The sequence below is a fragment of the Nelusetta ayraudi genome, unplaced genomic scaffold (genome assembly GCF_046127955.1).
Source record: "Nelusetta ayraudi isolate G7.1 ecotype Tasmania unplaced genomic scaffold, CSIRO-AGI_Nayr_v1 ptg000143l, whole genome shotgun sequence".
Taxonomy (NCBI): Eukaryota; Metazoa; Chordata; class Actinopteri; order Tetraodontiformes; family Monacanthidae; genus Nelusetta; species Nelusetta ayraudi.
In genome coordinates, this window is record NW_027466193.1 from 437,038 (window position 1) to 581,216 (window position 144,179).

Here is a 144,179-nt window from a genome sequence, read left to right on the forward strand (position 1 = left end):
CAGGCATAACAACCACAAGAACAAAAAAAAAAAAAAAAAAAAAAAGAGGGGGTGAGGCGCAGAGGCAAAGGAAAAACAAACATAAAAAAAAAAAAAAACCTTTTATGTTTTGTCAGAAAATGGGGTTGTTTGGATGGTACAGTAGTTCTGTGTACAGCTGGAGTCAGTTCCAGCGGACTGCCGCAGACAACAGCCCTGAATCACAGCGTCCTGCAGCCGCAAAGTGAGAGGGTGGGGACACAAAAAAGAGAGGCCTTCTTGCAATGTTTATTGGATTTGCTATTTGAGCTACGACACTGTGCAACAACTGGCAGCAACACGCGGCCACAGAGACCAATTGGGTGGACGCGGATCGTCTGGACTGGATCTGCTGTGTGACTGTTTTATTCTCAGCATTCTCACAAACAAGCCGGGCTTCGACGTTTCGCCTCGTTGTCCACGGCGGGGGAAGAAAAAAACAAAAACAAACAAAAAAGGGTCAAAGAAAAGGATTTTGAAGGCTGAACCCCCCCCCCCCCCAAAAAAAAAAAAACAAAAACAAAAACAAACGCCTGCCGCGGCTCGTTGCCGCCATGAACGCCCTCGGAGCAATTAGCGGCGGCGGTGATAAAAGTTTGATGGTGTCATGTACCGTTTTATTGAGACGGAGGGAGAACGACGGAGGAGGGACGGCGCTGTCGATGGATCTGTCAATCACGGGCGGCAAGGCCGGGGAGCGCCAGCGTGACGGATGGTGATAACTATTGACCCGAGCCGTGCACACACACACACACACACACACACACACACACACTTCCGCCGGCTAACGGCTCAATACGGGAGCGTTTACGCAGGCCGCGGACGTCTCCGCAAGAGGTTCCGGCCCACTCAGGAGACCATGCCTTTGCGGTGCGATTTCAAGCAGTTTGGACGCAGACGCTGTGCAGACGGCGAGACGGAATAAAACACAAACTCAGACCCGTGAGCGTTTCTGTACATTTTATTTACAAAATGTATTAAAATTCTCTGTACAGCGCCCTCGCTAACGAGGGGTTGAGCAAATTATGCATGCATCTCTCGCTTTAATTGGCTTTTTTTTTCTTTTGTCGTACCCGCTACTGTGCCTGGCAATCTTCGCTTTTTTTTTATTCTCTGCTTCTTTTTTGCGGAGAGGTGAGGCATAAAATCCAGGACGGATAAATAAAAAAAGAGGGTGAAAAACTGATTCAGAACAAAATAACCAGGTCTTTTGCTTTCTAGCGTTAAAATCCCAGGGTCGGCTGTGTGAGTAGCAGAGCTTGTCAAAGCGTCACTGAATATTTTTTTTTTTTTGTAATTTTTTTTTCCACATGCAGTTTCTCTGAAAATCAAAGTCAAATAAAGGGGGAGGAGGGTGGCAGTCTTTCCTCGTGTGATATAAATAGTTCTCCTTTATCTAAATGTACACAGTCTTTTAACTGTCCTGGATTTTTCTCCACACTGTCAATGTTTTCTTTATACGTTATATATAAAACTATCAGCCCATAGTCTCAGGTGATTAGATAATTCTCTTCCTAAATCCTATGGAATCACAGTCTTTTTGGAACAAAAAAAAAACAAAAACAGAACGGCGACATGGAAATGTGCTAAGCTTCAGGCACTCGCCCTGCTTTAACCTTGTATAAATCTATTTTCTGTTTACGTGTCCTTTACTAAGTGGAGTCACCAAACACTGTAATGCTCGTTAAAAGGAAATCAAATTGGAAGCAAACCGCAGCTCATTGAAAGACGAGAAAAGTGTGCAACCGCTGATTCAAAATATACGGTAATCCAAAAATACTACCATTTAAAAGCCATTACTGTTATCCTGTAGTCGGATTGCAGTTAATCTACAGTTGAATTACCCTTTTATTGTTTGGTTTTTACTTTTCGTATACATCAAACTCTTAACTTCAGGGAAAATACTTCTTTTTTTTTTTTTGGAGAGACGAAGCTCCGTTTGATATTTTACAAACTGTAAAATCACGAACATGTATATATTTTTCCACTCAAGCGTGAGGAACTGTTTCCTTTTCTCCACACTCATTGTCATACAAAACCCAATCTTGGCAGTACTGAAAGTGCGGACCGTGACCGGGTTTGCTCGGAGCCAAACCGGGTCTCGTTCCCTCATCGGACGTTCAGACAAACAGTGGCAGCAGCACCAGAGTTCAGAGTAGAAACAACAGGCTGATTTTTTTTTTTTTTTTTCCAGGGGGCTCAGTGGCAATTCCGCTCTCACCAGTCAGTCAAGTTTAAATCTCTTTGAAAACGAGTACAAGGTCACGGCGAGTGGCCCGCAGCAGTATAAAAAACTATTGTCTAATAATAGCCAGTGTCTTACAGTGCACTGAGTAGGTTCTAGTAAAATGTTTCAAACACGTAACGACCAGCGAAAAATCTGGCAGCAGGAGGATGAAGTCGCCGTCGTCGTCGTCGCCGCCGCCGCCGCCTGACAATGTCGATCACAGAGAAAAACAAACTAACAAACAATTAGATGCAGTTCAGTCATTTCAGGTTCGTCCTCGTCCGGCTCTGGCACTTCAAAATGTGCTTAGGGTTTGCAAGTGATGGCTTTAGTTCTCTCATTTGTTCATCCGCTGTGACACGCAAAAAAAAAAAAAAGAAAAAAAAAAATTGAAACACGCACGCACGCATGCATGGCATATATACACAGATCCATGTATATATGAACCACTGCACCATTCGTCTTCCTTTTTGTATGATTCAAGCAACGACAACAACGACAAGAACAAAAAAAACAAAACAAAAAACAAAACAAAACAAAAAAGAAACAAAGCAAACATATCGTCGTGAATGAGTTGCATTGGTTGGACTCAGAGTTCCCATAAGGCACTGAGAGGAGGGAGCCGCATCGCTCTTCCCTTGACCGGTCCAGTCGTGTCGTCATTGCAGATTATCGTGCCGTGTCTGCCTGAGAGGATTTGGCTCGGAGCTCAATCCCCCCCCTCCCTTTCCCCTCCCTCCGTTATCCCGTCCTTTCACAGATGTTTAGTCACAGTTGTAAGGGACAATGGAAACGTTTCTTAAACCTGTGTCAACATACAGGGGAGAGAGAAGAAGAGATTTTTATTATTTACAGGAGTAATGTATGACTCATGTTTCATGAGTAAGATACAAAAAACGGCCTCCGAGGTCGCGTCCGAGTGCGTCGTATCGTGCGTAAGACGGGGGACAGGAAAGGAAACGGTGGCCGAAAAAAAACAAATCAACGTCGCGCCCTAGCCTGTCTGTCGGAAAATTTCATCAAGTCAAGTCAAGGGCTTCTAAATGTGAAGCCCCGATTCCAAACGGAACCGTCACATGCTTGAGACGAACATCGGAGCGCTCGTAATCGCACTGATCGCACAACAGCAAATGTTTATCCGGCTGCGACATGTTTGATTCTTGAGGTATGCCCCCCTTTTGTTTGGTTCAGCGCCGTTTCACTGTGCTGTGGAGCTGCGCGGAGTAACTACGCACGGGTATTTTGGGATTCCGTAGGAGTTTTTGCAGCGTTCTGCGGATTACCCAAGTTAAAAAGAGCAGCGATTGGATTCGCTCTCGCCGCTCTTGTCAGCGTTTCCAAACACAGCGGGAGGTTGCTGGAGATTCAGCTCGGGAAACTGCTCGCACCCGCCTTAACCCAGCGCAAAATGTCAGATAAAATTAGTCGAGAACGCACGGCACATTTTTCCACAGCGCAGCCACAGCCGTAGTTTATCTTCCTTAAGGAGTTCAAGGACGGGAACCGATTGAAAATGGTCTTCGTAAACAGACGCTAGCCATACAAAAAGACTCAAAAGGAACGCTTGCGCAACCTTTTTTTTTGACGTTAAAATGTCAAGAGACGACAATTAAAGGGAGTCTCTTTATTTGATGCAAAATGCTAAAAAACAAGTCGTCATAGGGAGGAGTCATTTGACGTTTGACGTTAGCTGTATTAACTGAAGGCTACCTACTAAAAGAACACTTACGGTTAATGAATATGTACGTTCAGCACGGTTACGTTCGATCGCCGCTAGCCAGCGTACAAACTCTGAGGGCGAAGAGAGGGCCGAGAATTGAGACGGAGATTGAGAAAAGTGCTCCACTAAACACGTTTAGAGCCGCGACAGATATTTCGTTAGCATCGCTGACGAAACCAACGCGCAGCAGTTCTGCACCGCTGCACAAAACAAGAGGGGGGATCCATCTGGCAAACGGCTGAAACTACGCCGTGTTGCAGCCTTGGCGGTATCCCGAGGCTTTATCCCGGCGAAAAACACAACACTCCACAGTTCTGCACTCAGGCTGGCGTTGTGTGTGTTCCGCCGTGCCCCGACATGACAACCATAAACAATCGCACAAGCGGCGACCGTGTTGCGGCGGCTCACAGGCAAATGCATTATTTACCGCGGCCGGTGTGGCGGCGAGCTGAATGTTTCGTCGCACGGAACTTGTGGACAGCGGCGTCGACGTACCTCTAGATCTTTACGCTCTCAGTTCCGTACACGTTGTAGCCTTCCCTGTATGTGGCAAAGTTCTGGGTGTTGGTCGGAGGAGTCGGCTTAAAATTCTGAGCATTCTTGGCCAATTTCAGCCGTTTGGTTTCTTGCCGTGACTTATAACAGAATTCTATGAGGGCCACCATCATGGCCAGCCCCAGCCCTCCGACCAGAATATAGAAGACACCAGCCACATTGCTTAGGCTGAGAGCACTTGTCTTGTCCTGGGGGAAAGTGAAGAACACGGTTAAGGGGTTTTGCGGTGGTGTTGATGGCAGCAAAAACAAAAAGCAGCCTGCGCCCTTCAAACTGAGCCTTGCATTGACTTAAAACCTCCTTCAGTGCATTAATATCCTAATTTACTATCTCAAAAACTGAAGATATACTGAGGTGCTAACACTGCACTACTGTTTCCCCCCAACTTTGGCTATCTGGATATATTGAGCAACTTCTCTAAGTAGAAAGACTATCATAAATGTCAACCTCTCCCTTCTCTTCCCTACATCTTTAACGCCACGTCGACAAATATACAGATGTTTTTCTAAAAATGTATTTCCCTAGTCATTTATGCTGTCCACTCAAGAGCATTTGACAAAAGAAAAACAACCCTTTTCTATAAGACTCGAACAAGCTATTGGTCTGTCAGACCACGCAATAAACAGTAAATTTGATACCTGAGAGAAAGATTTCTAAACATGTGCGATAAGTTTTCCTCTCGTAACATAACAGCAGAAGAAAAACAAAAGCTGGTCAGAAAAGTAGCTCTGGCTAGCCTGAAAATAACAAGTGATTTGTGTTTACATTGATTGATAAGTAATGTCCCGTTCAAATAAATAATATATATTTTTTTTCCAATTTGAGCTGTGACAGCACAGCGTGCTGCCACACATGTTTGTTTTTTTTGCTTAACGCAAAGCTGCGTACAGCTGCAAAAATATATATATATATATATATATAAAAATATATGGCTAAAATGCATAGAAAAATACACATTTTGAAAAATATCTGTATATGTGAGGACCTGGCCTTAAATTGTTTCTGCTCTTGACCATTTTAGGAAGGTGGTCAGTATCGCATAGGTCTGTAGCTCTTAAAAAAAAAAAAAGAAGAAAAAAAAAAAAGAAAAAAGAATCCCTGTCTTTTGTTGTTCTCAAATCTCTGTGCGACACGTTCTCTCTTGGCAACACTGTCATACAGTTCATTCTAGTTCATCGATGAATATAAGCTCAATTTTTTTTATTTTTTTGTTAAAAAAAAGTAATCATCAAACCATTTTGCTGCTGCTTACCTGCCAAACATATTCGTTAAAAATTTGTTCATTAGAGTTTTACTATTTGCAGTTTAACCCCGTGAGCCTAAAATAAAGTATCCTACTCTTGCGAAACCCTGACCTGTGAGCTGACGTGTGGCCTGCTGGTCTCAGAGGGTTAAAGAGCCAGTTTATTATATTCCTCGGCTTCTTGTAATGTGCGAGCGGAGCCTCCAGCCTCAGCTCCAGGCGGCCACAAGATTAAGAGGACACCCTACGGCGTCCTCGCCGCTCGCACGAGTAACTCATCACAATAAGAAGCTTTGCTTGCTCATCACACCACAGGAGGCCAAAGAATCTAATAGACGCGTCTCGGTGCAAAGTAGTAACAACACAAATAAATCAAATTTTCATTAACAGTTTGGTAAATAGAAACAGCAGCATAATGGTCAAAAGATCATGAATGTCAAGAGTGGAAAATGAGCAAAAAGCATTTATCAACAAATGTTTACTGCGGAGATTAAAACAGAGTCTATCTGAAAGGCACTTTGGCGCCCCCCCACAGCATTAACATTACGGTTTTCAAACATGGAGAAAAAGAAGAAAAAAAAAAAGGTCGCTAGAATTTAAATGGCATCAAAAAGCACTTAATTTTTGTGGCATGAAAAAGAAGAAGAATGGCTTTGGGGGGAGCAGTGCCTTTTGTTGAGAGCCACATGGAAACTGAGTTACAGTTTGTGGCAGAAAAACTAAAAATAGTTGACGGGGGGAAAAAAGGAAAAATATGTGTGAGCAAACAAAGAAAATATAGTCTACTGATGTCAGAGAAGTCTTGTCTTGCATGTGAACAGCACGTCAAAATGCAATTTGGAATCAGTACAAAAGACCTGCAGCGACTGACCTTACTTCCAGAGTCCTTGGTTCCACATTCACCCTTATCGTACCACCATTTGTTTTTCAGCTTGTCTAAGATGCCTTGTTCACTGAGTTTCAATACTGCAAGGTTTACAGGAGTTCTTCACGTGGGAAATAACATAAATAACATTATAATATGTTATTTTATGTTATTCAACTTTAAACTACTACATACTTTACAAAGCGATAAAGCAGGGATCCTGGCCGGATCAACATGACAGAGAGCAGGCATTCTACCTATTACCTCCAGAACCCCTAGTCTAGAGCCAGGACCTGCCCGTATCGCTTCGAGTAATCGGCAGACGCTGTTAGCACGGTGACGAGCAGGTACCGAAAGTACAATCTGCAAGTCTGTGATGACCAATTCACTGGGCACTTCTTATTTTTTGGGGGGAAGGGATGTGGGGAGGTGGGGGGTACCTGAAGATGACAAGTTCAGTCCAACAGAAGCTTCAGATTTACCAGCAGAAAAAAAAAAAAAAAAGCAAAACAGAACACGTTCTATTCCCGACATCACCTTCAGAAATTCCACAACGTCTGTTTAATCTCGCGATGGCTAATGCTACTGTCACCGGCATGACAACAATCAATTCTGGGAGGTATTACATCCAATTTCATATCAGCGCGGCTTTGCCCCGAAAGTGGAAGCTTAATTAATTCTTGTGTGGTTCTATCCTGACATATCGCTAAGAAAAACCTTATCTCCCAATTACGCCAGATTAGTGTCAGAGGAAGTGTGTCCGACCGAAACTGCGGAGAGCTGCAGGACTGAGCTCAAAAAGTATCAGCGCAATAATTCCTCTCGTGTTTGCCTGAAGCTGCATAATCGGATGTCTAACACAGCTCTTTCCTGCCGTCTGTGGCGGAATAAGATTAATTGTGTTTTTTGTAGAGGTACACATCTGAGGGGCTCAGGCTTTTTCCAAAGAATCTTTTCATTGTACCTATGACTAAAGCCCGCCACTTGGCAACTTAGTGTTGATATTGAATTAAACAACCTATGAATTTTTGTAGGTAGTGATTTTAGTGCAGTCAAATTCAATTTGCAATAATGAACAGAAGGAGCTCTGACCACTTGCCTGCACTGCACTGTGCTTGGAGGTACAGCGTGCCATTACGCTACACTAATGTTTTTAAATGAGCACAAGTGTATCTCATTAAAACACTCAAAAGCTAACGCGAGCATTTCATCATGCCCTGGCTTGCACTGTATTAATGTAATGGATATTCTGTAATCTTTAAAATAATATTGTGGCCTTAGCTCAGTGGCTCTGTGTAAAAGAGGAGGGGGGCGGGGGGAGGTCCATTGATAAATGGGTATCCTGACGACCACCTGATCACACTGTCCCTGCAGGGTTTCCAAGCAATGCATAATACACTGAGAGGAGATTACACCACTGTATGTCCCTCATAGCCAATCTGAAGAAACGGACTGTGAAGATCACACTATTGTCTCGGCTTGGAGAGACATTGATTAACAGTGCAATTACCCGGTAACATGCTCCGTGTCTGAAACTCGATAAAGGAGGGAGAGGGGTGGTCGGGCCTGCACTGCGCCGCTGTGCCTGAGGCAAATAAGGAGCTGTTTTTCCGAGCGCAAGCAGACGTGCGAGCGGCTGCATGGGACTCTCCGGCGTGTCTGCTGGAACACAGATCGGCCAACCGGACGGAGGGGGCGCCCGAGCGATGCACACGGTCGGCGCGGAGCGACCCGAGCGCCGGGGGTGCAGGCAGACGGTACATACCTGAGCGTAGTCAAAGAGAGAAATCAAGGCAGACGCTTGCGAGGTCCTCCGGAGAACAAGCTCTCGGCAGCCTCCTGAGCTAAACGACTGGAGACCCTCCGCGACCTTCGCAGTGCAAACACACTTCTCGCAGTGTTTGCACTGTGGCTAGTTTCGCGAAAAAGGAACTAGCCACAGGCTTTTTCATAAGACAAATCTTTGATGTATGTTGCATGGGGCGGCAGCTCTACCGCCGGTTTCCATCGTTGTCCCAGCCAATCCATGACAAATGACTTCAGGCGAGGAACGATAAAGATCTATAGTCTTTTGCGGAACTTCCTGTAATCTGACCAATTACCTGACCTGTATAATCACACATGCTTTGACAGCGTCATTTGTCATTAAATTGACGTGCATTGTGATGAGTACAATGCTTAGTGGCCTGCGAGTATTCCTGCAACAAAAAAAAAAAAATCCCACGATGCTTCATGACAAAGACTGTAGACTGGGATCGTCACGGCTTCACGCTGCGTGATTCAGAGTGGAGGACACTTTGGTCACCACAAAGGAAGAGGGAAAGATCTGACGGTCAAGATGGTCAACAGCCGGGTTTCATAATGAGTCAAGGAGGGAGCGGAAGGGAGGGGGTGCATGCAGTATGTCTGGAGCACCGGCAGGTTATCAGCTGACTCATTAAGGAAGGAATCTCATCGCTTTTGTTTTTAATTAGAATTCTCACGTTTGCCTGAAATGCTTAGTCCCCTCAAGACGCCGCTGTTTCCCTTGCTTTCCTCACAGCTCAACGGACTTTTGAGGCGAATTCATTGCGTCGACTTGGAACTCACTGATCCATCCTGGGCCCAGTGTTGCTGCGTTAAAGCAGGTATACCGGGATATTCCTGCAAAGACTGGTACTCTACTGGAACTGGCGTAATTTAATGCTCAGGGGAGCCGTATTGCGTAACTATAAGACTTGACAACTTCCTTCGAGGATTAACCAGCACACATTTAAATTAACTGGAAAAGATCCATTGACATTCTGTTGGTTCCTTACTTGTGTTGAGCTGCCTCACACTTGTGTAGGAGTGAACAGACAGATTCAATCCTTCCACAAATGTAGGGCAGAGACATTCACTTTAGAATCTCTACTCTGATTTTCCATCTCTATAGACATTACATGCTAAATTATTATGAATCGTTCTTTTTTCTGTTGGTTTGATCTGAGGCTTCTTTGTTGGATCTGAGTTGCTAAAACTTCTGGTCTGGTAATCTGCTGTGGGACAGCAGCAGGTTGTTCAGGGCCTATGGGTGGCAACTTGGTTGGTTGGTTGGTTGGTTGGTTGGTTGGTTGCAACAGCCTTGCCGATTACTCTGCACTATGGTACCCGATTGTGGTGACATCGAGGCTGACCTTGGAGTCACCTCCCCCGCTGCCGCACTCTCCCTTGTCGTACCACCATTTGTTTTTCAATTTGTCCAAGAGGCCTTGCTCATTCAGTTTTAAAACTGCCAGGTTAACAGCATTTCTTGAAACGATAAAACATAACTTGTAAGAAAATGCACAGGTCCGTGAGAAATCTAATGCATAGTGAAATTATACTTGTCATTGTACTGATAGGTCATGGTAGTGGGACTACCATCACTAAAGAAGGGTATTATGCACAGTATCTATTAATCAAAGTGCTTCTAGGGGAGGACAAATTGCTGAAGAATTGAAGGAATATAGGGGGGATAGAAACGGCTTATATGAGGTAGAGACAGTGTTAAATCTTCTAAAAATAAAGGTGGCATGAAGGGCTTTTTTTTTTTAAACGTAGTTCATAAATTGAAGTGTGCGGGAAGGGGACACTTGTCATTGAGAAGAAAAAGTAACAACAACAAAGATCATGCAATTAGCATTCGTCACAAGTGGCAGCGCAGCTTTGAAAGGCTAAATTGAAAAACCATTGAACTGTTAAATTAAAAGTGACAACACAACAGTCAGGTAGGACAGCAGACAGAAGGAGGAGATCGAAGGGTAGAGAAGAGCAACAGTAAGAGAGACACAAATATGGGCTGATCGTTAGCTTTAGCCTCGTCGACTGGATTCGACTCTTCTTAGCGGCATATATATTACGCACAAGAACACTGAGTTATCATGGTTTAGCTTGGTGTAAGGCACATTTAAAAGCATACCACCGTTACCTCTGTGTCCGGTTAAAAAAAAAACAAACAAACAAGAAGACAGTTACAACACGGGGACATCAGGGTAGGTGGAATACTATAACAACATGGACAATATTGTTATATTATTCCACCCACCTTAATGCTGAGCCTTTTGGCGTCGCCACTCCGTAGCCTTTGGAGTCGAGGTTCCCGCCCACTTTCATGGTGTCGCACGGCTTGCGCTGCTCGATGTACTCGTTCATGGTGGACTCGAGGAGAAAGGCGAACTTGCCCTTTGACTTGCGCACCCGGGCTACGCCGTCTGGCGTGGTCTTAACAAACACCGAGGGCTCGGCGGATTTCATGTACGACCACATCTTCTCATACACTGCTATTTTGGATCGCTGTGTTGGGGAAGAGAAAGAAGGAAGAGAAGAGATGGAGTTTAGGGCAGAGTCACAAACTGAATGCGTTGCATGGATTTTGTAGTATTTTTGTGCTTAATGATCCCCTTATTTAAACTTATTCCGTGAAGTATTTATAGACATCTGGAAAAGGGAGATGTGATATCTTTAAATACTTCCTGAAAAAAATACTGCTGGGGGAAGTTTTTCTTTTCTTTTTCTTTTCACGAGATCACGAAGTACAAGAATTTACAAAAAACATGTTTTCCTGCAGACATGCTCTCTCTCTCTCTCTCTCTCTCACACTTCTTCGCATACTCTCAAATATGACCTTGTAGCCCGAGGCTTAAATCCACCAAATGTAACAGATGAGTGCACTTCTGATGTGCAGCATAAAAATAACATGCAATATGTTTTCACACGCGATATGCAGACTGTATATTGACCTATATATGTGTGTGTATATATATATATATGCATGTATGGATGTATATATGTGTATATCTATCTGCAATAGATAGATGGATAGATAGATAGAACCCTTGTAATAGTGAATTGACATTGAGAGCAAACATACATAAACACTTAGACTTATCAGACACATTCATTCCTGCAACACTTTTTCGTCTCTCGCTGTGACTGAGGGGAAATGAGCGGTGGAGGCGAGCGAGGTGAACAAGAGCGCCGGCTCAAACAGACAAGGCAGCCAATCATAAAGTGACACAGGCGTGCATTTTTCCCACCGCCTAGGGTCAGGCTTAGTGAGCCTGTAAAATCTGTAGGAGTTGAGCGTTATCTATAATAAGCATCAGTTAAATTATTCAATGCCGCTGGATTTATTTTGGCACAGACATTTCACACTTTGAACAGATCCTAGTCCAGGCAGTGATGAACCAGTTCCCGAGTGGCACTCTCTGTGCTGCAAATTGGATCTCACAAAGAAATAGGCTTCCTTTTAGTAAAGGCCAGAGAAAGACGGAGGGGTTGGAGGGTTTTCAAAGCTGACTAAACCGAAAAAAATCTGCTCTACAGCAAAATGTTTTTTCAGTAGAGCGGCGTCGAATCTGTACATATGGCTGACAGAACTGTCCGAAACAGTCTTTGAGGACACTCACCTTTGTTTGCCTTTAAACCAAACTCTACTTAAATCTATAGTTGAAGAAGGTAGGTAATTTACTTGTAAACAGTTCATTGGTAATTTACAACCACAAAATCAGCCCAAAAGTTGTAATGAACTTCATGCTAATACTGCCATGCTAACATACTTAAACTCACTATAATCTACTATTTTCTGTACTATAGAGATTACAGTATTTACCTTGCAAGTTTTAGTTAGGTCACATTTAAGGGTTATTCAATTTCAGTAATTGTAACCAAAACTATGACGTTATATATAGCCAAGTGGTGCTCTTTACCCAATCTCCCTTAAAACACAAAACACATCTTATTAACATTAACATTGCGGATACACAGTTGCATAAAGTCAACTGACCATTGTTTCCACCGTTGACAAGTTGAAAGGAGTTAATTCACCTCGTCCCCTCCGGCAAGTCCTTATACATTAAGGGGCAAATACTTCTGGGACATTGACCTTCAAGCTGTATTGGCTGTCAGTAAAAATAAGCTTTTCGTCCCCGTTGACATCCATTGTGCATTAGGGACCAGGACCATCGAGGCATTGCGGGTATGGTGAGTCATAAAATGATAAGCACTGACAGTGGGCAGAGTGAGTTTGTTGGTCGAAATAATTAACTGTATTCAATGCACATGTAGGGTATGCACATTGATAAATACTTTAAAACTGGCCAAATGCCACTGAAACATCACGTGGCAGCGCTGGTAATTATTTAGGATAAACAGAACGTTTTAATCATGCCTCATGCACGACCAGCGCTGTGGTTTAGCACGTCCAAACATGCTAATCAGCACGCAGACTCATCACCCAACTGCACTGATAAAAGCCTCCTCTAATGCACTTCTATTAATAAACAAACGCATTAACCTTGACCCACTGAAAGTACTTTGCCTGGCTCTCTGTAATCGTATACAATTTGATTAGAGGCATTTGTCACAGAACATCGGGCCATCGGTGAGGATGAGATAAGACAAGCAGCAAAACATGAATTAAAAGGCCTGCGTGATGAATGTTCTCTGACTGCACGGAAGAGCCTTGAAGTTGGGCCGGCGCCATCCTGTTGTTTTCAACGTGTTGCTGAGGATGGCGGGTGACGACCTCTCAAGGCACCCGAGATACACTGTAGATTGCTTTGAAGAGGGTCCTCTTTGTTAGACCTAAGTCTAAAAGACTGTATAATGGATATTCCTTGTTTAATATTACGTCAACTCATATGCTGCATTGCGTCTTTTGAGGTGCACCTGCTTATTTACATACAGAGTGGCCAAGTGAGGAAGCCCTCTTGAGACAAATGTTAATGCCAAGCGTGAACTAAAATGAAAAGCAAAAAACAAACAAAAAACAAACCTCTGCTGTCCACGTGCGATCCAAATGACCTGCCACGCGAAAAACAGGCTGTGCGTTAGCGCTAATGTTTTCGTTGACTGTTTTGTCACGTGTGCTCGAATTGCATCTGTCAAGACAGCGTGGAAAGGGCACTAGTTTGGAGGACAATTTCCCCCGAGGCTGCAGGCTCATCTGGTGCGCACGGTGCAAAGTTCTAGATGCCTCAAATGAAGAGAAAAGAATGGATCTGGCTATTGATTACGGGCGACAGAGTGTGCTGCCTTAGTGCTTTATGAAGTCAATTCATCAATATCAGAGTGGTGACGAAGTGCAACCGAAACCTATCTGGGCTGATTCCACGGCAACTTAGACGCTGAAGGCGGATCGTGGCAAAAAAAAATAACAAGATGGAGTGAGCATGCGTTGCGGGAAGAGGAGGGAGTGGGGGCGGAGCCTTTTTGGATATTGATTGCTGGCGAAACGAAGCGTGGACATTGGTATGCATTGAGAGTCTACGCACACCTCCGTTTAAACTAAATCCTTCACTCATGGGCCACAATTCACTCATTTACGATTCAAACAGATTGTATCTATATGTATATATACATATATATATATATATATATATATATATATATATATATATATATATATATATATATACATATATATATATATATATACATATATATATATATACATATATATCCACACACACACACACACACACACACTCTTATCCTTTCCGTATCATTATTGCTATCTGAGACCATAGTGCTGTGTGTAATGACTCTCAGGCCCAACACGCAGAGCGGCTGCTCCTCCTTTCTGTTGTGCGAAATGTAAAGAAAGGAAAAAGTAGTCTCCACCTTTTTAATGGACTCCAATTAAACTGAAGCGGCCGCACCGTGTTGCCCGTTACGCAATTAACTTCCCTAAACCGACGGTCTCGGCCAACCCCGCCGACTGACGCGGTTACATCATCTATGTGGGTGTCACTCTGGCAAGTCTGTCTGTAGCCGCTTCAGAGTTTCCACCGACGGCGTGTATAGTAACAGTCGGGAGGGTAAACAGGGGTCTGCTTTCCTGTCGGCTGAGCGAACACGAGGAATAAAGAGAACAAGACGTGCCTTCTTGCGAGACAAGGACGCAGGGACCCCGGAGGCAACCGGCCGGCTTGCTTATTATTCGTCTGAGCAGGAGTCTTCGTCAAATCACCGCGTCCAAATCGCAAGCAGATATGAAGGCGCGCGCTAATGCATGCACATACCGATGAAGTGTTTGCAGGAATAGGCAATTAGGTGCAGGCATCTGCCTCTTATTCATTTATTTTATTTATTTATTCATTTAGTTAGTTTTTTTGAGGCATGGAATTTTTCTTGCAAATTTGCGGTCAAGATTGTGTAAGGTAGTACGCAGGTGCGCAATAATCACTGTTTTGTTTTTAATATTCTTTTTGTAATGCTTTAAAAAAAGTAATTTGCTTAGCTTCATCTAGATGTTTCTTTAATAAGTTGCTGGGAAGAAGACATTTGGGCACGCGTGCTTGCGGCGAAGCTGTGGGCGTGTCTTTCTTGGAGCGAGTGTTATTTTTTTTACCACTTGGGGGCAACATAAACAAACGTAAAAGAGGTGTGCAAAAAAAAATAAAATTCACCTTATCACACTTCAGGGAAAAAAATAAAAAGTTTTTGCAACGTTTTTTACTTCCCGAGCCTTTGGAGTTTGTTTTGGAATTTCCTCTCCCTCTTCCAACGCTGCGCCTACAAACAACAAAAGGCTGGGAGCACCTGTCGCCACAGGCTAATGATAGCGTAGCCTGCTAAGATAGTAAAATCATTCAAAATCATTGTTACGTCCTTGTTTGTGTTGTTTAAACAAGTGAGGCTCAGAGCCTCGGCCCTGTCCGTCCTGAAGACTCTGCGTCCTGCTGCATTTCCAGACCATCGGTCCAGCGGCCAATCACAGCCTGCCTGCTCTTTATGCTTCATCGGTGTCGCGCCTCGCTTTCATTACAGCCTCCCCCGCGTCCGCCCCGCCATCTCCGAGCGCCACTTTGTTTGTGGACATCATCACTTTTTTTTTTTTTTCCTCGACACCTCTGCATCCCGGAGCACCTTTGCTTTATGCATGCAAAAATGAAAGTTAGGGCTCTGGAGGTGCACTTTGTCACTGAAGTGCGGGACGCCTCCGCCTGCATACCAATCACAACTCTTTGATGCTCCTCGCTGGACGCCAGTAGCGGCTCCCGCGCCCAGCTGCCGCCCGTCTAAAGTTTCGGCGGGAGCCCTTTAACGCCGGCGCTTTCCCTCTGAGGTAGCTCGGCCGCGTTTGCTCGAGTTCATTACCGCTTTTGTCAGCTCGCCCCTTTCATGCGGGCAGCCTCTAATTTTTAAAGAGGCCTCGCCTTTACTCAGCCCCGCACCGAGGCACTTTGTGACAGGAGCTTTGGGAATCGTAACAAAAGTGCTGCATATGATTTCAGGGCAACCTACAGAAGAAGAAGAGAAAAAAAATGTTCCTGCCTGCTTTTCCTTGATGCCTCCCCTGCCCCCTCCCGCCTCCCCGTCCGCCCCCGCCCCCGCCTCCAGCTCCTCGGCCAAGTGCAGGTCTGCTGTGCATTAAGTGGCGCTTATTAAACACGATGTTGGACGGCGAAGAAGCCACGACAGCGTCTGGGCTTTAAGAGCTCGGACGTGAAATTGATTTTCACGCTTAGTAAAAAAAAAAAAAAAAGGAGGGGAAAAAAACGTATCGCTGACTGCACTCAAGCTGTTGTCGCCACCTCCGCCGCCGCAGAGATGCACGATGCCCGGCGCTCTGGGTGAGGCTCGATCTCATGAGGTGAGCGCAAAACAATGTAGCTCGCCTCATTTTTCCGCGCAATTAGCATTCCTCCATTGTTGCGCGGTTAAATGAGGTGGGTGATGGAACAGCGGCGCAGCCGTCTTTGATGGTCTCACCCGGGTCTTTTACACTTAATTAAACAGCCGCATCAGCACCATTTTATCATCCCGGCCATTAGCATGATCTCGGCTTCTCCGTCAGTGTGCGTCTAAAAATGTAACGGCCTTCCGTGGGATAAAAAAAATGACTCTGGGAGGATAAACAGAACTCCACTTCTGCAGCTCCTGATTATCTTATCAAGTCACCGCACCGCTAACATTTGACTGGCTCCACGTGAACATCCGTGGCAGAGATGGGGGACCCATCGACCAAACCGCAGCGGTGCGCCGGCCCGACGCATGACAGCTGCTGCGAGGAGAAAAAAAACAAAAAAAACAACCACAGCACAGCACAACACAACACAACACAAGGGCTTAAAGCTATCCCCGGCATTGTCTCCTGGTAAAGAAACACAGAGGAGGGGAGCAAGCGCCCAAAACAAGCAGCAAAAAGTCTGCAGAAGTGAAGACGCCAAGTGCGTCGAGAGCCGCCGAGCCAAGTGCCCAGAGCCAGTCGGGCTTCCGGCGGGCACGTCGGCGGGCTCCCAGGCCAGCTGTCATGCTTGCAAGGCAAACGAGAGCGGAGACGAGATTTTCTCCAGGAGGGAATCTACTCCAATACGTTGCCGAACGCAGAAGAGAAACACTGCAAAATGAATCCGCTCGCTGTTGGCTAACGAGCCGTTTGTCCAGACTGTGGGCCGAAGAACAAAATTCAGAGAAAGATTTTGGTCCAGAACTACATATTTCCACTGACCAAACGCATGGAGCTCATCGCAAGAACCATCGGACCCTGAAGGGAACAAACGAAAGGAAAAGTAGATTCCTGCATCTGGCTCTTACTTTCCTGTCTTGCAGAGAAAGTACAAACGCACCAGGATCCAGACGTTGCTCTAGTTGGCAGCGCAGCTTCGTGAACTGAACCAGGTGAGATCATCAAAAATTAAAGGGCCGGGGAGGCGAGCAGAGTCAATGACATATGTCCTGTTTGAAACGCTGGAGTTGATTTAGAATTTCCAGCTGGCTGATTTCACGTGGCTCTAATTAGACCTGAATGTGTTTCCTGAAAAAAAAAAACAGATCAGAAATAGAACTTTAACTCCTATTAATCAGGATGGATCCCCCCCCCCCCCCCTGCATGCATAGCTTTAATTAAAAGTCTCTTGGAATGGCCGTCCGCACGTGTCGCGTGTGATCTGAAGACTCGACGTAATGCAGCTCCAAGTGGGACGCTCATTAGACAGAACGTAGGGAAACCGCGATACCGCGACCACCTCGGGGGGATTGTTCTGATGGCAGAGCCCGCGTTGCTCGAGCTGGATGAATTAGACGTAATTGGCATCTGCCGTGTCCGCGACGCACAACGCTGTGTGCACTGTACACCTGAGCAAAGGAGAGAGGGAAAAGTTCTGACAGGCATGCTGGTGGGAGACTGAATTACAGAATATTTATGTCGGGAGCCTCGGGGATGTATCGTGATCCACTTGCTGCTTGTACTGTAAGGTGGATAAGACTGCGGAACCCCCGGAATATTAAGTCTAAAAAAAAGTCTCGTCTAAAAAGTCTTTCTCGTTATCAAACAACTCTATTATGTCGCTGTTTGTCAGGCGAATAAACAAAACGAAACAAAAACTCCACAAATGTGACTTTGCATTTCATTGTCTGGAGTAATTTGAGCCGCAGTGGGTGACGCAAACAGACAGACAGCCAGCCAGACAGACAGACGGCTCTTCGTGCCAGCACATGAGAACTTTCCCTCCCGCTGATGAGTAATGACGAGCGTGAGATAAAAGACTGTCGCGGGGCCTTCTTCATTTTTTTTTTTTGCCGTGGCAGGCTGTGATGTTTCATTAATTCCCTTTTAAAGTTATTGCTGTGCGAAGGCCAAGGGTCGGGCGACGCGCGTGTAGCCTCGCCATAAGCTGAAGTGTCAGAGCATCGGAGCGGAGCGGCGAAGATTCGAGTCACATTGTGTCGTGAGATGCAGCAACAGGCTGTTGCCTTTGAGCGACTAATGTACTAGATTTGGGTTGATTTATGATTTAATTGCCCGGCCAGTCCCTCACATTGCCGCTCATTACTTTTTTTCATCTGAGACGTCTTTCAGACCACTCGGCTTGACCTCGTCGGCGCCTCTTCATCAAGTCCAATTTGCCAGTCACGGCCAGCTAGCTAATTATATTTCAGGAGCTAACAGTCTAGAGTTTGGGCCCCGGCGCTCGGGCGCTTTGATTGGCCTCCTGTTTTTATCACCGCTGAGCCGTCTTGTGCTGTTACCGCGCTTTCCTGCTGATAGCCGCAAGAGCCTCTAGGATGGGCGGCTCGAGATTTAGTTTTTTTTTTCGTGCCTGACGAGTTCAAGAGCTGCCTCTTTGTCAAAATGGCCTCATTTGGAGCAATCCCGTTCGAGGTCAAAATTGCCGTACCTTTGGAAAATGGAAAAGCTGCAAGGGAAGGGAGAGAGCATCGCGTATCTTCCACAAGTTCTTTTTCGTTGTGATGCAACGAGACTCGACTGCGAAAACATTTATACAATTTGCATGGCTGGAAATTTCAAGCTGAGCGCAGACTGACCCGGGAAGGTCCTGTCTGTGTGCTGTTCCTTAAAATGCTTTTTTTCTGATACCACTCACCCGAAAAAACTCCTTTGTGGAGCCTGAGTCCAGAGTGCCGTATGCGATCTCTGTCTGCTTGGCCAAATCTTCGGCGCTTTCTATGGGAGACACCATCCTCTCCACTGTGAGGAAGGCAGCCAAGTTGGCCGTGTAGGAGGAGATGATGATGAGCGTGAAGAACCACCAAACTCCGCCCACGATTCGCCCCGACAGTGACCTGCAATGGGGGAGGGGTGGGTGCGGATGACACGGGAGCACAGAGTGTAATTACACCGGCGCGTGGAGCCCGTCAGCCTGCCAAGAGTCACCGATTGCCAGTTGTGTCGTCGTTTTGAGTTTTCCTGTCAGTCAACGTGATACATTGAGAGCATTTGAAAAAAAATTAAAAAAAAAGAGGCATTTTCCCCCAAACAAACTGCGACTGGCTCAAAATCATTCTCAGTGATGAGTTAATTGTTAGCCAAGGGAAAGTATTAAGCTGTCTGCTACTGTGTCGGTTAATCACAGACATTTGCAAACTCATTTAAATGTCTAATTTTAGCGACAAAATAAAATGGGCTTAGCTTCAAATGAAGACTGTCCAGAAGGAGAGGACATTACATGGCTGTAGTCAAGCTGTGAATTCACTCACAATGCCATCTTTTTGAACATTTCATTTTTTAACCTCTCCCGCCCGCCTGAAATCTACCGATGCTGACCCACCTTGGCGAGATGTCACAGCCCTGCTGCATGAAGGCACCCAGCGAGAACCAGAGTGAGTTGAAGATGCCAAAGTCATTGGGCGGGTCGGGTGGCGACTGGGGGTCTTTGGTCTCGTCTTGTTCCTCCAGGTTCCACTCGTATGGACTGAACCGACTGACCAGGAACAAGACCACGCTCACCCCAATGTAGGCGAACACTATGCACATCCAAATCTCATAGGCCAGCGGGTCCAGGAAGGAGAACACGCCCGGCTTGGACTTTTGGGGCTTCTTTATCATAATGGAGATGCCCAAGCTCATAAAGGGCTTGGAAAAGTCTATCACCTCTTCTCGAACTAGCGTAATGGTGAGAGGCGCGACCGCTATATCTGCTCTCTGGAAACAGGGACATGCACAGCAAGCGTTAGTCATGACCTGCCTGAGAAAGAAGGTCAGCTGAAGTTTTTTTTTTTTTTTCCTGCTGGAAAAGCTGCAAAACAGAGGATACATCATCACAGGATAAATAAGAGACTGCGGTTACAAACATTCGTATGTCTTGAAGTCAAAACGAGATTGTGTTAGCTTCTAGTCGCCACATTTGAAGTTGGGGGGGGGGGGGCAAGAGGAAGCTCACATGACTATATATCTCTTGTGAAGCAGCCTGGGTGTGTGTGTGTGTCGGGGGGGGGGCTGGGGTATCCACTCCAACAGACGGGAGCTCAAGTTTTGTTTGACTGACTGCTTCCTCAATTGGCAGCCAAAGCGTCAGCAGCGTTACATTTCACGTTGAGCTCATTCCATTAATCAAACTACCGCCATGTGCCTTTGTCAGAGAAGTTTAAGAAAAAAATAGCTTAAAATTGGAGACTGTGAAATAAATGAGGGGGCCGTGCCCAAAAAGCAAACCTCCCGTGCCAGTCACTGTTCTGAATTTCCAAAAGAGGGCTTATTCTGGCATTAAGTTTCTTTATTTATTTGCTTTGATTTTTTTTCCCCCTCCCCAAGCTGTTTCTTTTTATCTCCCGCTTCTTTGCTCTGCTGCTTCAATCACATTATGTTATCAACACGCGTCCGTGGAGGTGGTGCTTCCTTTTTTTGAAATCACAATGGGCTTCTTTGTTAAAGGCAGGGGGAAATAATTAATCACATTAGACAGTGTTACTGCAGCAAGGGTGCATGTGATTAATTCAATAAGTGCTCATCTTCAAAGCAGACGCTCCGTGAAGGACGACTCTTTGTGTTGTACTTCATTGTGTTTTTATGCCCATAGTGTGGAAATAAAAAAAAAAAAACAAACGTCGGGCGGGGGAAGCGGCAGAAGTCGTGATGTTGTTTCTTACAAGGTCAAACATGGGAGCAACACAAATAGCCGCACTATAGCGCCATTGTTTCCTCAACCCTGTCAACACAACATTGTGAAGGGTCGTAACCGTTTAATCCTCGCGCAGGTGTAAGCTGCGCTCAATCAATGTGGTGGGAAACAGACCAATAAAATAAGCCGCCTGAAGGCTAACCTTTAAAAAGACAACAGGAATCAAATTAATTTACCGGGCAAAAGGTCAAAATGTACAAAACTATTAGGCCCAATTATAGGGCTGGAAATACTTGACAGACGTCCAGTTTGGATATACATTTTTTTTTTTCCTCTCCGCCTTTTTCTTCCCCACCCCTCCGTCTGAGGGAAGTGGACTTTTCCCATTCGGGAGATAATTTGGCAGCGGTAGCGCATCACGCCAGGCAATCTCTCCGGGTGATAGTTGGGGAAATTGAACAGATGAGGAAGCCTAACCCCTCATGCATTTTGTATTTGTCCCCCTGTTCGACTGTTGTGGAGGGGTGAGAGTGTCGGAGCGCCGGGTTAGCGGGGTGATTCTTTGGAATAGGTGGGCGGGGGACACGGAGTGGGTGGGGGTGGGCCCAGTTGCGCTCTCACCCTCTCCTACCCCCCCCCCCCCCCCCCCCAGTCAGATGTTAAAACACGGCGCGGCCCTTCTCTTAATGTGTGCGCGTCGACCCTTAATGGAGCGCAAGCACACATGGATCTGGTTGTCTCCGAAACCGCAAACCACCATTTAGCTGTTGATGTGAAAGCAGATTTTCTCAGCTGTGAATTTACAACGTGGCATTTTCATCATACACATCAAACATCGGACGCAATTACGTGCGCGCTTCAAAGGCGTACGATCCTTCATTCATCAAAGTAATTACAGTGTGTTTGCCATATGGACCCATTGTTATTTTTTTTTTGGGGCGGGGGGGGCGGGGGGGGGATTTTTTTCTCTCCGTGTACCTACCTCTGTTGCGACTGTAAGAGAGAAAACAACAGTGGCGGCGAAGGGCAGTTTTGGTTGGTTTTTTTTTTGTTGGTTTTTTTTAGCTTAGATGCAGTGAACAGCCCTGAGAAATGATTTCATTTTCTCCGTCTTAAGATGACCACCAACCCACCGCAGTGCATGTGGCGGCGTTTGACAACGCCACTCACAGCTGAGCGCCCTGACGCGCGATAAGAGCCTTGAGAGATGGAGCAAGAGCTGGCGAGTTTGCGGCGGGTTGGTGGCGACCTTGAGACAGAAAAATGAGATCTCCTCTCATGTTGAAGTTCCTTGCAAACTGTCATGTAATCAGCGAAATCCAGGCTCCCAGTACTCACCCCATAGACCAGTTCACCCACCATCCCGTTCCACGTCTTGGTCTCGGGGTCTCGGGCTCCATACTTCCCATCCATTACTATAGACAGTTTGTACTTAATTCCAACATGTTTGGCAATCTCAGACGCTAAATCGACGCAGTAGCCTTCATATCTCTCATTCCCGTCCAGATTCATATGATTTTTCTTGTACATCACGTACGGCGCTTCCTGTTGGTTCAAACACACGCTGGTTTATTCTTGCCCACTCTCTCCGCACACCACAGGTTCAGTTAGACACAAGTATTTACGCATGCATTAAGAAGTGTCGTGCACACGCACACGCGCACATACACACGCACGCACAGCTTGAAGATATCAAACGTTGCTATAACCGCATTCGTGAGGTCATGCACACACAGATGATGCCCCCGCAAATGCACAAATATACACTGATAATAGCAGCGCGATCGTGTGGTCACGCTCCTTTAATCAAGCCGTGGCAGCCAGCAGACACCAAGACCAATGCACCCAACCCCAGTTTGAGCCCAAGGGTGCGACTGTGCTGCATAAATAAAGGGAGGGTTCAGCGGGGAAGGATTATTTGTTTTTGTTTGTTTTTTTTTTCATTCGCAGAGGGAAAAGACACAAGGCCAGAATTAGATTTTCTTTTTTTTTTCTTTTTTTTTTGCAGGGCATTGAGTCATTGGTAAGCAAGGTGTGGGTCAGCCCAGAGGTGGGTGAGGATGGGAAATGGGGATGGGGGTGGGAGGGGTTTCACAAGTAAATGCCAGTGACAGGAGTGGGATCAGAGAGTGCCCAGAGTATCTCAACCAGGAAGCAGTTAAAGTCATTTCATTCCCAAATTAAACCAACGTAAATAAATAAGCTTTGGTTACCTTCCAGGAAAAGCCAAATGATAATAATAATAATAATAATAATAATAATAATAATAATAATAATAATATAAAAATAAATCTACACAAAATTAAATAAAAGAAGTCAACTAGGAGAGAGGGAGCGTGCTAGTTTCCCTCTCCTTGTCCGTTCGCCAATGCAGCGCCTCTGCTCTTCTACTGAGCGGCAGCGTCACTGGCAGGTGACGGGACTGCTCAGGACAGGAGAGAAGGCATCGTCCTCGAAGCCAAACGCAGTCAGAGTGCAAGTGGGGGGAGGGGGGAGCAATGGTTTGTTTGTTCTGTGCTGAACGTATCCTCTGACCTTGCCTCACTCCACCGTCTCTCTTGGTTTTTTTCCTTTGGTTTTTACAGCCTGGGATGTTAAAGATGGTTCCCGGCTTGCGAAGGAAAGATGCCAGCTTAAGCCTCAAAATGGAAACGAAATCCCACCGCCAGAGATCCTTATCGGATTTGTTTTATTTATTTATTTTTCATTTTTTTTAAGGGCTTGTTTGCGCACCTCAAGTTTCAGTCGGTGGACACATTTTGGGACGGAAGCAAAGCGAGAAGCTTAACATTGCAAATGCGGCTGAATTTGAGTGACTGTGAGGCGTTTTTGGTTTTCTTATCGCTCCTTTTTGTCTTTCCTCAAAATGCTGGACATGACTCATAAAATCCATGACAGGAAGTTACTTCAGCACAGAACGCATACAGGCGCAATGCAAAATAGATTAGAGAGGTGATAACAGGGAGCACACACCCACTTATCCCTCTTCTAATTCTGACGTTTTCATTTTTCTTTGCCCGGCTCAAGAAACCATTGCACGGCAGTCCTTCTAGTCATTCTCAGGCCAGTCTATCCCAAGTGTCATTGAACATTTACTTGATGAGGACAGACAGGTCTACTTACGTATGCGTTTGTATGCGATTTTTTTTTTTTTTTTTTTTTTTTTTTTCATATATTGATGGAATCAACCATTACCATTTATACCATTATTGTGATGTCACTGCTACGACAGGCCACTGAAGTATGGAAAATCAAAATGCTTTGGCACCCACACGGATACAGTCGAAACACTCCCTTCCGTTTCAGTCCGGACAGACTGTTTCAACGTGTAGTGAGTGGATGGAAAGCAACACAAAAAAGATGTGGTTCTACCCGCCCAGGACAGAATGTATCACTCATTGGATTCAACACCATGACCTTGAGTGGCAGAATACGTGAAACACTTAGAACTGCATGGAAAGTGTACCATAATAGTAGTGACCACAATGGTTCGGTTTTCCACTGAGGAGTCGTTGGAGACCTGCGGGTCCATAATATTTACAAATCGCGTGTACTCGTTCCAGTAGCCAATCTGCAAAGAGAGAACAGTGGTAACATAGAACATAGAACATAGAATGCAAAAAGAACATGAAATAAAAATATTATATAGATAAAAACAAATAAATAAACTAAACTTCCAAATGATTGACATCACTAAATAAGTTTTTATGAATAAGCGTTTATAAGTATATTGCACCAGTAATAAGAGATGCATTTCCCCACAATGTGTGAGCCACCAAACAGACTAGCAGGCAAAACTCTTCAGAACCGGCCCTGAAATGGCAGTGAATAGAAACCTGGAACTGTGGGGTGGGACGCTTCCACGTTTCAACCTGCGCAGAGGTTTCCATGATCAAAGACGCGGGGGGAAAGTACTCTGGTCTTTTTCTTTTTAAATAAACGAGGTGTATCTGTTTAAATGGCTCCAGAGCCGCAGCAGAGCAGCGTGAGTTCAGCCGCCGTGCACGACTTCAATCCATCCCACCTTCGGCTTCACCAGGTCTAACGCTAAATAATTGATATTCGGGCTCCGCAAAAAAAAACAACAAAAAAAAAAAGGCGCACATTTAATAATTCACCGTCGAATTCCGACTCCTCTGCAGCTCCTCTTGCACATGCACCCTCTCAACCCCCCCCCGCCATGCCGGTGCTGGTCGGCTGCATTCTGTTGCACAGATGCTTAAGTCAAACCGGTGTCAAGTGTTTGTTTGGCCATCTGAAATAATGGCTGGCCTGGCTCGCGATGAAGCGTGTTACGACGCCACTGCCAATTGTCTAACTGTTGCTGGCAGTGACTTCACCCCCCCTACCCTCAACACACACACACACACACACACACACACACATCTGCTCCCCATTTTCTTTTTCTCCTTCCTTCTTTTTCTCCCTCCCTCCCACCGCCTCCCAACTCAGATCTTTAAGCGTTCCGAGGCGAGACAGGTGTGACGGGTTTTGATACGCGTCTGAGAGGTGGCACTAGGGGGCGTCAGCGTACGTCGGGGGTGGTGGCGTGGGGAGGGGCGGGGAGGGTTATCCTCGTCTGACGTCGGTGGCTGATATTGGCAGCTCGGTCGTGCGGCTCTGCCACAGTTTGCTGCTCCGGAGGTGAAGACCTGACCTCACCCCGCACACCTGGGACGGATATCAGCCGATGCATCACGAGTGACAGTCACAGCTAAAAGCCTTCATCCTCTTACTGTCAGCAGGGGGTGGATGGGTAGGTGGAGGGGCAGGGGAGGGGGGGGGGGGGGGTGACTGGGGCTCTGGGCCCTGACACACTGCTGCCCGGCTTGTCTCATCTTCCCTCCCTCCCTGTCCTCCTCCTTCTCTCCTCCCTCCTCTTCCCGCCTCCGTCTCCCTGCTTAGCTCGGCTCTGGTTGGCTGCGTGGGGATGGCTGTTAGGGGCCGGGGGATGCCAAGTGAAGCGGCGGCTCCAGAGGTTCCGTGCGGCTTCAAAAAGAAATCACAGCGAGCCCACACTCATCCCGGCTAACAAGTCCCTCCCAGCTGCCTCTTGGGAACACGGGGGGGTTGTGGAAATAGGAGTCGGCCCGTTGGTCGAATTTGACCGCTCAGGACAGCGGTACCCAACCCCCGGGACGCGGACCGGTATCGGTCTGTGGGTCATTTGGCACCGGGCTGCATAGAAAGAATAATTAACTTCTGTTAAATGAATTCCGTTTTATTTATTATCTGAGAATTTTATTTTGAAAAATGATCGGATTTTCTCCATTACATCCAACTATGGCTCAACTCTTGACGCATGTCAAGGCGGTTTTCTCAGTCTCGTGATGTGTTACAGCTAGATTAAACCCACGAGCCAGCAAGCTAGCGAGCAACATGAGGAAAATGCCCAGTGCGGACACAGAAGAGCCCACGACTTCCAAGAAAAAGAAAGCAACGTCTAACAGACCATACCAGGAGTCCTACCACTAACTTTATCTCGACAGAAGATCCTCGCGCAACAAGCCCACTCTGCCTAACGCGCGGCGACCGGCTCTCTAATGAGGCAATGGAGCCTTCAAAACTCAGAGACCAAGCACTCTGCAATAAAAGACCAGCAGCCTTTGGAGTATCGAGAAAGACAAAAGCGTATGTTACTGCTGTTACGTTGTCGCCATGTTAAGAGGACGCTGCTAATAAAGTTCCAAACGTGTACACAGTGGCTTCACGTTTATTATTATATTTAGAAAATACCACAGTTTCCATGCCCGCCTGTGAAAATACTGTCTCACATTAAACCGGGCCGTGGTGTTGGGAACCGCTGGATAAGGATGGGAATGTTGGGAATTACCAGTTCCTCCTCTTCTTTATAGTCTTAATTGGTTGTTTGAATGGGAGTTAGTGACAGATTGTATCTGAGCCATCAATAGGAGTCCCGTATTGACCCAAAGTGGCGTTTAATGCCGCTCACCGCTGCCACATCATAACAGTCGACGATCAATAGGTTGTTCCAAGTTGCCATTTTAGAAGAGCAGCGAGTCGGGACGCTGATGTGTGGCAGCTGTGTTTTGATAAAGAGCAGAGCAGGACTTTTGGGAGGAGGAGTCTGACTACTATGCTGTCTTGAGGTATTTATTTATTTATTTATTTATTATTTTTTTTGACAGCTGACGGATCGGGTTTGACGCGAGGCGGCCGCTGCTCCGTCTTACCTTCCTGGGACCACCTGTTTTCATCTCGTAAACATCGATGGTGTAGTTGGTCCTGCGGCCGTAGTTGTCAAACTGGATGTTCCCGGTCATCCCCTGCACTTGGACCTGCCACGGGGGACACAGGGAGGGAGAGAGAGAGAGAGAGAGAGAGAGAGAGAGAGAGAGAGAGAGAGAGAGAGAGAGACGGAGCGGGTGTGTGACAGCCGTCGCTTTGCATACGTCGCGGCCGGAGCTCAAGGTGCGTGGCGGCTGCTCCGCTCGAGCTGCCGGCTGCTGCTGCTGCTGATGCTGCGCGCAGAGCTGCTAATCAAATAATGAAGTGGATATGCTTTAATAAAAGATGTAGCTTTATGGTAATGAGGGGGCCTGGATTTGAGCGAGCGCCGCGCCGAGATATGTGAGGGCGGAGGGATGGAGGGAAGGAGGGAGGGGGAAGGGAGGGAGCGGCTCCCGTCCCTTCTCTCTGTCACTTTCCATCTTTATCACACCCTCAGCCGCTCCGCTATCGCTGCTTCTCTTCTTCTTCTAGCCTTTTCTTTGCTTATCGGCTTGCCACTCACACCCTTCCTCCCCTCTCCTCCCTCCTTGCTCTCTCACATTCCCCAACCCCCACCGCCGCTGTCGCCGCCGTCGCTACCGTTTTCAGGGCTCTCTCGATGTCGATGCCTTGGCTCCACGGCACCGCCGGATTAGCCAGGCAGTCCCCGGCGCTGCCGCGGCGGGACACGTCCACGCGCTGCCTGCGCAGGTAGCGGAAGGCCTCTGCGATCACCAGGATGGAGTCGTGGGTCAGGGCTGAGGTGTACTGTGGGGCGAATTGCAGTGAGAGGGAAGTGACATAGCTAGCAAAACACAGAAATCAGAAACATCACAGCAGACATGACAACATCGCTGCCTCTTTCTAAATTGTTTTAGCGGTCTTTGTTCAGCAACACTGGCTCACAGTCGATACCAATTTCATTTTTCATTGTACGTTAATTTCTCCAGGAAGTCAGTTTTATTTTTAAGACTAGCATGGGGTAGGACATTAGGTACAAGAGAAGCTCTGTTTTTCTCAGAAAATGCATCACTGTTTAATCGAGCCTTGTAAAGTAAATATCAGTGGTAGTTATGAGTAACTTTGTTGCTGCTAGGATCTAAACTTTACGACTCTCTTTGTTAAGAATGGGAAGTCAGAATAATTGTGTTGTATCTTTTAAAGCCACTAGATGCTGCGTGTGTTTTAATTTTCCTCTTTGGGTTCAGATCGGAGAGCAACAGTAACTGGACAGCCATTTCAGAAACGCCTCGACGGAACGGAAGCGATTGGCTCCTGTAAAGCACATTTGCGTTTCTGTCACACGCTGAAATAAGTTGGATGAGGCTGACAGGATGAGAGGGGCTAGAAAACTTCAGTGAGGGTCGAGACCTTTGTTCGAAAACTTTTTGGCAGCGAGCTGCGGGGACAACAAAAGCTCCGGCGTTTGATTTTGTCTCCTGCGCTCCTCTCCCTCAACTTCGCCTGACCTTTCCGCCGCCGCGGGGTCGAGCCACTTGTTTGTGGACCGCTGCGCCATGACAAAATCTAATTAAATGCCATTCAAAATCCATTTCTTTCTTGATCATTGTTTAATTAGATGTAAATTGAAGCTGCGATATAACCTTGCCCCGCACCGCCTATCGATATATTGATTGCGCGGGGGAGGCAGGGGGGGGGGGGCAGCGGTTGGCGGTGGGGAGGGGCGCTCGGAGCCGAGCGGGGGAGGGCGGCAAGGAGGAAGCGGGGACGACAAAGGGAAAACAGAGGATTAGAGGGAGGAGAGGGAGGAGAGGAAGGAGGGCGAGAGCGCATCAAGAGGCGACGGGCCGCATTCTGCATGTCCAATGAAAGACCTTGCGCGCCGTCGTACCTTCAGAGGAGTGTTGCGGGCTTCTGGGAATTCTCTTTCATCTAGGCGCTCCCAGCGCTGCATAAACTGCTGAACAATCTGGTTCTCAGGGTTGACGATCTGAAAGCCCGAGATGTTGGCTCCGCCGGCGAAGACTTTGTCCAGGCTCACGTTGGTGAATCCCTGCGGAGGGACAGCAAGTAAACAAGGCGGTCGGAGGAGAAAAGTCGCAGCCTTCCTTGGGAACTTGTTGGGTCTTAAAAAAATATTCAATATCAATATATATATCTTTTTATAGCACAATATTGCATTTCTACAAACTGCTGCAAATGAACTTCCTTACACGTTGTGGTACTCTGTGGGTAGAGGAGTTCAAATGAGTCGCACTTTGAGGCATTTCTAAAATACATCGGAGGTTTGTGTGCGAAGGTGTTTGAGGAGAATCTTTCTTTCACCAGCTGTCCTACTTTCATGCCGTGTCAAAACAATAAGAATTTTCTTGCGCAATTCAAAACAAATCCTCCTCCTTTTTTTTCCCCCCCTCCCCTGCAGCCACTTGTATTTTCACACTGTACCCCAGAGCTGCTGCTCTTTTTTTTAGGGTCAGATTATTATTTTTCTTTTGTCTTGTGTACGTGTGAGCGACACTGTGCCACGGCATGAGTCGCACCTTCACTGCCTCTGCGGAGGGAAGAGGCAGCGGGGGTCCGTGGCAAGAGGTGAGTGAAGCCTCTGGCCTCCTTTTTTTTTCTTTTTTTTTTTCTTTACATAAAGAGCTCATGCTAATATCAAGGTTAAGAGGAAGCGATGGCTCCTCTCCAAACATGCTTCGAGGACGTTAAGCGCTGTTTGCTCATTGGTTAATTTAAAGGTAAATATGCGGCTGCTGTCGAGGCACGAGCGGCAAATGCAACCAGGGCCAGTGTAAACAAAAATACAGACGGGCCTATCGTTTGCGTACAAAAGCCTATAATCCACTTATTGTGCATTGAGCAAAATGGCCGAGACTAAGCCCCCCCGCCCCCCCCTTTCCAACACCCAGGATAGAACTGGTCCCACCGCCTCTCGGGGGAGCAGCTCCCATTATTACTTACAAGATTGGCCAGAATGTAGTGGTAACCACGGCTGTTCTTCCCCAGGGTCACAACCTGTGGGGGCAGAGAAAAGAAAAAAAAAACACATCGATACGGTAAACCACCCATGAGATGGGCGCAAAGAACCTCGCATCAGCGGCTGCAACAGTCTCTGTAATTGCTGCCGCGGCCCCCGCCCCCCCGCCGAGAGGGGAGGGGCGGGGGGTTGGGGTGGGTGGGGGCGAGGGGGGTGTTGGGGGTGGGGAGGACGAGCTCGTTAAGGTGGGCGGCTGATAACGAGGGAGAGGAATGTCCCCATTCCCCCCCCCACCCCTCCTCCCACTTTGAAGCCGTCCACCCTGACGGAGTTCCTCCGTCGGACGGAAGGGAGGAAGATGAAGAAGATGAAGAAGAAGAGGAAGGAAAAAAAAAAACGCATCTTGAAAAGGAGTTTACAGTGCGGCGGCACGATGTAGAGCTCACTCGGCTTTGAAAAATATCACACCTTTGGAGCAGAACAGCATGTTTCAGCCCACACAAGCCCGACTGAAAATAGTCGTCGGCGCTCTGAGCCGCTCCGTCGCTCGGCTGCAAACCATATGCTGCCTCGCAGACTCAACGCTTTCCGCCTCCTTGTGCCCTGGACGCGCACACTCAAAAAAATCAGATTCCCCGGGGGCTCTAATAATTCCTCCCCCAACCCAGTCATTTTGAATACTTGTCGCTGTGAGTTGGGGGGCTGCTGACTGGTCTGTGGTGGAGGTCGCTTATTTGTGTGTTTTTGCGCTCCGCCGGCGCCGGCGCCGCCATATCTCGCCTTTTCATCTGTTCCGCAAACACTGCGAACACGGGTTTTACAGCGGAATCGGCCTGTTTGCACGTGTTGGTGGCTGGGTCGCGCAAAGCAAACTTGAATCGGTTTCATCGTACATTTTTTTTTGCACGTGCCCCCCGGGCCTGTTGCGGATCGTTGAAGCGGACTGATGCTAAGTGGCTGGAGTTCCAGAAAAAGGGGTTTTGCATTTTTCTGTCTAAAATGTTTGCATTTATTATTATGATAAAAATGTCCTTAAAATTTGAGATGGAACAAATTAAAATTCACGAAGTCAAACGGAGGCATTTCTCAGCGTGTGGCTGGGGGGAGAAAAACCTCTGAAGGACGTTTTCACTTCAACCCCCTTTGAACTGCAATTAAGAGCTTTTAATTTAGCCGCGGCTGCGGCGGCCCAAAACAATACCCTCCAACTCTTGAAACGGCCTCCCACTCTTAATAAACCACTTCTCCTTTTTTGCTGTCGTGCACATCTGATTGTTGCCTGCCCGTTTGATTTTTTTGCCTGGTTGTCTAAGATACGCAGGGGAGCACAAACACATTAGCTCTTCACGGCTCGCGGCTCGGGCCGGTCGGCGTTTCCTGACAGCATCAATCATCGCGGAGGCTTTAAAACTTCAGGCGCGGCGGGATTCTGTGGACAAGGACGACCCAAGTGCAAACAAAGAGGGAAAATGAGCAGATTATAAGGCGGCGGTTGCGATGAGAAGTCAGAACGAAGTTGGCGCTCCACTTCCTGAAGCACCTTTTATCAAAGCCAGTCAGGTCCCAATCGTCGTCTTTTTTTATTTTTTTTTTTTCCCCCACAAGTCTGATTTTTGGACTTTTGGCCCTCCCTGCGTTTTCTCCGGCCAGCCCCACCGCACGGTGAACCCTCGCTGCGCTAACCTTGAGTCTGACCGCGAGTCCTCCTCACACCTGCCCCGGCGCCGGCCGGGAGGAGGCCCCGCCTCCCTCCTGCCCTGGCCCGCAGCTCGCAGTCGCCCTGGCAGAGGCTACAAGCGGCATGGAGCGGAGACGCTCCGAAACCTCCGGCAACGCCACCACGCCGACCTCTAACCCTCGGCCGCTTTAATTAGAGAGAAAGCCGGGCTGGACTCCAGTGGAGACGGGCTGTGTGTGGTTCCGTTTTTTGCTGCTGACTGCTGCGTTTTTCATGAAGCCCCTCGGTGACGATGAGTTTGATTCAGCAACGTGACAGAATCCTCCTGTTTACGTGCCAGAAGCACGCGATGATTTGATTCTGACCTCAACGGACGGCAATTACAAGTTCTAAACTTTTGGTTGTTGGAGACATTGTTGGAAAATGTTCAGTCTGCGGCTAAAAGCACTTGTGCCTGGATGCAGCAGTAATTAGAGGAAACAGCGGGTCTTTTAAAGCTCAGCTAGTACAGGAAACGCAGAGGCTACCAAGAAAAGCTTCTTGCTGGACACAAATAGCAAATCAGCCAATTTGCATGCAGGAATGTAATGCATTTAGGCATGTAGCAAAGATGTGCGTTAAAAGAAGAAAGAGGAATCACATGGCTTTGAATGTGGAACGTGTGCGTTTGACAGCCTGGTGTGTCATTTTTTTTATGTTCGTTATTATTTCATTCATCAAATCGTGCTGTTGCGTCTTTAAGCCCTACAGAATCTAGTTTGCACTTCTACGATTATCTTGTGATCTTGTTCTTCGCTTATATTTCATTTCCCTCTCATCCCACCTGTCCTATCTGGTTTCCTGTCCTTTTCATTCCCTACCTTGATCTGCAGAAGCCCACGTCTTTCCTTCACCCACCGCCAGCTTCTTCAGGCTCTGGCAACGACCCTGATGGGACTGGCAATGAACCTTGTGTGCCCTCCTACTGGCCCGTTTTCATACCTTGAGTCAGTTCTTTTGCAGATTCCAGTTTTTACCTTCTGCCTCCCTCAAACAGTGAGAACGCGGCTTCTTTTTCAGGTGACTTAAACATGTTTGAAAGCTCGGCTACTTTCGCGGTGTTTTCTCCTTTTGTTATCCCCTTGAACTCATCACTGATGTCTTTTCGGCTCCAACGAGCAAACAAGCCGCCTAACCAATTACCGTTTCCCGGGGCGCTGCAGAGGAGACAAAATTTGCTTAGCACGCCACTCTCTCAATAATGCATTTCCTGTCTTTCACACAACACGCCGGCCTCCCGCACCCCAGCCCATACAAAATAACCCCAAAACCACTACAGGCTGCAGATATGAATTCAGCCTGGTCCAGACACAGCATGACTCCCCTCTCCTGCAGGGGGCACTATGTAAAACTGCAGGTACACATTTTGATCAGATCCCAGGCGGCTCTCCTCAGAGTGTGACCTTTTTCACTCCATTTTACCATGGCAAAACAAAAAAAAAACAGTGGCTTCTCCTGACTTTGTGAGTACTGTGACGTGTTGGCCGGGACAACTGGTAACGATGCTCAGTTACGTTTTTCAATGTATTCTATGTTGTTGTTTGTTGCTCATAATTATAGTTTTCCCATGTTTGTACATTTTTTTTTCTATTTATAGTCGATGATGGAAGTGGAACTCTGTACAAGCTAAATAAATAAATTCAAATACAAATAATACAAATACAAATAGAAGTTAGTTTAGGAGGCTCAGGTGGACAGACGCCACTCACTTCGCTGGGTGCGTGCGGTTTGCGTCGCATTGCTGAGTTGCTCGTGCTTCATTGCAGAAAGTTGCACGATGAATGTATATACAACTAAACAATAGAGACATTTAAGAGCCGGTGGTGATGCCTCTAAAGCCTCTTATGCCCACTAAACACTCCTACTCCCGTTATTATAATTATCTCTGAGTGCCGCTTCACTGGGCGAGAGCACCGGGATCTTAACGGGCTACCTGGCGCCTGTGCAGTGTTTTGCAAGTCTCCTTCAGTCAGGTGTTAAGAAAACTTTACTTTCAAAATACACCTTTTCTTGCATATTTAAAAAAAAAAAAAATGTACAATTTGAAATGGAGTTAAACATAATACAGAAGTGTTGTTGTCACCTCTTCCCCATCTTTGTCCCTACTGAACTTTTTTTTACCTTAAAAAAATCAATCAGAATCTCAAAGGAACCTTCTGCTTATCCGCGTTTTAATCATTGACCTTTTCCTACGAGCACTTTGGTTCTCTGTTGATGAAGGTTGTCGTATCGCAGCGCCCGCCCTCACTCCCCCCCAAATCAAGTTGCCCGTCGCATTTGCATACGCCGAGTTAATGAGCGGCCGCATGCACTCCTGCATGTAATTCAGATGGCGCAGAGAGAGCCCCACTTCACACAGGATTGGACAGGAGGGTGAATCTGAAGCTGCATTCTCCGATATAAAAGGGACTTTTCTCTTTTTTTGCCTCCTCCATTTCTGCTCCAGCGCACTTGGTGCAAGAGCTCTCGGAGCGCTCGCTAATTAACAGCCAGTGGTGGCTGCGGCTGAGATGCTTTTCTTGGCGGCTGCGGTGTATGACTCGCGAGATAGCCCCGCCCACCTAGAGCCGGCCTCGCTCCCAAAAGCAGGACAATTTCTGAACACCTGACTTGTATTTGGATGATTATGTCTCAGATTATGACGGCTCTGAGAAGTTGGGGGAAACAAAACTTCACTGGGAGGAGGTTTTGACTCTCGCGGATGAGACATTTTGACGTTTATCTGCCAAAATTGGTTTGGAAACTGAGAGGGGACGACCTTGCGAGGCGACTTGATGCTCGGGGATGTCAGTTCCGAAATCAAACCAATCCATCTTGCGAAGCCTTCGCTTTAGTAATTCATAACCAGTTTCCTCTTTGCTGACGTGTCTGATGGTGAGGAGATTAGCGTGGCGGCCGCGGTAGAGGCTCCTCTCTCGCGCAGCCGCAGGATTTCACATGAGGAGACAAGCAAACCGTGGACGACTTCCGATGAGCTTGGCGAGAAAAAAAAAAAAACGGAGTCTAGCCAGGCACAACGTTGATGTGCGGCTGATGTCACCGATAGGAAAAGTCGAGCTGCTGGTTTAATCTGTTTGAATGTGATGGGCGGAAACATCAACTAATCACCTTTTTAGTTTGACAGAATCCTACCAACAACTGTTTTCAACGCGCTCTTAACAGAGACGGCCGTGCACAATAAACCCTACACGTTTTGGGGGGAATGCTGCGGCGAACAAGGTTATGAATTCATAAAATGCTCTTTTTCTTTAAAATGAAAATGGCTCGAGGGACGAACGGCTCGGCGGTTCGGCACTCGGCGTGCGCGGCGCTCTCGCTTTCAGTCACGTCGAGCCTGCAGGTCACATTCTGTTTAATGATAATGCCTTAATCCCACTTAATTCTTTAATCAGAGTTGGTAAAGGAGCCTCGACGGCTGAGGCTGGTGCCTGGGATCTATATTGTATATATATACTTTTTTTTTTCTGGAGGAGAGGGTATCCCAGACAGCGAGGACTGGATGTCTTTCAGCTCAGGAGGCCCTCTGGGGACGACCAGGAGCACCTTTCCTGTCAGAGCCGCTGTCGGCTTTTGTGCCGTCCTCCTGTCTTTCGGTGGGAAAACACGCCACAGCCCCTGCAAAACTGATGTCCGGGTAATTGGGCGAGGATTTGAATGTGCGAGAGGTTCTGACGCGGCGGCGCTCCGCATGCCGAGTAAAGGACACGCGTGTCGTTAGCGTAACGCGTGCGACCGGGCTCCTCCCAGAGGAAAACACTCCAGTGTACATTGTTCCCCCTCTCACGCCGTGTCACCTGCGATACGGCGGATGGAGGCTCTCCTTTATATTGCTGAGGTTTTTTTTCTTCCTCTTTATCAGCTGGCGGCGATCTATATTCCATTCTCCTCCCGACTTATCCTCCCCTGGCTGCGTTTCCTTCCCTCTCCATCTCCAGAATTTGATATGACAAAGATTTCCCATTCTATATCACAGCCAGCCGCGGATTTTCTGCCAGTTCTTCACACCAGAGCAGAAACAATATACGGTCCTCCATGGGAGGAGCGATATGGCCACACTGTCGCTCTAACAAATCCCCAGATGCACCTTTTCCTTTTTTCCCCCACCCTCTTTTTCCTCTTCCTTAATGTTTTTTTTTCCCCCCCACCACCCTGCATGAAAATGCATCTTTGTGGCTGGCAGAGCGCTCGCTGCCTGCCTCTCTTTGAACAGCTTGTGTGCCCTGGGCCTGTCCCAGACGGTGTTGACTTTTTTTTTTTCTTTCTCTTTCTTGCTTGTCTGCCTCTTCTTATACTCGTGATGAGCAGGTTGCTGCCTCACATCAGACAGACTCCAGCACGGAGGCTGAGTCTGAGGGAGGACGGCCAAGATGCAACGTAAAGGCACGTCTGAAACAACCCTGACGGATGGATGGATGGATGGATGGATGGATGGATGGATGGATGGACGGACGTACGGATGGATTGGTGCCCGCACACCCGGAGATTGAAAAATCAGCATTACGGAGATGGAGATGATTATCTTGCAGTCGTCGTAGTTGTTTGCGCTGCTCATCCATTTTGGCCGCAGACATTTTTCACTCGGCGCAAAACACAATGCACTTAGATGCCCGGGTGAAACATTTGTTGGACCGCCGTGGAGTTAATTTAATCTGCGGTGCAGTGCATTGATGGAAAAGTCCTGAGGCGGATCGAGGCTGAGTGGCTGTTGCAGCAAAAAACTGATGATGGTCTGGCTGCGGCGTCCTGCTCAGCATCCTAAAACAAATGAGGCCGGACCCTCGCAAACAAAGCCGCCCTCCATGTAGCAGCATATTGACACTTATACTGTGAAGTAGGCATGACTCATGTTTTGTTAGCAAAGGCGACGGATAACAGATATGGATAGAAAGTTTCTTCGGAGGCAAAAGTTGCAGGAGGCGTAAACATATGATATATATGTAATATATAATATAATATAATAACACATTATGGCTAATAGGTGATATAATTTTTTTGTCCATCAACCCTCACAGACAACCACGGATGTGCTCTTCAGTTTTTTGTTTGACCTCGTGTGAAAGACAATTCATGCAAAAATCTTTTTTGTTGTTTTTTCCCTTATTATTCATTTATTAATGGGACTCAAAGGTCTTTGGCTGTTGTGCTTCATCGGGACTGAGTCAGTGCAACCGAGTGATGAACATCTCTTGTTCAAAATGATTGGGGCTCTGAGGAAATTACAAAAAGACATTTTATGAATATGTACAACGTCATTAAGGGCAAGATGATGATGATGATGATGATGATGATGATGATGACGGCGATGATGAAAAATGCTGTTTGGGCCATTTGAGTGGAATCAAGAATGATCAAGAAGTGAGTTTCTGTAACTTGTTGTTTAGCAGGAAATGGGCCATTAAAATGAGTTCCAAGGTCTAATTTATTCTGAGATAATTCTCTAAAATTCAAAAACTGAATAATGGTGGAGACTAGTTCCTGTCTCCTCAATAACATAGAGAACATGTCTATATGACAAATATTAGTAGTGGAGAGATAAAGCTTGGCCTGTGAAAACTTAACTGCATTTCTACATGAATCGCACTATTTAATCACACTTTTATAAAAGCTGTTATACAATGCAAATAAAAAGATATAAAGATAAGGGTTTAAGACCGTCACTTAAAAATTGGACTCGACGCTGGGAACCGGTGGAGCTACGGCGTCCCAGCAGGATCAAAATCCCCAGCAGTGCCTCCCTCAAGACGAGGCGCTGATGAGAAGCGGCATTCAGAGTTGTGGATTTAATGAGCCACAACCGCACCAAACTGCGGAAGCTTCTCACTGGCCTGTTTGAGATAACGCCACACTCTGTGAACTTTATTGCCCGGCAGAAAGACTTCCATTTTGCACTACTTTTTTTTTTTTTCTCCCCCTCCTCCTCGCCTTCCGCCCTAACTCTGAATCATAAAACTGAGCCGCTGAGCCGCCCGATTCCCATTTTCCCCGCAGCAATCAGCTGCCTGAATCCAACCTGCCTCTTGATCTCCTCTCAACTGCACTGACCTTGACGGATGGAAGTGAAATGTCAACACCGCACGGCGCCGAGCGGCGTCTCTGGCGCGCCGGGTTCCATTCAAACTCTCCGAGACGACGCTAGCTCTGTTTGTGAGCGATCATTGGTTAATGGAACGGCAGCAGCAGGTGGCAGCGGCAGGACTCCACATAACTGATAATGGGCGCCATTTCTGGCGTGATGGCCCTCACGGGAGACGGACCATCCCAATTTCAATTTATGGCACGGCGGGGGGGGAGGACGGGCGGCAGAGTGCGGTCCAGCAGACCACTCTAAATGCCTCTGGCTCATTTCTGGGCGAAATTGTTAGGATTATTTTATTTGGCTTAAAAATGAAGAGAAATAACGACAACAGTGTGAGGATGAGGATGTGCTGATCTTCAGCCCCCTTCCGCACCCAAAAGCGAATTTAGTTAGAGGTGACGGGGAGTAAAAGATCTCAGACAATAGATCTAAACCTGAGAGATATTATTACCACCCCGGTCCCCTATTATTGTTTGCAAAAGGAAGGAAAAGGGGGAGAAAAGCAATTACAGATGCGAGCGCTAAAACGCCTCACGCAATTTTGTAATAAACACTTTTTTTTGTTTCCCTGTCAAGGCTGATGCATTTTCTTAACGCGGCTGAAAAGAAATGCCGTTTCTTTTTCACACGGGCCCCTGAGTTGCGCTGCAAAGGAAATCCACTGTACGATAATTAAATTAGTCGTAGAAAATTAAAAACAAAGCCATTCGGCTTTAAACTATGACTGCGGGACGAAATTAGATTCATAAAGAAAACAAGTGAAACTAAGAGTCGTCGGGGGGGATATCTATCGTTAGGCGGCGAGAAGCCAATATCTAAATGAATGTTAACAAGCTGAATCCAATTGTGGGGCTGATTGCGTGCGGCACCAATCAGATGGGGGTTGTAGGTTTGGAGCAGTTCCTTAACAGTCGCCACACTATCGGTGGTTCCTCCATTTCTTCCTCCAGCAGGGGGCGTGTGAGAGGCGATGGAGGGTTTCTGGTTGGTTAGACGAGCATTAGCCAGAGGACGCGCCGTCATCAGTGGCTCCTTCAAAGAAAGAAAAAAAAAAAAGAACGGGGGCGGAGTCCACTCAAGCTCGGACCTCTCGACCCCTGGCTGTCAGGCAGCCTCGGTGCACAGCCGTGTTCAAACACGTCGGCCCTTCAGACGCAGCGCCGGGCTGAGTTCTCCAAACAGGCAGGATTACTGCTGCACCCGGGCATCCGACTTAACGCGCCATTTAAGCTTAATGAGCTAAGACAGAGTAAACTATGAGGGGAGAAAACAAATTAATTATTATTTTTTTTTAATATTTTGAAAATAAGGATTGACTATTTGTCAGAAAATGCTGTCATAAACTGTCATCAGTACCAAAGCGCAATTTGCTGGCTGTCAACAGTTTTCTCAAGGGCTCTGGACTCGAGGTGGAACAGTACTTTGACTGATATAGACAGTATATTTTCATCAAGCTACCACAGTTCCTAAGGATATTTTATCGGCCACTAATGACACTGCAGTATTTTTGCCATTGGTGTTTGCGCAATCAGGATTTCCTCCTTCCCCCATTGCGTTTTGGATCAAGTAAAAAACTGTTAAGAATTCATCCCCCAAATTATAATAAATAACAAAAAATGAGTCTTTAAATATGGTATAAATTAAACAGCAATTTTGAAAATCTGTTTAAAATGTGCCGTGAGGCTCCCATGAGCCTTAGGGAGGAGCTTTGTTACAATGAGAAATGAAATTAAATAAAGCAGCTTCAAAATGGATTTCAGGTCTCATATTCCCCCTCACGCAACATGTTACTTTGCGCTCAGTGTCTCTGTTAAGAGCATCCGCACCGGCAACTATAACTATGAGTGTATACATTTTCAAACAGTTGTCACTAGAGTCCACGGTGTTGTCCGTGCCACGACTACTGTGTGTTGACAATGGGGGATAACAATAAAAACCGGGTCATGTTCCAAGGGATTCGGCAGACGACGGACATGCTGGCCGCCAAACAAAAGCTGACCTGACAAAAACAACATCTTCATATTAATCTTCACTAACTACGCAATAAATGAATGGCAGCCCCTGCCACTGACGCAGCGCCCCGTGGTGGCCCTGTTCAGGACTGTGTAATTGTGGTTGGCTGGCCAGCACCTTCTTTGTCGGAACATGTTTCCCTTTCAGGCAACTTTCCAGCAACACCTCCTCCTTGGCTATGAGACACTGGCTAGCTTTTTAGTGTCCATATGCTCATAGTGACGACCGTGCCAAAAAAGACCAAAGATGTTGTCACAGGCAAGATGAAGAAAAAAAAAAAAGAAAGAAAGTACCCAAGCAGGGTACTGGACAGGCGTATTTCTTACACAATGATTCCAGACAGTTATATAATCCTATGGCCGGACAGGCAGCGGTGCCATTTTCAACTATATTTATGCTTAGTTCCAGGGCTCGTGTTCGAATCACCACACACACGTGCACGTGCAGCACAGGGAATTTCAGGCTTCCTACCTGTTCCAGTATGGTGTTGATCCTGTCCACTTCACAGTCGATCACGAAACGCTTCTCCTGCCTCCGGTCCATCTCCTCGATGATGCGCTTGAACTCGGCCGCGTCTGTCGTGCTGCTCACAGAGCGGGCGGTCACCTGCCAGTTGTTTGCCACCGCTGCCTCCATGATGGCCTGCAGGATGGAGAAACCTGGGAGAGGAGAGGAAGGGAGAACGGTGACCCACAGGGACGGACACAAAGGATTCTGGCACACGGCGAGAGTTATGACACAGCTAAGTGGCTCTTAATTTATTCTGGAGAGGTTTTTCGCGGCAATCCGGAGGTGAAAGGCCATCTCATTACAATCTAAAATAGCATTCCAGAGTCCCTGGGCTGGCTGAAATACTGCTCGGTCTAGACTTTGCACGGGCACGGATTCACATTTCCATATTAAGGAGGAGTCGTATCATGGCAAAGTGAAAGGACGGGGGAGTGTATCCCCGCATTATTAAAAAAGATCAGCGGGTGATGTTATTGCACTTGGCATCAATTAAATCATGGCATTTAGCTCGGCAACATGCTAGCCCCTGACAGCGCCGAGAAGCCCAACGCGGCACCGTGTCCCCTCGCAGGACGGCGCTGCCACCTTCGCCGATAAATGCAATAAAAGATTCATCTGGTCCGGCGGTAAGAAGAGATCATTATGCCACCCGAAGAAAAGGGACTGAAGCCCCACTGAAGATTAATGCGAACGTGAAATATTTTCATTTAACAGAGTGCTCAGAAATACCACTGTCAAATTGCATGGCGCAGAATGAGTAATGAAGTCCTATTTCTGGAAGGATAGCTTGCGCTCCGAAATGGCTTCGCCCGTTCACAGTGCGCAGCGGCCGATGAACGAACAGGGCGGCTAATAATGCAATCAAGTATTCTGCTGGTATTTCATTAAGCCTCTGACAGAGTAAGTCCACACTGTATGTACAGTGAAGCCCCTTCCCCTTATCTCCCCTCGTGATTCATTATATTGGAGGGTTTGGGAGGCGGTTTTAACTGATACAAAAAAGGGGGCGGAAGTAAATTTGAAAAATGTTGCGTTCGTTGATTAAAGCGGATGTCTGGCAATAACTCAGACAAGTGTTTGAATCAAGTGTTGACAATAAGTCACTCTCGGGCATCTCTCCACGCAGCCTTTTATCAAGTTGATGAGACAAAGACGGCAATCATGGAAACATGATGAGCCGAAACCTCAAACCGTGACACAGAGAGGTTTTTTTTTTTTTTTTTACTTTGAGACGTGTTGACATCCATCTTTTATTTTGAATGGCTTTTTCATTTCACATTCTGTCACCTTGATTTTACTTTATTTTATTTCATTCAGCTGAGTCATGTTGACATTAATTTAAATCTCAATACCTCTGTTTATGCAGCTCAGCACTGTACCCTCTCTGGGTCCCTCCCCTGATTTGCGCCGTCCGTTTTTGAACCTTCATTTTGCAACTCCTGTCTGTTTCTGAATTTTCACCATCATCATCACCACCACCAACAAAGTGTTTCCTTTTTGTTTTTCATGAATTTTTCAGCCTAGGCAAGCCCTGCCATCACTACCTGCATTTGGTTCCCAAAGCCCCACGGCCTTGTTGCGACGGTGTGACAGCACAACTTACCGCCGCTGACTCACAAGCCTTAACATTTCATGGCAGAACTGATCCACTCACTCGTCTGCTCTTCTTAAATAGCACAAAGACTCTCAAGAACATTATTCTTGGCTGGCATGTCAGCCAAACCTTAAAAATATTCATCACCTGCACGGCTGCGAGGATTTTGCTACTCCCTCCAATTTCGATTCGCTCAACCTTTCACAACTCAGTCTTCCATCCAGCTTGGAGTTACCAGGCTTCCAGGTTGCACGCTGGCTCATAGCAGCCACTTCCTGGAAGTCTGGTCTCCAGTCCTTCCTAGATCAGGGACACGGTCTGCCTACAAGCTACATTCCCACTCCGATCCACAAATAGGCTGACTACCATCATGCCAGTTGTTTGGACTCATTTACTTAGACTTGTCCTACAACCCTGGTTCAAGCCTCCAAACGAGCTCTTCCATTTCTGCAGGTTCCCAAAAACTTTATTCCCTAGCTGCTACTCTGATACTCCCCTGTGGATGGTAACGTACATCTCCTCAGCTGGTCCCTTCCTTCCAGGGCCAGTGTCTAATTTGGAACAAAAGAATTGGCCCATGGCGAGGAAAAGTAGTTTCAGAGAAGAGGCAGGAACTTGCTGTACTCGAAATAACAACCACTTGATAAATGTTTCATAAATCAGAAGTTGTCCTTAGATGCCAGTGACTCTTTGCTGATGTCCTTGTCTTTCTGGGGCACACGCAAAATGCAGACACGGTGATGCTGTGACAAAGGTCTGAAGGTCTTGCGGTACCTGGTGGCACAAACCTCTGAGCGGATCTGCTCGAGATCCGAGTGCGCTGCCTATGCAGCAGAGCCAGCCAGAGTTCCACTCTGTGCCTGTGTGTGTTACCCAAAGGTCTGCCTGAGGATCCCCTGGCTCTGCAGCCTTTCAGCCTTACACACAAGGCCTCATGATGGCTTGACTGCAGTCGCCCTGCTGCCTATTATATCCCCAGCCTTAAATCCTTGTGGCCTTATTGCACAGGCTTTTAAATTTTTTCCTTTCTCTCTTTTCCATGCGAGTGGTCAGACAGCCATTTCTTGACTTATAATTGCTCCTGCGGCTGCTGCACTCAGTGTGTGTGTGTGTGTGTGTGTGTGTGTGTCTGATCTTTTGGCAAGTGGCGCAGCGAGAAGCCAAGACCAACACACTTTGTGTCATTTGCCCTGGGGAGCGGTAACACACTGCCTAGAGACATCAGCCTGTCAGACCTTAAGGTTGTTGGCCAAAACAGTTTTCAGGTCAAATCTCAGAGGAAATTAGCCCACAGCTTGTGAACGCAACTTGCAGCGACGCACAAAAGTGGCCGGATCCTTTTTGTGGTTTTGTGGGTTGCTTGGATTTAAGCAACAATTGCTATCCAGACTTTAAAAAAAAAATAAAAAAAATGAAGCGCCACAAAATATAAAAGCAACATGATGTAAAAGGAATTTTATGTATGGTCAGACAGAAAAACAACACATTTCTCTGAGTGAAAAACATCAGAGGCTCCTCTGAAGTCTCAGAGTTTCATTTGAGCAGTGTTCTCGGCTCTCCCCCTACCTGGAGCAAACCTTGTTACCCAACCACGCTGCGGATTACATGGGTGTGTTATTCACTTTTCCCGAGGCGCATGCGCTCAGAACCTCACCAACCTTAGGCCAGCTGGAGAGTACAGCAGTCGTCCTGGGCCGCAGAAGCTTCCCCACATTAAGGGATGTCATGCAGATTAACAGGGTCAAAGTGGTCTCCGTAGGTTCGCACAACCGCTGAGAAAGTGGACATGAAGGCAGAAATCCGTGTGGCTGAACAAACTCGGCAAGCTGGAATCTCAGAAAAGCGTAACATGTATAAGCGTAAATGTCGTGCGTAACGATAAAACATTATGTTCAATACTTGCTGTAAAAAAGTCTAATCAATATGCTGCCAACCATTTAAAATACTTTGTTAAACATGTATGTGTGAGTCCCAGGGCAAAAGAAACACGGATACAGGAAAACACTCCATTTTTTTTTTCTAATCCCAACATGGAACAAGGAAACGGTGCTTAAAATCGTGGCTCTTATTTTGAAATTGCTGATTTATGCTGCACTCATCTGCCGCCGCCTCGGGACAAACCCTGAACTGAGCTGGAACAATTGGATTCATTTAAGATTCACAGAAGATTCCATGCTCGCCTACTTTTACATTTGTATGGAAATTAAGAGATGGAATCTGGTGGTGGTAAATAGTTTGTCCAGAAATAGATTAAGATTTTTTTTTTTTCCTTTTCAAAGTCAGCAAAAAAAGTTAGTTTTTTCGATTTAGCGTCTGAACGAAAAAAGGAATGTGAAGGGTCTGTGAGTGGAGCGGCTTAAAAATGGACTCTCTCTTTTTAATCATAAAATAACACAACACAACCTCCTTTTTGCCACTTTGCCGCCGCCACCGCAGATTTATGTCTGCCAGTTGCCTTCCTTGCACCAGAGTCCATCGCCGGCTTCGGCCAATCAATACACTCTCCCTCCTCAACAACAATGGAGACCCCCTAATAAACACTTTGGCCAGTGGTGCTTACTTCCAGGATGCAGAGATGGCTATAAATCCCTCGCTCACCTCTTCCCCCAGAAGCCCCGCAGATGCGTTGCATCTAAAAATGTCATACAGTCGACCACATAAATTATTGAAGACAACAACAAGATTCCCTTATCAGCAGCAATAAATCCCAGCGGCAGGAAAAGGATGCGGTGACAGTTGTGTGTGGCCCCATCGCATGCGACTCACGCCTCATAGTCGGAACGCGACAATATGACGCACTGTAAGCACACAGCGGTGCGAGCAACACGTCGACCAGTGTATTTAAATCACTTATATTTGCAAGGGTTATGTGAAACACACACCATGGACTGTTTGTACAGGATCTATAAAGCTTTTGCATATGTTTCCGTTGGTTGGTTGGTTGGAAATCGCGTCGATGTCAACTTCTAATTGTATATATATATATATATATATATATATATATATATATATATATATATATACATATATATATATGTACACGTGTCGCCTTGGAAGTCGGGGACTCCGCCATCATCAAATTACTTGTCACCAGGTCCACTGGCGCGAGTTAATATCCCATCTATACAGTTGCTTTTTCCATTTTTCTGTCGCCGGAGCCGGTGTTGTCTATTTGGTTCCTTTGAAAAAGGGCGTTTATCCTTGTCAGAGAAAGCAGATTAGGGCTGCCCCGCAGACCAAAAACAATTCTGGCTGGAAATTGATTATACAGTTGCTCTCAACACGCAGTTTAGCTGTGTGGAGCAACGCGTTTTGTCATCACGCCTCTCCCGCCGCCCTCCTGCGTATAAATAAGCAAAGAGTGCCTTGTAGTTTTGTCGTTGGATAGTTTAAGAGCCATATTTAAGGAGCTGATGTTAATTTTGTTCTGTTTAATTGCAGCTTAAAGAATATTAGTGCGCAGTGAAGCGGCTTTAGTGGGTCATGATTGGCCTGTATGTGTCGCTTTTTTAGGCCTATAGTGTAAACGTACAGTATGTGTGTTTATATATGGTATTTATTTTAATATACTTGATAATAACCCATTTCTTTAATCATGTTGCGATCCAAAAAAAAAACAATATACGTAAAAAATATAAAGGTAAATAAATGCTATTTTCTGAAGAGAGTTTCCTTCTGTCTGCCATTCACCTGCTGCTGCTCAGGATACCAAATGTCATGAACAAAGATAAGACCGGAGACAAGAAGAACAAACCAAAATGTCTGGTTTCCTCTATACATGGAAGGTCAAAGCCTTCAAGGGAGTGAAATTAGGAGAGGTATGGTTTAATGCACATTTTAATCCCATCACATTGGGCTACATGGAGACAATATGGACAACTGAGTCCTGACTGAGGCTGCAGTGCACCTTTTGTTGTTAATATTTACAAAAACAACATCTTTACAGAGGAGACAATTATAATGCTGGGTGCTGGCAGGGGGCGCTGTGAGGGTGGCGGTGCCGTCGGGGCCTTGATGCATGTTTTTCTTTCCTTGTTTTTCATTCAGAATCCGCATTCCAGCTAAAATTGTGTGTTGAGCGCCTCTCTAATCTCAAACCCACACTTGAAACAAGTGCGCAGTCCGCGGACGGCGGGGGTTTAAAAAACTCAATTATTTCTGAATTTCCCTTCAAGTCTTGATCAGAACATTGAACAACAGTATTGCAACCCCCCCCCCCCCCCCCCCCTCCCATCGCATCCCCCACCACCCAAAAAAAAAAAGAAATCTAGAAATCCGCAGCCTAATGATGCCTCGGCGCTTATAACTCAGAGAGCCGTGGTGATGATGCAGCCCAGGCACACTGAGCTGCAGTCCCTCTGCTCTCCGTCTGAGAGCCGCATCTTAACAGGATGAGTTTTGAAGCGTCACCCGTGGCGGCTCAGCAGTAATTGAATTGACTTGCATCTAATCTTATTGCCCGGCTACTGTGGTTGCCTGCCTCTCATTAGGGCACGGTGCAGAGTGTCACAAGCTTCCATCTCTCGCACTCTCACTCTCTCTCTCTCGAACGTGCACGCACACTCGCGCGCGCAGAGAGCTTTCTCATATCTCGCAGCTGATCCAGGCAAACCGGCCAAATCAAAGCGGCCACATCTGCGGAGGTTCTGCGAGCGCGTGCATCCCCGGCGGCGCGAGGGAGTCTCCGGGAGCTGCGGTCCTCTTCTGCGTCGTTCCTCCGCGTTGTTGCGACTGCATTACGCTAATCCACGCCGATACGAAATAAAATCTAATCTTCTAATCGAATGAAATGGTGAGAAACGCAATTAAATAAGCCGTCATTAACGTTTACCACGCCGCATCAGAAATAAAAGGAAGGGCGGTGGGAATAAAGAAAGGAAGGAGGAGGAGGAGGAGGAGGAGGAGGAGGAGGGAAAAGCCCACAGTAGAAAGAGGCAGTGGACGCTGAACCAGAAGTAACAGCGGTTTGAACTCGCCAATCCTGGTAAATAAGAGTGTGATGGAGCGAAACGCCCCTCCGAGTCCCATCCGAGGTCTCACAGGGTGTCGGAATCAACCACATTGAAATGAAAATCCCAACTTTGACTTGTAGTCGTGAGACGGACCCAGGAGATGCTTTTAGTTGTGTTTTCTTGAAAGGTTTACTCAGAGATGTGGATCAGGCAAACTCGCACTCCGCTGTTTTCAGTCTTTTTCTGGCAGTTTGAGCCGCAGAATTTTCTTTTCAATTTTGTAAAAGGAACTATAGCAAGATAGAGATAGATGAATCACTATTTATGCTTTGTGCTGTGTTAAAGCCTCACCAGAGAAACTGTACAACAGTTCAGACGTTCCACAGTCTATATAATGTGAGGATTCAGTCCTCAAATTTACTCCAAGACAGAACAATTTTGTGCTCTTTTGTTGAAATGCTCCAAGCTTGAATTTCTTTTCCATGCGAGATGCTGGAAAAACATTTTGGAAGGGTGGATGGTTTTTGGGAGGAAAGTGGAAAGAAACGTCCTGTTTGTTGACCACTCATTCTTTTTAATACCAGTTGTGTGACTCAGTTCTTGTAGGCGCAAAAGCTGTGTTGTGGCACAGAGATGTACCGAGCTGTTGCTGTGACTGTAGCATCGATGCTAATTTCATCAGCAGCACATTTTTGTTCTCCTCCTCGCAGCCGTTTTCTGTTTTCGGCATAGCTAAAAAGGCACAGATTGCAGCATTCAAGAAGTCCCAAAATATCTCGGCGTATTCAAATCTTTTATTTTTTATTATTATTATTATTATTATTTTTTTGTCTTAGCAATACTATGTAAGCAGTGTGATCAAGCATGTGCAGAAGATTTCGGGAAACACGAAACAATGGCTCTCCAGTTTTTCCCAGACTTTAGACTATAGATCAAATGATACGAACCCCCGAGCGCAATACTGTGAACCCTCGCCAACATTGTCCGATAACCCTGAAGGCATCATCCTCTAGCATGTAAACATGCCACCGCAACATATACCGATGACACTTGTGGCGTCAATATCTCACTCTTCATTAGCTGCATCTCCGCGCTCCTGTAAACGATAAACACTTCCACAGATGCTTTGCTCTCCGATGTGTTTTGAGGCAGCCAAAATAAATAACATGCAGCATTTCGGGGGCCCGCTGAGTGTTTTGCCTCTGGGCTACGTCGGCTCCCAAGGCTCCCACGATCCCTCCAGTGTTTGCGCGGTGGAGATCAAAGTCAGACTTGGGAGTCGGAGCCGAAGACTTTTTCCTCTCGTTAGTAAATCTGCCGTAAGACCGCCACTCTGATTCTGGAAAGTTTGAACGCGGTGCGAAACACAGTTTTTTGGATCCCACAGGTGTTAAGTTGTCAGGGGGGGGCGTCTCGCACGCAGACGCAGCATCATTAGAGATGCTCTTGGAAGCCGCCGTGCGCTGCATTCTGTCCACATCATCGCGCCGACTGACGGAGGATTTATATGTCCACCTCAAATATAGATGCAGAGAACCTGTGCGTGCCGAACCCTGCGGTGCAGACGATCAATGCCATCAGCAGCCGCCACAGCTTTGAGTCTTTCAGTTGTTTTTTTTGTTTTTGTTTTTTTTGTTTTAATTGCAAATCCTCTGCGACAGGAATCAATTAAATCTGTACCATTTTTAAATTATTATTATTTTTTTTTGGTTCATTTCAAAGAAGCTGAACGCGAATCAATGAGGTGCCTCGTCTTTGTCACCAGACTTGTTTGGGCCGGAATGACACAAGTAAACAGGTGATTGTCTGGAGCCTCGGCGGGCTCAGCCGGGGGCTCCTGTGGCGCCGTGTTCATGATCCGAGTCAGAATCCTCAGCTGGATTGCAATCAGGAGCCTCTCGCTGTCTGCCTCACTCTTTCTCATCTCTTTTCTTCTCTTTGCCTTCTCCTCGGGATGCTCAATTCTTCAAGACGTGGCTACGCCTCGTAAGGAAAATAAAAAGGGAGGCATGGAAAAGAAAAAATGTGGATTTCGCGAAAGGTTGAAACGATGTACAAGAAAATTTCTGTGTCTGACTGCAGGGTTTATTTTTATTTTCATGGAAGATTTCAAAAAAAAAGAACCTCACTCAATCTTTAATTGTGTGACCAACGGAAGTCACAAATATTTTTAATCTTTTATTTTATTGTTACCAGAGAATAACAGCCTCAAAGTCGTTGTGGGGCGTTGGACGGTTTGATAGCTGCAGTGAAGCCGAGTGGTTGGGAACTACAGCTACCATCATCCTTTGCGCTCCTTTTCCACTCAGACGGAGTGGCAGACATGGCAAGTGGCGTCGGAAACTGAGTGGCACAGCCTGGGGAAAATGCGGCTGCTCAACTATTTTTTTTTTTTTTTTTAGCCTGACGTATAAAAAGAAAAAATTCCAGCGTCTGTGTGTCCAGAAATGAAAAATTGAAGGAGAATGTGGCAGACGGACTCTGTGGAGTGGTCGTTAAATACATGCCAATTGCGACCATTATTTCTTTTTCATAGAGAAAATGACCAAGTTATTACGGTGCCATTGGGAAATTCCATGTGATTCTCCAATATCCCTCTATTTCGACTCTTACCTCTATTATTGCAAGGTCTTTGTGCAAGATAAATAGGCTAATCACAAGCTTCTGATTCCCACGGCAGAGAAGGTTTAGACTGTGAGAATGTGTTCTTTTATTTTATTTTTTTGGAGGGAATGTGTTTTAATTTCCCCAGTTCACTGTATACGCCGGCAGCGCAGCGGCGCAGCGTAATTACTTGTTGATGAGGAAGGTGTTAATCTCTCCTAGCAGCTGTAAAGACTTTGTAATTGAGGAGCTTTCGGGGGATTGAACCGCGGGCTGCGCCGCTCAACTTCCGCTAGCGCCTTATATCTGATGCTAAACAAGCTCCAGCCAGAGTCCGCGGGGCGAAGCGAGCGCTTTACCTTGATGGCGGCGGCGGCGGCGGCAGTGGCGGGAACGCAGCGGTTAGCGCGCGAGGCGAGAGAGGAGAAGAAAAAAAACAAGGCTTTGATGTGGTGTTTACAGTAGGACTCCAAACCAAAAACAGCCTCTCCGCCGAGTGTTGTCCTCATCAAAAAGACAGCGCATGTCAAATCAAACAGAAGCAGCGCGCCGCCGTCTGTATCTTTAGAGGAGCACACATGCAGGACGGAGGAGAGGAGAGGAGCGCTGAAAATCCACCCACAGACTTTTCAAAGCTTCTCCATCTCCCCCAGTCTGGCTTTATTCCCTCCCTCTCTCTCCATCCTCTGTCACCCCCCCCCCCCCTCTCCATCCTGTGACATTGCAGCAAACAGACGAGCAAGAAGCCCAAAGAGTTGTCACGTCGTTCAATGAAAGCAAACGATTGAAATTGCGTTGGCTCTCTCTCTCTCTCTCTCTGTCTCTCTCTTTCTCTCTCTCTCTGTCTCTCTGTCTCTCTCTCTGTGTCTCTCTCCCTCTCTCTCTCTGTCTCTCTCCTTCTCTCTCTCTCTGTCTCTCTCTCTGTCTCTCTCTTTCTCTCTCTCTGTGTCTCTCTCCCTCTCTGTGTCTCTCTCTTTCTCTCTCTCTCCCTCACCCTCTCTCTCTCTCTGTCTCTCTCTTTCTCTCTCTCTCTGTCTCTCTCTCTCTATCTCTCTGTCTCTCTCTTTCTCTCTCTCTGTGTCTCTCTCCCTCTCTGTGTCTCTCTCTTTCTCTCTCTCTCTCTCTCTCTCTCCCTCTCTGTCTCTCTGTCTCTCTCTTTCTCTCTCTCTGTCTCTCTCCCTCTCTGTCTCTCTCTCTCTCTCTCTCCCTCTCTCTCTCTTTCTCTCTCTCTCTCTCTCTCTCCCTCTCTCTCTCTCTCTCTCTCACTTTGTGTGTCAAGGAAAAAATGTCTCAGGTCAGGTGAACCTCAAAGACAGAAAGGGGGATTTGAGCATCATAGAAAGGGACCCAGATGCCATTCAACCCTTTTTTAGGCCTTCCGTTGACTATGTTTCTGATTACATGTTATTATTATATCATTGAGGATGTTGTTTCAAACAAATCCGTCTTGTGGCACGGAGAAACGCCGGAGCCTCCGCCGGTGCCGCTTGCAGCAAAGGCCAGGACACTTTGTCATAATGGAAAATGAAAAAGACAGGGAGGGATCGGCCGCGGCGACAGGGGGGCGGGGGGGAAAGAGAAAAGGCTCCCAGCGCTAACTTCATGGCTGCTGAAGCTCACAGCGGGTAAAGTGGTGGAATGGCTTTATTCCAGCCTGTGTGTCTGACGAGCGGCAAGGTTTCATTGTGGGTCCATTGTGACGGAGTGTCGCACTTGTCTCACCTGATATTTTTAAGGCCAAGGTGGACGGCTGTGCATCGCGCCGAATTACGCAGGCCTGCCGACGTCTCTGAATCGGGACGTGGCTTCCGCAGGGAGGCCAGTTTATCCGTGCAAAATGCAAAAAAAGGTGGTGGTGGTGGTGGTGGGTGGCAGGGGTACAGAGGATCCGTATTTCCCTCATATTATTTCACTCGGCCCCTCTTATGTGCCCTTTCTTGTCAGTGTGTCCAAGCTGATTTACTCTCCTGATGCATGCATAATTTAGCCGCCACGGAGGCGGCGTGAAGGAGAGGGCCACTAAAGCAAGCGCGAGCGCTCAGAAGAGGTCTCAGCTGGGCGCAGCTGACGTGACGTTATTTTGGCCGTGACGAGAGCACAAAGACGAGAGGAGGGGAAAAAAATAAATAAATAAAAATCAAAAACAAAGAAAAAAATCAGGCTCGCGTTTGACGTGGATGCAGCCGCCGGCCTCCGTTTTACACTCATTATATCACGTCGCCAGCTCGGTTTTTAATCAGCAGCTGAGGATGTCAATATTATCCCTGACAAGCAACTATTTGAGGGAAATGTGGCAGAATGCAGGAAAATACTTTGATGGTGTACAGAAGACAAACAGGACTTCGGGTTTATGATTGAAAATGTGAAAATGCGAGCGTGGGGAGAGATTCAGTGTCATATTGTGACTTTTTATGATGTCTGCTCAAATGCATTTTAATAAATGTTGCGGATATCCAACTCTACGGCTCTCTGAGCTTCATATACTGGATGTACTATATATAGACTAAAGCAAGTACCGGACCTGGGGGGGACGGAGCTTTGTCTGCAGCTGCCCCCTCCCTCTGGAAGTCACTGCGCCACACACATCTGTGACTGTTCAGACCTCAAAACACACACCATCATCATCATCATTATTATTAGCAGTATTATTAATAGTAGTAGTATTCAGACATTGGCAAAAACACACGGCATCATGCGGCACTGCTTGTTGCCCCTCCTGCAGCTGCGCATCAGGATTTTGACAGCGATCGAAGGACAAAAATCCAAACGGAATGACTTTGGAGTTTGGACGATGGCGAGCGCCATTTGGTTTGATTCCTCGTGTTGTTTACAAGGAGCGCAACGGCGGGCGGCTGGATTTTTTTTTTTTGGTCTGCAATCAAAGGCATCCAGGAGAGCAGCAGGAGGCATTAATTGTATGACCCTCTTTGAGAACAAAGCGAGCGTCTCTCGATGCCCAATTAGAGGAGCGGGAGACGCCGCCGCTCGTCGTGGCAACTGTCTGCGTCCCACATCTGTCTGTCTGTCCGCCTTTTATATGTGCGCTAGCCGGGCTCGGTCTGGGGCTATTAGGCCGAGCTCTGGCTAAACGTCACATTGACAAAGCTCTCGGCCCACTTGGCGCGGCGCACTGCCGGTTGTGCCAGGCGGCTGTTATCTCGTCCGCCTGTTTAACAGCTGATCAATAGCGTCTGTGGAGAGTTATGAGGGTTTCTGAACCAGGCCAGCTGGCCTTTGATTGATGCAGCCCAATCGTCATCACCGGTTGTGTGTTTTGTCTTTTCATGGTCCAGGCACAATGATTCCATTGAGCAGTATGATGGCTGGAGAGGCATCTGCAGAGGTGAATCTGCAGCCTGTAAGTGAACAAACACCTGGGGAACGAGTTCAGTCCGTCCTCTACTTCTAAACCTCACTCCACTCCTCGAGATGTGACCGCTATGACACAGAGTTCTGGAAATCACACATTTGTGATGTCACAAAGGGCACCGATGCTCCTCCCACTTCAGTGAAAACACTCAAAGCCAATTGTTCGCTCTTCCCTCTGGTCTTGCCTTGTGTCTGTTTTAGCAGAAAGCAACATACAGTATACTAATTACTGGATGTACAGTGCTGTTTTTTTTAATAGTTAATAATGCAATAGTTTTTTCAGCAATGTCTAGAATTACAAACAATCTGAAAATCATCTGTAATATGGAAACTTCAAGTTTAGAAAAAAATATTTTTTTCTATTTTGACATTAGCACTGTTTTTCAGAGGCATTCAGGGGCAACAGTGCAGCATATTCAGTTCAATATACATTGATTCCAACTTCACCTTTTTCCTATTTCTGGTCATTTTCAAGTCATATCAGAAAATGATTTGTAAAGTCCATTTAAACGCAACCTCAACCACACCAACAAATGACACATGATTTTATGAGCGGCTATTTCCTGTGTGATTACAAGGGTGAGGGCCGGCAATAACGACTAACCTCTGGTGATCAATACAGCGCGTTTGCAGGATCGACTCGGGCACAGGTGGGGTCGGAGCTAACGGAGGGAACCGAGGCTGGAAGGAGGAAACAACACGGGGATAGATTTGGGAGCGAGCGCCAGGGGGACATTAAAAAAAAAAAGAAGAAAAAAAAAAGTTAGTTTCCACCTGGCAGATTTTTACTCAAAGGACTGTTGACTTCCTGGTGGCATAATGAGGCTGTGACTTAGAGCGCCGCTTTAGAACTAGCGTCAGCTGCGAGCTGTTACACGGCTGAAGCGGATGGCGCTGCAGCTGTTGTGTGTCTGATCTGTTTCCCTTCGCACACACACACACACACACATATATATATTACGTACGCAGTATTGATTGGGAGAGAAAGTGATGGAAAGAGACAACAGGGCCGCCACTGTTCCTTAATCCATCACGGCCGCCCCGGTGGATGCGGTGAGACAGGCCGGAATCATGTGTCTGGACGCGCCTTCATGGATACAAAGCGGCGGCGGCCACAAGGTCTGATTGCAAAAATATCACCTGCGTCGCTCCCTATAGATTCACAAAATGCCAATGGGATAATGGCAGAGATTTCACACTGTCACCTCCAAACTCGATCGGTCATATTTATGTGCTCGTTCTCGTTGTTTTTTTGCTGTGTTTTTCTGTCTTGGTGCTCGGCTCAAGGTGAACTGCAGCTTCTGAGGGAAAAGAAAAGAAAAACAGGAACGGCGTGGCGGCGGCTGGAAAACAGTGATAATGAAAGGGAGAAAATCCATTCCGCAACCAAGTAAAAATCCAACATTTTAAAAATGGATGTATGTAATACGGACCTTTTAGCATATTTCTGCCAGCGCTTTCAGTGCATTGACTGAACAAATCTTTAGGTTCAGGATTCACTGTATGAGGAAGCTACTGATGTTGCACGCGTATGGCGTCTAATTAGCTCCGTGGAAGGAGGGGAGTTACACTGGAGGCTCCACTCGGCTCCCCGTTGGATCAGTGGGATCCAGGAAGTGCACTAACTGCACAGGCTGTGTTTATTTTACACGATTTGACTTTCAAGTACTTTACAGCGGGCAGGTTCTTCATTTCCATGTCATGTTAGCAGCAGCGGAATGTGGGAAACGCTGACTTGTGCAGCGTTTCTGACGGTGCTGGTGAAATAGTGCGTGCTGTGGGCACACACGGTGACACAAAGTGTAAATCTTTGTATCATATCCTCTCTTTACTATCATTGATTGCATGCATGTGACCTGTGACACCACTACACTATTCTTATCCATTGGAGAGCACCTCATTCAGAACATCCTTGGCCGACTAGCCAAAAAAAAAAAAGACCCGCTTATTCGTGCGACTGCATGACGTCGCCACTAGGCGGACACTACTGTGCTAATGCAACTGACCGGAACACTTGTGTCTGTTGACTCAATGGAGAGTTATTTTGGCCACAAAGCAGCAGCCCTCCCACTTCCTTCCTGATTAGAAGTGCTTCAAACATTTTCCAAGAGAATTTCGAGTGGCAATCACGCCGCCATTAACGTCGCATCGCGTACAGGCTAAGGCGGCACCTGCTAGCGGCTCCGCGTGCCGCAGCAGCCGGCCGGCCGGACGGCAAAGAGGCATCTGGTGGACGCTCAGCAATAAAGGGGGAGCGGAGGGAAGCAAAAGCAAAGCATATGAGCATAAGAGAGCATGGTATGGAGGGGGTGTGTGTGACGGGGGGGGGGGAGCGGTGACTCATAAATCAAGGCGATGCGAGATTGCTGAATCAGGGCTGATTGTGCCTGGGAGAGACAATAAAGCCCGTAATCATCCGTCTCGGCTGCACAGAGCTGGCAATTATCTGCCCGTACCTGACTCCCAGAGCAGAGAGGGCGAGATCCATCTCCTCGCAACCTATAGGCTCCCGTTTTTTTATTCATCTGTTATTTATTTTTCTTTTTAGTGCGACGGTTTGTCCGCTGATGTAAACAGAAAAGGACAAAACGACAACGACGACGACGACGACGACGACGACGACGACGACGACGACGACGACGGCGAGAGCTGCTGCTCCGTGGACGCAACTTCAGCTCGACGCGATCGCTGAAGTGGCGGCGCATCGAGATCCGCTCGTCTCTTTCATCTCTTCCTGTGTGTATTAACATACACGCACGCACGCACACACACACACACACCCTCTCAGTATATTGCACCATATAAATGAAGAGTAGCCACTCATTAGGCTGCTGTAGTGCCAGCAGCCAAAGGCCCCATTTGCCGGCGGTTCCTCCTTCCACCTCATGTCTGCTTTCAAACGTCCGTCTGATTTCTTTCTTTTTTTCCTTTTTTTTTCGTCGTCGTCGTCGTTTAGGAGACAAATTTACCGTCATTTCACCGGGCACATCTGAGCCTGACGCACGCCGACCGTCGCTTCCTGACGGAGAGCAGCGCACTAAAAGCCTAAAAGCCTTTTTCCGCCGTCCCAATAACAGAGCCGAACGAGCGGCTGTGCTTGTTATTAATCTTTTGTATTGATTGAATAAAACCTCTCGGTGGAAGCGGGTTCACTGTGTTTTTCTCCCTCGGCCCGACGCGAGAATCCGAGGAATAATTGAAAAGTTTTTTTTTTTTTTTTTTTACCCTGGATTGTTGGGGAATCGGTGCTTCTATCAAAGCAAATCAAAGGCAAAAAGCTTCTTGGGGAAAGTAATTAATTGCAAAAGGTATGATGGGTGGGTTCGTTAGTTGAGTGCTTATCTCCGGCGTGGCGGATCAAACCACAGCCTGGCAGCAGTGGCGGCTCTACAGCTGCTGTGTTTTTCATTGTATTCTTTGTTGTGCGACGGCAATCTTTGACGTTTTATTTACGGACTGTCGTCGATCTTTTCTTTCACACGACGCCGCCACTAGAAGTCCGTGAGAACACCGCCGGGGGGGCGTTTAGCGAAGAGAATCCTCCGCTATTGACTCTCGAGTTAAACGAACCAAAGACGCATCGCAGAGAGAACAAAGAAACTAAATTGATCTCTGATTGACAGCTAATGGTGACGAGGCCCGTGGGACAATGACGACTACAGCTCACTGTATTAAAAATCTATGTTCATACAGTTGCTTCTTAGGAGGCACACATAATGTAAATTAAGATAAAGAAGAGTAAAAAGCAAGCGGGCAAAACAGTCAAAATATGACAAAAAAAATAAATAAAGCTTGTTTGCACTGAAAGCACATTTGTCTTGTGTGTAATTCTGAAGGTCCGATGTCGTAGAATGTAATGGTCTGAAAACATTTTCCAAACACATGCCTACATTTATCATGTTTAGAGATATGCCCACGGCGGCGCTGTCAGGTCGGTTATGGTGCTGAAACGATAAACGGCGGCCAGATCGGTCGGCTGAATTACCTTCCCCGCAGAAAGCGGCCCGCCGCTGCCATTTCTCCGCTAACTTTTCCCCCTTCATCAGCAAGTTGGAATATGGGAAAGTCACCCTGATGTTAACCCCCCCCCCCAGTTTTGTGACGTCCCACTCGATCCCCCTGCCTTTTTCCTCCACCAGCTGTGATGTCGGGCTGAAGTCGGGCAACCTTGAGCATATTCATGTTTGGGCCAAATGTAAATACTGGGAGTATGGCCATCTCCTTGCCAGTGTGCCCACTGTATTAGGCTAGTACCAGATTATATTCTATCAGATTCGATATGTCTTGCTATTTGTACAAGTTAAAAACAGGTGCAAACAGGTACATTGGAATTCCTTGTGCGTTTCCCTGAGTCAGTGTAAGAACACAGTTAGTCTAATAAAAACACATAGCACAAGTGCCTGTACGACAAAAGGTGCAGATGGAGCATAATGCTACACTCCTAATTACATTATGCTTCTTTACATTACACAAATGACTACAATAATAAGTAATAGGTAGCTAATAAAGTGGCCGGTGAGTTTTTCCTGACGCTGCTTCAAGTTTCGAGGTGGTGTGGTCCTTGTTCAGAGATGATGTTCTGCAGGATTTTAACCAGCGGCCATTTGAGTTACTGTTGCTTTTCTCTGGTCTCCAACCAGTCTGACCACTCTGACCTCTGACCCCTGACATCGACGAGGCATTTTCCTCCTTCCTGCTTCACTGGATATTTTCTCTTTTTCGGACCAATTTCTGGAAACCCAAGAGGTGATTGCGATGATGTGAAAACCCAGCCATGTTCACTTCAGCCTCCTTTCTTTCTCCATTTTGAGGCTCACTTTGAACTTCACGTCGGCTTCACCACGTCCACGTGCCTGAACGCACTGAGTCGCTGCCACCAGCGGCTGATTAGCTCTTGCTGTTGACGAGCGCTTCAACGATGTAGCTAATAAAATGGCCGGTGAATGTAACTGCTTCTCGTTAGCAAATTGAAATACAGCAGATGTTAAAGAACATATGTGTTTTGTACTTAATTTATGGAAACAGATGCAACAAAATGGACTGTTGGGGCGTAAGTCAATACTGGATGAGTCATTACTTACGACATTACTGCAAATAGCAAACTGCATTTTAGTTCGGTCCATCGTATATGACACCATTAATTTTATGTAAATGCTGTTGCAACGGTTGATCTCACATCACAACGTGGGTAAAAAACAAAGCAAAAAACAGACATAACATTGAGCAAAGCAGAGATGGCTGCGTGACGTCAACAAAGCCGTCAGTTATCGGAGCAGGGTGTCATTTTCTAAAACCTCTGGTCTGCACATTCACTGTCAATAACACACACACACTCCCACAGACGCTCACAGGCGCAGCTCTTTTTGACAGCTCGAGAGCGCAGCAGTGCGACGGAGACAGCGGCAGCTGTGTAATACGGTCATTGTGCTTCATGGAGTCGTGATCATTGGCTTGCGGACTCACGCTTCCTGTCCCAGGGTTAACATAAACGTCTCGGCAAACAGTTAAATATCACATCTTGATAAGAACTTGCGAGTACATAAGCAGCGCGACATCTGTCGACCCCATTTACATCCAGCAAAATCAGCTGGAAGCTGCAAAAACAGGGCTGAAGGAGCTCAGAATCATCCGGCAGCAGAACCGGCTGGACGCAAGTAACACAGCTGAGGAACCGCTGGACAACATAAATCAATAACTCAGAAGACTTCAGATGATTCAGCTGTATTATTATTATTCCTCCTCCTCCGACTCCTCGGGTGACGACTTTAAAAAGAAAGGAGAGGAAGAACAATCCAATCAACTTGGAAAGCCTGTGTTGCCGTTGTTGCTTTTCTTTTCTTTTTCCTCGTTAGTCCTCCCAGCCCTGTGTCCGCGCCGCCGGGGGAGCCGCGCAAACTGATAAGCGGCGATGGAGGCCCTCTGATACATCTGTCTGCCTGATGAGCCAAGTGTCAAAGTCCCCCAAAGTGTTGGATGGAGTGCATCAATAAACGACTTTAATCCCCTCCTGGGGCCAATGTCCTCCCACTAATAAGGGATCGTCTTACACCGGCGGCGGCGGCTGTGGTGGTGGTGGGGAGGGAGGGAGGGACAAGTGGCTTGGCGTGAGCCCCAGCACGGCGGCCGCTGTATGTTGTGCATGTGTGTGTTGGGCTCGGGGGAAGTGGGGGTGTGTTACACAAAGGTAACAGGGTGTAAGCTTGCTGGCGTCTTAATTGCTGGACTGAGCGACTGTTGTCTTTCTTTCCTCCGCCCACCCAATTTACACCCCCCCCCCTTCCCCAGGCCGCCAAGATCAAAGATGGCGGCCCATTCATTTCAATGGAGTTGCTCACCCAGCGAAAAATGTTTTGGGTTCCTCGTTATGTGACTCCCATTGAGTGTTCTGCAGGCCAATCAGAACGTAGCAAGTTCAAACAGGTAGAAGAGTTTCTCAATGGAGAAGTAACTGGTCTGTGAGGGCCAGAGTTCTTGCTTGTTTGTAGGTGCTAAATACTTATTTTCTGCATTATACAACATTGCGAGTATGTGTGTGTGTGTATACACTACCAGTCAAAAGTTTATTTTAATTAAAGTATATATAATAATATAAAAATTATTTATATTAAAGTATATATATACTAACTTTTGACTGGTAGTGTATACACACACACACACACTGTATATATGTATATATATATATATACATATATATATATATATATATGTATATATATATATATACATATATATATATATATATGTATACACACTGTATATATGTATATATATATATATATACATATATATATATATATATATATATATATATATATATATGTATATTTATGTAATATTTATATATATATATAATGTATATTTATATGCATACATATTTATCAAGTCCAGGATTTCAGGTCGGAGGCATCCTGTCAGCTGTTGTACAGGCGTTTATTTTTGTATTGAAATACTTTTTGGGCCGTGTAGGATTTTTGGCTGCAGTACCTCGAGTGGCCAAAAAAAACAAACTGTTGCGCCGCCAGGTATTGCCAGTCGGGTATCCAGTACTTATAATACATCCTTGCTCCTCCCTCCTCCTCCTTCTTCGTCTTCTTCCTGTTCGGGGCCCTCGGCCAGTCTCTCCTCTCTCTTTAAAATGTGTCTATTAGTCATCGCTTGTTGTCTCACAAGCGCCTCTTGTGCGCGCTTGTGCTTCAGACTCGTCCGCCCACCTCCACTCAGTCTCCTACTGTGCCCCAGACAGCTTCCCTCTCTCGGTCTCTCTTTTGCCATGCAGGAGAGGAAGAGGAGGAGGGTGGAGAAGGAGGTGCTGGTGGAGGGGGGGGGGGGAGTCAGGGAGAGCGAAATAATAAAAAAAAAAAGAAAGCAGAGAGATGGGGAGCAGGCAACTGGGAAGTGTTGGTCGTGCTGAAGGACGTGTGGGTTGCAGGCGTCCTCGGGGGGTAGATGGGGGGTGGGGGGTGGGGGGTGGGGAGAGGCCGACGAGTGTTCCAGTCAGAGTGACCCTAATTAACCACATATTATCTGCAGGCTGTGTGGAGGATTAAGGCCTTCAGCTCTGGACCCAACAAGCTCGGGCGATGGGCAAGACAGAGAGATAGAGACGGAGGGAGGGAGGACTTTTCACGCTACAGCAGGACTTCATCCTCTGCCTCAAAGTGAGCCGCAGTGAGCGCCGGGGAGGCTTTGCGCAGGGCTGGACCACAATTAGAGCTGGCGGGAAAGAGCTGCATTCTGGCAGCTGCGTGTGGATTGTGCGGAGGTCGAGGGCTTCGCTGCGGTAAACGAGAAGGAGCGAAAATCTTTTTGTCCGTCGCGCCAAGCGTAGCAACGCTCCAACCCGTAAATGAGGTTCGCGTTTCAGCAAATTGAAGTTTTTTTTCCGTACCGAGAGGTGTCCGTTATCATAGCCAGAGCTAATGAGCTCATCTTCCCGCAGACACGGCGGCCGCGTTGGCCGCTCCACGCGGTGGTCGTATTGCAGCGGCTGTCGGTTAGCGGGAGCTGCACGCATGCACACACACACACACACGCGCGCGCACACACACGCGGTCACAAAGGTCTCGCTGGAAGCGCGAGCGTGCTAGGAAACATCTCAGCGGCGTCCGTGACACACCTCATTTCCGATGACAGACGAGCCAATAGCAACAACATGATTAAACAGGAGATTAACTGACACCCACCAGCCAACTGTTGGAGGAATCCGGGGTTATAGCTCATAAACGTCTTTTCTTTTTCTCTTTGCTTCCCCTCCAACTCCACCGCGTGCATGCGGTGATGTGTTATTACAAGTGTTATGAGCTGCGGCAGTGATTTATTCCATATTAGCGTAGCGCCAAGCGGCTGCTGTGCGAAGCGGCTGTCGGTGGGAACCTCCAGCATTCGCAAAGTATTATTGAATTATTCCGAGTCTGTTAAAGTGTTTCTAGATTAGTTTAGTCTTTTTATATAATCCCCCTCCTCCCCCCCAGTGGTTGGTGGTGGTGATGTCAGGGGATTCTCCATCGAACCCGGCCGGGCACACCCACCTCGCTCGGTGTCGTAGAGGTAGACGAACTTCTGCCACTTGTAGTGGGAGAGCAGGCTGAGGACGGCGCCGCGCAGGGCCGGCCGCATCTGGATGACGAACTGCACCTCGTTGTCGGTGGGGTAACTGGGCGTGACGAAGGAGGTGTGCAGGGCGCCGCAGAAGGAGGTCAGGGTGTTCATGGACTTCTTGTCGTAGAATCCAAAGATGGCGTAGACCCCGCGGGAGAACTGCGAGCAAACTGCGGAGACAGCAGAGGGCGAGAGGACGCAGGTTTAGCAATGAAACATTCAAAGGGGGGGGGGGGTAAAAAAAAAAAAAAAAGTGCGTGCACCTTCACAAATGTGCGCCTCATCACTTTGGGGCGGCCCGCGGATCAACCGCAGTGCCTTGACCCGCCACTAATGACGTGTCAATTAGGAATTCTTGTCTTTTATCCTGACTCTTGATTAACCCGCTGTGCAAGTCAAAGCGTTTTTCTGCACCTGCGACGCAGCTTCTGCTCAAGTATTCATAAAATGCAAAAGCACCTTGCTGTTAGTGGAAGAGAGAGTTAATTCTTTCCTTTTTTTTAAAAAAATAAGGACGTCCCAAAGTTAAAAGTTTAAAATTGTTCCTGCTGACTGACAGTAGCAGCACCACCCCCCCCCCCTCCCCCTGCCCCCCACACCACCACCACCACCACCACCCATCTTAATCTACTTAATCATCTTAATTAATTTTTAATGAAACATCTGAAAATGAATGTCCGTGACTGGGGGTGGCAGCATGACAACACATTTCAAAATTGTTATCACTTAAAGAGCCGGCGCATACCATTTTGTACCATCTAGTGGTGATAAAACTCCACTGCAAACAAATGTAAAAACCTGCTGATTTTTTACTTCATTCTCCAGCTATGAAAATATGAGCAGCAGTCAGAGTGGGAGGCCGAGCGGCCTGCACTGCAGGAATAAGGTCGCTCCTGTGTCGCTCTGCAACACATTTCTTCTCCCATCAGCAGTTTTAATCAGAGAAAGGCCACACTGGTGTGAATCCACCTTTTGTTCCCCCGCATAAGCCGTCGTGTGTGACGACAGGCTGAAATCGCCAAACCCCGAGCACATTCAGATTCTTTCTGATTGTAAATATGTGTGTTTATCACAGCCAGGCAACAGCAGAACCTTTTGATATGACATTTGACTTTCCTGGGCAAATTACGGCAGCGATGCACTGAGTTTGTTCACACTGGGGAGTTTCTAGAAGTGACTTGATGCTTTTGCTGTGGTCAGGCAGGATCAACGATGTTGCCTTCCAACCAGCAAAATGAGGACGGATACATAATGCAGGGGGAAGGACGGAGTCGCCTGCATTAAAAATTGAGAGGCTCCCACTATCCCCTCGCCTGCGACGTGTCAGCAGATTTCCGGCTGCGGCTGTTGTTGTCGTTGTTGTGAAATCAAGCAGGACAATGTGTGTTTGCCGTGTTGCAGCAGAGTGGCAGCAGGAAGAGACACACACACGGGCGTCACGCCGGACCTGCAGCTCCCGTAGCTCACCTACAGCGACCGACTCCTGCCGCTGCCGGTGCAGCGGCGCCCGCAAGCATGGCTTTGGCAGCATCTCAGAGAAGACTGCCAGGACAGTGAGCAACCGATTGTGAAGGATCCCTTGATTCAATGTTCAAGCACCGGGGAGCTGGCTTCAGGTACATGGAAATTCAACCCACATTGGAATCATCTGTAGGTTTGGTGTAATGCATGCTGAACACTCAGTGGAACAATTAGATAGTTTTTCAAATGTAACTTGTACAGGAAGTCAACAGGGGAGTTGAGAAGTTCATTTTTCAAGAGTGAGTTTCTTTAAATGTGAATGTGCAAAAACAATAGAAGAGAATGATGTTAAAATTCTGAAATGAAATTAAATGTAGGACCTTTGCTTCCTTTTTAGACATTAAGACATTAACAATGAGGAACTTCTCAGTCAAACCATTTGACACAATGTCACGACAACTTCAGCAAGTCACTGCATAGAACCAAGATACAGAGACACTTCAACCTCCTCCTGTAAGGGGCAACAACAAACCAGTCCATGTTATATTTATTATGATGTTATTATATTTGATAATATGCCTCTGGAAATGACTAAATAATTCCTTGCACTACAAAAGGTCAACAACTCATGCTTGTATATTGTATATTATTCTTTCTCATTCCATACTTTTCCAATAATCTTTGGTTATTTTAGGGTATTTGAAGACGTTTACGTGATGGGTTGTTTACAAGAATTGGGCGGACAAACACTAACGTACCGCTTCCTAGAGACCGATCAAAAACAACATGTCTCTGTCTGTAGCTACTGCAGTGTCCTCCCAACACGGGAACATTCGAAAGCGACTTCCCTCTCTATCATTAGTTGCGCAATTCACTTTCATCTTATTTATTCACGATCATCATCTGTTGTATCATCTGCTGTTAAACAGATCCTTTATTGCCGCGCTCTGGTGGGAACGCGCGCACGCGCGCGACAACCGACCGCCGCGAGTTGGGAAGCTATTAATATGTAAGCGGAGACGGCGAGCCTACAGATGTGTTGTGCCTTCCTGGCCCATCGTGAACGACTGTTCACTTATTTTGATTGACTCTAAAGTGTTCCCGCTGGGTAATCAAGCATTCTTAACATCCGTAAGTACGTCTCGGCATTCCGCTACAATGGCTGGATGACGGGGAGCGGCGGAAGGCGGCGTGTAATCTCACGTAATGGCTCCGTTAAATATTTGCCCTTGATTGGCTGACAGATCTTTATTGAATTTGTGCAGTGGGAGACACCCTCCCTTGAAATATCGGATTTTTTTTTTTTTTTTTTTTTGGCAATTCTCCCGGGTGACTGACGCTGAGAAGGAAACAATTCATCAACAACAGCAAAAAAAAAAAAAAAAGCAGGCAGGTTGTCTCCCCTCGTCTCCGTCCTAATCAAGCTCAACATGAAGTCACACACGCTTAACGCACGCGAGGCGTGATGGGCGCGCTTGTCAGCAGCCCGCGCAAGCCTCTCGGACTGACGGCAACACACAAGCGAGCCGCGTTCGCCCCGATCGCCGTGGCGAGCGAGCGAGCGAGCGAGCGAGCGGGCTCACTGCGGCGAATTACCTCATTCCTCTAATTCACTCCCGCCCGTATCTGTCCCGCTACAGGGACGCGGCGCGGGGGTATAAACATCCATTCTCGGTTTCACACGGGCCGAGCCAAGTCACTCACACGCACATGCCACGCTTTCCTGATAAGTGAGTCAGCAGATGGACGGAGGTATTGTGGGTAAGTGCTGCAGGGGGGGTGAGCTGCCTCTGTTCCCCGACACCCAACTGGAGAGCCGCGTCCCAAATCGCACACACGCACTCTGGGCTCCAGTACATTACGCTCATTGCGTGCTCATTTCGACAAGAGTAGTTTTGCTCCCAAAAGGCTACTCTGATGTTTTTTGGCACCTCCGATGAGTGACCAGGCCACTCCTGTCACTTTTTCTGAGCACAGACGACATTTTGTCACACTCGAACATACACCAAATTAGTGCATGTATGTAAGTATGTTAGCTATCCTGCCTTTTTACCTCTGTATTTCTGCAGAAAACCCTGGCAGGGGACGACTAGTAGCATGATGCCACTTCTACTATGTCCCATACAGGTTGTTCATCAAGCATCTTTTTTTTGTTTTATGTTTCCGGTCATCTTTTGTGTGCAAATAGCACACTGCATTTTTGCACAATTGCACTCAAAATATGTAGTTACAATGTAGTTATGTAGTTATTAATATTTTATAACCGACATGCATATAGTTATATGATGTAAATGTATTCTATTGTATTTCACAGAGGGGTATGCATCCAGTTCTTGGTTGAGCACCACTTTTCTCTGCTTTCAATTGAACGATTCTTCCTTTGGGCCCAGATCTGGCAACCTCTTCTTCTCTGCGGTGCTGTTCTCTGCTTGTTAGGTCAGGTTTTGTAGGGATTCGCTGACTGTGACCTCGTATCTCTTCTCTTCTGTTTATCCCTTAAAGTAACAGAGTCTCTCTTCTCATAGAGTGATCTGTTATATTTTTGGGGGCATGTGACCTCCGGTCTCACTGCGCCAGATCTGCCAGAAAACTGCTGCTGCTGCTGCTGCTTGCACTCAGGTCACCCTGCCACAGGAGCCGCGCTGCTTCTCTTCACAGTCCAGTCCTCCTCTCTATACAGTCACAAAGTGCAACCCAGCCGTTCCTTAAACACCTGCGAGTCTTACAGTGCAAACACTGCGTTTCATCTTTTATTCAGGATTCCTGTGCTTCAAAACCCGGAACATGAACTGTTTCCATAATCGTATTACTTGGTGAAACCTCGCACGCCGGCTGAGTGCAACCCTTCCATCACTGCCACAACCAATCACCTCCATTTATGGATAAACTGGCAAACTCTGCCGCTAGGACAGGGAGTCTCACCCCCCGTTCTGCTCCCAGTCACGGCCATCTCCTCAGTTTGACCCCCCAGGGGAACATGTGGCAGCACTGCGTGACCTCTGATGGCGGTTACAGTCAAATCGCATTCATCGCCACATTAGAGTCACACCTATTTGACGCTGCGGAAAATGAACCGACGCTTTGGTATTGATTGTTCTGCGCAGGAGCTTGTGTTTTCTCACTCTTAACCACTCGCAGGCCGTTTCCATGGGCAGTCGAGTCAAGATGGCGCCGCCTGCGAGGACATTGAGGGTGCTCTGCAAACAGGAAGTGTAGTCTCATTAAGTGATGAAAACCTTTAAAAAAAAAATAGAGACAAATATTTTTTTGCAAGGTACAAACAAGGCAGATTTTCCCAGAATTTCTTTCGTCTGAGCATCTAAAATTGAACACGCAGCACCAATTTGCCGCCTTGCTAATTTGAGGGTGCATGTAATTTTCTTAACTCTTTAAATTTTTAATAAAGCCTAATTCTCTCTGAGTCAGGGGATGAATAACAACACAGAGAGGGTAATGAGTAGACCGTAAACACTGTGAGTCTGATAACAGTTAATAATAAGGTAGAAATTAGCAGACATTCATTGGCCAAGTCCAGCAGTCTAACGCTTGCTGTCTATTAGGAAACAGTTGTTGCATCTCCCAGAAACTGCGCTCGGATGTTGTGCTCTATCTATTATTGAAGGTCCTTAAGCTTCAAACCAAAAACAAACCATGAACTGTTTCCTTGATGTCGTACCCTTGTACAGCAGCGGCACTGCTCAGTTTGCAACGCTGAACTCTCCGTGGAGCCATCTTGCCAAGTATGACACATTTTCAACCGTGTCTTATTTTCTATCGATTCCTCAACTGATCAGCTTTGTTTGCAGGGAGAAAAGTCAAGTTGTGACGAAGGTCAAGACCAGTTCTGGAAAACCACACAAGAAGATCGGGTAAAAGAAGCTACAATTAGCCATGAATGATGTCCGCCGCTATAAAAGATTAGCGAGGTGCTGCAGAGAGGCAGTTTTATCACAACTGGATGGCATTTTCATACTAAAAGACCGACCAAATAAAACAGCAACAAGGACTTTATTTCTTGGTCCACAACCTTGTTTGGCCGTAACTCCGGAGCGGTTTTGGCAGGAGTTTAGTTAAACAAAGCGGTGCCCGGCGAGCGAGGACGCCTCCAGCTTCGGTGGCCAGGTTAAGCTAGCAGTAACAAATCCGATTAGCACCAATAAATGTAACGTCATGACAGAACGCAGGTTGGTCCGTCCATCTTCCCAAATGTTCCCTGTTCACGATGGATACCCGAGACGAGCCCAGAGGTTTTGGCGGCATCTGGCCAATAATGTCGTGTTTTTCAAAACGATGGGACCCAAATTCTGCAAAGGCACGAATTCCATGCCGCCACCCACCCTCTCCTCCTCCTCGACCCCGCGTTCAACCTCGGCTGGCGTTCGCCGTCTGAGCCTCCCCGGCCGCGCACATCCTTCTCAGGCGTGGCGGTGCCTCTCTCTCTCTCTCTCTCTCTCTCTCTCTCCCCCTCTCTCCCTCTCCACCTGAGTGCCTCTCGCTTCGTCTCCTCTCATATTGTTTCCCCCATAATATCGCCGCGCTCCGCCGGCTGGGCCGGAGATTGGCGTCGGCCGAGATGGTGTAAACAGCGGCGGCGAAGTCAGGAGAGAGACCAGTTCCCCCGATAAGTGGCCCAGCCTCTGGCTCATCCTGCTGTGTAATTAAATAAAAATGCAATAAATGCTGTGCAGCAGGTGGAAATAAGGCGGACGGAGCCCCTTGCAGTCTCTGAGAGGAATAACGAGTGGGTTAATGCGACCCGGTGATTTTCCCCGAGTGTCACCTTGGATTTCCCCGACGACTTGTTTAGTCGGCGGCGCTCGTACGAGCACACCGTCATTAGCACGACGACTGTAAACAACGTAAGGATAAATCCTCCTGCCCTCCATCTTTTCTCTCCCCGTTTCGCTCCTTTCTTCTCCCTCTGCAGCGAAACTGCCTCCTCCTCCTCCTCCTCCTCCTCCCCCTCCCCCTCCCTCCCACCCTGCTGCAGGGAACCGTGCATCCCGTCTCCAGTTCACTGGTCAAACACACACATAGTTGCGCCGCCCTCGTTCCCTCTCCGTAATCAGGACACTTGGCTGTGCTACGGGGATGTTAGAATTTCTGATGCATCGCTTGAGATGGCTGGCCTGGAACGCTCGTTCGCAGGGAGACGCGGCTGTCCTGCAGGCACGCTTGGCTAATTCTTCTTTCTTTCGTTCTTTCTTAAGGCGAGGGAAAGAAAATAAAGAACCTTTTCATGCACCGGGGGTATTAAGGACTGGAGCGTTCATCTGCGCCCACGAGCCAGAGAGCCGTGCACAAACCCGGCGCTAACCCTGCCAGGACAGCCAGGAACTGCAAATGTCAACGATGAGCGGCCCTGTTTATCTGTTTTGCTACATTAGCTTCCTCACCAAATCCATACTTCCCCCTTTTTTCTTTTTCTAGCTCTTAAGTCACACACGGTCCACTTCCTTTTTCAGCTTCTTGCTCTCCTGGCCCTCACAGCTCCTCTGCATGTTAAATCCAAACTGCCTCTCTCTCTCTCTCTCTCTCTCTCTCTCTCTCTCTCACACAAACGCACACTGGCCTATAGATCAGAACGAGCCTTTTCTTCAGAGAGGGGACGTTCTCAGCGGGACATATCTGGTAAAGTGCCCTGGGGGAACTGCATCAGCTTTTTGTAATATAGAGATGTGAAGTGCATCTCACGGTTGAGGCCAAACGGCAGCAGCCAGAGTGGAGGGCGACTCCGCCGCGCCTCGCTCCATGAAACATTAAAAAAGGGAAGCTGTTAGCCGTCCGCCTCCATCAACATCTAGCACCTACCTCAAGTTCGGAACATGCGGCGGGTTAAGTGGCATCGGTATCCAGGCTGCGGCAAAGAGGGCGAGTCAAAGACGCACGCGGACGCTAAATGTGTGTTTTTGCGGCTGATGCAGCGTGATGGAACACTCCGGCTTCATTATTTTCTGCATGAATTATAGTTACGGGAGCTAAACTGCAGTTCGGCGTGACCGCTCTCTGCTGTGCACCCTCCTCTTCGGGGAAGGAGGGAGGAGGGAGAGAGGGAGGGAGGGAGGGAGCGGGGCTTATTGTGTCTCTCTTTATACGTACTCGTGTGTTTGACTACCAGAGTGCATGATGGATGATGGGAGATAAGAAGGCTCCTCCTGGGAATCCTCCGTCAGCGGGGCCTGTTAGCCTGGAGCTCACCCACCGTGACATCAGCATCCCCTCGGTGTCTGGAGGACGCCTTTCTAACTTCCACCCTTCCTCCGCAGTCAAACAATACACGCCCCGCTCTTCCCCCGGTTTGGGAGATTTGATTTCATTTGCGAGCACATAAACTCTGTTGTCAACTCCCCGGCCGTAATGTACCCACTATTTCACAAAAGCTCATATGAAGACGTCGATTTCTGCAGCCACCAAATGGTGTGTTAGAGCATGCATAAATTAATCTTCTTTTTTTTTTTCCCCCAGTAGAAAGAAATTGTTTGGCTTTATTGTGCACACAGATCAGCTGCCGCTTTAAGTCCAATGGCGGCTGTAATGAATAGCATTGATCACCGGCGTGCAATACGCGGCCAGGGAACCCTGGATCCTGATATTTTCTGTACGTAACCATCGACTCTCAGCTGCAAAAAGATTGCAGTATAGCCTGAAGGCAGTAGGTCTACACAGGATGTCTGGGAACATCCACTAGAGGTTTATTTCTCATCTGAAACATCATAGTCTCATCGTACCGTACCAGTTTCCACACACGGCCATTGTTTTAATGTAAATACACCAAACAAAGGTTTAAGTTTAGCAGTTCGCCCACTGCTGTAGGTTTAATATCACATCTGCTGTTATGAACCGCTCCTGCTAATTCTAATACAACATAGAGAACATGGGGGAGCGTCCTCCTTCTTGCCCCTGCATTGACTTATTGACAGGAAACTTCACGGTGTCGTAGGGGAAAGCTGACCTTTGTCCTTCTGATATTAAATGTGTGTGACCTTCCACATTCAACCCTAAACCGTTTACGTGCAATTTGACCAAATTTCAGTGATTTGTGGTGGGAAAATGTGTCATGCGAGGTCACGGCTCCCTGCGGGGCTTTGCTGAGATATTCCGGTGTTCACGAGATGGGACTAATGCACGGGTAACCTGAAAACAGAATCCCTCTGGCTACGGCCGTCACTGAAAGGCCAGTGCTTCAGTGGCTGAAATTAGAGGGTCTCCGACGACGATGAGGTCGTTGGCTGCTTGTGCTAATAATGTAAAGCAACACGAAGGGAGGCTTACAGGCATCGCTTCCTAGATCTTCTTCGCCATCACGCCATTATTTATCTGCTTCCTGTTTGAATTCTGTTCTCCTTTTCTCCCATAATAGCTGGAAGATTCTGGTAAAAATGAAATAAAAATAAGTCGGCTATTTTGATACTTCTGCTATTCATAACACACTTCCAGATGTACCTGGAGTTTTTTGTGATACGGGGTAGACCTAAAACGTCTCTATTTTTTATGCACAGTAGGGCGACGTGACTTGAATATCATATCATTTCCCTAGTTTGAGTAGTGACCCAGTAGAAAACCTGCTCACTGTAATAAACCAAATTAACGTGCCAAATGTCGCAATAAAGATAACAATATATCCATCAGCTTTTGGCTCCGGTCTGAGCGTTCATCATTTAGAATTAATCCTCTACAGTGTTTCATTCTGGGAAACCTGTGCGACGATACGACGTCTGACTTTAAATCCTTTTTTTTTTTTTAAGCGATAGGAAATGTAGAGTTCTGAACAAAGGCCTTCACAAGTAGCAGTCCATGTGACGAGGTCTGTGCTGCAGTAGAGGGGAAATTATGGAAATAAAGAAAGAAAAAAGAGCTTTCAAAATGTATACATAATAGATACAATCTGCCAGGAGTTTTTAATGGAGAAATACAGGATGTACAATAATTAATAAAATAAAACTCTGGGAAATGAAAGCCATATTTTGCAGTATTAAAAATAGCTGTCAACATTTTCAAAAGACTCTTAATCATTTATTTTGAACTATTCATTTCCAACAATGTTTTGCTGCTTTGTGTATGCGGCTGACTGACCGATGAGTGGCTGAGCACTGCAGATGCAGATGATGGTGTCCTGATGTGTGTCTGTGATTCGGTGGTGATATTTTTTAACGACTAATCGGATTACGAAACTCTCTCTGTCTGCAAATAAATTACATGTCTGTGAATATATACTATATGTATGTATGTATATATATATATATATATGTATATATATATATATATAATGTTAATTCATTAGTATTGCAAGACATATCAAGCATCAAGCGTTTGCTCTGCTGCCGGCTAATAAGATTACTGAGGTTGGAGGTTCCCCGCTAGCATTCACTTCCTGTTCACTGAAGTTCATTACCCATTCTCTTTTCTCTCCGCCTTCCCCTCAGCAGCCCTTTAAGCAGGGGCTCTTTTCTCCTCTCTCCACCTGCTATCTTGATGATAAAGTCCTGTACTTGTGTGAGTGGCCAGTGAGCAATCCCCGAAGGACTGGATGACTCTCAACTCAATCTCCTCCTGACAGATATTTTCACCTTCAAGGTCTGACCACGGTGCTTTTGTTTGACCACCGAGCGGCGGCGGACTGAGCAGTTCAAACAGACTGGCGCGCGCCGAGGAGAATCGCTACGTGTGCTGATGCAGTCATTATCGCCGCCTTCCGTTTGACTAAGCAAAAATAATTATGCGGGGGCAAAGGCAACAGAAGGCCTGGACAGGTTTGAATGCTCAGCCATTCCAATAGTCGAGATAACAATGTTACGATGACAGCTATGAGATTGGACTTTTTGCTGAATGGCCCCGGGGAAAATCAGTTCGCTAGGACTTTGCCGATAAATGCAAAGATCCCATTTTGCTTTGACACATGCAATCAAGGACCATCCATACGTTCCGATTGCAAATGAAAAGCCCTCAGCCTCCTCCTCCACGATGAGAGTGCGCGCTCAGATCCCATCTTATCATGCTGAACAAACAGCCGTCCCCTTCTCCAATGGGCTGATGCAGCCCACCGTTTGCTGCAATGCAGAGGCGAAGGCAGAGTGCTCCTGGACTTCTCCCGTCCTTGCAAAGATGAGCTCTCCCCTCGACTCTGGCAACACGTCCACCTTTGACTGCGCAACGGTGCGCATCTTAACGGAGGATTCGGCCGAGTGCGAAACATGTAAGACTTCTGATATTCTTTAATTGGATTTCCGAGGAAGCTGGTGACAAAGTCCCTCACACACCACTAATCCTCCCAATCAGCATTGCAGGGGCTGAGGCAGACTCGTATATGGAGGAAGGAATATGAATGGAGCATGTGGCAGGGAAGCGTGCCAGGATGACTGATGAAGAGTGTTGGGGGTACAAAAGATGGACAGCAGCTGAAAGCATGGGGACGTCACCTCACATACACAGGCTAATCATTATCTGAGGGCTGAGACTGGAGACAAGTTAGAGGAGAGAGGAAGCCCGGAACAGCTGCGACTGGGAAAAAAATGTGGAAAGGAAGGAGAAGGTCCAGCGTGTCGGACAACAGCATCCGAGCCGGTGCTGTCAGAAATGGTCTGAGGTTGTGCCTTCGCAACAAATTGGAGGGATTAGCTGTGCTGGATGAGAGGAGGCACTTCATGGACTTGATGATGGATGCCTTTAAGACACAAGGACAAACGAGTCTCCAGTCTCACATCGGGGAGATTAAAATGATGGAAGCTGCTCCGTATTCAACCTTAGTCAAGGAGCTATGGGAGCACCCAGAACAACACACACACAAAAAAGAAGAACAAAGACATATTGGTGCTGATAGTTCAGGTGAGACCCCTGACTGACTTGTTTTGAGTCCAATTCTTCAAAGAAAGGGAAATACCTGGCAGCGATGATGCTGCTTTATTCCCGCCGTTATTTGGGTTGATCCAAAGTAAACTTTGTGGATGTCTGGCAGGCACATATATTTTCCCATCAATGTCAAAACGCTGGTTGTTTGTCCTGCCCCTCTGCACGCATCAATTTTATCTGATCCCCAGCCTCGCTGGCTAAACTCGTTTCTGTTTGTCATTTTCTCTTTCCCTCAGCTCCAAGACAGGACAGAAATGAGTCTTGAAATTCCCATATTCTAGCTGGAGTGCTAGCCCGCTGAGTTTAATGCTTCCTGACTTGTTGTTTTTGTCCTTTGGGGAGATTTGTGAGCTCGGTGTCTTGTGCCGTGGCTCGCATGTACACGCATAACGAGGAGTGTGTTGCACGGGGGCCACCAGGAGCCGATGAATATCAGCCAATCTTGCGAGGTTCACTTCCTGCGCGCGTAAACTAAGCCTTTGCCCCCTGGCGTCCCTAATCAAATTACATGTCACAATTCATTTCTCGTGGCGTTGAAATAAACCGAGCCGGGGCTATTGAGGGATTAGCATGGGGTTGAATTTTAAAACGGCACCACTCCAGACCAGGCCCTCCCAGCTGCTCGCCTCTGTCTGAAGAATAATGGAATAAGTGAGCGGGGACAGGAGATGGAAGCCGTTGTTTAACCTTGAAGACATCACGTAAAGGATCCTGTCTCCTTCTTAGCCTCAATCCGGGCCTGGTTAAGTATGTGGAGTCCAGTGCCACTTTTCATCTTATTAGCGCCCTCGCTGAGGCGATGCCCCATCCCTGAATGATAATTCAGGAAGAAGTGACAACAGAGAGCGGAGGAATGGGTGGAGATGGAAAATCTGAGGGCTACTGCAGCGGGATGAGCCGAGATCCTTTATATGAGGGCCGTTCCTGACATGCAGACCCTGGGATATGCCTTTCCTCACCTTTCTCGCCGTTCTCTGCAAAACCTAATAAAGGCCTTCAGCGAGGGACTTCTCCAAAGAGCCATTTCATATAGACGGAAGAGAGTAAAGAGTTTTTTTTTTTTTTTTCTTTTGGCCGCGTCAGATGAAAAGATGTGCTCCATTTTATTCCCAGCGGACCTCTCATTGTCTGGAAGTGCGCCGGGCACCGACGCCGATAAGAGTAATTTCAGTCTAATTTGGTGGAAGTCTGATACCCCGTCTGATACGGCAATGCACCGTAATGTAGTCAAGCTGGAATAAGCTGGAGAGATCAGCCTCATGACACCGTGATACTGACTCTCTCCCCAACGGGTGAAGGAAGCGTGGCAGGGAGGAACACTGAACTGACTGTCAAGCTCATTCTCCATTGACACCACTGCATCTTTTGCAGCGTCATATACAAATAGGTTCACTCTGGGGTTAGAATAGGAATAATCGCTACAGTAAAACCAGTACCTACGTACCTACCTCATATTTACCTTAATGTTAAATATGATCGTATAAGGTACGATACCTGCATTTATAAGAGAATACACTGAAATTTGAAGAATTTAAGGCAGAAAGACCAAACTTTTTCGGTGCTCTTTCGAATGAAAGGAACACACTATCATCTTCTTAGATTTAAATGTTTTATAAAACTACAATTTGGCAATTTTAGCAAAAAAAATGATTCCCAGCACTGCTACTGCTCACCTCAAAGAACGGAGTAAAAAGATTTGCATCCCCTGGGATGTGACAATGAGTGGGACTTTAGTTTTATCTTGAACCTCATCTATATTTCATTTCTTCACTAACTAAAGAGAGACCGCTAAATATGGCCGTCAACATTCACTGCCTTTTTTTTTTTTTGTTGAAAAAAGACTCTGGCCACTTGGGAGCAAATTTCCGACTTAAGCTTATTTTTGCATAAAGGAGCCAAAGTCTATATCCCCCTGCAGCTTAGGGATTGGCCAACAGAGGCAGCAGTAGCAGCTATATACAATAGGCAGGAGAAAAATGTGCTACTGTTGGCTACAGGAAGCATTTCTCATCATGGAATGCTTCAGAAAGGTTGGTTATTCAGGCTCGGTGTCCGTTTGCAATCAAAAAGGCAGGATGCTAATCCAGGGATGGCATCCAGCGAAATGCATCGTGGGGTGATTTAAAAATGCCTTAAAAAATAAAATAGTCTTGTGTTTTTGACAGCTTTCCTTGTCATTTATTATGATATAAAGGGAGAAGCCTTAGCTCACGGAAAAACAAAAAACAGTTTCATTTTGAAAAATAACAACAATAATAATAGCAACAAAATAAATATATCTGCATCTGAATTGATGATAATCACCGTGTTTGGCTGCCGTCTGCCACCGAACAAGTGGCACAGAGTCGTCCTGGAGATCCAGCCGTCGTCCTCTCAGCTCAGCAGGACAGGTTATGTGCAAAAAGATGTAGGGCGGCTCATATCTCTCCTGCTATTTGTTTTGCGATCCAGCTCGCAGTCGCACACAGGCGCTGGGGTCTGTCACCTTATCACTCCATCTTTAGCACTCTGCCCCCCTCCCGCCCCCGCCTCCGCTTTTCTATCCCCGTTATTCCTTTTCTCATAAACATAGCTGAGCCACTGGACTCTCCCAAGTCCTTTTTCATCATATCTCGGCACTGTCGGGGCTGCAAAGGGCAGCGGCATCTGAGAGAAGCTTCCCTATTGAGGCCCGTTGGAATGGATTCACTCCAAACGGCCTTTTCATTCTGCAGCTGCGATGGATTAGCTCTGTCATGGCTCCAGATGAGGTTTTTGCCATCCTGATCTCGCATGCCATGCGGGGCTCAAATGAAGCCGCGCCGCCGGAAAAAAAGTAAGGGAAGGAAAACGGGCCGGGTTTTGGGGGCCGTGGTCGGTGGGGGTGGGGGGTGGGGGGTTGAAATTAAAGGACGGTAATGGCGCTAGCGGGCGGCCGAGCCGATCGCTCGATGATAGAACGCTTCAATATTTCATCGCAGACTCATGCATGGACACACAAACGTGGACAGCGGTCCCCCGGAGCAACCGCCCACAGGTTTTTATGTAGCCATGTGTGAAATGGCGAGAGCCACACAACAGCACTCTCCAAATTAACCATTGGAGGGAGAAACGGAGGAGGGTCACGGCTGAGCGAGCACATCATGTTCACTTAATTCTCACTCATGGGGCTAGCGAGCGCTAAGGACAGGCGGAGCAGCGAGGGGCGCGCCGGAGACAAACAGTGCCGCGCCGTGACGTGACATTTCTCTTTCGCCTTTTGTGCCCAAAAGGGAGGCGGCGGTGGTGGTGGTGGTGGTGGTGGGGGGGGGTGGGGGAGTTGGGCAGCTACGCAATTTGCCTTCAAACCGAGTCCGTCCGAGCGCATTACCGCCGACCGTTAGCGCGGCGTCGTTCCCGCCGATTCGATTGCGCTCGCCACGTCCAATCGGGGGAAACGGTCGGAGGCGCGCGCTGACAACACAGATCAAGTGGTTTTAATGGTCGGGGGTTGGATCCCCAGACACCCCCCCCCCACACACACAAACACACACACACACACACACACACACATTCCCTACCCTACGCAGCACGCCAGCAGATATTTCTGTTTCACTGTCATCAGCACTTTATTCCGGCACGTCAACAGATCCTCGCGCCTCAACTCCCGACATCTGCTGCACTCCTCAATCTACAACTGCAATCACAGTGGCGGTAATTGTCTATAAAACCGCGCCGCTCCCCAGAGGTGTTGGTCCGCATTACGCCTTTTCATTACATAAGACGTGTTTAATATTAACCGCGGAGGCTATCTGTGGCACGGCATGTCTTATTTGCATCTCTGTATTACTGCAAGGAAAATGCTAATATCCTGTCTTTTTATTCCCCCTCTTGCCCCCCCCCCCCTTCCACCCCACCCCCTACTCTTCCATGCTCTCCTTCAGCCTGCATGCTAGAGTGCCCCTACACTAGTTTCACAAGGTTATGATGCTTCAGTGGCCCCGGCGACTGTGAACTGTCACAAGCAATCAGTTATGATGGAGCCCTTGTTTCTGCACAGACATGCAGCTTTGGCAGTGGCTCTTGCCAGTGACTGCTGCGTTTTTTTTTTTTTCTCCCCTCCCTAAAAGCGGCCAGAAACGTGCAGATCAGTCTGCTAGCTCGCTCGCTTGCTCGCCCGCCCGCTCGTTCAGACGCCAGAGCTTCAAAGCTGGAAGCCTCTTTCACACTGCGATCCAATATTTACTGGTCTGGGTAGAACGCCATCACATTCCTTACTCGTCCTCTGTTCTGGTTGCAGCGCCGCTGCGCCGTCCCCCGTCCCCCAACTGTCTCGTTCATATATACACTTGAGCATACAGCCGTGCACCGCAGCAAAACAACAAGCAGCTATTAAAGCATTCAGGCAGGCTAGACGCCGCATGCTGTAGGTGCCCCAGTATCTCTTGGCCCCACAGCAGAAGCAGAAGAAGAAAAAAATATATACTCTAAAGTCCTAAAAGTCTTTTCTTTCATAATCCTTTTGACCTTGTTTGGGACAATGCAGTCAGCAGCAGCTCCCATTGAGGAGGACATACAGAGTCCCCGCTTTTCTTTTGGGGCCGCTGAAGCCGGGCCAATGCAGCAACTTAGCAACGAGGGCCCGATGCGAATGTGCTATTCCGGCTCAAGGAGAGGATTACTGATTCAGTGATTATGGGTATTGTAGGGGAGTCTAGTGAATGGCCAATCGAAAGCTGAGTGTGACTGCAGCGGCTGCAGGAACACAGCAGTAATGGGCTTTGTGGGAGAGATTAAATATATATAAAGAGAGATAGAAATGAGAGAGACGGGCAGTGGTGGTGGTGGAGGAGGAGGGGTAACTAACAAAAAAAAAAAAAAAAAAATGCTGACTGCAACGCTGGAGATCTTTTCAAGTGACAAGTTTGCAGAAATGTCCTTCCTTTTCTCCCAACCCCAACCCATCCAGCTCCCCCCCCACACACACACACACACACCCTTATCGACTCCGTCCTTGTCTTCCCCTCGACGTGAGGGTAAATGACATTTTGAAATGAAAACTAATCTCCGCCGCGAACGGCGTATTCCACTCTCCTTGAGAGGTTTTGCTCATTGAGAAAACAAAATGGAAAAGCAGGCGTCACGCCGAGCCGAGCCGCTGGCAGACACATCCCCGATGCACCTGAGATGAATGGCTCACAATAGCAGCCCGCAGCGCTGCTCCTTTTTATTCGCCAAAACGCAGCGCAAGCGCCGGCTTTCTTTCTTTCTTTCTTTCTTCCTTTTTTCCCCCCCTCTTCTTCTTATCATAAACAGTTTCCCCTTTTGGTTTGGACGTTTGCGGCCCCTTTTTCCCTGCCACGCGGTCTCTGTTTTTTGAACGCCTCTGCCTTTGACGCGGACAGGCGGCCGCTCTTGTTCATCACGGCGACGCGCCGATATAATCTTCAATAACGCGACGCAGACTCGGCCTGTCTGCGCCGACTTACAGTTTGGAAAAGCGGCTCGCATGAGTATGGACGCGTGAGTATAGATGGGCTGTCGGCGTGCATCGCGTCTGCCGGGGCCTCGCCCTCGTTGGTCAGCCGCCCGAGAGTCCGAGCCGGTCAGCTAATAGCGCGGCGCTCGGCCGACGCTACAATCTCGCCCTCATCTGCTCGGCTCTTCCGTAAACTAATTATAACGCCGGCGGACACTTAATCCGGAGGTCCAGTCTGGGGTTAAAACATAATGTTTCTTCAAAGTGCAGAAGAAGAACAGCTTCAGGACAGCGTGGCAGTCCATCTATAATCATTTCACCTCGGTAATCCCTCTCGCAATTCATCGCTTCCCGCGGAAAATTAAGCAGATAAATGAGGGGAATCAGTCACTCGAGAGATCCAAGCTCGTCACACCGGACCCAGAGGTGTCAGTTGCAATAAAGTCTCTCAGACTTGGCTGTGAAAATCGTAAATGTGATTTAGTGACCCTACAAATCAAAAAAAAAAGATGTGTCTCTTCCCTTGATTCCCTAATTCCTCAAGTGGCCAAATGCCCGGTGTTTGTCAGGGATGTGTGGAGATTTGACGGTAGCACAGCGGCTCGCGAGGCAAAGCTGTTGTTTCATCAAACAACATCTGTCAGCGTCATTGATTCCAAGACAAACAACACTCCGCCTGAAACACTCCTAGCTTGAGTTTAAGAGGCTCTTTTGATATTCTGATTAAAAATTCATTCTGTTGAATCTGCCTTCGAGTGTGTTCTTTGTTTTCTATTTTGAATCTCATTAGAGCCTCGGCTGTGCGCTTGACTTTAGAATAAATAAATAAAAATACCACAGAGGACATTCCATGGCCACAAAATTAGGTCAGAATGTGATCCCCCCTCCCCCCTCCCCCCTCTTGGAGCTTTGACTTTTGGACTTCCTCTGTGTGTTTGGTGTGTCAGCTGTATGGAAAGCTTCGACCCTGTGTGCCCGTTACAAACTGCCACAGCCTTTAACAGCAACAACAACAACAACAACAGCAGCCACTTAAATAAATACGTTTTGATTCAGCAAGCTGGAGCAGTTTTTCAGACACGTGGCCAAATCTGACTGAAACCGTGTCGGCTGTGTCAGCCGTGCTGTCAGTCAAGCCCTTGTGGCGGCTTTCTCTCTCTCTCTCTCTCTCTCTCTCTCTCTCTCTCTCTCTCTCTCTCTCTCTCTCTCTCTCTCTCTCTCTGTCTCTGTCTCTCTGGGGCCTCGCCGTCCCCAAAGCGCGCGACCTCATCCGCAGCCATTACTTCACCGCTCATGTGGCCGAGGTGCCCGCATCCACGGGCCTCCGAGACCTGCGCCCCGGCCTACTGGCCTCCAAATAGCACCATTAGGCTGCAGCTCCGTGGCTCTTGTTGCCTCTCGGAGGGGCTTTTGCAGAGTCATGTGGTTTGCGTGGCGGTCTGAAGCCCAACTGCCACTTTCCCTCCCTGAATGAACATCACCTTGCTCGTGTAAAGACCGTCAGTCACGCAGCAGTGGCGGTGAGTGATGGACAGTACAGGGAGATGGGTTGGGAAATCAGTGGTCTTGTACCGAGGGTTGGACCATATTCCGCCAATCAAAACTCTCCCGTGACATCAGTGGAATTGGAAGCGAAGGGTGCAGGTCATAGAGTGACGCAGCCAAGTATCAAAGTAATTGAGAATTTCTCGCCAGATGGGTCCTTCGCCTTCATTACGAACATGTATCCATCTGGTGAAGAGCTCGCAGAAAGTGTTTTCTGAAGCTCTGAAGGAGACCAATTGTTTTTGGTACAGGACGCTACAGCTCCTTCTTTCTACCGGATCGGCACGCAGCAGTGACACGTGGCCACTACATTGTTTAGGTAGACTATGACTAAAGAAGGTTGTGAGGTCGTCCACCGTGTTAAAATTCCACTTATTTCTTTTAAATCAGCTGCTACTGCAGCGTTCAACCTCACCTTTTTAGTAGCAGCTGAGCTCATAATTGTTTCTTCACCATCATTTTCTGTGGGTTTTTTTGGTGACGTTTGCAGAAGACACATCCAGGATTCTTCACAGCTCAAAGGAACCGAATCGATTATGGAAGAAGGTGGATTTGAAAAGCTTTCTATCGGGTGCCAAAGATGGATGAGCAAGATTTCAGCTTTCAAATCTCAGCTTATCGTCCAAGGTAGCGCAAAAAAAACGGCCGCCGAGGACAAAGAAAATGTGCAATGGCATCAACTTTTAAAGGATCGCCGAGTGCCTGGTCGCACTCCAGCTGAAAAAAAAAATAATAAAAAAAACGAAAACTGCACCATCAGGCAGTTTTAATCGCAACGTTCATTACACATGCACAAAGAGAAGGATCTCCCGCTCCAGCCGGAGCCGCTTCAATCAAAGGGTTAAGCTGCTGATGGGAGCTTTAGTGCAAATTAGGGAGGCTGATTCAGTGACAAATGTGACGAGGGGGACGATACGTCTGTGCACACATATGTGGCTGCGCTAACTTAGCCGCGTGTGTTTGTGTGCGACTCTCATGCATATGTGCTCACGCACGCACGCACGCGTGCATGCATATGCACATGCCATAAACAAGTCTCCATCTGTTCCTGCAACACAGCTGGACTGTGATGGAATGTCTCGGCACAGCCCCCATCGCCTGCAGAGGTCTCCTCCTGGTTTGACTCGCACACGGCACTGCATTCAAGCAAAAACACACACGCACACACAGTTGCACTCCAACACACGAGCACAACATCTCCTCAAAAAATACTCCTCAATCAAATTATTTCCCCCCCTCTTTCCTTTTTTTTTTTTTCTTTTTATCTGACTGCGGGCTCTGTCTGTGCCCTCGCAGTGCTCCGCCACCGCCGGCCTCCTCTGTCTGCCCCCGCCACGTTTAGCTGGTCACACTTTTCAAGCTGAGTTACGCCCTGCGAGGACAAGAAAGTGTGGCACCGCGACAATCACCTGAGGTGTTTCTCTCTCCACGCCACAGTCCGTCTGCGGAGGCAAAGAAAGGAAAGAGAGAAACAAACACAGAGAAAAAAAAAAAAAAATTGTCTAGCTGTCACTTTGTTTACGTCCCTGTGTGATGCAGCAGCAGCAACAGCCCCTGAGAGGCAAAAAAGCTCAACAATACATGCAAAGATTGGGTAAGGGGCCCTTTGCTCCGCGCCGCCACGACATATGCCTTTTGCCACATGCGCTCAGTCATCGTGTGGGTGCGAGAGAGAGAGAAGGAGAGACTCTGGAGGTGTTTCTGCGCGCTGCCGGCGCTCTGCTTTTTTTGAGGGTGTTAAGGTCAGTGCAAACGATGCTTCTAAGGATGTTGTCTGGACGCGAACGCAGCCGCGTGTCTGATAATCCTGCACGGGAAAGAAACTCTTTTACTGCAGCTATGCCAAAAGAGCAGCAAACAAATGTCTCAGGACATGGAAGCAGTAAACATGAGGGCGGGAGAAAAAAAAAGAAGATTGAAGCGACGGTTAAATTGTCACAAAAACAAAAATACGAAAGCAACGGCTGTCGTGAAATAAAAACCCAAACTTCACCAATTTTGGCGTTTCTCAAGGATAACATTGCATCCTTAAGCATCTCCATCAAGATGCAAAAGTTGCTGCTAGTCACAAAATGCACTGATGTAATTGCCGGGACCGCCCGTCTGAAGGAAGGTTGCACCATGAATTCATCGATTTTTTTTTAAAGTGTGGCTTTGGAGGAGGAGCGTTTGCTTCCGTTTGCACAAAATAGGGGGGAAATGAGTCAAAAGGGCTCAGAGCCACCGTCGGAAGGTTGAAATGACGTCTGCGAGCAATTTTGACTCCGTAATTAGCAAGAAAAATTACTAATATCAACCAGCCTCACTCAGAACCGGAACATTGTGCCTTTTACTGGATAAACAGCACCGAGAATCCAGGTAAAATTGCTTTTGTACAAAAGCTACTTATTCTGTTTTAGTTACTCTTGCCTTTTCATTTTTTTTTTATTGCCTTTGGAAATAAAATTGAAGCCACTGTTTGTCGTAACAACCTCCCCACACACCATGTAAAAACAGCTGCTTGCTCCTCAGCGACGGGGGGCCGTGCAGGAGATGGCAACTGGAAGGTGCAGCCAGAGAGGCATCTGCTGCCGTGTGTGCCAGGGCTTAAAGACCTGGAGGATTCAATAAAGAAGGAGGAGGTGGCAGTGGTGGTGGAGGAGGCTGGTGGAGGAGGAGGGGGAGGAGGAGGAGGAGGAGGAGATTGGTGGAAGAGGCACGTGCAGAGAGAGGCTGGCGGAGGGGACACACGCCATTAGCTTAATGGCAGAATGAGGAATGAGGAATAGGGAAATGAGATTCAAAAGGCAAACATTGCAAAATGTGCCTTTAACAAGAATCAAGGCGAGTAATCCAATAAATAGCGCTGCTGGAGGAGGCACTGGCGGTGGCGTCGGGAGGGGGCTCGATGTGTGTTGTCCCCCCCCCCCCCCACTCGCCTCAGGTGAAGCAAGGAAAAGGGTAAACAGCAGAGAAAAGGATGGTGGTGTCATTAAACGGACGAGCCGCGACCATCAGGGACATTAACGCTGTCGGCTCTGCCTTCTTTAAACAGGTATCCTCCGCTTTGAACCGCTCCGCCAGCCGTTGCCCGGCTCCCAGCCGCTCCGACCGCTTTTATGCGAGCCGCTCTGGTAATTACGCATTTCGCAATTTCTTGAAGTCTCTTCAAAGCCGCGACAGTTCCTGCCGTCGAAGCGCTCGCTCGCACGCCGCGGCGCCTCGGCGGTACAAAAGCCGCGCCGCGAGGATTTTAGAGATGCCGCGCATTGTTTTGCTGTCGGTCACTAATTCAATTAATGGCAAAAGGCCTCAAGCTGACTAGAAAGGAGCGGCTCTGACGCGCGGCTGCACCTTCATGCAGCCGGAGGGTTGTCTCCCGTCTCTCTTTTTTTTCTCTTGTTAAAGGGTAAAGGTTGAACCTGAGTGATTGCGTGCAGGTTCTCTTGTTTCTCTGTTGCTTGAAAGGATGTGCAACAAATGAGGGGCAGTGCTCAGTCAGAGGGGAGGGGGAGGGCTTTGACGGTGCAGATCCCAGAGACGTGCTGCAAACCGAACCGTCTGCGGGAAAAGAACAGGAGGGGAAATTCAAACAAAGTGCCGTCATTCCATTGACTGTGCAGGGAGCCACCGATCACCTCCATCGAATAACATCGCACTAAAACAGATCTATTCCCCCAATCTAGTGGGTTTTTCCTTTGTTTGTTTGTTCGTTTGTTTGTTTTTGTGTGCATATATAATAGCAACAAAAGAAAACAGGCATTATCGCTGACAAAGGCGCTGACTCATTCGCACGGAGCAATTGATGACAGAGGGGATTCGAGGGGGCCGCTAAATAATCGTGACAGCTTGGGGAACAAATGGCGGCGGCGTTGACAGATGTGAAAGTCGGCGGAAGGTCCTCACTCGGCAGACCGGCATAAAAAAAAGCCTCAAAGGCCTGCAAGTCAGCGGATAAGTGATATTTAATAACCGTCATCTCTGTTTCGCCAGGCCGCGCTCGCTTCACCGCATGGCAGGCGATCGCAGGTGCCCGTGGCCTGTTGTGAGCTCAGCAGGAGCTGTCGGCGGGGAGAGGGGGGGTTGCAAGCTCAGCTCATGCGTATAGGCTCCGCCTCCAAATAAGGTGCCATCACACCTGACATAGAACCCAGGCGGAATAACAAAGAGGGAGTCTGGGCTCTGAAGCGCTCTGTTTGTCACGTTGCTAATAAATGAATGACTTTGTCTTAAAAGTTCTTCTTCCTGCGTGTGTGTGTGTGTGTGTGTGTGTGTGTGTGTGCGTTCGCGCTCCAGTGTTGGCGGGTAGTCTATTACTAAGTAATCCACTCCTGTAATTAAACTACTTTTTTAGTAACAGAGAAATGTAATGGGATTACTCTGGCAAAACTGGTAATGATATCATAATTACTTTATCAAGTGACCATTCCGTTACTTTTACGGAATATTTTGCCAGCTAAAAATGTCTTATTATCCACAAAATGTCTGAAATTTAGAAAAACAACCAAAGAGAACGATGTCGCAGATTGGTGACGCAGCCGTGCATGCAACGTCATTGATATGCGACGACGCACCAAAACAAGAGTGGCGGCGGCAAAAGAAAAAACAGCCAATGCGTTTGATGGCTGGAAATACAAACAATATTTTTTGAGTTCATCTCGTCTAAATCAAAGAATATTGTGGTTTGTTGTACGTTAATGTGTAGGCAAGACGTTAACAAAAGTGATTCGTAATTGATTGCTTATGAAACTAAGTAAGAAGTAATTTGATTACTTTTTAAAGGAGTAATCAGGAGTTGGATTACTTTTATGGAGTAATCCCAGCAACACTGGTGTGCACGTATCAATGCAGGGCCACTGCAGATACAATCAGGATGGATTCTGATGCACTTTAGCTCTACCGGACCATCGGGACCTTTCGGGACGTTGTTGTTTTTTTGTTTTGTTTTTTGGAGATGTTTCTCTCCAAAGTTTCGTCGTCTGCGTGACGTCGGGGTTCTGTCCAGTGACGGTGCACTCGACTTGACGGAGGCTCGGCGCCGTGGCTGCAGGAGACAGGAAAACGGGGCCACCGCCACTCCCACAGGAGCACCCCCACCACCACCCACCACCACCAACCACTTTCCCTTTCGCAGAGGCTCCGTCTGCCCCCTGAAATTAATTAGATTCTGATATCAAGCCATTTTCCTCCCATGCTTCCCTTCCTCTTCAACATGCGTGAAATTGCACGGCGCTATCTATTATTTATTCACCCTCATTTGCTTATTGTTTCTCGCCGATGCCTCCGTTACGGCACTTGCAGCTCTGCCGCCCGCGATATGACACGCTCTCTCCCTCCTCCACCCCCCCACCCCCCACCACCACCCCAACCTCAAAACCCTCCCCACCAACACACCCTGCGCTCAGACACACCTCCTCTGCAGGTCTGAGCCTTACTCATTTGCCGGTGCTGGTTGGGGAGCTATGGATTTTTTTCTTCTCTCTCCCTCTCTCTCTCTCTCTCTCTCTCTCTCTTCCCCCTTTCACCCAATGACAGCACAGTGAGGCGCTATGAGGGCTGGGTGCTAATGAGCTGACTCTGCAATGCTGGGGGAGATGCTCTGTAGCACAGGGGGGAGTCAGAGGACTGAGCAGTGCAGCGACGCTCCGGCACAAGGAGAGTCAGAGGGGCCATTATGGCTGTACCAGACAGGGGGTGTGGTGGGATGGGGGGTGGCGGGGGTGGAGGTGTAGGGCAGGGGGGTGGGGGGGGCGACCCCACCAGGCAGACAGAGTCTCCAAAGCACAGGACGCGCGGTCAAAGCAGCACACCGTCCAAATGTCAGATCACAAAAAGGCCATTTTTGACTTTTAACTTGATTCTCTTTTTTTCCTCTCTCTCCATCCACACAGTTTCAGCTGAGCTCCTGACACTGCCGCCAAAAAACCAACCACCAGCATCACCACAACAAACAACAACAGGTTATCTGTGAAATGCCACTGCACCAGTTGCACCACCGTGTGTGTGTGTGTGTGTGTGTGTGTGTGGGGGGGGTGATCCATGACCACAGAGAGGTATGAAATCCAAGTTCTGTTCTGTGGGTTTCAGATAACAGGTTGAAAGGAAAACGTGTACATTATAGGATGTGCGAAGGAGAAACGTGCTCTAAATTGTGCTGCTTTCATTCCTTTTTTTCTTTTTCTTTTAAAGAAATGAACTCACGCAGCACGAAGTCCTTGACACAGGGTTTGTGTAGCTGGATGTATTTTAGTCTCAAGGCCAGTGTGTGTGTGTGTGTGTGCAGCGTGTTGCCAAAGGGACTCCGTTCACCAGTGGAGCCCATGCAAACTTCAGACAGCAGCCGCCGCTGTTGTCTATGTGCAATTGTTGTTTGCATAAAAAAATAAACAATGTGTCTTTAAAAAGAAAAAAAAAAAAAAGATGTAGGCATCATGTGGCGAAGCCCAGGAGAATTAAACATGCAGAGCTCTGTGTGCACTGGAAGAGAGAGGAAGGGGGGTGGGGGGGTGCACATTCCCACAATTCCCTCTGAGACTTTGCCAAGCAGAAGAAAGTGGGATGAACTTGGCCGCCTCCCCTGGATTGAGATGTAGCCTCTATTAGGTCCACGCCGTCCGAGTGGGGGACATAAATAATTCTCGCGCTGTGTCCGCTGCGGTGCGGGCGCGGGCGCGGAAATGTGGACGAACCCCGAGAATAGAAAAACAAAAAAAAAAAAAAGAAAGAAAGAAAGAAAGAAAAAAAAGGCGCCACTTACACGCATGAGTGACCGAGAAGCTGTTGGACGACTCGAGGTTGTCGACGTTGTAGTTGAGGTGGAAGGGCTTCTCCGTGGTGTTCTGGTTGGTGTTGTAGAGTTGCACGGCGAACCTGAAGGCGCTGTGCTCCTGCACCGTGGAGCGCATGAAGAGCCCCCCTGCAAGAGATGCACAGCCGGAGATTAGACGCCGCAGACCCTCTCATCCCACCGTCACCAAACACCGCTTTCAAGCCCGCTTTCTTTTTTCACGCACTCGGGACGGGAGTCGGTTCTCATCCCGAGCCGACATGAGACACTACGGGACAATTTATTATTCATTTTGTGGAACCGCGATTCCCAGCGGGTCCGGTCCAGCGGTCCAACTCTCCGGATCCAGCCGGGAGGACGTGACCGTCTTCCGCTTAGTCTTAGGAACTCCACTTCCAATCGGTGGACATCGCTCCTCACTTCACCGTGCTTTCACACACACACACACACACACACACACACACACACACACACACACACGCGCGCGCGCGCGCGCGCGCGCGCACGGATCGTATCGGAGCTTTTGCGCGTGCAGCCTCTTTAAAAATCAAGTTATCATTGCGCATAGCCGCTGCGCTCCGGAGCAACCTCGCCGGGACAGACGAATAAAATGAAAATATAAAAATATAACACGCACGCCGACGCGTCTGCTCCCTTCCGTTTAACAAAGCCCGGAATCTGCGCTGCCACTTACCGATATTAATCTGATTGGGAAAGCCTCCGAACGATCGGTTGACCAGCCACAGCACGAGCAGAACCACGCGTTGTGCCATGTCTTGTTTTTTTTTTTTTCTTTTCTTTTCTTCCCTTTTCTTCCTCCGACCGACCCGTCTGTTCAACTCCTGCACAGGGCCTGTCCGAGCAGATTCATATGTTCTGGATGGAAGCCGCGGCGCGATGGAAATCCGGTGGAGAGATGATGGTGGCTCACAGTGCACCAATTAGGTTCACTGAGGTGCAGCCCAGCTGCAGAACAACTAAGAGAGGAGGAGAGAGAGAGGGAGGGAAGGAGGGAGGGGGGGAGGGAGAGAGGAGAGGGAGGGATGGAAGGAGGAGGAGGAGGAGGAGGAGGCTGATCTGAACTCCGATTGGAGGCGTCGCCGCGCGCGGGCCAGCGCGGTGGACAAACTTGATCTAACGTTAAATAAAAAAAAATAAATAAAAAGCGCCGTCAGATTGAGGCTCGGAATAAACGGCGCGCTTGTCAATACGAGACTCGATCGATGTGCGACGCACACGCCGTCGGTCTCAAATGGTCCGACGCTCCGTGAAATAGCACGGCCACCTCCTCCTTCCTCCGGCAGCTGCAGCTTTGGCGCGAGCCGGCGGGGAAGGCACCGCACCGCGGGGGTGCAGCGGCGTTTCTTTCTTCCCTCCTTTGTCGTTGTTGTCCCCCCCCCGGGATAACACGCGTGAAAAGTTGATTCGATGCGCGCGTTGACTGTCGGGCTCGCGCGTTTATTCTCCCCTCTTGTCTCTATTTGCCACTTTTATCCTGACGGCTCCTGGCCGTGACGCGAAGGAGCTGTCCGTGGTGCTGAAAGTGGCCAGCGACACCCTACTATACTTCATTTGATGCCCGTTGCTTCCTGCCACCAAAAGCGGGAGTAAGAAAAGAAAGAAAGAAAGAAAGAGAGTCTTTGCCTTTGGGGAATCGGCCGTAATCAACTGACTGATACAAGTCAAATCCGAGCCTCTCTTTATTTACTTTTACTTATACTTCGTCTCTAATGGCACATCTATCATCCCTGTGATTCTGCCTGAGAGGGAACAATTAAGGGATTATTGGCTCATTTATCACCCTCAGCAAAGCACTTTGAAAACTGAGTTTTTAATTGCATTGCAAATGGCTGGGGCTTCCTCTATTGATACTGCAGTGCAGCCGGGTCCTCTCTTCGGAAACCTGCGCGCGCAGTGAGGCAGGAATTACGAGGAAATTAATGAGCGGGGACTGCCTCTCTCCTGTTTATTAACATTACCAGGTGCATTGAGTGTTTGTATGTATATATATACAGATGCATTGATTATGGATTTTCTTCCTTTTATCATCCTTCACGCAAAGGAGCGCGTCCCTTGCACTGGAGTGGCCTGTGTAAACAAGGTTTGAATAAATGAAAGGACCAGGCCGTGCTATAGTGAGGCGGCTAGCTGATTACGTTTTAATACGAAAGAGGCAAAAGCAGAGGATGAACAGAGGGATGTGCTTGTGCTCGGACGACGGAAAACGCTCGTGTCTTTCCCGGCGTCATGTGATCAGAGGCTCCCAGTCAATCATCCGGGCCGATCAGCTAACGGTGCGGTGCGACCCCGTCACCAGAGGGGGAGATCTCCTTTCCAAACGGGGTCAAAGTTGACCTCCATCGCCGCAATTCAGTGGCTCTCCAGAGACGCATACGAGATGACATCGCATTGATTCTTAGATGGCAGAGTCGCGGCATAGCGGCTGCGTGACCTCAGTGGCTGAAGTCATCATGACCGCTGTCAGACTGCGACCTGACCAGACGAGTGTCGTCACGTTACGCCCAGCTGTGAACTGCGGACCTGGGGTGTGGGGGTGGGTGTGGGGGTGGAGCACCCGATGAAGCTGCTCAATGGAATAATGAAGCGTTCTTTCGGACATTGAAGTGCACGCCGTGCCCCGCTGTGATCTACGGTGGCCGACAAGGGCCAAACACTATACAACTGCCTAATGCGCCTAGGTTGGCGAAAACAGCTGCAGGTGTGGAAACGATGCAAAAACACAAAAAAAAAACATGCTGCAAGACATAAAAACATGGACTTAATCATCAAATGCGCTGCAAACAGAGAGGCGATGCCATCCCAGAAAACACATGCAAACGAAAAAACATTGCATAAACCAGTCACTACAACGGAAGTGCTCCAAACATGCAGGGGGTGCTCTTAGCGGAACAGCTAACCCGGAATGGCTGGCTGACGGTGTTTCAAAGAACAGCGGGAAAGTACGGCTTAGCACGGCAATGTGACTTTTATTTGACGATATATTATATTTGACACCTATGTGCCTCTCCATTGAGCTGTTCCGATAAGAGCGCCCCCTACAGGTTTGGAGTACTTCCGTTGTAGTGACTGGTTTATCCAACATTTTGTTTTTTGTTTTTTTCATTTGCATGCGTTTTTTTTGGTTTGCATCGCTTCTCTGTTTGCAGTGCGTTTGATGATTACGTATATGCGTTTATGTTTTGCACCACGATCCTGTTTTCGTACGTTATGTTTTTTAGACTCGTGTTTGTGTCCGTGCATTTACTTTGCATACCTGAAACTGTTTTTGCCAGCTAAGGCGCGTGAGGCAGTTGTATTGAGTTTGGCCCTTGTCGGCCACCGTCGTGATCCGAGCCAATCACGCTCGTCATTCAAACAAGAAGCCCGCAAAGAAAAAGCGCATTATTCGCTAGGAGGGGCGCCGCAGCCTTTTAGATTTGGCTTTGATGTAATTGCTAATGAACGGCGACGATTCTGCGGCGTTATTTGTAATTAGGACGTCGTGTCCACGCTGCGTTATCCCCCCCGGCTAACCCTCCGCTGGAATTCAATTTCATCAGTGCGGAAGAAAGAAACAGGGGAGGAAGAGAAAAAGAAAGGAAGAAAGCAAGAAAGAAATTGCTCTGTTTGAAAGCAAATTACGGTTAGCAAGACGGGGTCTCCTCGGCGTTGAGCGCGCCGTCACTTCAGCGGGCCAAAGAAAACGTGTGAGGAATAGACGGCCGGCGATGATGTTGCCTTTTATCTCCTGATGAGGATGATTCAGGGGCTGCAGCTCCGAGCAGTAGAACCTCACCAGCAAGAATTATTCATTTGCTCCCTGCCTGCTCTCTGGAACATGACAGGAGCACATCCACATCAATCTGCTCTCTTTGAGGACACGAGCGCAAATATGATGGAACATGGAGCGTTTTTTCCCCCCTCTTTTCCTTCCTATGAGGAAGGCTGTCTTATTTCTTTTCCGTGTTGGTGGAAATCCAAGGGACATTTCTGAGCAGATGATTTTTTTTTTTCTTTTCGGCTGAAAAATACAAAAAAACAAATTGAGCTAATTAAATATTTCCATGAAAACGCAAATCATGTCTCATGAATGTGAATGTGACTCTTCCCATCGTGACCGCGCCGTCCTCACGTCTGCCGTCCAGACTGTGGATGGCGACTAAATAATGTAAAACGCTCAAACAGTAATTTCTCCTTTCCTGTTTGTTTACTTTGATTGTCTTTTGCCGCTCAATTAGACAACTTTGCAACAATTAAAAAACACACAGATTTGTTCTGCATTATTAAGATGTTTTAAATGCAGTTGTCTTCCTTTCTCAGAAGACAAAAATCTTTATTCTTACTTCCAATTGCATAAATTGCCACATGACATTCAAAAACACATCAAAAAAAGTGTCACTTAATCAATCAAGGGGTTAATATCTAAAAATAGTGTATTTTTTTCACCCACCCGCTCACCCACCACTGCGCCGTTCGTCATTAATCTGAGGCTCCAGTGTTCCCAGCGTTCTAAAGCCCCTCTTGGCAACGGTTCCTCGTACAGCCGCTCTGGTGACTCCTACTGGCCGCTGCCTCTGCGTGTGGCGTAGGGGTGCTAAAATCTGCCGAGAATTTGTTTGAACATCCGCATGAAAGACGCCCTCCCGATGAATCCCGTCCGCCCTCCTGGGAAAAGAAAGCAGATGGCGAAGAACCAGGCAGCGCTGCGGAACGCCGCCTTTCTGCAGGGTTTCGGTCTTCTCAGGTGAAAACTTTTCCCTGCTCGGCCCATTAGATATTATTTAAAAGAGCTCATCAAGCGTAAAGGGGCGCGCCAGATGGAAGTGTTCTCAAATCTCTTGGCTCTATTTTACCAAATCCATCTGGTGAGGAGCTCAGAGAGAAGAACACTGAAGGTGGAAGGAGGTTCTGTCAAGGCAGGAAGGTGATTGGACCGACTCAAATCATACCAATCGTAGACAAGTTGAGCTGGTTAGCAACAGGCCGCAGCGGTGACATCAGAGGAGTGTTGGTATCCAGTTGTGACCCATGATGCTTTGCAACATCTCTTCTACCAGGAGAAGTCCGCAGGGCCTCTGCTTCTTCTTCTTCTTCTTCTTCTTCTTCTTCTTCTTCTTCTTCTTCTTCTTCTTCTCTCCTCCTCCTCCTTTGCATCTACCACAGTGCCATAAGGACGTGGCACCAGTGTGTATTTAATTTGAACTGATTGGTTGTGACACACCGCGGTGGCACAGGGGTAAACCTGCGTCGGTGCGACACATCTGCTCGCCATCGCAGGCGTTGGCATCCTGCGACTCCAGAACCAGGTGTTTGGGTTAATTCCTAAATCTGCTGCAGATTACCTAATGGGGTTGCAGAGCCGTCGGGGCCGTGCATTTTAAATACACAATGATGTCTTTCATTTCGCAAAAAGGTGTTTCGCCAATTTGCACGCAGAGCGTGCAAATACATTTCCACATACTAAACAGAAAGAAAGAAAAAAAAAAAAAACACAACCTGAAGTTATCGGCTCCAGTGACGTTATTTTTCATTTCCTTTGCTCACTTCTGGCTTTTTCCTCTTTCCCGCAACCTTCCGCCTCCAAGGAACACATTTTAGCAATCATAGAAAAGGGTGCCTATGATGAAAAGCATAATGAGTGCGGCTGAATGGCTATTGTTGGGAGGATGCAGTTAAACAAGCATAATGCAGCTCAACCCAAATGTTTGCTATTCCGAGAGCCCATCAGTCTTGGCCAGATGTTGCCGGCTGATAAGCAACTGCACTCCGGAGGAGATCCTCTTTATTCTGTCAGTGCTTCTTCCCCATGAAAGAGACTCTGGAAAGGCAATGGCCTGAGGAGATAGAGGAGCACTTGCTTGCCGTGGCGGGGCACAACACAGATGTAAAGAAACAACACAACCAGATGGAGGGAGAGAGAGAGGAAAAAAAAAAAAAGATTCTGCGCAAACTACTGCACGCCGCAGAAATTGCATTTGGCTAACAGCGTCCTAGACCGTGAGACGGTGGCACCGCCGGGGGGCGCGAGGGATCAAAAGATGCAGGAGACGAACGGCCGATGCTCAAATTTAAACACGTCAGGTGGCCGTGAATCAAAGCGACCAGACGCAGGTCCAGAGAGTTGCGCCTCTTTCTTTCCTCACTGTTTAACGTGGCCGCGCGCCACCAAACCCATCGCGCGCTTTGAGTCCCCCTGCAAACATCCTTTGTGCGACAGAGGCGGCGTTATCAGCTGTGCAGGCTGACACACTTTACTCCCCCTGCCCCGGGCTTTTGCAGAGTCGGAACCATGCGAGCGCGGCAGTCAGCCCAGCGTGGCAGCGAAGACATCTTCACCACGCGAGGTAGTACAAGCTTCGTGAGGTGGGGGGGGGGGGGGGGGGGGGGGGGGGAAGCGGCTCACGCTCGCCGCACACGCAAAGTCCACTGGGCATGTGCCGCGGTGCGCAAAAGATGCGTGGGCGGCCGAGCTAAAGAGGGTCTCGTGCTCAAATTGGTTGATGTCGCGGGAGTATGGAAACCATGCGTGACGAGCCGCGGCGAGATCTGAGAAAGATCCAGATAATAAAACAAGGCAGGGTTTCAGAATAATGTACAAAATACAAAACACACGTCTCAAAGTAATTTCAGCAGAATTCATTTTTATTATTGTTATCATTCATTTGATTCTGATTGCATCCAGTGCATTCGGATCCAGCGCTACTGGGAGGAATACACATTCCTGCGTGCGGCTATTAAAAATCTGCCTAATGCTGTCTGACAGTTTTTCCATTTTCCCAGCTACATATTAGCCGCGGCTAAAGCAACGTTTAAATCCCACTGCAGGCTGAATTGTGATGCCTTTCGTGGCAACCAGGCCTATTTTTTTCCCCCCTCCCCTTCCGACTCTGTTTCGCTTCATATCCTCTGAGGTAGAAATATAAAACAAACAGCCATCAGCCGCGGGAGCGCTCCGGCGACGGTTGGGGTCTTTCGGCGGCGCTGACTGTCCATGCCTCCAAGACAGGGAGGTTCAATCTACAGCAACAGAGATAAGTTATGGCAGTGGGGAAATGAAACGCACCCTGGAAAATACTAAAAGCGAGGCGGCGGCGACAACAGCAGCCTGTTATTTCTGCCCCCCCACCGCCCCGATGGCCTCTGTTGCCGTACTGCGGTAACGAGTAGACGGGTGCTGCTCACAGCACTGCGTGCCTAATTGAGAGGAAAACAAACCGCCCGCTGCGGATAATGGGAAAGGTGAGGCCGAACACCGTTAATAGTCAGTGATCCTTTTAAATAATTACCAGCGTCCACCGTGTCGGGTTACTGACAGCCGTCCCCGCGATTGATTTTTTTTCCCCGTCCGCGGCCGGCTTTTTTTTTGCAGATAAAGTTGCTAATGCGGCGCGGAACTCACTCTTAGGTGTTATAATTCCGCGGTAGACGTTGCCGGGGTGAGCAGTGGCACGATGCGGCTGGAGGTGATTTAACAACGCCGCTTATGTAAGGTTGTGTGTAGGCCGGGCGGCAAACATGACAATTAGCACATGCTTTGAAACCACGGCCAACAATGATAAACACTGGCGCATTAGAGGAAATATTTATATTTATGTAAGCGGCGCTCCAAAGTGCACGGTATTAACCTAATGCAGGCTCTCTGGCGCTTTGATTTCCGACATACAGCAATGCATTAAAAGCAGCGGGTTTTTTTTTTTTTTTCTCTTTTTTTTTTTTAAGTCCAGCCGTTTCCGCCATCGGAAACGCACTCGGCCGACGGCCTCCCGAGATGAACGATAAACATTCAGTGGCCAGTCGCCGCCATGCTTCTTCATAATGCCCTGCACATCTCAGCCACTATAATGAAACATTCAGGAGCAGTGGCTATGAATATTGCATGTCATTAATGGATCAAAGAATCAGGAGGTCAGGAAGGGATGTACTTTCTTTTCTTTTTTCTTTTTTCTTTTTTATCCCCGACGCGCCAGCAGTGTGTCCTCGCTGGTGTGTGTCTGCCGCTGCTGTGTGTGTGTGTGTGTGTGTGTGTGTTCCGCTGCCGCCGCTGCTGTTTGTCAGCAGTGAGGCTCCTGCTGTTTGTTAGTCCCTCGCAGACTGCAACGCTTCACTCGTCCCATTGTTGCTCCGTTTCTTACTGTACCTGCAATTAAATTTCCAAAGTCAGGGAAGCTTAACTAATTACTCCAGGCAAAATGCCCCCCCACACTCCTCTCAAACTCCCTCCCCCCCTCCCTCTTTTCCAATGCAAATCGCAGCACAACACGCTCTAATAGTGCAGGAGGCCATTACACGGGGCTTGGTGAATCTCGCGCTGTCAATCAATACGAAATTGGATTTGCAACATTATGTTATGTCAGCTATTTCTGCGCATTCATTTGACAGATAAAACTATAATCAAGCTAATGCAACGCTCTCGACAGGGCGGCTCAGCTGCGCGAGTTGAAATGAAGCCACTTTTTTTTTCCCTTCTTCTTCTTTTTTTTTCTCGATCTTTTCTGCGCCCTCCCCCCAAAACTCAACTCAACTCCAACTTCTGTCCCGTTTCGAGGCCACAATCGAGCAGATCCTCTGCATGCAAATCAGGGTGACGCAAGCTTTTTCGTGCCCGCCCCCTCCTCCCCCCGTCGTGCTTCGCATTGCTGAGGAACCTGAGGTTTAATGGGAGACTCAACGTTCGGCGGGTATTTACAAACACCTGTGTTGCGTTCCGTCGGCAGCGGCAGCGGGTGCAGCGCCGGGAGCTGTTGTTCAGGTCGGCAGACGACTATGGCTCTAATTATATTAGGACATCTGCAAGGCCATTGAGGGTGTGTAAACACCACCTGCAGAACACGCGGCCCTCTCTGCGTGCGTCTCTAAAAGACAGTAGCTTTGTGCAGTTGCGGCTCCGGAGGAAGATAAAAGATCGAGGGTAAAAGCGTCTTTTAGTCTCGGGCCAAAACATAGAAAACGTGTAAAGGAGAAGTTCATATAATAGAAGACAAACTGGGAACACGGTTGGACAAACCTTCTGTTCGTTACAGTCAATTTGCACCAATCAGTTCTGTTTATTTCATTTCTTTGTCAGTTTTTTGGCAGTTGAGGATATTTTGCCAAGGTTTTGGACGCTTTATTTTGTCTTGAGGAGCGACACAAGAACCGTACGAAACACCTTGCGAAACTCTCGCCTTAGCCAGGCAGCACGAAGGTGAAAATATCTTTCCATCTTTTTCAAGCTTTATTCTTTTTAACCGTTTTCACTGTAGTGCAGGACACTCTCACTCTGCTGCAGCCAGATTCTTGTCTTCCGCTTCTTATTCCACGGTCTCGAAAGGCAGTTTGCAACAGCTGCTTCCTGCTCCCTCACGCACTGTTAGCGCCGGCTTAAAAAAAAATGCCTCGGTGTTAGCTTTTCACCACGGCCGCTGTGAAATATACAGCTTGCGGTGCGAGGCAACCACCAGGCAGCTGAGCTCAGGAGCGGCATCCACAGTGCGCGGCAACAGAGCGACGCCCCTGTGTTTGATAGTGCAGGCTATTAAATCATGTATAACTATATGAAGATGCTGTGTAAAGATAGATAGAGGATCAGCGGGAGGCACTGACGGTAATGGTTCTATTGACAGAACACACTTGCCTCGCAGCCCCTTCTGCAGGAGCCAATGAGAGCCTGCCGCAACATATTGCAGCAGGTTTAGTCAGTGCTCCCGTCCCTATACGGGCGCCGCACTGGGCTTTCCAAGCCCTGCATACGTTGTGTGAATTATAAATTAAGCAGAGGCTGCAGATGCACAGGAGTGCATTATTTACGGATGACAGTGGGGGGGGGGTTGCCGACGCGCTGCTGCTGCTGCTGCTGCTGCTGCTGCTGCTGCTGCTGCTTGTTTGCTGCTGTACACGGCGAGAACACGGCGGACGGCCGACAGCTGAGGTTTCCGTTCCCTAAACGCCGACTTCCGGTGCTCGGCGAGGATGTCGGCGAGCATCGATGTAAACTGCACGCGATGCAAGTGAGAACATCAGAGGCGTCGGGGCTTACATGAAGACTGCACGCGGGCACTTTTGTAAAAAAAACGCTCCGCCGGCAACATGGAGCTAAAAGGGGGAAGGGGGGGGGGGGGTCGGGGGGGTGGAATAACAGGTGAGCGGGATTAAAAGCTCAGGCTAGTCTCTGCTAAAACAAGGTTACATGGCGCATTTTGAGTTTTATTTTTAACATCTTCTGCTCGGGACATTTTCTCATCACTTTTCCCGAACACAGTATTCCTCTTAGGGTCATTAAATTTTCACATATTTTCTCTTTTTCTTCCTGAGGTGAAGTGCACTGGATGTGTCATCCGAGTGATCCGACTCACTCTGGCAGGAGCCTTTATTGGACAGCCATGTTTTTGTTTTTTTCCTTGACAATTTTCTGTTTTTTTTTCAAAGCAGCCCTCCCCTTTATTCATCACCGTTTGTTTTAGCCAGCGGTTGAGCGGCGGCGGCATGGACCAGTGGAACGGCTCATTTATTTGACATGAAAGCTGATGATTACTGAAGACAGCTAAAGTGGTGGCGACAAAGGCAGAGGAAATCCAGAGAAGATAGAGTCGGATTGATCCGGCCTGCAGGAAACAAATGGGCCTGTCACCTGAGACAATAGTTACACCTCGTCCTGAGCGTCCCAAAGAAAAAAAAAAAAAAGGCACAAATATTTGCTATGCGGTGACATATCGCATGCAAAGCTAACGCGGTAAATTCACAGCGCCGCTCCACTCGTGTGGACAGATAGTCTTTAAATACAGTCACAGCGAGGCCACTTCAGGTCAAAGGGAGTTTCCAAAACGCACACACGAGCCGGCCTGTAACAAATGGCCCTGAGCTGTAGATTCATCACTGTCAGACCTTCCCACTCTTCCCGCCACACCTCCGTGGGTCAACGCCCGCCTCATAAAACACGGATCTCCCCGCCAATATGGCACACATGTTTTCAAACCCTCTCACCTGACATTTTGAAAGGTTAGGCTGCCTGGAAAAGGGAAGATTAATTAAACAATTTCTCCAGAAAAAGAGAGAAGCAATCACTTTCGGGAGACGGGTTTCATAAATACCAAATCATCACGGGAGGCATTGGGGGAATATGAATTGTCTGGGTTTTTTGTTTTTTTTCTTCTTGCGTAAAATAACGTTTGATGTATCATAATCAGGACTTCCGCGCCGTAAAACAAGTTGCGGTGTGGCGGCAGGGCGACGCAGCTGGAGGCGGAGATAACGGCTGACTCCTCCCAGCCAGGTCGCGCACACACACGCTCCTCGCTCGGCCCCCCCCCCTCCAACAGTTTGCTGCTTCAGGGGGCTCTCCAGTTTATAACACATTCTGGCCACTTCGAATCAAGTCAGTGCCTCTGATGTTTCCCCTGAAAACTCAGCGGGTCAATTCATGTGACATTCGCTTTTTAAATGCCATTTTAGGGCGGGGCCACACTTTTATTACCACTTCTTCTACTGCATCCTGTGTGATTTTGTTCCTTTGTTGAATTCTAAGAGTCACGCCTGATCGGGAGTCTTTGTCCTCTGAGGGGTTTTCTTTTTTCTTTTCTTTTTTTTTCGGATTCAAGTTGATATTGAACAAAAGTCTTTGGCACATCTTATTCTAAACAAGAGCAAAAGAGATTAATCAGCCACTGCAAAGTTGGAGAAAGCTTCATCCAGCATCACAGAGCAAAGTGAGAACGACCCCTGTGACCTCTGTTGCCCCCAGATGGCCACTATTAAAGAAAGACCCACTGTGTAAAATTCACAGGGGTGGACTGGTGTGAAATAATATCAAAAATACATGTGGATGTTCCAAGCTATACATGGCCAGTAAAAATAAAGTAGCTGCTGTACATTCATGAATTAATAATAAGCATTTATATTTGTAAAACAAACAGATCCAATTGTGAGGATGTGGCTGTGTTGCACCAAAACGCACATATCCCACTAACTTAAAGACATGACTCATCACGCAAAGAAAAAATTGTCTCTCTTGCAATTGTTCTCCTCCATCTGACCCTCTCTGTTAAAGAAACTCAACACAATATTGATTTATGCCATGAATACACTTAAATCCTGCATATCTGTGTATAAACACATCCATCTTCCACACCTGCCTCCCAAATTATTTCATCCCCCCTTTAGCCGTACCACACAATGTTGTTTGTTTCATCTGCCTACACAGATTCCTGACTTCTCATCTTCATGTTCCAAAAACATCCACGTCTCTAATTAATTTCAAGTCCAGGCTGAAGGTCCGCCTGGTAAGTCAAGACTCCCAGCAGTTCCCTCTTCTTGAATACTTTTTATTGAATCATGCTTCAGGCCAATCAATACATGCTCACCCATTCACATACACAGTACATTTACTCATAATATATTTTTGGGGGGAATTTTGTTGCTTTTAAAAGGTAGATGTAAGTTTTTATTTGTTTGTCTAGTTTAGTATTTGTTCATCTTATGGAAAAGTTATTTGCGTACATGCAAATGTTCTCGTTTTGTTTTTGTGTTTTAAGTATCTACAGTAGCCCAGAACATGCATTGGAAGACATAGGATTTCCATATTTCTGACATAATAAAAAATGTTTTTCTTTTCTCTTATTTTTCTTTTTTAAAAAAAGGACATGAGAACTGACTGAGAAAATGTGAAGTTAGCTACGTGACACAGAAGTGACCTGCTGTCTGCAGGGTGGGTCATTCAGCCCACCAGTCTGCTTTGATGGCTATGACTAACATGACAGCATGGCCGTGAGCGTGCACTGATATAGACGATGAATGTAGGTGCAGATGAGTTGGGAACAAGTACAAACCTAAAACAAACAACAACAAAAAAATGAGAAAAATGACAAGACAAATAGTTTTTCTGAGAGTGCCTGCACAATTATACACTCCATGTCACCCTCCTGGTGCAGAAGGTCTAATTGGAGTTGGTGAGACCTCACATAATAATGGCTTCACCGATAAAAAAAAATAAAAAACAAAACAAAAAACAAGTGAAGTTCAAGAGGTTTGTTCAGCCGACCCTTTGCATACGAGACGTCACTCCTGCCAGGATGAGTCACCGGAGGTGCTGAGGGGACCCATCCGTCATGTGCGTCCGTCCCACTCGCAGCTGTTTCCAGCTCGCTAAACCGATTTTCCAGAACCGCCGCTCGCGCCCGCCGCCGCCCGCGCTCGACAGACGCAGATATGCAAATTCAACAGGACGTCCTGCACGTGCGGACATCGTGGCCGATGCGCTCACCAAGACATCATGTCCGGGTGCTCTCTGCGTGAATGACAGCATTAGTGCGATTAGGGGGCTGGGCGCAGTTGCGGACGGGGGACCCCGGCGCAGCCTTTGTGATTTTCCCGCTTGACACGGTGCGCTACAGTATGAGCCTGCGCGCTATCGGACAGGATGGAGTGGACGGAAACGAGCAGTGGACTAATGCAGAGTGACACTCGCTCTCTCAGTGACTCCCCTAATGGCCCTCAGAAGAGCGTGCAAAAGCAAGCAGCGTGAAGGGCGCGGGGTTGCAAGCCGCGCTCTATTTTGCCAAATGTGCGCTCGTAACGGCAGTGCTCGTGTCCGTGACGCAAGGCTCTGCTGTTTCTTTTTTTAAAATAAATCTGTTTTCGCATAGCTAACGGTAACCCACATATTCTCCGCGAGGAAGAGAAAAAAAAATACGCTAAAATGGGAGTTTGGCTGAATAACAACCAGAATGTGGTAGTATTTTCAACACGCGCACACACGGACGCGAAAAACAAAAAGGTAGAACTTCAATACATAACTGTAATAAAAGTGCAAGTAGGTGTTTAGCTGGGTGACAGTGTTCATTTGTCACCTCGCAGTCTGCCGGCGGTTGACTATGTGAGGCGCAGGAGCGGCGGCGCGGTGTGTGGCTTGCTTGTGTGTGTTTTGTGTGAGGTTCCTGGGGGGGGGGGACAAAAAACAGGCGGCTGCTGGCAGAGACGCTTCAAAGAAAAACACTATATATTCTGCGGGAACACTCTGGGATTGTATAATCAAGAACTGGAGGCTTCCCCCCACCGGCCCCAGACGCTGTAGCCGTCTCTCTGGTGTATGTCAGAACACGCTCGGTGGTATTTGGCCTGCACGCTGCTTCAGGGATTATCATTAATTGGCGACATACAGGTTTTCACTGTTTTCTTCATAGAATTTAGACAAAACTTTTCCCCTCTCTCTGAGTTTGTCCTGCTGCAAAAATGCTTAAACGTTAACAAAACTCACGCTGTATACAAATATACAACGGACCACATTATGTCAGAATTAGGTCAAGAAAATATGTGCATAATATGTGTAAATATCTTGGTTTGGACAATGTATTCCTGTTCACTTGCAAGCTTTAGTTTACAAAAATGAGGCTGAATGGACAAAAATAACCAAATTTGTAAATGATAGACTTTGAATTATTTAATATTTATCCATTTTGAGGTCATATAGTCATAATTAATTTATGTGGATTATGAATGTGTTTTCTAATATGCACAAAATCAGCCTGCTTCATTGATAATTCTGCCAAGTTGACGGCAAAGCCACCGGCCAGGTGTTCCATCCGCTGCGACCACCTTTGTGTTTGAAACAAAGTGGACGGAGCAACAGAGTACAGCAGAAAGCTAAACCTCCTATTTCTACAGGAGGCTATTAACAGAGGGCTAAATATGCTATTTTCTGGAGAATAATAGAGCTTTTTGACTGATAAATCATGCAGAGCTAATCCACTGGCCAAATTATCTGACAATGGGAATATACAGGACCCTCAATTAATTAATCATTCATTGTTAATGAAAAGAGACTTGGCACGGACTCCGCGCCAATCATGAAAGGGGGCAGTTTTTATTATTTGAAATGTATATCCATGATAAATAAGTAAATTTCTCAAGCTTTGCTAGCCAACATTTGCACATTATCAAGTCAGCATATAAAAGAAAGAAAGACAGATTTGGTAACGTGCTTACTTTTGCTGTGTTTTTCTACAGTTCTGCAATCGTTGACAGCAAAGCAAAACTGATTCCTTTTATTTGCGTGCTAAATTAAATACTATGCTAAAAAAACAAAAAACAAAAGATATTGACCATGAATTAACCCCCAGATCACTACTACACCGTTTTCGGGCCTTAATTCTCAGTTTTCCATCTTAAAGCCAGGTTACATTCTGTGCCCTCTATTCACTTTGAAAAATATAACATAATCTTCCCATGCAGTTGCCCTGAGCATCATTGAGTTGGGCACCTGCCTGCCTGACATCCGACACACTTTCGCCTTGTGATGTTGTGCCCGAGATTCTAGGCTGCGGGCAGAGCGAACGGCAGCTGTGCTCAATAAAGACATTTGTGTTTCCGTGCCTTACTGAGATTTACGCTTCATCAGTTGATCAGTGCTGCGTGTGTTCTCACTCAGCCGCCGCACACCCCGGCATGTCACCGCTGTGGCGAAAGACTATTCTTTCTGGAGACATGACAGCACATTATCACGTCATACAATTACGTAATGGGCTCGGCGATCACATTGCAGCTTTTAAAGCAAATGATGTAAAATAAATCATTGTGGTGTTTGAACTGATGGGCAGCGTTATTAACTGAATGGACTGATGTAATTCTCTTATTGTTCTTTATAGCCAATTCTAGTTGATTTAATTCCACTTGCCCAGGGGTAGCGATGACCTGAATGAAGGGAACCAGATAGACCTAAAGAGTCTGTTTTTAGAACCTAATTGGCACTTTACAGCAGTATTGTAGTCAACAGTATCAAAGTGCTTTTGAAGTGTTTAGATCAATTGTTCATCTGTGTTTATACAGTTTATACAGAGTTTCTGAAGGCCACATTAGTGCGACACAATTATTCAGGATATGATTATAAATGGCTAGACCTGATGACGTTACATTGGGTGATGCTGATTTAATTCCACTGGTAAAACAGAGCGAGCAATGTGACTCTACAGTTGGGCACAATAACCTCTCAGTGAGGAGTTTTGTGTTCTCTTTTGAGATGTGACAGATATTGTCTTCCTAAGCTCGGAAATGTAACTCAATCTCGAGTGAAAACAATGATGCGCCCTGTGGGTGGCTTTGCAAGGCAAACGTGCAATGTGCACAAATAAGAGCAGAACTTCAGAGTGCCAGAATGTGAGCAAAAATGAGTTTTAGAGTTGAGTGTCTTTCCTTTTGTGATAGAAAAGGAAAGAAAAGTTTAATTATGAGGACATATATATATATATATATATATATATATATATATATATATATATATATATATATATATATATGTATACTCATGATTAAACTTTTATCTTCCTCTTGTTTTAGTGCATATGAGCCCTTGAGTCATGTATCCACTTTCTTCTACCCCAGTAATAATCAGCGGTGGCGACAAGAGATTCATTCATTCCAATCTTGCATTAAAATGTATTGCAAATTTTAACACAGTCTTCAAAAATCTTGCAGGAGCGCATGCAAAAAGTTGTACGTTTAAACTATATGCTTTAAACGTCTTTGTCCATTGACTTTATTTGGTGACAATCATTGGACAGTGGGCCATTAATGCTCATGATGTGACAAAGAGGTTCTAGCTTAATTGTAGCTTAAAGAATCGAAACCAGGGGCAAACTCTCACTCTTCCAAATTACCAGCAAGCTGCCTGGTTCACTGATTATCACCGTATCTCTTTTTAATTGGAACTGTTCATTAAACCTGGCAACTGCAATAGAAATGTGTCCATTCTGACAAACAATGCCAAGGTAACTTAACTCATTGCAGCCCTTACTAAACACACAAGCCTTGTAAATTGAGGTTGGTACTGTTTAAAATATAGAGCATGAAAATTGAGCTTAACACACCCCCTCACAATAAAGCTCAGAGTTTTATTTTTGCTTTTCCTCTTCAGTATTCTGTGCCTTTTGTTTTGCGATCCAAAACTGAGGGCCGATCTGCTGTATTATCGCATTGTTGTTATCATCGTAGACATCATTATTGCCCTGCCTTTGTGTTCCAGAAGCTGTTCTTCAATAGTCTGTCTGGACTTTTGCCACGTCGACTTTTTTCCTCCTTTGACTTCTTCCTGATGAGGCTTTAGCGCTCGTTTAGCACATTCAGACTAGCGCTGCCTGTTGTTGTTGAACTCGCCCATTGTTCCTGTCTATCTTGCAGAAACATTTGTTTCTGCGAAGGTTCCTACAGAAGTTTCCAGTCACGCCTTGGAAAGCATACCCAGTAGAATAAAGACATTGTGAAAAGAGTGCTGCTGCACCATTGTACTGCATAAGACCTTGCCGACATACGCCTGCATGAGGAGGGAGAATTTCAATGATCAGCTTACAGTTAGGAAACAAACAAACCAGGAAACATTTACATTTAATATTTGGTATTGCTTTTATTTTATCGTTTGTTTGTTTTGTTGCATGGCAGGTGATGCAAAGGAAAAGGGCTGTTTACCTCAAATATAAAAGAAACCTATTTTGTACCACCAGGTCAATGGAGGCTCTTCTATCGAAACATTCTGGAGTTTTGATTGAGAAATAATTCCCCCAGGTTAAAATATGGTGTAAATGCAATGTTAAGGTATCATGCAAACTACCCCTGTCCTGCAATTCCAAATATCACAACACAAGCAATATGGGGAATTTCTATCTTTCATTTGTTGTTATGGTTTCTTTGAGCCTATGTGACCACTATATAATTGACTATGTTTGGTCAGGAAGGAATTATTTTGCTCAATCAAACTCCAGAAAGATTATGTGGATTAAAAATGAGTCTTTTCCATCAACAAATCGAGTAGAAAATTGGGCAAACAAAAAGAAAAATGGATGGACCATCCCTTTAAAAATTGAACTCTTGAAGCAGTTTCTGTTTAATATGCACACTGCTTGCGTTAAAGTGCCAGCTGGTGCTTACATCCGTACATTGTTCTCAGCATTAAGTATATATATAAAAAAAAAGAAAGGTTGTGTTGAGTTTATTGACCCCCGGAGAACAGCAGCACCGCAACGGCAAATTTTGATTAAAGTCAGAAGAAAAATGGTGTCACAGCAGCTCAGCGCAATGCTTACAATTAAGCTGGACATATGGGAGGTAATGGATGTGTCGGCAACATTGTTTTACACTGACTGAATTAATAGTCTTATGTAGGACTTAATTAAATATGCTGTCATGGGAAAACAATGCGTTGCAACGGCACTGTCTCAGTTGAGCAGAAACAATGTAAAATGTCACTACAAGAAAAAAAAAAAAGTTGCCCGACAATTTTGAAATTACAGATGGGAATAACCCTCCAAACGGTCTGAGCTCCATCATTTACGTTTGGTAGATAGAAATATTGAAAAACTATGTCCCTGTTTTTTGTTTTTTTTTTTCTGTTTTTTTTGTCACCACCTACTGCAGATTGGATTTTTGACTTATAGGTCAGGGAATATCAAAAGTGCAGAGTGTGAGATAATTGATTGTTGAGTCCCAGTCCCGGGTCGTGAAATTCTGACAGTCGGAGTTGGTGGTGCATCGAACCCACCGACAAGAGAATTAGTGCTTCACGATGCTACAATGGCTCAACAATCTCACTCCGAGCATTTTAATTAAATTTCACAGTGCATGTAGTGTCGTGAAATGTGACTGGCTACACTTTGCAAAGAGACTATTTGTATGCAGGATGCCGTCACAATGCCACTCCATGCTGCTCCTGCTCGACTTTATTGTAATAGAATAACACGCACTTTTACTCCTGCAGATCCCGCTGCAGTTTTCTTGTGATTTCAGAATAATCGAACCTCATCTTGTGTAATTTCAAGGTTAAGTTAATAAATGGGATTAATAAAAGCAAAAGCCTTTCACAAAAAATTCCAATCCTCCGAGTTCATTTCGTGATAATGTTTATTGCAGAACTCTCTCATTTTGCCACCCAGTATTTTCTCTGGATTTTCACACCTCATTGGACCGTGGCACAAAACGACTTCTTCAGAACAGGAACATCATTTCAAATGTGTTTCTGCTACATGTGAAAGGGTGGGGGAGAGACATTATAAAAATGTATTCGCTAAAAAAATAATATAAGATGGTGTGTTCAACGTAATGCAAAAGTCAGAGCCTTGAAATTTGTGCTTTCAAACTTGCAACCTTTGCAGATCCACAACGTGCTCAGCGAAATAGCAGACTGTGATGCTTTGTTTTGTTTTTGGCATATTCAGGTGCAGCAGCAGAAAATTGGTGCAGTTTCTTTAACCTAAGATGTCTCGAACAATTCAGCTCAGAACAAATGTCACAGCCGATTAGGCTGTTTCCATGTCAAAATCCACGGCTGGCTTCAGTTTATCCACGTTCATCTGTTCTAAACCTTCTCTGGCTTTAAACAATTGTTTTAAAAGTTCTACTAAAAGGGACTTCTCTTCAAAATAAAATAAGAACTCTATGATCAATGAATAGAGACTGTGCAGAGCAAAATTTCCTTAACGTGAAACATGGACTCAGAAGGTTGCTGCTAAGTCCAGCTGTCATACAAATTTCTTTTTCTCACCTTTTACAACAAGTTGCGGCCACAATTTGGCTATTTGTTCCTGTGTAGCATTAAAAACCTGGGTCCCGGCGCCACTGAAAGGCTCATAGCAGAGATTAGATGTGGTGAACGGTGATTAAGACGAAGAGGGGCCATCTCTCATTCTGCCAATACTTGTTGTAGCGCCAGCGTGACTAACAGCAGGCCAGAATGTCTTTTGTCAGTGAATGGGAGTTTAATACGTTGCACCATGGAGATGGGACGGAGAGTGTGTGGCCCCTGCTGCTCCCCTCATCAGTGGCACGGCTTTATAGACCGCGCCGCGTGAACCCCCTCTCATCTCCTGCGACAGGAGTCTGGGAGAGAGCATAAACCTTGCGCGCCTCCTGAATGGCTTTCTGGTGTGCATCCATCACGCCATGGACCCCACGGTTGCCGAAAGGTACAGACCTGCTGGAATATTCCCGCAGACCAGAAAGCCCATTTGTCTTTTTTTCCATTAACAAAACAAACTGACTCCTAAAATTTAACGAACCAGATGTATATATTTTTTGCGTCCAGGTGTTTTGGCACACACACCACACTGTCTTGAATGTGTAAATAGACGTTTGGCTCTGGTTGATGTTAATGCTGGGTCACAATCCTTTTAATTGTTGCCAGCATCTTAAATTGGTAGTCCTTCTTAAAGGTCTGACCTTTTTTATGTACGTTTTCAGATCTTTTTTTTTTTTTTGTATTATTGTGGACTCCAGGCAAGCAGCACAGAAAATCCCATATTGAGCCCTCTGTTTATAGCCTCCTGTTTGACCCCAAAGTTTTCTATCATCAGCTGCCTCTACCTCAGTTCTATATTTGCCTCCATTACCCCTCAAACATTTGCTCAAGCCTCCTAATACGCACGCCGGCTTGCCCTCACCCTTTCCATTTCCCTGTCCTTGCCTCCGATTGGGTGAATGAATCTTCTGATCCGACCTTGCACTAGAGTCTGTCCTGACTGTTAAAGCTGACAGTTCTTGTGAACAGATCACTCACGCTGGACTTGAATAGGCTTATAAATTCCCCCGAAAAACCACAGTTGGCTGATTCCATTTTCAGAAGAGGAGCAGCGTCATGATCGAGGGCTTGGCTTGTTGTTGGTGATGTACCCGATCAGTCAAAGACTCAAGCGCCATCCATACCAACTTGGCGCAGACCAAAGCTTTGCAGAAGCACAACCAAAGTTTCACCTTCATTTGGATGTCTCTGTGAGCTTCCGTTTGTTCAGTTAGTCAGTGGCTTCTTTTTGCTCATGGCTAATAGTTTTATCTCCTGTTCCAATGACAACCTGCCGCAACTCTATGGTTCTCACCTGGACCTCTTTCCATTGTCATTTAAACACTCCACTCTGGCACAAGGTCAAAGCTATCAATATTCACCGTAAACTTAAAGCCACTTAGATCACTCAAAGATGAAAAAGGAAGTGTTCCGCTTTATGCTAATATTTTTTTTTCATATTTTTTGAAGGACTGTACTTTGAATTCCAAAAACTTGAACATCGTGAATTGTTTCAGTTTAAAACCACACCTACATGACAAATAACCAATTTTGAATTAATAATCAGCTGTCCTTGTTTGGTAACGTTCTCCAACTTAGCACACGTGGCCGGCTAACTTTAGCTGCTTTGCATCTTACCTTGGAATAAACAAATCAAAGATTCAAGAAAATCTTTATAATCTACCAAGGACCTTTATTTTCACAGCCGGCGGCGCAAGGACAGCAAGTTCAGGAAACTTATATGAAAATGCGAACACATGCACCTCCTGACAAATGTAGGCGCAAGATGCATGCACAACAGCTCCCTCGGCTGTCTTTCTGGCTTTGCTGTTTTTATAGCAGATGTCTCTCTTCTTCAATTTTTGGCTTTGGGATGGTGGAGCAATTAGACACCTTGCCCTAAACTTTATGGGTAGTGGCTGCTGGATTTGAATGTCCCAGAGCCGTCACTTATACGCATATTAGCTTCACCGGAAAGCTTGGCTGGCTGCCCAGTGCCTAGTTACCGTTGCTAACGTAGGATTGATAACGGCAGTTTGAGGGAGAAGCTTGCAGAAAGAATCAATTTCAATTGTTTTTCTCTTGCGTATGTGAAGGCAGGAACAAAAGTGCATATATGTAGAGAGAGAACTGGGCCTCCTTCATGGAGAAGTAGAAGATCGGACGTGAATTGATTATCAGCTGTCGTCAGGCTGGATATTGCTTTCTATTGTGAGTCTTGTGTCATTGTAAAAAAAATAAAAAATAAATTATGTCCGGCCTTCACTGCAGGCCTCTTTCTTCTGCTCTTCTCATTTCCAGAGTGTATGATGAACACACTCATGCTGTTTCAAACAACCTGACTTTATCAAAGCTATTGATAGAGCCAAAATATATCTTTTATTTTCTCATTTCTGATTTACTACTATTGTTATTTACTGTCTTAATGATGGATCAAATAATAATTGATTGATTGTTTATTTGTATTTTGGTTATCAACGGTTTGCACTTAGGGACACGCCTCCTCATCATCATAGTCAGGTGACTGCAGTACCTGCACTATATTGGTGTGGTTAACGAGCCAGACAGTTGTAGACTGCTGTCAAATCTTTTGTTGGATTATTATGGAATTTTGGTTTCTGGATTATTTTTGCCGATGTCATGGAAGCAACCGGTGCCACGTTGTTCACTGTCACGGTAAGACTGTTTTGATTTTTATGCTGGGAATAAACAAAGTATTGGATCTCCGCATCCTCCAAAGTTTTTTGTACTGCCACGCTTGGGTTCGTCAAAGCCCAGTATCTTATTGTAAAAATATTGTGCTTTTACCTATCTAGAACCTCTATATGCTGGTCTGGCTGATGCTCTTATTGGTGGGATGATTTCTAAAAATGCTTTGAAGAGCTCCTAATGCTGTCTATTACTGCAGCCATCCCGCCAGAGTTGCTCTTCCAGCCCTGCAGCTGGATGCTCCTCACATTCATTGCCAAGTATTTTTCAGTTTGCTAACCTCTCCATCTCCATGTTGGAAGCCATATCGCCTCCGCGCGTGTGGGTTGTTATCAATGGAAGCAAAGTTCAGGCAGATGTAATGCAGATATCGGAATAACTTCATGAAAGCAGACACATATAAAGCAAACAAAAGAAAAGAAAAGAAAACAGACAAGTCAACATATTGGGATTAGATCAAACACACTCACTTCAACCTCCTTCTAATTTCCTCCAGCGGATGTGCATCACTATTTACTTCACTGCTTTACGAAACTTGTTGGAAAGACCCGAGTGAGGAAAAAGCGGCGCAAAGGGCTTTGGTGCAGGAGTGCGATCAGAACGGCACTTTAAAGTGAGGAGCGGTGTCATTATCAGTCAAGTGAGTTTCACATTGCTTTAAAGCCTCTTACAAATGGAGTCATCAGATAAAGAGGAAGACATATCAAATGGGCCTGACTCGGTTTCTTTGAAGTAAATGATGAAAGGTCCTGGAGGAGTTTTCTTTGCTGGATTATATAATGATAATCATTCATGTCAGAGTTGATCATTGACATGCATGCTTTATAATCACAACCTAAACTCTCGCTGCATTACAGTGTCCGCAGATACCATAGGGGGATACTGCAGTATCTTCTGTCGTGAGAAGGCTTTGATGTTCAGTGGAAGCTAATATGCTGCAAGTGCAAGCATGGAGTGGGAGTAAAGTCTGGGGAGAAAGCCACCGTTTGGCAGATATGTTCAAATATTTGGTTGATCAGTCTTATTTATTCATCGTTATCTAATGAAATGTTGCCGTAATTCCTCTTGCAATGTTTCTGCTCTTGGTAATTGGCATTGTGCTTGAAGGTCAATTAAAGTGAGGTTAAAACAAACGTCTTGCAAAGACAACATATGGTTAGACGGAGAGCATTGCTGGCTATAAATACGAATCTAATTAGGTAGTTTATCGTCATATTTGATTTTACCACCTGTTCCTTACAGTAGATTTGTTTAAAAAGGAAAGGACGGAAAAAAAGGAATAAAGGACTCTGAACGTTCTTCTAATAGACTGGAAATGCACTCACGTAGAATAAGGACATTTCTTCTTGTGCCCAGAGAGTGACATCACTTTTGAATTGGAACCAAGTCTGAGATGGTCCATATTTAGAAATGTATGCGTGCCAATCCCTCAGGGATATGGGACACAAAGGGCTGCCGTGAGAACAAAAATTAACATTTTTCTCACTTCATTGAGCTCATTTCAATGAATCAAAAGATGCAACTGACTCGTTTTCATGTGGCAAGACGATCCTTGTGCCCAGCACTCCTCCGTGCGTTTGAAATTTTAGGTTGAGCTGCTGTTTTATCCAAACATAATATGAATTCAACATCTTGTGCTCGGTCTGCTAAAGTTAATTAAGTGTGACTTAATGGCTAAGTTGCAAATGCCAAATTGAGTCCTTGATATTATCCGTCATAGCGCATTTGACACAGAAATTCCAATAAGTAAATAAAAAGTTCAGTTTCTGCAGCCGAGCACAACACAGTGTCCCCCACCATCGTCTTATTTTGATATAATTTTTCTGCCTTTTTCCATATCCATCAGCGTCGGGCACTTAAGAATCATTCCAAACGGTGCACCTCGTTAAATTATCCCCGAGCTTTATGTCAACATTTGATTCACAGCACACGCGAGGTCTTCGCCGTCGTCTCCCTATATTGCCACCAAACCAATCCCATGAAAAGTTATTTCCCATGGAGGGCCATTTATTTAGTCAAGGCCAGAGTAGTTTAGCGGGATGGCTTTCATTTCACGGTTCATACTCTCAATGTGATTAATAAGTAAAACGCTGTTGAGGAGCGAGAAACGCCGCCGTTCAATCCTATCTCCCTGGAATGGTGGGACACCGAAATATCCTTGCGGGCATTAGCAACTGTTGTCAATCACTGCACAGAGAATCAACGTGTTTGGATCAGGTCCGAGCAGTTCCACTCATCTGGCGTGACTGTTTTCACAGCTCGTTAGCATCGTGCAGAAGATGGAGCGCTCAAGATGTGACGGCGGCCTGGCAGTGCCTCCCGCCGCTGCGAGTCGGCAAGTTGGAGGCGCCGTGTCAGGGGCGGATTTCACCTCTTGATAAAATGAGTTTTGTCCGACATTTGATGTGCAATTTTACTGTTGCAGCTAGTTCTCTGCAAGGCCATTTTCGACTCAGAAATGCTTGAATTTGCAGGATCAACATGCTACATTTAGGAAGGAGGTAGATACATTTTGATGGAATGTAAAAATATGTATTTACCATAAGTTATGAGTGGCAGAGAGTGTTGATATATTTTAGGTCATAGTGTATTTAGGTAATTCTCATGCTGAATGCTCGCTACTGCCTAAAAACAAAACAAGCGTCCTCTTTTCATTGCATCCCCCCGCAGTGTTTTTGTCTTTTCAGCCACTGTGGGCCAACGTCTCTGTAAACAATGTGCTGTGAATAGGGAACATTTTTGTATGGGTCTCAGAGAACAACAATATTCATATTGTCTTTTTGTCTTACTTTCATTTATTTTGAATGTTTATAGAAACTCTTAACAAGATGGAAACAAAACAAGAAAACCACTACATTTCACCGCTTTATTTTTTTGGTTTCCAAAACAAAACAGTTATCTTTTTTCACCACCCCTTTGCAAAGAGAATTGCGATCAACCATGTGCATCAAATTACAATCAAGTTACCTTCATCGCCCAAAGAAAATTCTGCTACATTTTCAAAGAATGCATGTCCTTGCAAGTATTGAACTTGGTTGATTAGCTGGTTGTATCTGCAGTTGCGGCAATGCGCAAAACAGCCAAAACAGCCTCTTCAGGGCAAGGTTTTGACCAAACAAACAGTGTCGAGTGTTGGAAGTAGACCACAAAAGATTATCAAATCTGGAAATGGCCACAATTGGTCTCTTTTACAAACACACTGTTGCAGTTTTTTTTTTTCGTCTTCTCTTTCATTTCATGCAGGTGTCACTGTCAGAAACCATCCTGTGTCATCACTCCCTGTGCAACCAGGGGCTTTCACTATGTTGACGTCGCATTTCCAGCTCAACATGGCCCGCTTGTAACCCGAGGAGGTGCTAAAATAGTTCCTGGTACCAGACACCACCACCTAATGGCGAAGCTTAGAAAATCGAGTGGAGCTGAGTAGATGCTTGTGGAAAAGACTCATAATTGACTGGAGCTTTTCTTAACAAAAAATAGTCAAATCAAGGAGTTTCACCTCCATCAGTGTGACCGAGAGCCCTCACAAACCTAATCTCTTCAGAGTTTTTGCCGTTCAGCAGCAGCGTGAGTAGCACATACAATACAATACATTCGACATGCAGCGGCGTGGCAACAACTGTGCAGCCCATGTGATTATTCAGACTTTGCTACATGTTGCACCCCTGGCAAAGCAAAGTGTTTATCGGTGGGTGCATGCAAAGTACGGCTGAAAACTCCTTACACTCCCACTGGGAGCGTATGCATGATTAATACAGCTGGTGTGTACACAGCGGCACCCACCCTGGAACCAGTGTCTGCCGTGACTCACGCAGCCCCCGTGGCGCATGGAACAACATCCATGTGATTTCACATGAGTGTTCCGGTGCCGTCGCTGTCTTTGACGTTCCTTATGTTGTGTGGTTAAAAAAAGAAGAAAAGAAATGAACAGCATTTTACATTCTGGTCTCTCATAACTTTAGCACACTCAGCGGTATGATTTAAATTTCAACATCAGCATTGCAAACACTCATGGCACAGTGATGAATGGGCGCGGGGTGCAAAAATGGGCCGCGTTAAACGCAGTGACCAATCTAATTCTGCGCGAGACAGAGAAGCTATAGCCCAACACGACTGTTGGATTGAGGGACTTTGTGCAAATGTCAGCAGGCCTCGCAGCAACTCCCCGGCAGTCAAACTGGAAATGGCACAGAAACACCGCCGAGCATATGGCCCTCATAATTAATCGGGACGATTAATTTTTGGCTCGCCCTCAATGTCTGCACAGTAACTTATGTAAGACCAGCAAAGCCTATGAGCAAGCGGCCACCCTAAGCCCCTCGTCGGGAATGTTGGAATGCGAACAGAAGGTCGTGCGGCGGTAAGGTCACCGCCGCTGCAGAGAGCTGAGATCTGAACGAGCCGCATTATTACATTGTCGTACCAAAAGATTCATGGTGTCTATGCTTTTCATAGCTTGCAGAGTTTTATAACAACTTACGTGTTGTGTTGCTGCCGGAACATGTAAGGTAGGAACAAATGGTACAATATGGGACCGTTATAGTGTGTGTGTGTGTGTGTGTGTGTGTGTGTGTGTGTGTGTGTACACATGCAAGGACAATTAAGACAGACTGGGACAATGTAGTCATTCACGTGCTGTCTAGTGGGACCTCATGTGTATTTGTTCACACTTTTTTTTTTGTGTGTGTGTGTGTGTGTGTGTGTGTGTGTGTGTGTTGGCCGACTGTCCACACTGTTTTTAGCAAGTGTCCAAATGGGATCTGGCTCTGTTCAGACTGGGACACATCTTGACCCATCTTGACCCATCTTGACCCATTGACCCGTCTTGTCCCGCAGAGTGACGTCACAGACAGTCAAAAACCAATCTGTGTGTTTGGAGCTGCTCAGACTGAGACGCATCTGTCCAAATGCGATTTGAAACGACCTCTTGAAGGTGGTTTCAATCCATCTTGCAAAAAATCGGTTTCAATCTGAATGAGCTGAAAATCTGATTTTTGGCTGGCATTCTGAAAAAGGCCTTTGTGTCTGACATAGAGAAGAAACTGCGATGTATTTAGTGATCATTGGTTCAAAAGGTGTTTTATGCTAACAATAAATTTGATTATGAAATTAACAACAATAATAACAATGATTTCAGAATGTTTTAAATGTTAATTAAATTGCTGGTAAATACAGTTACACACACACAACCACACACTGCCACACACATATGCAATATGAACTGGCAGAATGCCTCGACTCCTCCCATGTGGGCAAACAGCATGAAGGCTAGCACACCTCTACCTGCATGGAGGGAGGTGGACTCACTCCAAAGTGTGTCGGCCAATAGACAGACAGCTGAGCAACAAATGCAACCCCTGTCAGATCAGCTCCTCTATCTGAGATAGTGAACCCGGACTCGACTTCTCCAGTCTACCAGAACCAACCCGGAGCTGGATTTGCTGATGCTCTCGCCGAACCCTCAGTGGCGGTGGCGAGCGTCTCCAGATCAGAGACACAATCTGGGCTCTTTATTCCCTCCGTAATCTCCGGCTCTGCCCACCTCTCGTGCTCCGCGCGCTGTTTTCTCTCCCGCAGACCCCCGCGAATGTCGGCAGTGCTGCAGCTTTGTGCCGCCATTCCGCTTGATTGTCCCCACGCAGCAGCCTCCAGCCCATCCCGGCGCTACATGTGCAGCTATTAAATCATTTAGAATCCTACAAATAGTCTTTCGCTGAATTCTGCCCCGTAAATTTTTACGGCAGGACGAGAATTTCATAAAGAATTTTAAACCTGATTGGAAGGACACAAATTGCATCCGACTGTTGTGCGCTTTCAATTTGAAAGAGGAAGAGAAAAAAAACACACACACTGCTGAGGTCTCAGTCACGGCTCCCACATTAACATGCAGTCGGCATAAACGTTGGATGGATTTTCCTCAAACCCCCAAGACTTTTATCTGTGTAGATCCCTGTCAGATTTAGAAGATACCGTCTGAAATTAACTTGAACAAAATATTCACATACGGAAATAGATGACTGCACTGAGCAACACAGTCAGAACACTGACCAACTGAACAACACAATGAGAAAAAATAAGCTAATAACGGTGACAATTATTGTGCTTCCGTTTGCTAATATTTAGCATTAGCATGGATCGGCTTGTGAGGCAGTGGCCATATTGTTTCTGCAGCAAAATCTGGTTCTAATACGGTTTCATTATTCATGTCTTCACATCACAGCTCATGCAGGAACGATGTGAGTGAATGTGTGAACCACAAAACAGGGCTGAACATGAGTACATACTGCACAACACATTCAACTACATTTTACACACTAGTCCTTCAACAGCTAATTCTTCTGCTTCTCTCTTTTATCATGTACCTCCCGTTTGACATTAACAAAAAAAAAATTGTGTTTGGTATTTTTTGCCGTGCCTACATGCGCTGCTCTGCATTCCCCACCTGGGAATAAAAAAAAAAACAAAACAAAGAACTTCCAGTCGCAGGTATAAACAGAAGTGCACGGTTGACTCGGCTCACTGTCATTTCGCATCGCTTTTGACACGCACAAATTGCCAGCACATACGGCCTTGATATAGGCCACAACACTTCAGAATACAAGAGTTATCTATTATGTATTGTTTGCCGCTTGGCTTAAGTAATGTATCCACAGGAAAGGTGAGGAATAGCCTGCGGGCATTTACCCGATGTTTATTTATAAAGTGAAATATGTTCACTTAAAATGCCCGGCCCGTTCCTGCGTTTCGCCTCCGCTGAATTTTTCAGCGCTTTGCCCGGCGACTGCGAAAGTCGTGCATCAATGTCTTGTACCTCTGGCGCAGAGACAACGGGGGCGATATTATCTATATCATAAAGTGGGAACACTGATGCTTGTCTGCGCGGCTGCCTGTAAACCTCTCCGCTCTCCTTCATTATGTTCTGCTCCGCCAGTGCCGGGCATTATTTTCTGTTTTTTAATTACTCCATTCATTTTCGGCTCGGAGAGTCGCGGTGACCTATAATTGAGGTGTGTAGTTTGTCTCTCCCGACCGGCAACAGCCCTAATTAGTATGCACCGAGCCGTCAAAGAGTCCGCATCACCTTCCGTGTCGCAGGGCACTGCACTAATCGTCCTTGGATGACTAAGGAGCTTGGATTATAAAAGTCTGTTTTTTTTTTTTTCCCACCACTTCCATTTTTTTTTTGCGTGCGCTACCGTATGTAAATGCAAAGGTTGACCCTTTGAAATATTAGTCACACTATCTGTACGGGGGTCAGCCACACAGGTCACGGGGGCAGCCTGAAGGGCTCGCGCTTGTTGGTTTTTTCCGAGTCTCATTGTGGCCGATTGCTCCGGCACCTTAACTCTGGGATTGATAAGAGCTCTCCTCCTGCAGGTGTGCGGCTTTTCGAGCGCCGCGCGGCGATAAGAGACCGGCGGAGACGTCAAGCTGTTATCTCCTTGATGCTGACATTCACCTCGTGCCATTCTCCAAAAAAAAAAAAAAAGGAGCAGTCCTCTCGACGAGGCGGCTGCAGGCTAGCTAGCGGCAGGGCCGAATGCGACTGCTCGCGTCATGACAGCGGTGTACACAAAGCGCATTCCTGAAAAAAAGACTAACTCGGCGTAGATTTATGTGTTTGACTTTTCCATCTTTCCAGGGGATCAATCAGTCAGTCAGTCAGTCAGTAAGTCAGTCAAGCAACCATCACTCCTCCCTGGTAGCGCTGTGCCTTTGCTTGTTCTATATTTCGTCCTTAACTTAACATAAATTTGGACCTGGGATATGTAGTTTCCTAAACACGTTAATCTACTCTAAAACATTAGAAAGGATGTTGAATTGCGTACTTGTGTCTAAGAAGTAGCAGGTATTGTGTAGTTAAAAACAAGGCCACAATACAGGGGATGAATGATACGTAAAAAAACAGCTTTTCATACTTTAAATATATCATTTCCAGGTGATTCTGGGGTAGCATTTTTATTTTTTTGTAAGGATCCCACCGGAAACAAACATATCCTTCCTTAATGACTGTTTAAATGGTAACTCCAAATTAAAATATTGTATAAGCAGTTGTTTTTAATTCAAATAATATTTTTTTTAAATATAATTTACGTTAATTGCAAAGGCTGTGGCACAGTCCCTCCACACAAATCCATAATAACTTCTCCATGCGGAAACCACAAAGACACAAGGCGACACAACACAGGGGTTTAAAGCTGTCACTCCCTTTTTGTTTTAAATATGAGGGAAACGTGGGTACAGGCTGCTTTGAGACACTGTGTTTGGAGACACTCTGTTCCTTAGAATTAAATTAAGTTTTACATAAGAAAGCGGGTTTGTTCTTCACAAGCACCCGCAACACAAAGAGAAGGATGTACCTTATCTCTGCCCGCGCTCTCGCTCTCTTTTATTACGGAGGTAATTTGCATTTTAATTTGAAGCTCGAACCTGCGCTTAATAGAATTAAACTGAGTGACACATTGACATGCTTCTCTGACCTCCGCTAAAGGCCTGCCAGTGAGGCAGGGGCAGAATCTCGCCAGTCGGTGCCAAGCGCGGCGTTGACCCCACCTGAGATAAGGCGGGAAGGTAAACACTGGCTCCCTAAATTCCAATTATTACCGGCATTTTCGCCAAAGTCCCCGGAGAGCCGGCGCATTAGCCTGTAAATGATGTGCCGGTGAGAGAACACAAAGCAACCAGAAATGTGGAATTAACTCGACCTGTGAAGTGTTGCATCTCTACGTGGAATAGATTGCGAGACCTTGAAGTAAAGTCAAAACGCTATTGTCTTATTTATTTATTTATTTATTTATTTATTTATTTTGGTATTTAACGTAACTGCACTTGCTTGCCTTCTCTTTTCCTTTCTCTGTTAACTCCAAGGCCTTTTTTTTTTTATGTGGAATTGGAAGTAGGCACGTCAAATATTTGAAAGTTTACAGCAGCTTTGAATTTGTTATTCCACTCAACGTGAGGTTCAGTTACGGGGGGGAAATAGCTCGAGAGAGTAAAGTGCCACGGAGCATGAACGCGCTCGCAGCCAGCGTGGGAGAAAAAGCGCGAGGCGCAATGAAATCTGCCACTTTGTAATGACAGACGAGGGGCTGTGGCTGCAAACAATGCATTCCAACCTGCACACGGTCGGTGTCTAACGCTGTACGTACAATAGCAGGAGTGAGATCAAGCACGAGATGCCTGCCGCTAATAAGTCTGTGACTGTTTACTTCATGACATGATCAATTTCAATGCATTCATAACGTGCCTGAGAGGCTTTTATATAGTCAGCCGCTGGTATCTTCTGGCTTTCCGTAAAGTTTCCCCTCATTCTTCCGTCTGCATTAGTTTAATTCATCTCAAGAACGGACAAGTTGGAGCGCTTGCGTCTCTCCACAGTGGCCCGATCAGATCCGCCCGCTCGTGGTTTTTGAGGCACTGAAGAGTGACAAAAAAAGAAAAAAAAGGGAAGATTTCAATTAAACGCAACTGTCTAAAGCGCTCAAGCGCGCAATTGTTGAGATCAGAACCGATAATTGCCATTGTGAGCACAATCAGTTTCTATTCTACAGCATGCGCGGTGCTATTCAGTGCCACAGTTATTTTTTTTTTTCTGCCTACACACATTTAACGCCTACAAATTACATTGTTGAGTCACGAACAATCTCAAGTTCTCAAACAGCAACAGAGGAAACATTTCCCTGTTTTTAGGCTTTGTGTGCGTGCAAGCTGGAAAACAAGCCTTTGATGATGATGATGATGATGATGATGATGATGATGATGATGGTGGTTCACCCTTTTGCTTGTCTTGTTGCAACCTCAGCTCCGTCGCCTGGAAAACGTTGTGCAATGAGGTAACCAACTAACAATCCGTGATTAAATTCTTTGGCAACTAATTTATCATCTTTTTTATTGCCGCTGCTCATTTATTGTAGCAGCCCTCAGGCAGCAGTAATGAGAGAAATAACGCAATTAAAAAAAAAGTTTGCAAGAATTCAGAAGATAACTTTCTTTCGCCATCAGTACTGGTGAGATCGTTGTCCTTCCACTTGTCATTCAACTGCAGGGCTGCAGTTCCAAAGTCTGAGGTTGACTGAGTAATACAGTGTTGCTCCAAGCTGAAAATGCAGCTGTTTTTTTGTTGGTTTTTTTCTTCGCAGACAGCCATCTTTGCATCAGGCGCATCGACAACGTGTTCCATGTGGTCCTCTTATCTCGCGGCTTTGCTTAGCGGTGCCATGAATTGTTAATGCATCTTCTGGAAAAACCTCAAGGCTGTTGCCACAAGAAAAGAGTGATTAGTCATAGCAGAGGTGTGTTGCCGAGGCTCTAAGCTGCTGGCATCACTGGGGAGATCAGCAATGTAAAGCCTATTAATTCCGCGAGACAAACTGCGCACTTCATTTGATCTCTTTCTTACTTTGCGAAACAAAGCCTTGTATTAAAAAGATATTACCCTCTTCAAACGTCACGGAGCATTTTGCAGCGGAAAGTGTCCTTATTGCTTCCAGGCGTGTTCGTGATCATGGGCGTCCTCCCTCCTTTCCCTCCCCCACTCACAAGTCTGCTTACCAATTTCATTATTTTATTGTTCATTTAAACGTTCATGTATGCATTGGCTTTGAGCATGCTAAACGAGCGGTATGAATATGTTTTGATGTACAGTATGTGGATCTACATCTTCCTTCATATGCCTGCCTTTTCTCTTTATCTCTTTAAGTCCTGCTCATGGCGAAATTTGTATTGCGAAGAACTGCTCTTAAGTTGGTTGGGTTTTATTTGACGTTTTACAGGCCACAGCTGGTTATAGGTTTTCTTTCTATCTGAATATGCACTATTGGATATGATTTAGCTGGCGACAGGATAACACAATAAAACAGCTTTGGAATGAATGATGAGGTAACAAGACTAGTGAGGAGATGTATGAACAAGGAGTTCATTCCATTGCACTTTCAGTTAATTGGTTAAAATGACACCTGTTGCTAGCATGTTTAAGTAAGTGACTTATGTTAAAAAAAAATGTAGAATATTGATACTTTTCTGTATATTTCTGGCCGATCATATGACTTCACCTCCTACTGTATCAAATCTATGCATTGATCTCAGCCTCAGTAATATAACCTGCTCTGTTTCTTCACTGTAGCCTCTTAATGGCCTTGGTCAAATAGTATCGATCTTCCTATTATCAGGCCATTATTTTGTCAAACAAATATATATCGCATACTCCTGAATCTCACCACTACAATAATGACGACTGGTTTAACTGGTTGACTCACAAATTCATTGGCAGTGTTGTTGCGATTACTCCATAAAAGTATCCAATTTCTGATTTCTGATTACTCCTCAAAAAAGTAATTAGATCAGTTTGTTACATTAGTAATCAATTAGTAATTACTTTAGTTTAAAAAAAAAATCAAAGTAACAGTTGCTCAGTGCTTTGGAATGAACCCTTTTAAAGTGCAAATTTTGCAATTCCAAATATTGCCTCTTAACATGAATGAATGTTTGCTCTCTGAACACAAACTGCACATTTCACAGAACAAACTCGTGTACAGCACTGGTGCCTTTTGCACAGCCCATGTTGTTAAAATAATTAGAAGCACAGTAGTTAAAAGAAGTACTGTGACTTACTTGTAAACATGGCTTTCAACAATTCATGAGGTTCGACGTGGATATTTTCAAAGTTGAGAACATCTTGTTTCCTGCACATAACGTACAACAAGCCACAATATTCTTTGATTTCGACGAGATGAACTCAAAATAATGTTTGTATTTCCAGCTATCAAAAGCAATCGCTGTTTTTTTCTTTTGCCTTGTTTTGGTGCGTCATCACATATCAATGACGTTGCATGCTCGGCTGCATCATCAATCTGCAACTTTGTTGTTTTCGGTAGTTTGGATAGTGTGGTAGTATGGATAATAAGGCATTTTTAGCTTGCAGAATATTTCGTAAAAGTAATGGAATCATTACTTGATAAAGTAATTATGATATAATTCTCAGTTTTGCCATAGTAATCCCGTTACATTACTCTGTTAGTAAAAAAGTAGTTTAATTACAGTCGTGAATTACTTGGTAATAGATTACTCGCCAACATTGTTCACTGGTAACATCACAGGCCGAGGAAATGGATGTCGCAATGAGAGCAAACCCAACCCCTCACACGTGTGTGGATGTGTCTGTGTGCGCTTATAATGGGCAGCCAGATGGAAATTTGGAAGTTCTTGACAGATAAAATACTCCATACAGTTGGAAAATGTTTTTTCTCCAACGTGGCCGGCAAGGTGCTGTGGACCTGAGCCACAACTTGAACCAGAACATAACGGAAATTATTGCCAGCAGTTCATCTGTCCTGCTCTCTCTTGCTTCTCGCTTTTTTTTTTTTTTTTTTTTCGTTTAGAATGTGAATGCATTTTTTTTTTTTTTACTGTTGTTGTTGTTGTTGTTGTTGTTTGTTTGTTTTGCTGCGAGAGGAAATGCACGCACTCCAGAGTATCGTCTGAAAGAAAGTAGACCCAGACGGGGCACAGCCCACATCTATAATTGGGATCTCTTCTTGGATGTGCACAGGTTTGAATGCCTATACGCCAAAAAAAAATAAAAAAATAAAAAAATTCTGTCCTTAATAGGAAAAGAGTGCACGAGCACATCCTTTCAATTTCTTTGCTCCCGCTTGGCACTTTTAGCAGAGGACAGTGTTGCTCTTAAAAAATATTAATGCCGCACTGCAGAATTTCCTCCGCTAACGCCATAAAAACCTGTTAGCTTTATCTGTGCGGCGGGCCGTCTTCCGATAAGATCCCAGCCTTTTTCTTTGTGTACTTTAAGATTTATCACCCGCCGCCTATGAGCTTGGATGGACATGATCAACGCCTCCAATTCCCTGTTTTTGTGCACCGGAGTCCTGACTCCTCTTTCGCCATCGATACACTCATTATTGTGGGCGCCATCACGGAGGAGCCTGCGGTGCTAATGGCATGATCTCTCATTCATGCGGACGCTAAGCAATGGTGAGCCATTACGGAATGCAGCTCCCCAGCACAGCCTGTCAGAGTGGCCGCCGTGCCGGCATCCATCCTCGACGGTGGGCCGGTAATTGTGGTTGGGGAGGGACGGCTTGTTAACATTTTTTTTTTTTTTTTGGGGACTCTTGGTCTACTCTAATCTGCTTTGGAAATGGGGAAAAAGAAGCGATAGTCAGTGTGATAAATGCCTGAAGTGCAGTCACCAACACGAATGGACGGCGGATCTGATGGAATGCCTCTCCGTAATGTATGCCACTGTCACGGCTAAAACCAAGGCTGACATTTATCACCTCTGGGGAAGTTGGGATCGCCAAGGTCCCGCCTGCCCTCCGATCCGTTTGGAATTTCTCGGGATTCCAAAGGCTTTGAATGAGCCAGGGAAGCTGCCATCATTTTGGGGGAGAGACAGTGGAAGAATAAAATGAAATGAATGAAAAGTAGCCCAGACAAATTGATGAATAGATCAAATTTTTTTTTTTTTTTTTTTTTTTTTTTAGCCGTCCCCTCAGGGTGCAGTGAGCAGCAGTGGTGTCGCCCTCTGGAATCGTTTCACTGATCAACCCTCCAAGTTCAGCCCTTGTTGCTGAGTTTCAAGCAAGGAGGAGGTGGATCCAGTTTTATAGTCTATGATGCAACCCCCCCCAGCCTGGTTATTACACACATTTAATGCCAAAACATTGGATCAGTTCTTGTGTGATTATTTCATGAAGGATCATAAAGGTGCAACCTGTAAAACACGGCCTTAATATAACTTCATCTAAACTGAGGAGGAAGGTAATAACAGAAAACCGCTTCACTTATTTTCCCAAGATTTTTTATTCTTGTCGGTACAAAATGAACACATCTTATAGTTTAGTTTAGCTTTTTGGTGTTTTTCCCATGATGTGGGCGTTAAGGCATGTGAGTCATCCATGCAGAGCCCAGACTGACCCGCCTGGGCGATGAATAAGCGAAGCACCTCTTTGTCTGAAAGGCCACTTACTATTGTTGGGGATAAACTCTGAGTGGGCCGTTAGAGCATCGGAAAAGCTGTCAAAGGATCCAGCCATGAGCCCCTCTCCTGCGACGCTATTTATAGCCCGGCCTGCGCAAATGTCAATAATTTATGCTGACACGTGTAAAGACTGCTGTCACATTAATAATTGTGTCGCTAAAACAGAAAAAAAAAACAACAACAACACACCAAGCTGAACGGTGGCAGCGATAAAAGTGGGCGGCTTGCTCACATAGCGCTAGGTGTGACAGTACCTCAACCACGGGCCCGATAAAAATGGCCGTCGCTGTTATTTTCATCAGTTGAGTCACAGCCTCAAGAAAAGGTGTTTGGAAACGCAAATGTATCCATTCCTCCGCAAGTTCATTGCATCTGCCGTCCTGTAGTGAACGCGCAAAGGAAAGCATAACAATCGATTCTTCGTGGTCTGGTTTAAGTGCCTTTTATCTTGTTGGACCTGCCGTGTGTGTGTGTGTGTGTGTGTGTGTGTGTGTGTGTGTGTGTGTGTGTGTGTGTGTTGTACAATTTCATCGTGTATTCATCATCCGTACGGCTGTCCACCTCTCTTTGTTTGCCCTGTCCTGCCTTTTTCAAGCCTCCCAGCCGGTGGAAGCGCTCGCCTCTTTGATCAATATTTATGCCTCGCTGCAATTGAGAGCCCGATCTTGCGTTGCCTTATTGAAGTCGGCCCCACTGTGAATGCGCGCGGCGTCGCGTCGCCGATGCCCAGCGTGGTCTTTCGTCCGGTTCCGTTGCCGCGTCCCGGGTCAACGCAAACAAAACTGTTCAATCGTTTTGAATCAGAATCGGGGGGTCGGGGGGGGGTATATCGGAGAAGTTGGTAAATGGATCTGGGGCGACTCGGTCACAGCTCGGTGTTCTCAGTCTGACGCGCAATCTGTTGCGCCGTCTCAAAATTCCAGAAAATCAATACGGGGGAGGCGCTGCGAATGGATATTGCTGTTTGACAGTCTAATTCCCTTTATCATGTGGAAAAGCAGGGCTGAGTCAAAACAATTAATTTAACAAGTGAAGCCACCAGACATCAGACCTCTCTGAGGCCTCAGACGAAAAACCCTCGAATATAAATCGAGGCGCTCTGATTTTCATTTTAATATCGTCGCGTGTGTCTTCACGCACCTTAATATTCCTTTGCTATTCTGAATATGACAGTAATTTGACACGGGTCATGTAAACAGCATGTTAACAGCACATTCTGGCTGAATTTTGCTTTTCAAAACAGGCGTTTCCAGACTAATCCATTGGAATTGAATGACACAAATGCACCATATTCCAGTTAATTCTTGCAGTCTCTTGATTTATTTATTTTTTTCTAATTCAGACAGTTCCAGGTGGTATTCTACAATAAAACTTGAAACATTTCCCACTGTATCATAGTATCTGTTATGTTATTGGACATGTGCAGCGGGAGGACAGTGGATTTATGGGGAAGAAGGATGCTGAGGTTGAAAACAGGCAAGGAGGAAGCCCGCAGGAAGAGCAGAGGGGAGATTTATTGGTGTAGTGAAAGAGGACATGAAGTTAGTTGGTGTGAGGGAACAGGACGCTGAGGACAGGCTTTGATGGGGGCAGGTGATTGGCTGTGGCCACCCCTGAAGGGAACCATCCAGGGGAAAAGAACACGTTTTTACTGGATAAAAAAAAATATTGTTAGAACAATGAAAGTTCCTTGCTTTCACATTTAATTGTATGTTGAAATAACAACAAAAATGTATATTATATTTCATAACTTCTACTATTACAATTGTCAAGCTGAATTTGAGACTATGTATCAATACATTTGCTTGATCTGCTTGTATCTTTATGGTGTGATGGCCTCGCACTTCCATAGTTGTGCAGAAGCGCTGGTGCAATGTTTCAACAAACTCACAAGTGCAGTTCCGCAGAGGCAGAAGCAGCGTACTGTCTTTTCTTTTTCACATCAAGTTAACAACTGCAATATTAGTGAGCATGTACTGTGAACAACAGCATCCCCTGCTGAAGGAGACACGCCGGCCGCGGGTCTCTTCGTCCACAGCACTTGAGTGGATTTCAACGTCTCTGCGGGTGATGCTCCGTCCTGCGAGCGCAACTCTCTCAGTTAAATCTTCAAAAAAAACCTTCAAGGCAATTGCATAGCAAATATCAAGTTTGCCAAGCGGGAAATTTTGTCTGAGGCTATGCTTGTGTGCGGTAATCTTCCAGACTTTCAAGTGCAGCCACACTCCACTGGAAAGTCCTGCTCTTCATTTTACACGGGGTGCTACGCTGGACCAGCGGCTAATTATTTTGGTCCAGTGATTAACATTTAAAGGAGGCACTATCTTCTGCAGTCAGGGCAAGAGTTGCATCACAGCAGAATGTCGGGGGTTGCGCCGCTCGCTTCCTTGGTGTTTGGCCGTTTATGTTGCGTAACACGGTGTGTGTGTGTGTGTGTGTGTGTGTGTGCATGTGTTTTTGTATGCAAATACTGTTAAGATGCAGCTAACAAGCCTCGGAAAAGAATTTAACCGTTAGCTTAACAAGAGGCTTTGGTAGAGAACTGTTTCATGTTTATTTCTTTTCAGGATAGAAAAATGACATTTCTTCTCAGGCACGTACATTTTTTCATTCACATATTTGCACATCAATAAAGTTATGGGATTCACGTTGAGCTGTGGGTATGACGGTAAAGATAAAGCGATAGCTTGCATTAGCGATGCGCTATCGGCACGCACAAAACGGCCATCAGCACTCATTTATTATTATTCTAATGCAATGGTAATGTTAGATTTATGTGCATTTGCATACGCACTGTGGTCAAATCGAATTTTTCATTCTTTTTTTTCAGTAAGCGTTCATAAAGTCTCCTGAATTTCTCTTATCTAAGGAGCTTGTCAGCAGCAGCTGACTTTTGTGTTTGCTCAACGTCTAGTTTAGCTTTTTAATGATTAAGATATAGTTCTGCTGAGGCAAATATGTCAAACTGTAATAAAGAGATTGTTTGTTGCCTTCCATTTACAGTCTGCCTTCAGGCTATAATTAATGTGTTGATTCCCAGCACGTTGTAGTTTAGAATGTGATATGCAGCGGGGCAAAAAAGCATTAAAATATATTATTTGAAAATCACACAAATACAAATGTGATTTACTCTCTCACAGTTGAAGTGTACCTATGATGAACATTACAGCAGACCTCTCATCTTTTTAAGTAGGGCAACTTTCACAGTCGGTGGATGCCACACATATGTATATTTTTTCTTTGAAAAAAAAGGGGAAACATTTTGTGTGTGTGTGTGTGTCATTATCCCAGGCAGGCATTTGTGTATGCCACAGTCTTTATTTCAACTCCCCCACCCTTTACTGTAGCACTCAGGCCAAAAACAGAGAACCTCCCTTTCTTCACGAGGACGGCGCTAATGAATGTCGTCCAGATAAAGAACATTTTGACAATAATATAATTACACAGTTCAGAGAGTAAATAATTGCATATCCACAATTCGTAACACCAGTAATTGCCCTGTTCCCTGAATGGACCCCCAGTTTAGTGCAGCGTTTTAGACCTGATCATATAGTGAAATAGCCACAAGACAGCGTACAATTACAAGGGCAAATTACAGGGCTGAGCTTTTATGTATATGTAGCTACTGTGTTAAAACACTGTTTCTGGAACTGTGTTGTTTTCTGAAAGTATAGTGGGCATAAAAATCATGCAGTCGCGCGTCACTGACGCAGCCCTGTGTTGCACTGACTGGCAGTGTTCTTCTAGTACATATCCGTGATCTACAGCCACCCTCCTTTTTATTCTATTCAGACAGAAACTTCTTCTTCAAGAGTGTCCTGGCCAAGAGGACCGCATAAATTATAAACAGGACAATACAGTATGCCCTTTTCCATTGTGCAGACAATATACTTTCAGATTATGCTCTCAAGAGCAGATTAGATTCTGCAGGTGAGCCGTTCACCTGCTAATGAGCTAATCTGAACATTTCCAACGTGAACGCCCAGTTTGATCTTTGTCCATATGCACTAAATCAATCATTTTTAATGTATGTATAATGATAGGTATTATTATAATATGGTATTTTACGCAGGGGTTTATATGTTACAACTGCCGCTGTCAGTGTTTCCGTTCCAGGCCCTCGTGGACCATTGGTCAAAGTGTCCTTGAGCAAGATTCCGAAGCCCACATGGCTCCAGATGGCATTTCGTTGGCGCAAGTGTCTGTGTGAATTGCTCTCTGTGAGCAGGTGGCACCTTTGACCTCTGCCACCGGTGTATATAAATGTGCACGTGAAGAACTGGCTTGCGTTGCGAACGGCTCTGAGTGGCGAGCAAACGGAGAAAAATGGTTTCCTAAGCGTTGTTCCTGCTTCCATTCTTCTCCATTAGCCGGCGCTGCCTCTTTTATCCGACATGCTGGAGAAAAGCTGGCTCTTCAGTGTGTTGAGACATTACGGTGAGTGACAGAGACCGAGCTGAGCTTCCGTCATCAGGTGATGTCATTCATTAAACGCGGGCGGAGAATTACAAGTTGTCGACGTCCGGTCGTGACATTCCGCCTTCGAACGCACAGTGACGGTATATGCTAATGCAAATGGCTTGCTGTGTGCGTGCGTGCACGTGTGTGCGCTCACTCCAGTTGAATATCAAACGTGTCAAAAGGCTCCAGCAGTCGCAGCGCAGACAAAGACGAAGAGCACCAGATACATAAACGCGCCGACTTTCACCCCTTTATTCAGTGGCACATTTCTCGGGCTCCGCTTTGTCTGTCACCGTAATTGAAAGAAACTTGTTCAGCCAGTGACAAGGAAGCCTAACCGCAGCATGAGCGCACATGCGCCGTCTTCTTACAGCCGTTTAAGGCAGCCGCAAATGTCAAGCAGGCCTAACTGCGCTTTCCGAAAAGCTTTAATGACCGGGGTTTAATTGACTCGCGTTCCCAACATCTCACGGTATTGGAATTTAAACGAGGGCGATCTACTGTATTATTGGTAATAAAGCACAGTTTTTATACATGCGTCGTTGCGAGCCAGTGTTGTTAATTATTGCACAGAAAGGGTTTGACAGCAGAAAACTGCAAAGTTTCTCGTTCTTCTTCTCCAAAAAAAGAGAGATAGCCGCTCCTACATTACCTTTTGGTTTCCATGGAAACCGGTGGTGGTGGTGGTGGTGGTGGGGGTCGGGGGGAGTTGGTTTGGGGAGCGTGAATCTATTGAGATCCCTTTTGATATCGCTTCGCTTGACAAAATGAGCCCGAGGCAGCAATTAAGTCGTAAGCTTAGCTTTGCCCGGGAGGAACAAGGCTGAGTACACAGTTTGAACTCTGCTCTAAGAATTGACATGTGCAGGATGAGCGTCTTTTAAACGACTCTAAACCCTTCTGACAGCGTTTCAACACTGACTGTCTGCGTCTCCCGCTCGCCACCGCGGGCGCGAGCGCGGTTGCGGCCGGATGGTGGTCGGCAGCGCTTGGTTTTTCCTTTTTTGTGTTGTTTCTTGGGGCTGGTGAAACAGTCAGGTACACCAATGAGGGAGCCCAGCGTCTGCTCGTAGAGAAAAGAGAAAAGGGCTGCTATACATATTAAACACGGCCCCAAAGAGCACCGTGTTAATGTCACGTGTTCCCTACGGTGCGGCAATGTCAGAAACATCTGGCCCATTTAGGGGAAGAGCAACATTTTTCTAAATGTGGGAGCGTGGAATGATTGCATTGAGTTGATCTGCATATTTACCTCAGAGGAAGAGAAAGTAACGAAAAATGAATGGATCTTTTTTTTTTGTGGGGCAGATAGCAGAATGCAACCGCATTTGATATCTTCCGTCTTTTTTATTTATTATTTTAAAGTGATTTTTTTTTTTCCAGCTTCCCCCCCTCCCCCCAACTGAAGTCAGTCCCTGAGAGAGCAGACGGCACTTTAACACGGAATACTGAAAAGGGCGAAACAGCATGGGGGGAAATATTCTTAAGCGCACTAAATTTCAAAAATGGACGTTAATGCTGCTGCTAATGATTTATTTTCATTATTGATCAGTCCACTGGAAAAAAAAAAAATGTTCCAACTCTGGATTAAAGATCAGAGCAACTGAAACACTCCTAGTGTGGAGGAAGATGCCTTCTTGGTATCAGGGGTCAGAGGTCAGAATGGGCAGACTGGTTGAAGGCAATAAACAAGAGCAGAAATAGTTCTAGTTATGGATTGTTCACAGAGAGTTTGGACAGGATTCTCCAAAGAAGGGCCAAAATTGGAAACGTCCTCTGGAGTTGAAGTTCTGGTCGTCATCAGAAGAAATTCTGGGTTTCCACCTGCAGAGCCGAGACGGAGGAGAAGAGCCGAACCTGTCATGTGTGTCCAGTTCTGAGGGTGATCCATCCGTGAGGATTGATGCCCTTTGAATGTTGGACATATGTTGGTTTTGAGATTGCCGCGGCTGTAACGTGCGCCTCGATGACAAGCTCGTCAGCCATTGTCGCTCCTTTTGGTTGCGACGTCTGCGGCTAGCGCTGCAAATCCAGGGCCGTTGCATGCAAAGAGAAATGGCATTTGTGTCATAAGCTCACACGTTTTAGGGTGTTGTTTTTGCTGTGTAGTTTAGGACTTCGGGCCTTTGTCAGCCGCCGTTGACGGGCTAACTAGGCGCAGTGTGTCACGACGACGTCCCCTGTGAAGGATGGAGACTCCAGTCGCAACAAATTGTCTTTTGAAACCTGAAATGATTGTCTTCTGGAGAAAAGTCTCCTCCGATTAATCAACTGATAAAAACATGGCAAAATGACAGTGACATGATTAAATTGCTCGACGTTCTATCAAAAAGGTTTTTGAATCTTTTTTTTTTCTTTTTCTTTTTTTTTTTTGCTTCCCTCCACCCCACTCGCGCGATAACAGCCACAGTCAGCAATCCCCAGCTTGGAGACAAAACAAAGCAATTCTTAATTTCCAGCAGTAACAAATGCCAGAACCCAAGGCGCATGGAGGAGGCAGATAAAGTTGTTATTGGCAAATGTCCTTGGTGCAAGCAGAGTGAGCGCTCAGTAATCCTACTGTGTTATTAGTCTCCCAGGACCCAGGGACTCTGCGTTACTATCACAGGCTGGTCCCATGCAGATAACACCAGCTCTATTCACCCTCGCATCTACTCATAGCTAAATTGACTGCAATTATCAGGACCAGGGAGCTTATTATTGCCCTCTTTTATTTACACACAGACTCCCAACACAAGCCCCTAAAGTTTTTTTTTTCCTTTCTTTTTTTTTAATGGTGGGAGATGTCAGACATTTCCTAACGTGTCTTAACTCTCCAATAAATCCTCTGCAGGAACGCCATTGATCTTGTCTTCCTTCCCCTTAAGCCTTAATTGACCATGAAGCAATCAGGTATTGTACAGTTTGCATTTTTAAATCCTTCCTGACCGAGACCGAGAAGTTCCGTTTGCCTCATGTACGCACATGAGGCAAACGGAACTTCTCGGCCAATGACGTCATTGGCCGCAAACACAGTGGGGATTTTTTTTGCGTGTGTGTAAATTAAATGTTTCAATGAGTTTCTGATTCTGCTTCTTGCTGCGTGTAATATTTGCTCCTCGAATGGACTCCATCAGAATCAACCTGTGTGTTTACTCTCTGCTTGGGAGTTCACTTACCTCAGCCAACTGCTTCAGAAACAAACAAGTAAGAGGGCAGTGGCCCCGGTGTCAGCGGTCATGTGCTGGGACAGGAGTGTGAAAAACACCAGCATCCGCTCTTGAAAAGAGGGCAAAGCACCAAACGGCAAGGGGCACAAAGACGGCGACCCTCTCCATCAAAGAGATGTCACCTCCGGTCGCAAGCTCTGGGTGAGGTGTTTAGCCAAAAAAAAGCTCTCAATTAAAATGTGGAAGTGTGAGGCGGGCTGCCGGTAATGTGAAGTCCAAGAAGGTGTCAGTAAACTGGAAGTATCACAAAAACCTGGCATGTCTGTCAGAGCCGTTGACGTGTGGATTTCCATCTTCACTCAAACGAGGCCTAAAGGCTGAGAGGTCGAATAATGGCAGGCCTGCCCATCATCAAATCAGCTCTAGATTTTGATTGAAGGGGTCACGTGACACCCATCTTTACTTTTCATCTAAGTCTCTCCGGTGGATCAGCTATGTGTAATATAATGATCCAATAATCAATCAAACCCTAAACACTGATGCTTTGACAGACTTCCCATGTGTCTTTAAGGGTTGTTCTCGCTCTCAGATGGTGAAACAACTGACGCATTTTGTCACTAAGCCAGGCGATTATTTGGTGTTTTTTGTGACATCGCCAAAGGTTCATTTGCCAGAATTGCATTTTTTTTTTTTTTTAATCACTTGTTGGTAAAATAAAACCAAGCAAAGGCTTTTCTTATTTTTTAGTGAGTTCACAGACAGGCGAGAGAGACATATTGTTGCATAAAGGCATGCCGAGTGCAGCATTGTTATTTGGCACAGATATGGAGTCCCTAAAAAAAATATGTGATAAAGCGCCACTGGCTTCGCAGAATGCAGGTCTGATTTTTTTTCTTAACTGTTGCACATAAATTTAATTGCATTCTTACACATTTGTAGTGGTCAGTATAAGTCATGCAGTCCGCCTCTATTGCAGCATTATTGAATGTGTTTCACGTGTTAACTTTACCACAAATTAGTGAGTGTTACATTGGAGTGCAACACAAAGCTCAGAGTAATTATTGGTAAAAGTGAGGCAGCCGCGAGATGCCACACTGTTTTACCAGCAGCAGGCCGATGTCGCAAACAACGTTGTTTGCAGGGTGCAAACAGTTTCAATGCACCCGGCGGAAAATGGCCATGAAAATCTATCACTATGTTCTTTTGCCAAAAATGTGTCAAACTCATTGTTGCGTAAGGGCTGCAGCCGCGCTGGGGTATTCATCAGAGATCACAGTGAATTTGGATATGTTTTAATGAAACAGCAGGCCTTCATACATTATTTAACATGGACTTACCTGACACTGTGTGCCTCAAGTTTGCCGTGGGCTGTTATTCCAGTTGACCTTTTCGAAAATTGTGTCTATGATTACTTTGAATAGTGGGTAAAAAAAAAAAAAAAGCCATTGAAAATAGTCTAAAGGGCTAATCTGCAACTGGCGTTTGAACCCGCAGCTTTACATGAGACTCGAGGAATTGTGAATAGTCTCTGTTTTGTTTGATGTGGTCGTTGTGGCTGAATGCTGAATTTAAAGAGGCACATCTCCCGCTGACCTTTTGAAAGTCTACGTCTGCTCGTCGCCTGCACTTTATCGGAAAGGACGTAGATGGATCGGTGCAGTAAGACTTTATGCTATCCCAATTTTAAACTCAAAGTGCATCTACTCTCTTCCAATTTTTTTTGTTACGTTTTAAGGTCAAAATAAAAATATCCCAGAACATTTTTGTCATTAAAATCTGGCCAATATGACATGGAAGACTATAGTTCCATTTTATGCAATCAATATGAATATATGCAGGGTTGAACCACCACTGCATTCGAAGCAGCCCTCCGGAAAAAGTCCTCGGGAGCCGCTGCTCATCACAAAAAGCACGACACCTGAACATATTTCTATTAAGTCTCAATGCTTAGTCATCCCTGCGGTCATACAGGGGCTGTTAATTGCCCAGTATGAGCATAAATTGGACCATTTGGACATACAAGGGACTCTCCCCATAGGTGTAATTAGATGTGCAGCTGCCAAAGCATCCCCTATAGAGAACCTGCCATGGGTAACATATCTTCCCTGTGGATGCCTGAAGAAAGCTAATTGGTATAATGTTCATGCCCAGTGTTGTGAGCTAATTAAGGCTCGGGGCATCAGATCTCACAGACTTCATAACAGATGTCCACTGGTCTGTAAAATGTCCTCAAGTGAAATTCTTTCTTCAGTTTACCAATAAACCTCAGAGTCGCTTTCCAAGACCTGCATGGCGCCGTCTAATGTCTTACGGCACGTTTTGGGATTAGAAACACACTGGCTTTAAATCTGTTACTGATTGTATTAGTGTATGCAAAAAAAGCACATTGTAAAGACGATATTGCATAAAGGCACACATTCTGATTGGATTCTTGGTGCTACCCTGCGTAAAGAGCAATAGGTAAGTAAAGTCTAGATGCTGTCCACATTGGGAAGCTTTTGAGTCACCATACGTCCTTGCATTTAACCTCCAAGCTGTACACAACTTCAGAAATTCATGTGGCTCTGAAATAAAAAAAAAAAGGCTGCCACACACGAACCAGTAATAAACATGTAACGTCAACATGTCAGCCAATGAATAAAAAACGGCCTTTACCTGCGTTAATCCACTTGAAAGCCATTAATGTGCAGCACTGGCAATAGTTGCTGTAATTGAAGATATTTAATTGATGATAAATCCTTAGATTCACTCATATTTCAATGGCTGTTCCCATAGATAGAAAGGCCTTCTGAAAAAAATCCTATCTTGCTCGACGGGCTGTTTTGCCATAACTTGTCATCCTGACTCTTTATGTATAAAAAATACAGTGTGTGATTGACCCCAAGAACAAAACCATTTTGAGCGAGAATATATACACTTCCAAACAAAGTCACAATTCAAGCGTATATGTCTTGCTATATTGCTATTAAAAGGAATATGGAACTGATGTAGTGTAAATTGGCACAGAAGACCTCAACCTTCCCAAAACATTATGTCAAAACCAAACCTGCATTATATTTTCTTTACTTTGACTTTGACTGGAAGTTATTTCCTGCTTCCTCTGAGTCTTTTCACATTAGTGAATCGATGGTAAAGGGTGAGCAGGTCAGAGTTGGAGGTTCCTGGCTGTTATCACACCAGGGTCAGCTTCAGCCTCCCAGCCCGATACCAGGAGTGATGAGGGCAAGAGACTGACTATTCCAGCAATCTGGCTCCTTTTAGACGGGCGCCACGGACATCAGCAGTGAGATCTCCATTACTCTGTTAAACTGTGTCTGAGAACGCAACCTCAACATTATGGCAATGTCAGGATCTTAATGCTGATTCATACGGCCTCACAAATCCCAGATTAACCTCCAAGCTGGGAGGGCATAGAAGCAGACTGCTTGGGAAACTTTGTGTCTTGAAGGAGAAGCTATATGATTTATTTATTTTTTTCTCCTTGAAAGCAAACAAATGCCTGAAGCCAAATCTCTGTTCAGATGAACCGGTTAACACAATGGTATGACGTCATCCCTACTAAATTGAAAAAACAAACAATCAAACAGACAATGGGAGTCCTCTGCCAAGGTTTTTTTTTTACAAAAATTGCAGGGATCATTTTGATTTTAAATTCGGACGTTTGAAAATCATTAAATGCGAAATGGACTGGGTTTTGATCATCTTCAGGTAAAAAAAATATGACTGACTCTCATGCCTTTATGTTTTTCAGTTTTGCCACAGAGATGTTTTGCCTTTTGAGAAAATTGTCTTGTTTTTGGGTTTAGCCCTCAAGCCTTTTTTATCAATCTTGAATAAAAAAAGTTTTTCAGGTTTATTTTTCAGGTTTTATTCAAACTGTTGTCTTTTCCTTTTTCTACCATGTGTGCAATGTTTTTAGATTATTTTCTACCATATGTATGGACGTCCCTTTTTTTTGTTGTAATATATTCATTGTGCATGTGCGATTCACGTGTCCCGTGCACGCCGGGGTGCCGTGCAATTAGTTTGACCGTGCCGAGTGTTTCCCTGTTATGACAGGATGAAATAACTGGACGGTGTCTAATGGGAGTGTGTTGCCGTCTCTCTGAAGACGGTGTAACAGAAAACTTAAAGCTTACTTAATTGATCTTATATTTATAATGGTGCGTCACACAGCTCCTCGGCTAATGAGCGCAGCGTGTGTCTCTAGCGTCTGAGCGCCCCCCTCCCCCCGACAACAAAAAAAAAAAGAAAAGTCTATTCACACTTAATATTAATGGCCGTAGATCCCGAATGAATTAAAGTCAGCTTTGATTCTCAACACCAACACTGCATGGCACGAGGTAATTTCTCAGCCGGTGATACGGAGGGGATGTAATTCCTTTGAAATGCACGTTATGAATGAGGTGCGAGACCGGTCCGAAGTGATCAAAGCTCACATTGCGGAATCTCAGACGGTGAGGGATGGCCCCGCTTGATAGCAGAGGGCGCGGGTGGCAAATCTGCTCTGACAAAAAAGGTCGGTAATATTTTCTGACGTGCGCGCCGGTTCGCTCTCTTTAACTTTGCAATTTGAAGAGAGATTAAAAATGGCCACGGCACGGGCAGCTTGATTTATTGGGCCGACTCCCGGTTTCTGTGAGAGGACAATCGTCGGCGGGGGGGGGGCTTTTTATGAACACATACTGTGGGCTCTGCATAGGGTCACCAAGAATAGCAACTCCACTCTTATGGCTCTCTGAATTAATCAGATGTGCCTCAGTGAGCTGGAGTGGCACTAAGACATGGTATATCATGACGTGCGCTCCGAGGCCGTGGCTGCTTTGGTCATGGCATCAGCGCGACTGAGGGAGCACAAAGACGTGTCTGCATGAAAAGGGAGTCGGCGTTAATTCTAATACAGGGATCGTGTGCCAGATCAGCTTCTTAAGAGGGCGATTCAAACAAAACTGGAATTCTACCCATTTCTCACCTGCTAGTGTCTCTCAATGTGGAGGTTGTAGTGACATTCTGTGGTGTGTGTAAACGTGAGGGAGATTGAAAAGAGTCGCGCATTCCCACATAAAAACAAAACGAAACAAGGGGAAATAGCAAGTGTGCACAAGTCACAGCAGTCTAATCTGACTCAAAATGGCCTCAATAAAAAGGCCTTCTTGTGCAGCTTCCTGAAAGGTGCTGATCTCACAAGCACTAACAGGTCTGCAATTAATATTGTGTGTGTGAAAGCAACCAGGTCAGCATTTCAAAACAGCACCTTCCAAGCGCTACGGAGATGTTGTACGAAACACATTAGTGTTTCTGTTTTGCAGTTGTCTTTTGGTCTCAGTCCGTGGCCACTGCAGTCTTTGCCTTCGAAAAGCGCTGGAATGGTTTCACAGATTAAAAACAGATACCTGATGAAGGTCTTTTGACCGAAACGTTGCAGTAAAAACCAAAGGAAGAGAGTTGAGCAGTGTGCGGGAGCTTTTTTCAATTTAGGAATGTACAGGTGAAAGTAAAATGGATATAAATGTAGTTTTATATGATGATCTTCAGACTAAGCTGGAAATGATGGGGTGGATCATGTGCAGAAAATAGAGAAAAATCACTTGACATTACAACAACTAAGTCCGTAATGGAATGGTTGTTCAGGTAGTGCATTTCTGTAAAAAGACAGACGTCCTTCATATTTGCTCGACGATCCGTCCGTCAAATCCATCTTTTCTCTATTGCCGCTTATCCCCGTGGAGCATGTGGGCACTTGGGGCCTGTCCCACTCAGTGTGGGCAAAGAGGAGGAGTCCTGTCAGTCTGGCTAAAGGTCCCTCTCACACGGGGCAGACCGTGGCGGGAAAGTCACAGGTTAACCCGACCTGGCTGCGACGGAGAACTGGATTAAACCCCAGCACAGGTAGAGAGCAAACCACTGAAGCTCCTCCCGACTCACTGCCCACAACACTCCTAGTTTCTATCAAAGCAACATGAGCTGATAAAACACCGTACAACCTTGTCGTACAGTTGTAATTTCCGGTGACTTTCTGCAGTGATGAACAGGTCACTCTTTGCTAATTATTCCCCCGACTCTCAGTTAATTTTGTTTTTGAACCCCTGAATGGCTGTTTTATGTCGGCACAACCCATCTGTTCCTGAAACGAGTGACAGGCAGTAAATATGCTGCATTTTAAAGTTTTGAGCTCAAACCAGCGACACTCGCTGCTCGACAGGGATGCCGTAGTTTGCTTCACAACAAAGGAAACATCAACAACTGCAGAATCCAATTTCATCTTTGTTTTTGTTTTTTTTGCAAAAGTGGCCATTGCATTTATGCTAGAATGTCTGGGGTTTTGGCGGAGTTGGAGTGGAGTTGCCCACTCGCGAAAAAAAAAAAAAATCCAAAGAACTCAGTCCGTACACGTCATGGCGAAGCTAAAGTAAGCTACACACGCAATATCTCCCGAGCGTAAGCTCATTGGGCTGACAGCGGCAAATAATAATGCCAATTTCCCCCGTTAAACATTATTCCTGGGCATATTCCGTCGAGGCAGAGCATCTTGCAGCTATGCTGGAAATTAAATGTTTGATATGTTGAAATACAGTACGGATTACAGCGCTGCGGATTAGGCTTAACCAGCTAAGCTCGCCTAATCACTACATGTTAAACAGGATTGGTGTGCGCACTCAGGTGAGATGTTTATTAACATTCACGTCGACTCCTGCAAAAAAATAAAAAATAAAATATGGGGAAAAACCTTGCAGCAGCTCCAGCTCAGTCTGCGGCCAGCTTTTGAATGCAGCACTGAGGAGATGGTATAAACATTAGGCCCATCCATTTATCACTTGCTTTTTCACTATTGTGCTGTGTCACCGGCGAGATTGCGAGGGGTCTTCGGAATGGATGTGCCGACTTTGGTCGCTTGTTATTAAAAGGCAAGAGGTTACAATAAGCGGCAAATGGCCCTTCATGTTCTCCCTTGTCTGGCCGCCTTGTGCTGGACAGAATGATAATACGAAGGAATGGCACCCTGGGCTTTTCCGGGGATGTTTGTTAAAGCTTATCAGATGATTGGTGCAGAGCAAAAAAAAAAAAGTAAGGTTAAAACTCAGGACATGCACATTTAGCCGCATTGTTTTACGTTACCGATAAAGGCGCGATAGCACAAAGAGGATTAATACTCTAATTTGCACCTGTTTGCGTTATCTAAAGGAGGAGCAAATTGTTTACATTGATGCAGTTCTACAGTTTTTCAGGGATGTTTTACAGATGCTGTGATGGGAGCAGAATCTACGCTCGTCTCTTGGGTTTGGCATCGTGATACGTATAGAATTATTCCTTACATAGCTAAATTGCTAAACTGGTTAGCGAAGCGCTTTGGAGGGTGTCGTGCCCCCAACGCTGATGCACTGGCTTTATCTGCTGCGCTGATGGAAGGGTGTATAATGCTTTTTGACAGCTATGAAATAAAGTAAAGCCAACCCCGCTGTGAGCAAGTATTTATCTATGAAGCCGTACATTCTGACGGCACAAACATTCAAAAATGCTGAAAAGCGCTCTCTGTTTTTCAGCTTGAACAAAACATAATTTCACGCCGGATTAGCTACGTATTGACCAGGAGTAAGAAAGAATAATCTGTGGACACAACTGGAGCCTCTGGGCTTGAAGATCTTCATCAGTCCGCCATAAAGAGGAGGAGCTGGAGGGGGGGAAGTGAGTCAGATTGTGACTTGTGACCTGAGGGCGGCTGTGTGGTTAATCTAGAGACATTACTTCCCACATTGGAGGATACATTGCCGCACACGTCCATGATTAAATTCCACTATTTTACATCTTAATTGCTTTATTACCATGATAATTCACAGCGTATGAAAGATTTATAGGTCTGGGGCAGTAAGAAATCCCTGCCTAAGAGCATTATGAGTCACAACCAGGACTTGACTTGCTTTTTGACACCCCCCGCTCTCCCATCACTAACCACCCCAGCTTTCCAATGAAGTTATCTCGTCCAAATCATCCTCTGTGTGTGTGGGTGTGTGGGTGTGTGTGTGTTTCTCCCATAAAGCTTGCCTGGAATTATTAGATTTCACAGTATTAAACGTGAGGCTAATAAGATGTAGCCACAGTTGTAAATCCTCAACATCATAAACATCTCACTTGGGATGAGATGCACTTTTCTTTTACAGTTCTTGCATGGGCAGCGCATAACGAGCTGCCACTGACAAGAACGTCGGCGGCCTCGATTAAATGTTTGCATGTTGACCAAATGGAATCAAGTTCACATTCTGATTAGATTAGCGCTGTATTTGCCTTGTTGCCGTGCAGCCGGATCAGACGCGGAGAGCCTCGCTTGGTCGGCCTCTTCATTACAACTGTCATTTCTATCCTTTATTTACAATGATCATACTAATTATTGCGTTGTGACGCTTGTATGGGTCGAGTCGACACAAAGCATCGAAATCAGTAGTATTTTTTGGTTATCTGAGCTCTACCAGTGTGTTGTTTAGAGAAAGAAATGGACCATGACGGCAACACATGCACGCACGCCTTGGGCCTGTGCGCCTTTCATTGCCTTTTATTTTAGGAGCGTGTCGAGAGAAACCAAGTCGTATATGTTTGGTTGTAAACCAAGGAGCGCCGTTAAAAACCTGCTGCCGCTGAGCTCCAAACTGCCTGAAACCCACCAGGGGGCCTTTTTGGACCATTAATCTTATTGAAATATTTGTTTTGTGCTCTGGGTAAATTACTGTAAAGTTAGGCACTGATGAATCCCTCTGGGATGTGACAATCAGAGGGACCTCACATAGCGCCTGACTCGGATCTCTACGTGTGTGTGTGTGTGTTGAACGCGTCGTGCGCAGTGTATTCCAGGCGAGTGCTTCCTTTCTGTGCGCTTCCGAAACATCAGCAGACAACGCAATTAGAGGCAGACGTTTGCTGTGAGGAAGGAAGAAAAATGCACCAGGGAATAAGTGGTGAAGCGCTGCCCATATTGTTGTTTTTATTAAAGAGACCTGATAGCAGACCACACTCCCCATTATTCCAAGTTTGTTCCTGAGGCTAAACTGTGTTTCGCCAGTGTTGAATGAAACACGAGACGCACATTAAAGCGTTTGATTCTTTTTGTTTTTTGCTGCGTTTTTTTTTTTTTTTTTTTTTTATGAATGTCAGAACTATGCATAATATCAAGCAGTTAACAAATCTGTTTCATTCTGAATGATTATACCATCTGCCATGGTGCCATCAGCAAATTTCAGTGAAAAAAAAGTAAATGGAACTGCAGAGATTAAAAACTTCCAGGGGGTCCCCATCATCCCGTTATCATAGAAAAGAATCACGTAGCATTTAATACGACACGTGGCTAGCTGTCACTCAAGAATTGCTTTATGTGTGACAACCTCCAATAAAACAAGCAGACTGATGTATGAGTTAAATAAATTCAAAAAAAGACTGCGCTGGCATTTCCCTGTAGCTGTGCAATATGGACAGGAGGGCAGCGCTAGCTGCGTTTCCATTACAGTTTTTTCGCAAAAAAAAAAGCGATATTTCAAAAATTGTACGAACAGTGCATATTAAAGAATTCCCTATTTGCCTGTTATGTTTGTGACCGCCACTTTACAAACTCCACCAAGCTCATGGCCCACCAGAAAGCCCACATTGAGAAGAAACCCTTTACATGTCCAATCTGCAACCAGGCTTTCAAGAAGTCCTCCGAGCTCACCGTTCATAAGAAAATTCACTGATTGTAAAAAAGTACAATTGCGACTTGCAGGTGTTTCCATTGAGTGTTGTGAAGCGCATAAGCCATAATTCTCGAAAATTCTCGTCCCGCGTCATTAATTAAGTTTTTGTTTGTTTGTTACGTTTGTTTGCTGTCAAGAATGTTTTTTTTGTTTGTTTTTTTTCTCTTTAATGACTTGTAAAAAAAATATTCCGTCTCCTCCTCCTCCGTCCAAACAACGCGCCATTTTCACTTGAAGTGAACTGGTCACGTGACCCTGTACGTCACCAGACGTGACGTACAGGGTAAATGCAAAGGCACTTTTGCGATATACCTCAATATCGATACTTTTGAAAAACCACCTCATGATAGCGTCAAAACCTTTCAGCGATATCTGAGAGGTTTTTCGAATTTTATGCGTTTCCATCACCAGTTTTTTTATTGTGATATTTAGGTTTTGCACAATTCAAGGGGCAATGGAAACGCAGCTATTGTTGTAGAACACACAAACGGCCTTCTTCGTCTGACTTTGGTCTGACTTCGGTCTGACTTCTGAGTCCTCTTGTTATCCTTAAGGTAGTGAGAATGAAATCTAATTTGACGTGTGTATACAGGCTTCTTTGGCTGGTGTTTGGCAGCTGCCATGCAGCGGGGCCATAGTTTGGAGCAGTGCGGGAGAGTCCTGGCTCCAGGCCCGGAGATGCTCAGCACAACCTGGGCAGGGTTGGTCGGGGCTCTGGGACGGTTGGGGGGGGGGGGGCCGACTGATTACAGCGCAGATTTTATTTACGCTCGGCCGCAGCAAGCACAGGAGCTGATGCTTCAGCAACTTCTGGAGAAGCACAATATTAGATCATTTTTCATTACTGAAGTCAACAGCCAGAAACATGATTCTTCAACAGAAAATCAATTGTGACCACAAAGATTTTTTTTTCTTCCATTTTCCTTTCTTCCCCTTCAAGACATGAAATCAGACAGAATTGCTTCTTTGAAATGTAACGTCTGTATTGGCGCATCTACATGAGCTCTTTTGAATTATTCATGTTTTTACTTTTGAGGTCATGCAGGCAGTCTAGTCTAGTTTATCTGCTGTGACTGGTGTGCCGTTCTTCTCATATAGTTTTCTATTGGTGTGGTTGATTTTAATAAAAGTCAAAAGATGCTTAGGGAAATTAAATAAGCCAATGCCCCTACTTGGTCAATACCAATGTAATTATTGGACTAAACCAAGAGCTGTGTGTGTGTGTGTGTGTGTGTGTGTCTCTCTCTCTCTCTCTCTCTCTCTCTCTCTCTCTCTCTCTCTCTCTCTCGCAATGCACCAGTAAAACTAACTGACTTCACATTTTTTTTTGGTATGTTTCATGAATTTCTTTTGTTCAACTTATTGATCGAAACACTTGAGGCAGGTAAGTTTGTGAGGCTTTGCACCTGCGGTCCTCTGCTGTCAAGTAACCAGCAAGTAGTCTAGCCATGTTTGGTCAGTCTGTGAATATTTAAACATCGCTCTTTGACGTAATGTAATGTGATGTAACTAGCATTGCCCTAGAAGGTCGTGGCTTCAACAGCGGACTCACAGTTCTCATGTTCTACACCCGTGCAGACTCTCACAGTCCCAAGAAATGTATGTCAGGTTGAATGGCACTCCTTAATCATCCATGTGTATGAAATATTTCATGTATTGGTAAATCAGGTTTTCTTCTCTTCAAGCATCTGCGAATTGTCCAAGTGTGTAGCCCATCTTCAGAGTAGATGTGTTGATGTGTTCTGCCATTCTGTCTGCAGTTCCACGATTGTGGAAGCAGAAAGCCCTGTATAGATCAGTGTTGTTACCACTGAAAATCCCCCAGCCGCGCCAAACTTTTCAGAAAGAAGAAAAATATTTTGTAAAAGATGTATTTAAAGATCCAGCTCGATCCAGCGAGACAACCAAGCTCCCATCGGCAACATCAATCATCACAAACTTTGAGCATATCAGAGAAAAAAAAAACAAGAGAAAAACGTCGCTTCACAACCAAAGTCAATACAAGAAAAAAAGAAAATGACTGCCGTTACAAATGTTTGCAAAAGGCAATCACGGTGATTGAACGGAGGCAGCGGACGCTACGCGGACAATTAGCCGTCATCTCACAAATTGAAATTTGTCATCCTTTTTTTTTGGCGAGTTCACTTTTGCCTGTGTTTACTCTTCCGGATGTCTTTGCAGTCAGAGTCGCGCTTATCAGGCGTCTCAGTCAGGTTGACTCAAAGTGTGTGTGTGTGTGTGTGTGTGTGTGTGTGTGTGTGTGTGGGGTGGGGAGGGGGCAACGTGGGCAATTAGCATACTTCTGCCACTGTGGCAAACAATTTTCATGATCGCCAGCTGCTGCCTGCATGCGTGTACACCTGTCCAACTAAAAGTCCCGCGCACGGTGTTAAGCCGCAGCAGCAGTCCGTGGCTCGGTGCCCTCTGATTGCTCCTAGTTATCCCCCAGGTTTCCGCTGAGCCGACAGGCAAAGACACACGGGCCAGATGGTCAGTGCCCAGATCAGGACCCGTTTACAAGGCCCCGTTTTCAGAGCCGCTCTAATATAATAATAAAAAGGCTTGATTTATTAGAAGGCATTTTATGCCCTACACTGTTCGGCCCGGACACTCGAGTAATGCAACTTGTTGTTCCCTCTTTAACCCCATTAAAACGCCACCTTTAAAAGCCCTGTTATGCTATCAGGTGTGTTTTTTATGGCCGATTCGTTAAGACATGTTAGAGGCTGCTAGCATCTTTCCCCCCCGGCAGTTACCTCGGCCTCCAATCTCTCTGCTATTGTAAACTTCCGTAATGGGTCACAACGGTAAAAGATGGTTGTCTATTAAAATTTATGACAGTATTTAGCGAAGGTCATGAAAGAGTTCAAGTTATGTGCAGTTCATTAAAGAGCTGTTAAAGGTTAAGTCCTCTGTGGACTCAACATCCGCCGCTCACGTCCTCTCTTTGCAGAAGCGTCCCGCCCAGCTCACCTCCTGGGATCCTCCGCCGAACAACCAGAGCGGCACTCCTGAAACGCTTCAGCCGCTTTGAATGTTTGATACCCGTCACTGACGTTATTGACTGCTCAGATGCAAAGGACACACTCGGATTTTTACATTGACGACGGCCATAAGTTATTCATTGAATTTTAAGCAAGCATAATTTGGCAAACTTCACCTCACTGTACACGCTTGCAGACAGAATTTCCCTCTTAGATGTATTAATAATGGAGGAACTATACGGCAACTGTCTCCCCTGGCACTTGAGAGTTAAAGCTTCGCTCCCTGGGAAATGAAGGAAATCATTGGCATCTACCAGCCGCGGGTCAAAGTCATCAACACATCCCGCATTGATTTGAAGGATGTGAATGCTAATGAAGACGTCCTTGGATCTCTCACATCAAGTTAGCTCATCTCCCCTAATGTCTCAAACAACAAAGCGGAGCAACGGAGCCTCCTTCTTATCGTCTTTTCTCCTCCTGTCTGCCCTGCTGCCTCCCTTCTTTCTTATCTTTGAACCGCAGTGTTAATGTCTTTGACCAGAAGAGAGCAAAGTTCTCCAGTGATGAAGTCATATTCCGAGATGATTTATGAACATGATAGTGGTGAGTGACCGTGATTTACTTTTTAATCAGCCAACACTTCCACTTTTCAGAGAACAGTTGGATATGCTAAAAAGCTCAAATTGCCCCTTCTTTTCTGCAATGATACTGAGATCCATTGAGCATCATTATTTTCAAATAAAAACCCATTGGTTGTGAAATAACCGAGTTTGGTTAAGGGATCGGAACAATTTATTTGGCTCGAGAAAAGTTCACATTAGAGTTGCAGTGGGTGCTTTATTCACAGCTGTTACAGGGAATTCAAGGGTTGTTTTTTTTTTTTTTTTTCTATGAAAGCATCCAAACAAAATTCAAAATAATGGGACACAAACCAACAGTGGAACTGGAACGTGTGTCCATATTACGGCATCCAGTCTAGAAGTTGTATTGTGGCACAGTTTGCTCGCTTGTGGATTTTTCTCTAAAAGGATTTACGTCATAGAAAATATCTTTTTGGAGTCTTTTG

The 144,179-nt window shown here is 46.1% G+C and overlaps 1 protein-coding gene across 2 annotated transcripts; it reads right to left on the reverse strand.

The window, feature by feature from the left end:
• Positions 1–963: 963 nt before the first annotated feature.
• Positions 964–87,592, reverse strand: LOC142879719 (glutamate receptor 3). 2 transcript variants are annotated; one of them, XM_076013130.1, is made up of 16 exons: positions 87,289–87,592; positions 86,565–86,723; positions 61,470–61,709; positions 40,384–40,571; positions 30,091–30,144; positions 29,018–29,179; positions 27,766–27,933; positions 27,129–27,233; positions 24,401–24,505; positions 22,273–22,479; positions 19,645–20,018; positions 18,961–19,159; positions 10,674–10,921; positions 6,635–6,749; positions 4,461–4,708; positions 964–3,050 (listed from the first exon to the last, which is right to left on the reverse strand). In XM_076013130.1, the coding sequence occupies exons 1-15, from the start codon at positions 87,365–87,367 to the stop codon at positions 4,463–4,465; spliced, it is 2,649 nt and encodes an 882-aa protein (XP_075869245.1). In that variant the 5' UTR covers positions 87,368–87,592; the 3' UTR covers positions 964–3,050; positions 4,461–4,462. The 2 variants fall into 2 exon arrangements, with proteins under 2 accessions (XP_075869245.1, XP_075869244.1); XM_076013129.1 differs by lacking the exon at positions 6,635–6,749 and adding an exon at positions 9,784–9,898 and having other exon boundaries at positions 87,289–87,591.
• Positions 87,593–144,179: the final 56,587 nt, after the last annotated feature.

What these genes read in the sequence shown, in the direction of transcription:
- LOC142879719 (XM_076013130.1), bottom strand. Translation starts at nt 87,367, where the DNA reads ATGGCACAACGCGTGGTTCTGCTCGTGCTGTGGCTGGTCAACCGATCG. An exon ending in ACTACATTCTGGCCAATCTT is followed by an intron (nt 29,180 to 30,090) that starts GTAAGTAATAAT and finishes GTCCCTCCGCAG; the next exon opens with GGATTCACCAACGTGAGCCT. An exon ending in TGGGTGAACTGGTCTATGGG is followed by an intron (nt 20,019 to 22,272) that starts GTGAGTACTGGG and finishes CCCTGTTTCCAG; the next exon opens with AGAGCAGATATAGCGGTCGC.